This window comes from Aythya ferina, assembly GCF_964211825.1.
Source record: "Aythya ferina genome assembly, chromosome: 1".
In the NCBI taxonomy this organism is placed as follows: Eukaryota; Metazoa; Chordata; class Aves; order Anseriformes; family Anatidae; genus Aythya; species Aythya ferina.
The window spans coordinates 30640877-30785055 of record NC_140296.1 but is presented as its reverse complement, the minus strand read 5'-3'; the positions used below and the strand labels follow the sequence as shown (position 1 = coordinate 30785055).

The following is a 144179-nucleotide window of genomic DNA, read 5'->3' as shown; positions in this document are numbered from 1 at the left end:
AATATGTCAACAAACTGTTTCTGTGTGTGGTATTGAAACACCTACAGAGCCTCAGCCACACAGTGGGAACAGACCCTGCAGGCTCTGCCAAGATTACCTCTGAATCTATGTCCCATACAGCTAGGGTTTTGGGGCCATCCCATAATTCTTGCCTGCAGTAATGAGCTTTCTGTCTGCAGCCATTCAGTAACTGGTAAGCTGGAGAAATACACTGGCTTGAGGTTTCTCCACTGCACGAGCCCTTGACATATCTCCAGAAGGTTTGCCTTTCCACTCAAATTCCAGCTCAAAGGAAAATAACTGAAGTCTCGCCAAGGATGTTGTTCCCTTTCTCACTGCTGGTGTCTTAGCTCAGGTGTGTCCCCTGACCAGAACCACTGCGGGGATATCTATAAAGAGGAATGATGTCCAGGATACTCAGAGCAGACTAAGTTATTTAAGCTAGGCATTGTTTTAGAGTTTGAATGAATAAATCACTTAGATAAAATGCAGAAAAGAGTCCAACTCACCAAGGCTAAGGTAAAGCCCTGAGTGGTATTTTTGAGTTTCTCTAAGTAAGAAAAATTCCTTCTATTAATTGAGGACCTTTTATTTCTCTCTCTGACTCTAATAATGCTCTCTTTGCTAAGAAAAAGCAGAGTCCTCTCCCTCTCCTCCCTACTCATCTTCTAGAAGTTTGTTCCAATAAATACCATGCCAGCGTGCATTGTACACCAGTTATATAGAGTGAAACTTCTGAGCTTGTACCTCACTCATTGAGACTCCCTAAAACCTGCACATACAGAGGAAAAGGAAAAAAAATCTTGTGAATGGTTGTGTTGGGTCTCTACACTCATGCTTAAATTCAAGGATGATCATTTGGTTTTAGAGCTGTGTGTTGTACTTTGCAAAGCTCTTCAAGTGTGTCCCACTGGTTAATTATACAATTTTAAACTTGAAACATTATGGGCTGTTCTGTATTTGGGTCCAGAAGGGACAGGGAAGTAAACATGCTTCTGGGATGACCTATTACTATTTAAAGCAGAAAAGAGAGAGCAAATGAGTGGAGTTTTTATACCCTTGGGATGCAGGCAAATCTCTGGGGGCTAACAATGGCATCTGCTGATGGTTTGAGATCATGGGCTGCAAATTTATTGTCTGTACAGAGAAGATTCCTAGAGACCAGGCTTCACGTAGATTTGGGGTAGTTTCTTAGCAGAGAACACATGAACAGGTTGGTCATAGCCACATCTGGGCTGCTTCTTATTAATACACATGAATGTCCATAAAATTAAATCTGTTGCAGTGTAAAAATAAAATTAAATTAAAACTAAATTAAAATTAAAAAATCAACCCTTTGCACCTGTAACACTGTGCCTGGCACTACAACGGAGTCTGCATTGATCACCCTTTCCTGGATGGCATACACACAGGCGCATGTACTAAAAAGGCAATCATTTCGGCTCTTCACATCATTTTTTTAATTTTTTTTTCCCTCAAATGGAAAGTATATATGCTTCCAACAACTCCATCATTCTTTCACTGGCACCAACTCCACCCTCCCTGATATTGCCTGATGTCCATCCCGGAGCCATCGCCTGACGGGGATCCCAACTGAGCTCATTTCTGGCAGGGGGAACTCAAATGAGGCCATAAGGATTTGGCTGACTGTTCCCAGTGTGGTGCCCAATGTTATGCAGCTCAGGCTGTGCCTTCTCACAAGACAGAGTCAGTGGCAGCAGGGTGAGAGGAGGATTTTTCTTACTCTCTTACACTTTAACCCTTCATCTCCAGGTATTTTTGTTTCCTGTCAGATTTAAGTAATCCAGCCTAAAAATAACTAAATAAATAAAGAGAAGGGAAATTTAACAGACAGTTTGTTAAGCCAGTTCTCACTCTCTTGCTCAATGCTAGCCCTAGCCCTAACATTACTCTCTGGTTCAGGCTGGGGCTAAGATGCACACCTCTGTCCCACACCACAAACCTCCTCTCAGCACAGATCTCTTGGCTTCCCTAACTTTCCACTGCACACCCGACTCCAGCCCCACTCCAGCCACACCTCTAGCAGATCTCTCTTGCTCAACCCTCACCTTGAGCCTTTTTCTGCTAATCCCTATCACTGCTTTTCATATGTTATCTGAAACCAACGGCTAAAGCCTCAATAAGTTTTCAAGAACATCTGTTTGTTAATTCTCTGGGTTTTGACCTTACATGGAAAACGCTAAGCTGCCTTTCAGCCATTGTTGTTTCTGCCCAACGGTACTGTCCCTCTTTAAAACTTGCTAATTACATTAGCTGCCTCTCAGCTGTTACATGGGCAGCAGCCAGGAAAGGGATAGTGACAGAAGTGATTACCAAGAAGCAAGACTCTCTAAACGTACTGTCATGCATAATCCTGCCACGCCAGTGGGAACAGACCGAGCAGCCTTGGGGGTCCTTTTCTTCCCTTTTGTAACCCTGGGCATACCCTGTCAGCCAGCTAACAGAGATTACAGCAGGTTTACTGCTACAAATTCAGGACATAAGCTCAAACAAATGCCTCCTCACTGAGCTGTCTGTATGCCAGAGGCAGGACCTGCATGTGTTGGGCAGGAGGGGAAGTGCACAGCTCAGCATATGTATCTCATGAGGTACCCAGAGATGTACTTCTTCAGAAACATCTCCCACCAGCCCAGGTTGCCCAAAGCCCCATCCAGCCTGGCCTTAAGCACCTCCAGGGATGGGGCAGCCACAGCTTCTCTGGGCAGCCTGTGCCAGGGCCTCACCACCCTCTGAGTGAAGAATTTCCTCCTAACAGCTGAACTAAATCTCCCCTCTTGTAGTTTAAAACCATTCCCCCCTGTCGTATCATTATCTGCCTGAGTAAAAAGCTGCTCTCCATTTTTTTTCACAAGCCCTTTTTTTCCACGCAGCACTCCAGGTGGGGCCTCAGGAGGGCAGAGCAGAGGGCAGAGCCCCTCCCTGCCCTGCTGCCCACCCCTCTGGGGGTGCAGCCCAGGACGCAGTTGGCCTGCTGGGCTGCAGGCACACACTGCTGGCTGCTGCCTGGCTTTTTGGCCACCACAACCCCAAATCCCTCTCCTCAGGGCTGCTCTCAGTGAGCTCTTCTCCCAGTCTGTGCTCATGGCTGGGATTGCCCAGGTGCAGCACCTTGCACTTGGCTTTGTTGAACCTCATTAAGTTCACATGGGTCCACTATTTCTAGCTTTTTAGCTCTCTTTCCACCTTACCTGCATGAATTTTCTGGTGACTTTATTACCAGGAATTGCAAAGAGATGCCGGTGCTGTTATTTCAAAGCCTGCCTGCTGACACAGGATGCAGTGTGCACCCTTGGGGTCCAGCTGAGCAGTGCTTCTTCTGGACCGACAGGTAGCCCAGCCCTTCACAACACCCATGTGAGCCAGCTCAGTTTCCCTGGCATGCTTTGAACTCACACTTGCTGCTACCCACCCTGTGCAGCCCCGAGGAGCCCTGGCTGAAGCCAGAAGGCTTTGGCTGCCCTGCCAGCACAACTTTACGGTAAGGTTACATAGTAGAAATGCTACCAATCAGATCCACAGCACGAGATCTGGCCAGTTCTTGTTGCAATGTCCTTATCTTGTTGCAGGTGTCCTTATCTTTTCAGGTCAACAACTCTTGAACCATGCATGTCCCACCCACAGTTCATCCTGGGCTCTTTCAGCAGCCCAGGCTCTGCACAGGGAGCTCACCGACAGACACAAGCTCCTTCTGCCACTGCCCTGAGCACAAAGCCACATCCAGTCCAGCAGTCTTATCACCTCGTTAGCATACTGGCACCGTGCCCGGGCGAGTAACATCTGCTGGAGCTAACGAGCTCTGCACACCTCTCCACCCAGCCACACCTGAGCTGGGTTCGGGGTGCCCTTAGGTGACACGGCAGGGTGGTGAGGAATGAGAATCTGGGTCAAAAAGCCTGGCTCCTGAAGTGTGCTGAGCTATCCAGTGGATTTTGTCTTCCATATCCCAGACCTGTAAAAGGAGAGAATTTGCAGGCATAAACGAAGATGTCCTTGGTTAAATTCAGCTGTAGGCCCAGGTGCCCCTTGGCCCTGGTCACATCGACCAGCCCTCTTGGAAACTCAGAAACATCTCAGGTGGCACTAAATGCTCGTATTTGTGCAACTGAGTGAAGCCACAGATCCCCGTTAGCTACAACAGGAGCTCAGATACCTGGCTGGCATGTGGACACATTTTTCCATTTAAAATGAAAAGATAAAGGCAGAGAAATCAGGACAATACCTCCCTCACCCAGTGGTTATTATTGCTTTCCAGAGAAGCCGCACCTTATCAATCCAGCATGTAAACCATCCTGTCAGGAACACAATAACTGGGTTGTGCTCTGAGTCATCACCAGGGCATGGTTATCCCAGGAAAGGCACAGATCTGGGGATCCTTGGCCACGGGGCTGTTTGGGTGAAGGCCAGGATGCTATTATTTCATGAGCAAAGGTTCTCCAAATTTCCTGCAGATTCTTAGAGAGTTGAAAAATGACAGAAGCAATAATAATGACCTCTGAACAACAAAACTATTTATAGAAAGGAAGAAATGGAATACATATAATTAGAACTGTTAAAAATGTTCAAGCGAAGTGAACCCCATGTCCACAAAATGAGGAGGTTACCAAATGTTTGCTGATGCATTGGAAAAGTTCCTGTTTCGAGTGAGAAATTTTGCACTCTAAATAGTTTTCCAGATATTTGTTCTTCAGAGCCAAGTGACAAAAGCAGGAAAAGAAAGGATGAAGAAGAAATAAGAGAGCTAAGACATGGTTTGCGTTTTCAAACACACAGATTAAACTACAGTCAAAACCAACCAATTAGTTTTTAAACCCAGAAGACTTTCATAGCAAAAGATACATGTAAGAAATGTTCCGCCTTACTGTAGCCAGAAGAACTACGCAGAATAAAAGAGGTTCTGTCGGGTGTCAGAGTTTATAGGCCCACAGGAAGAAGATAATATGGAAAACTTTATCAGAATATCAGCTGTGCAGTTATGCAGGTCTGTTTCACTGGTGGTCATAAACTGATAATATAGATCAGTTCTGATATAAACAAGGGAAGTTAGCCTCAATATATTCCTTGTACTTAAAATGTGCATTGATCTGCTGAAGGAATAATGGTCAAATCAACTTTCTACAATTTGCATCACGACGGGAATAAAACAGTGGGCAGCTGAAGTGGAAGAGTAGGATTCTGTATAGGTTTGTTTGCACCAACAGAGCAACTGTGTCCTAAATGTATGGGGAAAGTAATGTAGAACTATCTACAGGCAAAAAATGGGAGGGAAATGCAAAAGCATACAAATCAGAGGAAGGCTAGTCTGGAAAAAAAGAAAGGAAAGTTTGCTTGTTAGCTCCTCTCAGGTATTTACACAAATGGATAAAGTCCCCGCTGAGCTTCCTCTTCCCCAGGCTGAGCAGCCCCAGCTCTCAGTCTCTCCTCAAAAATCCTCAGATGCTCCAGACCCTCATCTCTGTGGCTGGGTTCATGCCAATATCCCCCCCCCCAGAAGCTCTGATCTGGGTTCCTGTCCCACCAGACCAAGTGCTGGGAAGGCTGGGGCCCAGGCTTCTCCTTCTACCACCCTGAGCAGGTCTTGGGCTTCTCTGGAGCCCTGGGATAAGCCTTGGAAGGAAACAGGAGAACATGAGGAGAAGTTTGTTAGGGGTGAGTATTTTTCTATACACCTATCTGCTCGGAAGAGCCTGCAAAATTCCCCCAGAAAGCGCAGACTCCAGAGTCTCGGCTCAGCGCTGTGGCATGGAGAAATGTAATGGTGCAAATTGCTGCACTAATTGAAAATGTCTCTTGGGGAATATAGGTCAACAGAACATAATCTGTCTCGCAGTTTGGCCAGCATACAGAAGTTCATACCTCCAGCAAACACTGCCATATGAGGTGCAGGGATTGCGCATGGTTAAAACCGAGGATTATATTGCATCCAAAAAGGGCAGGAGCAGTGCAAACAGTCCGAGTTAATCGTTGGAGCCAGCCTCTCGCCCACCTCCTGTGCTTTCTCCCCAGAAAACAGGATGCCTTTCTTGTCTGCCAGTCGCTGTTCCCGGCACGAGCTGATGAGGCGTCTCTTTCTCCCCTAGTCAGTAAAAAATGGGCGGCTGTCTTCCAGGAAAGGCACAAATCTTCTTTGACAAGCAGTGATATTAACAGGGATTAGGGAATGCAAGAGCCACTGCAATAACTGTCCGAAGGATGCAGCCTGGGCTGCCCAGCCCTGGAAGCATTTTAGTCAGAGTGAGAGGCTAGACTGAGGAAGGGGCTGCATTTTCAACCCACCTCACTTTTAAAAGAGCATCAGGAAGATTTGCCAGCAATTTGTTTGCAGGATGAGAAGTGATAGATTGTTAACTCTTTGGTAGCAGCTGCTGCTTGAGCATCACGATCGCATCACTTAATGTGAAAGTTTCCGTCTCTTGAAGTCATGTCTGTGTTGGCATAGTTACAAGATCTTACTGAAAGAGCTGGAAAAATAAAAGTGTTTAGCTTTTGTGAGCAGCACAGTCATTTCTCTGGCTGCCACGTAATGTAGATCAGCTCTTGAAAACTGGCAGCTTAGATGCCATTTTGGCCCTGGCATCACGGGTCTCAGCACAGGGTGAAAAAAACTTGCACGTGTGATGGTGATCCTCTGGGTCTTTCAACGTGCCACCCATCGATGTGACATGCTGAGCTACGGAAACAGCAACACACGGAGCTACACGCTGGCTCTTGGCGGTGTTTGAAGCTGGTTACACCCAGCCATTGATTTCAGGCAGCTTCAAGTGAAGGATTTCTTCCTTGTCCATCGTCAAATAAAAAGGAGGACAGGGAGAGGACACTTGGACAGGAAAAGGGATGATTCAAAGCGCCCATCAACCTCAGTTGGCTCTGATTACTAGGTGTCTGCTATCCTGTATCAACAGTGTGTGGACAGCCATTAAGTGCATGTGTAAATAATCACAGCCACTGAGCCCCTCATGGATTCTAGCGAGAAAAACTGCCTGTGTGAAACTGCCACAGGATGTGCCTTATTCTCTGGTCTGTATTCATTATTCCCTTGTTTAAAATTTTCATTTACGTAGTCAGAAACAATGCCGGGAGATCTCGGCCAGCAGCCGCACACCCTAACTAACCAGGAAGAAAAGCCAAAGCAAATATTCCTGGGTTCTGCAGCACACAGTACACACTGGGTAATTACCCACCCAAAATATTCAGAGAATAACAAGTACAGTATTAAAAAAAAAAAAAAAAAAAAAAAAAAGAGAGAGAGAGAGAATCAGGATTGGTCCATGAGCAATCCAGCGGCCAAATCTGGAAATAACAAATTATGTTTTTGAATGAACAGTGCACATGGAGGGGTGATGGGTGCCAGAACACCCTTTCCGCTGCTGCTTGGTGAGTGCCATGCCCCATTCAGCACAGCCTGCAATTCAGGGAACTTCAAAAACCCATTGCTGGGGATGGCAGCTGCCCTTAAAACCCCAAGCCGTCACCCTGAGAACAGCTTCTGGGCCTGTGCCAGCCAAGCTGTGCTGGACCCGCTCCCGTATGTGTGCGGACTCACTTCCTTCGCCGCAGTACATCTGGTCCCTCCTTGGCGTGCTAATATAAATAAGGTCACTTGCACAAGCACGCCCTGTTTATCTTCCTCGCTGCAACCAGCTCTCACCCTCCCCAAATATGATCGCTATGTCCTCGCTCGCATGCCCTGCTCTGATGTCCCCGCTCCGGTTGTCACCCTCCCCCTGGCCGGAGCAACGTTGAGACTGCCTCGCAATCAACACGAGTCCCCAGAAGTGGTCCTGCAGTCGGTGACAAATAAGATGTCATGATGGCTTGAAGGCTTAAGAGAGAGCAAGGGTCAAATGGATTATTCTCCTCATATAGCTCGCAGGTTTTCTGTTAAGAAAATCCCCTTCCAGTTATCAGCAAAGCAGGTCACAGAGATCACAGAGGCGGATTCTTCTCCAGCCAGCACTTCCCGGCTCCTCCCTCTGCCTTTGCCCCCCACCAGACCCCACCAGGAAAAAATCCTGTGAGTTTGTGTAGCTTACTCCAAAGCAGGTTACCCTTTATAATACTGATATAATTTAAATAAAGGATGTTAAATGTGTTCCTCCATGGTCTCAGGGCACAAGTTCTAAATAATGTGGCCTGAACAACTCTATTGTGAGAGCAGATGTACCTGTCTCTGATTTACCTCTGAGGTGCAGAGATCACCTGCTTTCCAGGGTCCTGTGCTTTAACTAACATATTAGCCTACTAATGGAAAAACTGATCTTAAAAATAGATAGATAGACAGGCAGACAGGTAGATAGGATCACCTATATCCTATTATTTCAATTTATCTCAACAGTGAGATCTCAACATTCACATACAGAATGTTCCTTGCTTGTTCTTCCATTTTCAAATGGTCTTCTCTGCACTGTAATTTCTTTACATTACTGTTACTCCAGAAGAAAATGTTTTACCTACAGTAAAAAGGTGGAAAAGACTTAAAACTGAAAAGACTTTTTAGCATTTCTTTATTAAATTTAATTAAATTTATTAAATCCCAGATATCTGTGCCAAAGCCAGTGCTGTTGACACAAGTGGAAGTTCCCAGCAGACAGACTTGCTTAGTCCATGTAGCACTTGGTCTGCCCAGTGGAGAGAGGCATATCTAACAGAGAACACTGTGTTAATTTGCATTTAACACTCAAGACTATCCGATCAGGCATCCTGTAGCAAAGAGGAAGGAGAATAAAAACTAACACGACAGGAGATCATTTTTCCTGAGGCAGGCATGAATCTAATATAGCACATCAATCAGGGGCTACTAACTGGCCAGATCTGCACTCATAATATTTACATTGATATAATTGAAGAAATCTTTCAGCTTGGCTTAAGTCTTTTAACAGTCCTGTGAGGTGCAGACTTTGTTTTACCTACAAAGCATCTGGTGAGGAAAATGTCAGAAAGAGATTTTGCTCTTCTGTTTTGCTTTTACAATGCTCCATTGGTCCCTGCTTCACTCTAATATACCAAGAAAAACACGTTGCTCTCTGGCATGACTATTTCTCACTTTTTCTCTTCCATTAGCAGCTTTGAAGTCAAGACATCCATGGTTATTCCTGATTTTATCATCTTGCACAGGGCCATGACTTGACCCTAGTCACTGAGGGAAACACATGCTTTGAAACAAGAGCATGGAAATAGAGATACTGGTTCCAGACGTGTTTAACATCTTCATTAGCAATCTGGACATAGACAATATGAAACTGGGGGGAGTGGCTGACTCACCAAGGGGGCTGTGCTGACATCCAGAGGGACTTTGGTAGGTGGGAGAGGTGGGCTGCCAAGAACATCCCGAAGGCCAACACGGAGAAGTGCAGAGCCCTGAGCCTGGGGAGGAAAAACCCCAGGCACCAGGACAGGCTGGGGGCACCCAGCTGGGAAGCAGCTCTACAGCAAAGGACCTGGGGGTCCTGGTGGACACCAAGCTCAACGTGAGCAAGCAACAAGCCCTTGCTGCTAAGAAGGCTGATGGTATTCTGGCCCAGATGACTTCTAGAGGTCCTTGTCAACTTGGACCCTTCTTTGATTCTGTGAAACTTCTGAAATGGGTGGAATTGAACATGTTCAAAATTTGAACAGCAAACAACAGATCACAGTTCTGCAACTTAGAGTAAAAGAAGAAAACAATAGATCAAAGGTGTCCTCCTTAATCTCTTTTGATATGTGCTCCCCCGTCTCAGTCCAGAAGGCGTGCTTCATATGCATGTGTATGGCTGGAGGGGAATGCCCAGCATTTGTGTTTTTATTGTCTAGGAGACTTAGTCTCTAGATTGAGTTTAGTCCAAGACACATTTAACCATCCACCCTATGTGCCTATGAGATCATTTTTCTACACATAAACTTTGTAAGGGAAGATTTTCTTATGCTTACACAGCTTATTTCTATGATTATTTGCTAAACATTGAGAACTTCATTGGCACAAAACAAGACCCAGAATGAAGACATATCAAGCCCTGAAGCCATTCTTCATGTGAAATATACCCCAAATGGCTATTCTGGCTGAAAACACAGAGTTAGGAGTTTCAAAACCACTTCCCTTCCTTGGAGTTCTAAGCATATTCATGGCATTTCTGGCAAAAGAGCTTAAACAACCATTCACAGAAATTTGTGCTGCATTCATCTCAAAAGCTTTCCTTTTAGCCCATGCAAAACCAGTTTTTCAGTGCAAAATATACATTTCAGCAAGATTAAGATTGTTTATATAAGATTTTTGAATGCAAATTCAGGAGAAATAGTAACAAAAAAAAAACATCACTTTTTTAAGTTGATAGTTACAATGTTGATTCTTCATGAAGCAACCCACTTCTTCCCACACAACATCCTTGTCTCTAAACTGGAGAGACATGGATTTGATGGATGGACCACCTGGTGGGTAAGGACTTGTCTGGAAGGTTGCACCCAAAGAGTTGCAGTCAATGGCTCAATAACCAGGTGGAGATCAGTGATGAATGGTGTTCCTCAGGGGCCAGTATTGGGATCAGTGTTGTTTAATATCCTCGCTGGCGACATGGACAGTGGGATTGAGTACACCCTCAGTGAGTTTGCTGATGGCACCAAGCTGAGTGGTGCAGTTGACACACTGGAGGGAAGGCATGCCATCCAGAGGGACCTGGGCAGGCTGGAGAAGTGGGCCCACGTGAACCCAATGAGGTTCAACAAGGCCAAGTGCAAGGTGCTGCACCTGGGCTTGGAACAATCCCAGGTTCCAAGGCTGGGCAGAGAATGGATTGAGAGCAACCCTGAGAAGGACCTGAGGGTATTGGTTGATGAGAAGCTCACCATGAGCCAGCAATGTGTGCTTGCAGCCCAGAAACCAGACATATCCTGAGTTGTATCAAAGGAAGTGTGGCCAGCAGGACAAGGGAGGTGATTGTCCCCCTCTGCTCTGCTCTCGTGAGACCCCACCTGGAGCACTGCATTCAGCTCTGGGGCCTCCAGCACAAGAAGGACATGGACATATTAGAGCAAGTCCAGAGGAGGACCGTGAGGATTATCAGAGAGCTGGAGCCTCTCTCAACCTCTCCTATGAAGACTGGCTGAGGGAGCTGGGAGTTGTTCAGCCTGGAGGAGTGGTGGTTTTACTCAGATGGACAGCCGAGTTCCACCATGGCTGCTCTCACATTCCCCCTTCCTCTTTGAGGAGGGAGAGAAAATATGACACAAAGGGCCCAAGGGTTGAGATAAGAATGGGGAGGTCACTCATTTATCATAATGGGCAAAACAGACTCAGAGTAGGATTTTTTTTGTCTATTACTAATAAGATAGAGAAGTGAGAAGCAAAGGAAAGAAACCAAAAATGCTTTCCCCCAATCTGCCCTCTTCCATTTCCTCCCACCAAGAAGCACAGGCGAATGGGGGCTGTGGTCAGTCCCTGATGCTTCGTCTCCGCCTCTTCTTCACAGTCCCTCCCTGCCCCTGCTCCCCGTGGGGTCCCTCCCATGGGATTCTGGCACCCCCAGCCCCCTGCTCCTGCGTGGGCTCCTCTCCACGGGCTGCAGCATGGAGATCTGCTCCATGTGGGACCCATGGGCTGCAGGGGGACAGCCTGCTCCACCAGGGGCCTCTCCACAGCCCGCAGGGGAACTGCTGCTGCCTGCCTGGAGCACCTCCTGCCCTCCTGCTGCACTGCCCTGGGGGCTGCAAGGCTGGGTCTCACTCCTCTCTCTCTCCAAGCTGTTGTGTAGCAGCAGGGTTTTTTTCCCCCTTTCTTAAATCTGGTCTCACAGAGGTGCAAACAACATCGCTTATTGTCTTGGCTCTGGTCAGCAGCAGGGTGGTCTTTAAGGTCCCTTCCAACCCAAACCATTGTATGATTCTATAATAACTAATGAAACTTTACAACTAATTTTGGTATTAAATGGTATTTAGTATATACCACAGTATATACTAATACCACAGTGGCAATGGAGCCACTCCCTGTCATTCTGCTTCCTTGTCTATCCCAAACCAAGGGTGGATGGAGACTGGATGCTGTCTCAGGTTCAGAGGATGCTATGCTTTCCTTCTCTCACACTCCACATACAAAGGAGGATTTGTATCGCTGTCCTTCATGCATCTAAAAGATGTCTGTATCTGTGTTGTATGTCAGCTCCCCTCAGAATCAGAAGGAGGAAACTGGCACGTGTGAAAAGTAATTCATCTCATCCTAGGTAGGTTTGTGCCCAAAATAGGTCAGATGAATCATGCCTTCAAAGTGCCATGTGCTTCTGACCACAGAGAGAGCCTGGATGACTAAATGTTTCATGTTAGCTGAGATGGATCCTGTCCTCAGCATCTTTCTGTTATACCATTGCCTTGCCTAGTCCCCTGTTGCTCACAGCACATTATCCTCCTAAATGATCTTTCATCTCACTTCCCTTCTCATACAAGTGGCAAGGTCCAGAGAAATGGTATCTTTCTCCCAGCAACTCAGAAGCAATTTCCCAGCCTGCACCTTCTTCTGAGATATCTCACTGATCTGGTATTTCATGAAGCATCTTCCAGAAATCATTTGTGAAAGCTCTGGCTTATATTTCACATCTCTCCTCCAAACTCACCTCTAGCAGGATGCATGCACTGTAGCTTTCCTACTGCTAATAGCTAAGTGGGTGGTCTGTTGGGAATCATTAAAATTCTTGCTCTTCTGCATTAACTACCCCCCCTTAAAAAATAAAAATAAAAATTCTAGGAGTGAAACCTGCTATTATCCTAGCACCAATATACCAGTGCTGACAGAACCATGGACTGGAGCCCCTCAAGACTGCAGCGTGGGTTAACAGAACGGTTTACAATAGCTTTCTGACACTTCGTGAATGGCAGCATAAATTACAGTGCAGAAATAGATCAACAAGCTAAAGTGGCTTTACTTCTTTGAACAGCTCTTACAGGCACCAATGCTCCCCTACGGATTTAAAAGAGTCTTTTCTTCTTACTCCTCCACCTTCCTCATTTTAAGCAGGCAGCAGTGAATGGAAAAGCACATTGTGAAACACCATTGCCTCTTTATCAGGTTACAGCACTAGAGAAAAGAAAAGATGAAAATCCAAGTGAAAATCACTCCTGTTTCCAGTCTCACCCTGCCCTGGAGTCCCCCTAATAGCTGAAAGGGATTAGGATCTTAAATGACTTGCTGACAAAACCACTGTACAATAGGACCAGTTGGCAACATTGGAAGGAGATGTTCAGCTTTGTTTTCCTTCAGCTTCATAGAGGGTCTGACTAAAATACAACTATTCTGTTAGCCCATAAATAAATGCAAAGCCTGATCAAGTTGCAGAAGTCCCCAGCACAAAGTTGAGGCTTTTAAGGGGATGGTTTTTGGAAGCAGCTCTTCCCATGTGGGCACAGTGTGGGGATGCAAATACCTGCTTTGGCAGGAGGACGTGAGACAATTAGGGCTTGTTAATCTGAGGTGCTGAGTGCCAACAGATCTCTTGGAAATCCATGGGAGCTGGGAAAAATCTTTTCCTCTTGGAGGAAAAAACATGCTCCTGCAAGAGTCTGAGAACTTACAGAGAAGTGACTACATAAAAGAATTAAAAAATAATAATAATAATAATAAATAAAAAAATAAAGCTCCAGTATTATGAATGTCATCATATTGCGGCAGCACCTAGGCATGCTGGCTGGCTTCGGGGCATGGCTGCAGCAGCTGGTAGGACTCCCACATAAAAATGAGCTTCCAGGGACAAGTGTGAAGCTGAAATACTGACGAAAGCAGTAGGAAGAAAGGCAAGACAACCAGAGCATGAAGAGCTGCACCACTATCCTTATATTCTGGCACTGACTTTGCTCAGGATGAGGAGAGAACATGTTCAAAGAGAAGGAAGCCAACTCCATTTAGTATGTCAGAGGAGTAATGAAGAAAGTACAGGAGAGGGCTGAAACTGTCTGTCTATCAGTTTTCAAGAGTAAAAAATGTCTGAGGAAGTTCCCCAGAATATCCATGAACGTCAGCAGTTTTTGCTCAGCACAGCCTGGATCAAAGCACTAAAAAGAAGGCTTTGCTCTTGCTGCCAGTTGCACTGCTGCTGTAAATTGGAAAGCTAAGGCCAGCTCCATGGGAGGAATAATCTGTACAAGCCAAGGAACAACATCCATTTGTATATCTCCTTGCCACATGGATGGTAAAAACCATCTGGACTCACATTTGCTACATCCGTAGGACAGGCATCCAGGTCAAAGCAAGTTGTTTCCAGGATATTTTTCTAATTGAGAAAGGGAGGGAGATGCCTCCGGGGGAAAGCCATCACATCCTAAGATATATTTGTAAGCTCAGCCAAATGAACCTTGCTCTTCATGGATGACAAGGGGAATCTGACTTTGTCACCTGAAGAGTGGTGTGATGAATCCCAGTTACTGTGCTGAAGCCTTCAACACCTTCTTGCCACCACTGCTGAACCTATTAATTGTAGTTGTTGTTATTCCTGTGTTTTGGAAATCACAACCCAGACAGATGAGATTCCCAATATCAGCAGCTTCCCTGCAGAACCAGACACCTGCAGCTATGCTCAGATCCATCCCAGGACCAAAACCTTAGATTTCTGCCTTACTTCTGGCAGCCTGGCACTTCTTTTTGTGGTTAACCTGGTGCATGTGCTAGATGAGAAGGCCCAACCCCAGCATTAAAGAAAAAAGGTGTCCACATGCGATGCTGCCCCTTCCTCTCCTGGAGAGAGTGGCAATAAAGATTGTTTTCAAGGTTCCACTGGCAGAGTAAATGCGTGCCTTCAACTCTTATCCACAGCTCAGAAGGGGGCCTTAAATATGTATTGCAAACACACACACATCACCCGAGACTTCAAGCTGCTCTGGTTTGTGTCTCATTAAGCTACGAGGTGATAACAACTGTGAAATCCACAGCAACCTGACACAGCTGGAGTCGGTGGGTACTTGAGAGATGCTGTTGCCTGTGGCCTTATGTTACCTGCACAGAAACATTAGGTTAAAATAAACAGAAGAGGAAGAAAGCATCGTTACCAGGCAGGCGCTGAGCAGAGAGTGCCTTTTCCCTGTGATAATTTGCTCTGCAGTTTTCAGGTTTGTTACTCGGTTTGGGGTCATGTTATTTCAGTGTCTTTTCCCTCAGAATAAATATGGTATGAAAATTCTCCTAATGGACCCCTGTAGACAGAAATTCACTCCAGGATGTGGAAGCAGCTGGTAAACACTCACAAGCTATAATATCCACATGACAAGCCTCGATACCCGCTCATGCCCCATTAGCAACACCGCCAGGCTCGCTCTAAGCTTCTGACAGCAGGGGAGAAGGATCCTGGGGAGCCAACGTCATGAGAAGAAGACCCTGCCATGTGCCTGGGTACACCCAGTGGTGTGGATCAGGGCTGGGGGAGACCTGCTGGGTCTTCCCAGCACCATTCAGAAGTTAATCCAGCACTGGGCATTCAGAAAGAGCAAAGGAGAAGAGAGAAGCAGTGCCTGAGACTGATGCTGGTGTGGCAAACTGCAAGAATAGGTCAAGCTGTCAGCTGTTATTAACTCTGGCAAAAAAACATATCTTCCAGTTCAACCTCAATTAATTCATATAGCATTTGTTCGAGGGCCCTCATGTTACACTGTGGAATTACTGGGCCTGGCTTCAGCCTCACTAACCTGCCTGCTTCTCCTCCTGCACGGTTTAAATGTCAGTTATATTTTTGTGGTTGACTGCTTGCTGAAAGGATAAAAGAATAAGTGTTTGTGCTAACTGATATACATGAAGATGCCTCATTAAGCAGAAATGGACATGGGATGATACAATTTTGATGCTGTCTTGACTTACTTTAGGAAACATATTTTCTGTTAGAGAAGTGGTGAGAAACATGAAACACTAAGTTTGCTCCATTTGTCCCCATTTTGCCACCTTTGCTTTAGATCTCCCTTCGCCTGGGATCCTACAGCACCGATGTGTTACTCAGCTCTGGTGAGGCCGCACCTCGAGTACTGTGTTCAGTTTTGGGCCCCTCGCTACAAGAAGGACATGGAGGTGTTTGAGCGGGTACAGAGAAGGGCAACGAAGCTGGTGAGGGGCCTGGAGAACAAGTCCTACGAGGAGCGGCTGAGGGAGCTGGGCTTGTTCAGCCTGGAGAAGAGGAGGCTCAGGGGCGACCTTATCGCTCTCTATTGGTACCTCAAGGGAGGCTGTAGCGAGGTGGGGGTTGGTCTGTTCTCCCACGTGCCTGGTGACAGGACGAGGGGGAATGGGCTTAAGTTGAGCCAGGGGAGTTTTAGGTTAGATGTTAGGAAGAACTTCTTCACTGAAAGGGTTGTGAGGCACTGGAACAGGCTGCCCAGGGAAGTGGTGGAGTCACCATCCCTGGAAGTCTTCAAAAGACGTTTAGATGTAGAGCTTAGGGAAATGGTTTAGTGGGGACTGTTAGCGTTAGGTCAGAGGTTGGACTCGATGATCTTGAGGTCTCTTCCAACCTAGAAAATTCTGTGATTCTGTGATATGTGAGGATGCCCAAGCTCAGTTGTTGGTGCTGTCAGGGAAGAGGCTTGAGGTGGCTTTGAGGTACCCAGCAGTTATTACACAGCTTTGTGCTGTCGTTGGGGAGAATTGCTTCAGACCTCTCTTGTTGGAGCCATTTGACTTCATATATACAATTAAACATTAATTGGAAGACTGATTGGCTAATCTTATATTTAGGAAAACTGGGATGAGACACAGAGGGCTGGTCTGGGATGAGAAACTGGGGGAACATGGATCCAGCTGTACACTTGGCCATAAATCACTTCCATATAGGGCAAATTTCTAGCAATAACCCTCACTTTTTCCTGCCAACCAGGGAAGGAAAACCCAGGTCTGCAGGTCCTCATCGCAGACTTCGGCCAAAATCCTGCTGATAACAAATGGATAACGAGACTTTGGATGGACAGTTGGCTAGATCCACAGGTCAGCACTATGCTGTGGTCTGTAATTCCTGTTTGAAACCACACAGGAAGGAGACCTCAACCTGGGTCAGCCAATACCAACAGAATTGCTGAGGTATCCATCTGGTCTGGACATACAGATGGATATAATAACGCATTGATATGTGTGGATGATGAAGACCTGCACCCATTGAGCCTAATATACAATCAGCAACACAAGAGAGGCTCAAGAGTGAACGTCTCAGAAAGAATGGTTTCAGCAGGACCTCTGTGCCAGTAAGCACTGACAGGATCCCTTCCTATTCTCATTTTCATGGGGTATGTGCCTCCAGTCTCCTTTGAAAATGGGCATACGCACACGTCTTTCACAGCCTGCACAAATGACCACATTTCAGTTCTTCCAGGCCAAGAAATTGAGGAAGTTCAAGGGGTCTAGAGCCTTCCCTCAGAAGGAAAGTAAGATATCTTCAGCACTTCTGAAATATATATATATATTTCATATTATATATATATAATATGAAATATAATATATATATATTTTTTATATATATACCTTCCCTCATCCAGGAAAAGCACACATTGACTTGCAAGAGAAGGAAAGGGAAAAGCCTCCAGGAAATAGCGAACGGTTTCCAAGTCTTTCCCTTGTTCATTTTTACAGACTCTGGCTTCCTTCTGGGGAAAAGAATGTCCTTTTTAAATGTGCCTGACCTTGGGCTCCCTTCCTACAAACATTTATTCAGGGAGGTACTTTGTTGTTATTTATTCTCAGCTAACAACTGAAGAAGGAGTATCCCAGAAGCCTGGTGGCCACAGGCATTGCTGCTCCCTGCCGTATTTCTCCTGTCCCTGGCTAACAGCAAATTGCCACAAAACCTCTATTTTGGGTTAGCTGGAATAAAAGCAGAAAAAAAAAATGTGCAACTCACACATCTTTTATTTTGGTCCACTCTGAAGGCATTACCTAGTTGTATGTCTCTGGCTGCATCTCCTCCTCATAGACTGAACAAGACCATTTATGTTGCCTGACACCAAAGCCATCCTGCACAGAAGAGCCCATGGCATCCTCTAAAATTTTCATGCTGCCCTGTCTAGGCATTGTCCAAAAAGCCTGCATAATTCATGCCCCATTCCCTGGACCAGTCCAACAGCATAGACTGTCACGCTCCAATGTCCGGAGCAGTCCATGGCTTTGTTTAATTTCCCATCCTGTCCCAGCTTGCAAGATCCAAGGCACAACCTGCTCCTAACTAAAGGGAATCCAAAGCTCCATACAGCTGAAGGAGCCAGGAAGATTTTCCTCAAGGGACTGTGGCCATGCTCTTCAGCTGGAAATGGGGGTCCTCAGCACTTCGGATGCTCGGGTTCAGAACAGAGCCTTACAGCTGATGCACTTTTCACACTTGGAGCTCAACATGTGGCTGCACATGTTTGTGGCTAAGAATGTGCTTTTTCTGAAATGAAACTGGAATCAATAACCAATCAAGCCAGTGTGTGCTTCTGTGGAACAGCTTAAAATAGCATTTTTCTTTTTCTTTCTTAGCAACTGCTCGCAATAAGCTCAACATTTCATTTCTTCCACAGCCCTGAAAAGAGCTCTGAGATCACATCACCGCAGTCACAAATATTCCACATCATATAAAGCCAGAGAAGTACGGGGAACTGAAAGGCAGCAGACCACGCTATGCAATAGGAAAAAAAAAAAAAAAAAAAAAAAAAAGGAAAAAAACCCACTTGTACCCATAGTGCAGCAGTACCTGAGCACTTCAAAACCAAGGAATGTGTAAATTAAGGTTGTTTGTAGAATATCACTTCACCTTCCTCTGCACATATGCATCCTGAAAGAGCTTTTAATTATAAGAATTGCACGCTAATTTTTACCACCATGCCTCTCTCCCCGCTCCCAATCCTTGAGTAATGAACAGCTATTCAATATCTTTTTTTTTTTTTTTTCTCCAGCACATGGTCTCATGCTTCATTTTTATTGCTTGCTGCTCAAACCCTGACCTGGAGTCAGAAGTCTCCATGGATCATGTAGGGATGGATTTTTTTATAGATGTTAGTCGCCTGGCCAAATTTGGGTAGGTTTTCCAAAGGAGGCGAAGAGGTCGGGTGCGTGACACTAGCTCGCTGACCCTAGTTCCCTGCTCCAGAGTGCAAAGGAGTCCTCAAGGAAAGGCAGCAGCCGCTTTCCCCGAGGACAACAAAACTCATTTTTCTTCTGAGACAAGTGCAAGATAAGCCCAACAGAGGGTCCTGGGAAGGTCCAGCCCCGATGGGTCAGGTAGATCCGGATCTGAGCGTGCACCCTGTGGCTTCTTACCCGCCATGGCCAACTGTGCATTCAGCTGGTAAGACCATGTAAAATTCTGTTTTGATGAAGTGGTGCTGGTGTGCTCATGGCTGTTCTTGGAAAATTGCCTCTCAGTGCTGCCTGCACATGCAGGCTCTAACACTCGCATTGGGGTAGGCAGCAAGGTTTGAAAGAGCAGGAAAAATGTGCACTGAAACACAAATTTATTTAACAGCACTGGCTGTTTTTGAAACTGTATGAAAATAAATTGCTTTCATTTTGCTCAGGAGCAAGAGCCTGGTTTTAAGTAGTTGCCCTCATTAACCCTTTGCTTTATAACATGTGACTGCATCAACATTCAATAACCTTCCTTTGGGAAAGGAAAAAAAAAAAAAAAAGAAGAAGAAGAAAAGAAACCCAGTCACACTGGTTGGATGGACCATCAAATAGATATTTGATGGATGAAGCTGAGAAATGGAAATGCCATCTGCATTTCCAGCATTCCCCAAATGATCAGCCCACTGGGAAATTGCAAGGGAGGAGAATTTGATATTCTCTGTGTGTCTGCTATTCACCGTTACGCACCAAATTTTGCAGGAGATCAATACTCTTTTAACAATTCTGCCACAGATGCCAGAGCTCATTAGCAGGAGGTGAATAACCATGGAGGTCGGAAATCCTATTTTACTTGTCTGTCTGAAGGATTTTGGTCTCTTATCGCCTTAGCTGAGGATTTCATGACCAGATTTTGCAGTCCACATTGAGCTCTTACTCAGGTAAAATTTCCTTATCTAAATGAGAGTCTTCCCTGATTTGACTCAGCAGAAGCCTCAGAGTCCTTTCATCATGAGTTATTACAATTTTGTGTTGAATAAAATGTACAGGACCGCAAACCAACCAGACCATAGCTACAGATGTCACTATTTTGATGTGAGACCTGCTTATTCCGATCATCCAGAATTCCTCTTATCCTTAAATGTCCTCTCCCCCTTGAAACAACATCAAGAACAATGAAGCATACGGTCACATTAAAAAATAAAAATAAAAATTGAGTGAAACCGAATTCTACGCATGCATTCTTCCCTTGGAATTCAAACTATTTTCCTGTGGTTATACAGATTTCTCCCCTCTGCCCCTTGCAAATGCAGATTTCACAAAACTCATGTCATTTTGGCTTGCATCTTTGGTCCAGCTCTCAAGAGAAAATATGTCTCAGAAGCCAGTGTGGTCCCAGAAGGGCTATGAATAGGATTTTTCTCAAAAGCTGGTAGTAAAATATGATACTCCCCCCTTCACTTCAGTGCTCACGTGCCCTTTAGCTCTTGGGTTTTAGGCGAGCTTTGAGAGAAGTTCATGGGACATTAAAGCCAATAACCGTTACACTAATTAGTCAACGCCAATCTGTTTGCTTGAGACAGCCAGGCTGCTTGGGTGCAATCCTGCCAGATGCTGAGTTCACTGCGATGTAACCAAAGCCATTGAGGTGACTGGGCTCCAAAAGGTCCAAAATTCTTCATTTCAAGCAGAAATACTCAACGCTGCACGAAGCAAAGCTCATGAGACCTCTCCTGCAGCAGGTGCCACCGCTTTTCCCGTGCAGAGGTGGGTAAAGCAAAACACTGCTTTCACCAATTCAGCCAAGGCACCCGCACAGGGCTGTGTCTATTCCTTAGTTAATCTGTTTGAAACTGTTGTTTAATCCCACCATAGGGTTCCCAAATGCGACAGCTTGCAACAGAGGTGACAGGAGGATATTACTGCAACATGTCGACGTTTTGCAATGGCTGGGAGCATTCCCTCCTCCTGGTCCTGGAGGAATGGCTTTTTCCCATGGATGTTTTTTTTGGATTTATTTTTAAATTTATTAAACACAATAAAATTATAATTTGTATTTATGGAGTTTTGTACAATGGAGTGGGCTTCATTTTCCAAATTTACAATGCTTTTCTGTCCCTGTAAACAATCAGGCTTCCCAGACTTCCCTAAAAAACAGAAAATGGAAGCTTTTGAGGAATCTGGCTGCAAAATTACCCATCATTAGTTTCTCCAGAAGTTCACACTGGCCATACGCACATGTTTTGGGTCTGTAAACACAACATGTGAATGCTGGGATTGCGTGACAAAAATCTCTTCAAGAGACAATCAGACTGATCTAGTTTCATAATTATTAGTAAGATGCTTAAATAAAATAAAATAGTGTTGTGATTTCATGGGGAATCCTCTGAGAAAGCCATCTGTACATGTAAACAGAATGATCCAAAACATTCATTTTAGACAGTAAGCCATGCAAAACCTTCCCTCTAACACACACATTTGCTTTATGTGAGTGGCATGTTTTACTCACAGAGGCCAGCAGACAATCAGAAAATACAACTGCTTGGTATTTTTGCTGCTTTTAATTAAAGGGAATGAGAAAGGGTAGAAAGTAAAGGACAGATTTTCAAGGGCGCGTGTGGCAAAATGGCTCTGTGACATTATTTATGATTTTGGGTATTTCCATCCAGATGCATTTTAAAATACTTTTGAATCCTGGGTACAGTTTGCAAGTCCTATGACTTAAAGTTCTCTCCAGAAACCAAATTTCGCTTTCTGAGTTTCATAAATTTAATACTTCTTTTTAATTTAGATAGGGAGTTTTCAAATGCTTCTGGAGGATTTAAGAGGACAGGTTCCAGGGAAAACTGGGAGGCTGTGTTAACCTAAAAATCTTACATTTTGAAAAGCTCCCTCCCAGCTAAACAATTCTACATACTAAGGGCTTTTTTTTCCGGACCACTACAAATCTTCTCTTCTTGGGCTTCAAAACCCTCCAGAGGGTTTTATTTGATAACAGCCTTTTCAAATATGTTTAAGAGATTCTCTGAAGTCTTGAAGACGTGTGTTTTCACAAGACCTGCATATGACAGAGTGTTTTGGTAGAGTGTTTTTGCTGAGGCTGGGATTCATTTAATTTAATTTTAGCCATCTAGAAGCCGGGTCACCTAGTGTGCTGATCACCAGGGCTCCCTTGTCTGGCTTCACTGGAGAAAGAAATAAGCAGCTATGGTGTTGCCCCACCTCCTGCGGATGTGTAGCTCGGGATGGGATCTATTCCTTTCAGCTATCCTTACCTACCTCTTTTTCTCACTTCACCGTAGGGAGAACCCAACTGATCTGGTGGGATGCTTGGCTCTCAGATGCCTGCTGTTGGCACTGATGGAGCTCATCCTGAGAATACCTGAGCTGTGTGATTTGGAAGGCGTTAAACACGACACTGTGAGTTTGTGTCACTGAGCTCCCCAAATGAGTGGGCAGTTCCCAGAAGTGTACCCCATAAACAAAACATTAAATCTGTGCCCACAGCCTGATTTTGTTGTCTTCTGTGCAGAAGTGGTTTCACAACCTTCTCTTCAAGAGCACTGTGCTCATAGCTATCAACTCATGAGGACCATTTGTCCACTATATAACCTGCCGTAGGAAGAAACCTGCTTGAGTCAAAATCTGAAGCTCCACGTAGCATCCACAGCGAGGCAAAGCTCCGATAATGAGCTTCTGGAACAAATTGCTCCATCCACAACTGTGCTCGCTCAAATACAAGGCACACGTACGAAAGCCTGAGAAACAGGCAGGTTCTGCATTGGCAGGTGGGTACTTAAGTGTCTGACACATTTAGTCTGATTCATCCAGGAGTAAATTTGTCATTGTTGGGGCAGGACCAAATCGACTGTAGGAGTTTTATCATATGCTCACAACATCTTTTATTTTCATCAGTTGCAGCTTGGCATGCCACAAATTAATGTGCTCATGCGTTAGGTCAGGGTTTTTTCTCTGCAGGCTATTTTAGCATCACCCAAAAATGGTGCATTTTAGGAAACAGAAATCAGTATAAAAACTCCATTTATATTTGCGTCAGTGCAGCACATTCACATCTTTCGGAAAAGTCTTTGGTTGCCAAAACTTTGAGGAAAGAACTGTGACCTTCTGCTGTTTCCCATGCTTGTTGTCTAAATTAAACTTGTTGTGAATCATGTTTACAACACCCAACTTGCTTGCCTCGGACCTCTAACAGACAAAGGCTTTCAGCCCCTAATGTACGTTTCCAGATTCACCAGAGCTCACTGCCACTGTTTTCGTCACTTCCTGTACATGGAAAATGCAAAGGCCAAATTTAGAAATGGATCACAAGTCTCCGGTCAGTTTGTTTCCAAGAAGGCTGATGAAATCTGCTTTGTTATTTAGCTTAAACCTGTCTTCCCAAGCATTATCTTCCTGGAGACTCTCAGACCCGTTTCCATCCCCCAAGCTGTTAACTCCTGCAGCGTTAGGACAAAAAGAAAAAGCAAACTTTTCCTGGGGGCCGAGAGGCAGATGCAAGGTTGTAAATGTCATTTGATAGCACAAACCCTATGTATGTGAAACCAAACAGGGCTCTTCTGTGTATTTAAATCTAGAAGAAAAAAAAAATGCAAAGCAAGATATACTTATTAGCATGATAAGATAAAGAGTCTGAAAGAGTCACTGCCCTGCACATTGTACATTAATTTATGCATCCTCCTTGCTTACTATTGCAACCTTAAAATTACTGACACCATTATTGGATCAAATAGGTTTCATTTCTTTAATATTTGGTCAAAAGCCCACTCAGCTGCTTTTGAGTTGGCAAATATGAAATCAACACATGCTTCAGATTATAAGGGCAACCACTCGTTTAAAACAGGTTTAACACCAGTGTGCGTGTAGAAAACAAATGGGGCAAAAGGGAAAAGGAACAGTCTGATAATGTCAGGTTTTCTGGAGAAGTAGGAGCTGTGGACTTAGGTATTGCTGTGGTTAGCAAAACCCTGGAGATTCTCTTTCAAGCAGGAAATACAAGGTACAAACAGCCGCTGTCCTGGAGGGCATCAGTCTGTGCATCAAGTAAAGAAGAAATAAAAAGTCTGGGGAGGCACAAGGAAGGTTTCATAATTCCTATTATTTAAATCATGTTTTTAAGCCTTATTTTAAAAATTTATTCTAATGGAGATTTAATTAATATTATTTTTTATTTTTTTTTATTGTTTCTAAATCTTATTTTCAACTCCATGCTCTGCCTTGCTCTGGAGGAAGGTCTGGCATCCCGTATGGCCAGGCACACACACTGACCCATTCCCAACCAAGCCCGGGTGCTTGGCAGTGCTTAAATGAGGGCAAGGAGAAGGACAGGCAGGGAGCACACTGCAGAGGATCCTGCTCAGCACCAGGAAGAGCTGTGTCCTGAAGGAAAGGCGTCCCCTGGGCACCTCCAGCATAGCATCCTCCTGGTCGCTGTCAGATAACCTCGCTTCCCCAGCCCTTTATGTCACGCTGTGCCTCCTATTTTTGAACTGACGTTACCCGGGCTTAATCCACTTAGCCTGTGAGCACCTTCATCTGCTTCCCGCAAGCAGCGTGCGAGGCTGTGAGATCCTCCCGGCTGCACTCCCCCTCTGCCCCGCTCGGAGCCTGTATTTATAAAGAGGTGGATTAGGAACATTACAAGGCAGGTCACTGGGTGTCAAGCTGCTCTTTCAGGGCTTAAAATCCGAGGCTCGCTGAAGCTGGAGAGCTCTCCATCCTTGTGATAACAGTCCGGATGACTCTCGCATTGTACTTGCAATTTGTAAATGGGGCAGCATTAGAGGGAGCATTAGAGACACTGCTGCTGTAAACAAAGCAATGGGAGGCTGTAGAAGTGCTTTACCTTAATTTCACACAGGGGAAAAAATAAAAAAGGAGTATTTTTAAGTGCAACTCATAGCTGTTGCAAATCCACTTTGCTCCACTGCTGTCATTGAACATCAGATGATCTACACCCACCACAGTCCCCAGCCTGTAATCCCCTCTGAGCCGGCCAGCCCCAAGAGCAATTATTTTGGCTGTCTTCTGATTGGTGGAGAGAAATGATATGCTCACAGTGTGGTCACCTCACAGGAAGCATGGCCAAATGCCCACTGCCCCTATAGTGCCTCTGGGTCCCACTTGGTGATGTCTCAGTGCTTGAGACCATGCATGATACATGGGGCAAGGTCAAAAGAAATTCGGACCAAGCGCTGGCTGCAGATTGTGAGGTGTGTTTGGGTTGGGCCCGTGTCTTTTAGGAGGTGCTCCACCTCAAAGCAGGGCTTTGTAAAGGCTTGTAAATCAGGAGCATGCATTCCCCACTGGTGTGCTGCAGGGATCAGCGAGAGGGCAAATCCCGAGTGCTTCGTCATCGTGCTGAGCTCTAATCCCATCAGCATCTCCGGCCACTCCATCAATCCGATTAAAACATGGCTGAAAGTCATAACACAGCTGGCTTGCCCACGGGGAGAGAGCCCTGGTCATTCAGGCCCAGCACCAGGCTGTTTGCAAGCAGCCCCCAGGCTTTTTTTGGGGGGTGGGGGAAGTGGTCAGAGGTGCAGACAGGGCAGCCCACATTCAGCATCACCGTGGAGATGGAGATGTAGGGGCTGTGCTTTTATCCCTCTCCCATCCTTTCACAGCCCCTGTGCTTTTAATGGATGAGGTAATTGTAGCAATGCTGTCAGGGCACTTCGTGTTCACACCAAAACAGTTCCAGGGCCACACACAGGCTTCACCAGCATATCTCGAATGAGGTGGACTGGATTTGGCCCTCAGAACAACTCCAAGTGGCCTACTGCCATTTGGTGGCTAAGTAGGTGTTGACCTCCACAGTGTTCACAGGGGATGGCCCCTGCTTTTGTACAAAAGCACATAGAGACAAAGCCAGGTGAGCCAAAAAACACCTCTGCATGACTCCATGAGGTTACCCTCACACTCTCTATATAAAAGCACAGTGTTTTGGCAATAGGAAGGGTGTAGCTGGCTTATTTTTTTGTATTTTCTAGGTCTGTCCAAAGCCTCACTGTCCTTTCCACTGCACTTGTCTCCAGAAATCAGTCTACACTTCCCAGTCATTTATATTTTTTCTTATATTTACTTTCCCAACAAGTAACTGCTCCTAAAAAACATAGGAAATAAAGCTGGGAGCCTTCTCAAGATGTCATCTAAACCACAGCTTACTCCAAAAATGGCCAGACTCTACTGTTATCCATGTGCACTCATCACCCCCTCATGAAGATAGCAGCAGTCTAGTGCCTTGAGGACAGGGCTGCCTCTGCAGTATGTATGGTGACACCCACACCAGTTTGGGAAAATTATTCACGTCCCTCTTTTCCTATTTTATTTACGGAGAAATAAATATAGAACTAAAGAGCATAACTGAAAGGAGAGTTTTCCATAGGCCTGTGAACAAGCCTGGAGAAGTCACTTGCAGGGATAAAATCTCTCTGTGAATATATTCCATGGGTGGATTCAAAAGTTATATTAAAGAGATGCTCAACATGTGATAGAGAAGATGAATCATTCCATCCAGATTCCAGATGTAATATTCACTATTACTCCTCATTTATCTGAACTTTCCCTGTGCCTTCCTTTTTCTCACCTTCTCCTTTAGTTTAAGAGACTTTTCACTGTGTAAAATTCTCTTTTACAGCTCTGCTCCATGCGTGGAGCAGGTGACCCAAGCGCACAGCGGCGGGCGTGCAGCTGAGGTTAGCCCCCGTGCAGACCCACACCCGTGTCTTGTGTATCGGGAAAAACAGCACAAATGTGTTTGATTTGTAACTTTACAAGGACTTTCTTGTTGAGGTTTAAGTTCCTTTTATTAGCAGACTTAAGAGGAAGGCACCATTAACACATAACAAAGGAGGCAGCATTAAACTATTGCCATAACAGCAATGTTTTAAAAAACCCACTACTTAGAGGTTTACAAGGTTCCTTTGACAGATTATTGCAGAAGCCACAAAATGGAAACAGAGGAGGGAACTTCTCAGCCACATTGTGCCTTTCCATTGTGCTTTCAGCCCTATTCGGAGGGACATTCCTGGTCTAAACACAACTGTAACCTCGCTTAAACAATTTCCTTGGCTTGAGGCCGCACAGGGGTTTCCCTGCAGCAGGAGAATCCCCTGGCCAGATTTAAGACCCCACTGTGCTATCGGAGCAACACAGGAGAGCCTTCGCAGTAAAATTGAAGGAATAATTCAACAGCTGAAGCAACCACTTTTCCTCTCCCAGGTAGCCTTGTGTCAGGCAAGACTCTCTGTTCAGCCTGCTTTCTGCAGTTTTCTTTTAGTTTTTCCATGTTGTATTTTTTTTCTAGGTATTTTGAATGAAGGGTACCCTGGCCTTGAACATCCTCCAAGGAAAACATCACAGTATTTCAACACAAGATGTCTAAATAAAATGCTATATCTTTCCGAACACTTTCATATTTGCTCTTTTTTTTTGTCAAAACTATAAAAGAAATTGAATTTCAAATTCTTCCCCCAGAGCTACCTTTAAACGAACTCTCCGTCAGAAAGTTTTCCTAGATCTGCTTATCTGATTCAATCTATGCACGCTCCTAGACCGCCATATGATAAGGACATTAGTAAAAGCTTTAAGTATGTATTATTTCAAGACATTTGCTTATAAAGTGGCAACAGTCTATATTAGCAGCCTTACTTCTCTGTGAACTCTGTCTGAGCTGCAGAGGAAGGAAAGGGATGGCTGGTCCCAGAGAAGGGACACAGCTGAGCATCCTTTGGTGGTCCCCCTCCTCTGGTTCCTGCCATGCACCAACACGGGTCCCCAACCCTGCACCTGGAGAGGGACCTGTCCTCGCTGGGCTTTCCTTGCCCTTGTCCACCAGCTGAAAAATCCAGCATCCTCCTTGAGCAATGACCAAGGGTCCCCTCCCTGCTTGTCCAGTGCTGGAGATGGGGGGAAGCCATGGAGTGGAGGAGATGGGCAAGTATTCATCAGGCAAAAATCATTGCTCTGAGCCAGAGTCTCTGTGGGCAAGCCAGCTTTCAGGTCTATTAAACTGATTTCTTCCTTCACCACCTGTGTTTTCCCATTTTTTAGGAGCCGCCTTAGCCTTCATGCAGCATGACTTAATACGGTGCTTTTGATACTCTCATAGATTCCACTCCTCAGACCTCGCTCCATGATCTCACCTCTCCACTGTCTCCTCTTTGCCTGATCTCTGTCTGACACAGAAAGCATCTCTTTCCCAGCCCTCAGCCGTGCTTGCCTTTCCATACATATCCTCACCAGCCTCTTCATACTTTCCAAACCCACCCTCAGTTCCCCAGCGAGACCCCCGTGTGGGCAGGTCACCACCCTCAAGGGCACCGGGTGCAACAAGACAATTTGGGTGGCCATGTGTCATCTCATGCTACTTTTGGAGGTGTTCCGTGATGGTGCTGCATGGTCCCACCACCCCATGTCCCCAGAGAAAACCCAAGTAGGACTCCCAATCTACCCAACTGGTAGAAATCCCAAGGCACACATGATCCTTCTAGAAGCAGGGTATTACTGGCCCCTGCCCCGTGCACAGGAAAGGACTGCAACGCACCACTTCTCACCGGAGGGAAGGCTGCCTGGAACATGAGCTCATGTTTTCCTAAAATAACCAGGACCCATGTGCTTAAACTTAACACCTGAGGCAAAGCAAGAGTCACCGTTAACACTCTGCAGCCTTCAAAACAGCCCTCGCGCGCGGCATGGCGTGAGCCAGAAGCGCCGAGCGGCCAGCAGCTGCCCGGGGGTGACTAATGCCCCGCTGCTAAAAACAACTTCAAGGGGTTTTCCATGAGCAAACCTCGTTACAGGTAGAGCATTGACTTTTCACCTGCTAAACACAAGAACTCCACTGTAATGCCCACACTGCCGGAATTTTTTTCTACCGACGCATGCCACAGCTGGTAAAGGAAACCTAGCTCTTTCATAAACAATGGCAGCATCTGATCCTTGTTAACACCATTCCCAAATGCCAAAAAAATCACCCCTCCAGTAGATTATGCGGGAGTGTGGAAATGAGGGTTAAGGATGTGTTGTAGACATGGCAGAGAAGACTGGAACGTGAAGTAAGATGCGTGCGTGGACATGAATGTCTAAATTCCAAATAAAAGGTGTAGAAAATAGGGTGCTGATATGGCTGCTCCGAGAAGCATGGCGTTACATCAGAATATGTGGTCCTGTCAAAAACACATAGCGCTCTCCAGCTTCACAGAAACCCAGCAAAATTCCCCAGAGCATCATTTCAGCAAGAAACCAGTAAGAACAGCCGCTGGTTCTCTTGGATTTAGCAGAGCCTCTGTCCCTTTGGATTCACAGGACCTTGCTGCTCCTCTTCTCGGGCTACCAGGCGTCCATTTCATTGCTTCTTCTTCAGCGACTAAAAGCCACATCTCCAGGAAATGGAAAGAACACGCAGCTCAGGTCATAGAGGGGAGAAACGTACACAGTGTAAATTTCTGAACTTGTTCAATTAATGTCTTGTATAATCAGGCTCCAGATCTCCGTTTTCTTACATATTTGTGGTCTGCAGTTAAGCTAAGCAGTTGAACTCTGTAATCCACCATCTGAGACATGACATATTGGTTGTCAGCCCTGACTGTCCCTGACAGGTTGATTCATCATATAAATCATTTGGGCTTCCAGATGACATATACACTGATTTCATTTTACTTACTTTATTTTAAGACCAAGCAACCCACCGATGGGTGTGTCATAGTGCCTTCCCAATCGTGCTCCTAGGAACAAAACTTTCCTTGCACAAGTGTTAATGAAAAGTAAAGAGAGAGATTTGCGATTGAAATGAGACTACCTTGAGGAGTTGCCAAAATATCTATGAATAAATTCCCCCATTAGCAATGTTATACTGGCAGCTGAATTTTGTGGGAAACATATACATGCCTCTTTCTGTTTTAGGAGATCCACCTTTCCACATCAGTATTTCCTATCATAACTTCTGTTACAATATCCAAATGCTGTCCTGTGCAGCCACTATCACAAGGACTCTACCATGGATCTCCTCCAAGGAGGCTTTGCTCAAGTCAAGCTGCTGTGCAGGCTATGAGCAAGTGGTAGAAGATGTGGGACGGGCAGTGCAAGAGGAATGGATTGGTACAGGGCAGCTCACGGTGACCCTTGTCCTTGAGAAGACAGCCAAGCTTTGAAGACACTCCATATCTCTGTCCTGAAGACTCTGCAGCTGTTGAATGGGAAATGGATTGTCTGTAAAAAAAAAAAAAAAAAAAAAAAAAAAAAAAAAGGAACATAAGGCTTCTAAAATGTTTTTTATTTCAGAGAAGGGTCAAAAAGTCCAGCATGGCAAAAAGGCAGGATTTCAACACCTTGAAACAATTAATTCTAGTGTTCCCAAGAGATGAGAGACTGCCTTCCACTTATTTCTAATTAATTTACAAATTAGCCCACTGGCCCATAAAGCGCATCATGCACTAATTGAGCCCAGCTGCTTTATGGGAAAAGTCACAGTGAAATCTGTAGATCACAGGTACCAAAAGGAAACGTCCTACCAGGACATTATTCAACTCCTGACTCAGTGCTCATTGGCCCTGGATGTTGTTAAAGCTAAGAACACGCTCAGTCACAAAGAATTAAGCATTTACATCAGATCCTGAGGATATCCAAAGTTATAATCAATAGGAAAAAGAGGCAGTGCCATTAGTGCCAGTGGTTACCTGGGATTTGCATCTCATGTTGATGGAGAGCCACAGTTGAGGCTTTTCCCACAGCTGGAGCACTCGTAAGATCCTCTCCCATGTGGTTTCTAAGGAGGTGTAAGCTCACCCTGAGCTGGCACGATTACCCGTCTCTCCTCACTGAGGAACAGCTTATATTCATGAAACCTGTAGGCTATTTGTGAGACCTCCTCTCCTCTGCTTCAGGTGGCAGAGATCAGCGGTGTTCAGGAGGTGCTGGAGGCAGGAGAGTGGACAGAGAGGGAGGGAGGCAGAGATTTGCACAGCCGGGCAGTGCACTGGTTGCATAAGCTTTGTATCCATGGGAAATCGCACTGAAACCTTGTTGGAAGAAATATAAACACATAGCCTTTTAGGACTAAAGTCGTTTATGCAGAAATTTCCCCCATGGTCAGGCTATTTCATAATTATCCACGCTGGGATGTCTTGCATTTTCCTTTGAAGCATCTGGTTCTGGGCATGTCACCATTAGTCTGATCTAGCAGTTCCTATCCTTATATAATAACAAGCCGTTTCATGACTATTTCACACAAAATGTCTCTCTTTTTTTTTTTTTTTTTTTTTTTTTGCCCACTAAATGACCTGGAACTAGAACACAAACATTCTGTTTGCACAGTTTTACATAACATTTGCCATAGTTTTCACACAACGCTATTAAAGACTAATTTGTTTCTGTTCCCAGGCTGATGGAAAGCAGTTCTTTTGGTAGCTCTATTGCGTCAGTGTTCTTTGAAAATGTAAATAAAGATACTGAGATAAGACCCGTCCAACTACACAGCCCTTTTTCTCTTTATGTTTACCAGATACTTCAAGCTAAATAAAGTTATTCTTTGCACTTGATCTGCCCCAGAACATGCTCGACTAATTGATAATCAAATTTCCTTTGATATCATGATCCCTCGCCAACATATTATTGCCACAAGCAGCATCTAAGAGGATCCACAGCAACATTTTTCAAGAAGACATTCTGAAAAATGACTTATTCTCCCAAGTACCACTTTGAAAAGCAACTTAGCTCCTTAGGGATGGAGGGAGATTTCAGGGAGATTTAGATTCTTGATCATTTAAAGGCCAGCTTGGAAAAAAATGAGTTTCTACTTAGCAGACCTTTTAATAGCATTGCATTGGCAGCTCCTATTGATCTTGATGGAAGTGAATCACCTGTTGAAATCTGACAATCTCACCAAGCACTCATCTTCACCTTTAGGGGTATAAAACAGTTTTGCAATCTGATTTAAGGATGATTTTCTCAACAGGCTTCACATCTTTCTCACTGGGTAAAATATAGGAGTGTTTTCTCCACTTGGTTCCCTTTGGGTTGGTGAGTTGGAGGTCATTTTGCACGACAAGGATTCCTCAATTTCCTGAATTTTCAATAGACAGTTGTACTAAAAACAACTATTTTGCAAAACTGCCCTTTGTCTCTTTGGAAAAGATGGAGATATACCCCACTTAACATGCATACTAACCTCTGCATGTGCCCAATTTTGAAAGAGTAGGGAAATTAGTCAACCAAGCACCTCTGATGCTGCAGGTACAGGATGGATCCAACCCCATGTTGGGCTGGACACCTTGGCTACACTGACACATATCCCCAAAGTATTTAAATAAGCCTAGCAGTATGGATTCCTGAACTCAACTCATCAAATGACAGAGCCATGAAGCAGGCGTGGTGGCAGAAGTTGCCTACAGATAAATGGAAAAAGGCATTGGCAATTTCTGTCTTTGCCTTGGTCTCTGCCTGCTTTGCTAGCTTCTTCCCTCCTGGGCTTTATTTCACCAGATGTTACATAAGGATCTTCCAGTCTCTGAAGATGGGAAATCCCTCCCTATTAGACATAAATGATGATGTTTTGGGGTTGCTGTTTAAACAACTGCTACAGTCCTTGAAGATTTGTACGTAAAATCCCAAGTAAACAGTGCCAAGAAGCGCTAAGTGTAAAAATATGTGAGGATAAATGCAAGAAATGCAGGGGAAATGGTTAAGAATCGCGTCAGATTTTTATGAAGGCAGATCACAAGGCATACAACACAAAGTTACGTGAGTAAAGTAGCCTTCAGAAGGCCACATGAGCTATCTGCTGTTTACAGCACAATATGAAACGGCAAAGCCACATTTCAAAGGGAACACTGTATAAAGCAAATTGACTATTTGCTCAGTCAATCTTTCTTCTGACATTTCTTGTTTCCCTCTGCCCTCTTCCCCTCACCCCATGAATTTTGATAAGCCTAAAGAAATGTCAGTTTGGCATAGCTACCTCATGCTGGACCCCAGAATTCCTACCAAAAACACAAAGACCAGTCAGATGAGAAAAAGAGAATATCAGTCACCGGTACAAGAACAAGGCCTCCTTCAAGGTGAGAGGGTATTTCAGGAGCCACAGAAATGCCCCATAAACAGCTTTGCATCGCACCCACCATGGCGACAGGTTTCTGGAGGCAGAGAAGCCCAGAGGGGCTTTTTGATGCAAACCTCCCCTTGAAATTGTGGAGTATTTGGACCTCATGAGGAGCTCAGCAGTGCCAACGTTATCTGAGAGCTGCTCTGTCCAGCTCCAGCACAGGTATGCCGAGTGGGAAAGGGAAAGCCCCTCTGTAGAGCCAAGGACTTGCCAAGGGGATTGACTGTTCTTTTCCCACCATGTCCCCCCCTGGAGTGGGAAAAAACCCTGCCAAGGGTCTGGCAGCAGAATTCGCTCCTTGCCTTGGGAAGCTGAGGCAGGGAACCCCCCACTGCTCCCCTTTCTCTGTTATTTGGAGGCTCAGGAGGATGAGGGCCAGGGGTCTCAGCCACCCCTTCCCAAACATCACCAGGCTCCCTAGGGAGGAAAGCATCTCCCACCAGCGTGGTAACCCAGCCAGCAATCATCCTCACCCAGCTTTATCAGGACATTTAATAAACAGCCCAACAGCTGCTTGATGGTATCAGCTGGGACGAAAGTACTGGACATTTTGAGCAGGATTTAACAACGTCTGTGGCCTCCAACAATTCGTTATTTCTTTAGCACATGCGGAGCCTGACCCCGCGCGCATTCTTCAAATCCCTTTGCTCTCTTCCCCTTCTTTTCCTGCTCCCAGAAAGGCCACAGGATGGAAAAAAAAAATTATATCCAAGGGGAACTAGTATTAAATTATAAGTAGCAACAACCAGGCACTTCATCAGCATGAACACAGTATTCATAAATCTTTATCACCAGCAATTTTTTTACATATCTGGAATCCACTATGCTGCAAATTAGTCCCATTTGTCCACTCAGTGCTAATGCCATTAAATTCAACCTCATTTGCCAAGCACGTGAGGCCAGAAATCCCCGGACTTGTTAATTTTTTCAGATGAAAAAAAATAAAGAAAGAAAAATCATCTTGGTTCCTAAGCTAAATTTTTATGGAAAGAGATTGTATTGTAGCTAGAAACTACACCCTTGTAACTCGAAGGAAAATTAAGACCAGACCACCCTTTGTTTGGGTTGGCGCTGGTGGGCACTTTAACACCTGTGTTATTTTCTTATGCTCCGAGAACAGCCGCTCATTCCTTTCCACTCCAACCCAATATTTTTCACCTCTGCCTCTGCCTGTGTTTGCCACAGAAATTTCAGCGTGGCCGGGGTGACTGAACATACAATTTCTCTCAGTTTCCCAGAGACTGCTCTGAAAAGAGGGGGTCCTTTTCTTTTCCCCAGAAAGGTAACTTTGAGCACAGGCAAAACATTCTGAAAGCTTAGCAATGCTGGCAAGAAAAAAAAAAAAAGAAAAAAAAAAAGTTTTCCTGAAGCTCATTATTTTCTTTCCCTATTTCTACCAGTCCTGCCACCACTTAAGGGTTCCCCAATGAAATGTGACTTCTAATTTTAATTTTCCATTTTTGAAATGACTTCAGTAAAAAATGTATCTTAGTTAACTGTGGCTGTTAAAAAGTTCAGGTCTTCACCAAAGGGTCACTGCAGGAAAAGATGAATATGAAATGGTTACAGAGCTGGTTAGAGCATAAGCAGTGGTGTGCATCTCTGAGATGGGAAATACAAGATGAAACTACATGCTGAAACTGCACAGAAGACAAGAAAAAGATAAAAGAAAAAGGAGTGCACCCTCTCCCTTCTATTCTGCATCCTGTTTGGTGAGGAAACCTCTGTAGGGTCAAGCAGGATGCCTTAAAATGGATATTGGTCACAGATGCTGTGTAGCCAGGAGGCTGAGCCTTGGTAACGAAGCATTTCCCAGCCTCCTGTTGTGTTTAAAAGGGAAGACAGCCGTCACAGGTGACTGAGGATGCTATCAGGTCGGTGAGATGTGTACGGCTGCTGAGAACAACCACGGGTAACACAGGCAAGAAAACTCCTCTTGAAAAGCAAACGCTCTTCCCTAGGGGTTTGGCCAGCTCCAGCAACCAGAGTTAAGACATCCTGCTGCCCACTGCCAGCCCTGGCTTGTTCCCAGTTCTTGGGCACCTCTAAAACGCAATGCAGGTTCATGCCATACCCAGCAAAGCCCCTCCCTGTGCAACAAGCGAGGCCAAGCATTGCCCATCCTTCTCCAGGATCATTTTTTATCAGGTAATTCATGCAAAGTACAACCCATGGGGAGGACCTTCCTGAGATTTGGGGCATTTAGTGGAAAACCTCTGCGTGTGCACCACGTAGCCCGTAACTTCTTCCCACAACAACCCAAACCCATCCATTCACCAGCTCCCTGTGCCCCGGGGATGCTGGATCCCATCACCTGCACCATCAGGGCTGGGTGACCCTGGTGGAGCACAGACAGCCCAACCTGGCTGCTGCTCACACCACCCCGGGGCCCTCTGCTTTGTGGCACATTTCCCTGCTGACACCAGGGCTGCGCTCCAAGGGCCGTGTCTTTGGTAAGTATTTTTGCAGCAATAAAGCAGCATTTTCACTGGGCAAAGCTGCACTTTAATAGTAAGTGGAGAGGACTGTTAAAAGCTGCAGCAGGCCCCGTTTGGCGCCAGACATTTCTTTTTTTCTTTCTTTCTTTTTTTTTTTTTTCTTTCCTCCTCCATGTGTACCACATATGCAAGTACAGCTGAGAAGCTGACATAGAAATTTAAAGAAAAAAGAAATGGAGAGAGAGAGAAACCTCTGAAGCTGCCCTGAGAAGGATGTTCTGGGCTTTTTAACTCTGCTTTTGCAAGAGCTGCAGAGACCCCAGAGATCCCTTATGTCTGCACTTTTGTATTCCCTCCTTGCAGGTCATTAATAACACAGGCAACTGCGATGGGGGTGTAGGGGTGAGAGCTTCCTCTCCTTGTGGCCTCCCTCTCCGCAGCCCAGATGCTGTTTGGTGTTTTGGTCCTCTGCCTCCATGGCAGACAGCACATGGGCAGGTGGATCCCAAAAATACCAGCCACTCTTTGCATGGGTTTGCATCACCACGGTGGGTCTGGGACAGCAGAGTTGGTCTCCAATGGGTCTCTCATCCCAGCACCTCCTACAGCCCCTCCACTTCCATAAGCCCAGGGTCACCACCTGCTCTTACCCTCAAGAGTTCCTCCTAGCAGAGAGCAGGGCAGGAGGTGGCCCGGGGCCCAAACCCACCTCCAGGCTGGATTTTATGACCCAGGTACAGCCACAGACATGACGGGGTCACTCTCATGAGCTCCTTCTTGAATCTTGGCTGAAGAATTCATCGCCCTTGGGTTCACAGGTGGCATTTGGATGGGCTTTCCTGTGTCCTTTGCTCCCTGCTGTTTATGAGCAATACTAAATCGCTTTTCTTCATACGGCCATGTGAAATCTGCCATGAAATAGTCTCTACACAAGTGCAAACGTTCCTCAAACTCCTTCGTTTTAGGACCTGAAGCCCCCTATATCCTCACCACTTTATTTTGTAACCAAAAATAAGTTATTTAACCAGAAAATATGAGGAATACATAGTCTGGGAGGAATGAACGTGTATTTATACATGTATTTCTTTATTTTAGTTCTCTTGTCACCCTGGAGAACTCTTTGGGATTGGGTGAGATCCTTGCAGGTATCCAAAATCCTCCTTTTGAAACCTCTGGCTTGCTCATCAAGTCTCCATGTGTCTGCCCTAACTCACTTTGCACTAATGATCATGCAGCTAATGATTTTCACCCTTGTTTGCTGTGCCCTCCAGCTTTACAACTCCTCTAGCATGGCCTTGCAAGTATTTGGTTCCAGTGTTCAGCACTATCACACTGCCAGACACTAACTTGGAAAATCAGACAAAGCAAGGGCAGCTTTAATATTTCCACCCCCATTTCACAGCTAAGCCCAGAGAAATCATGGGGAGACCTTAGCATGCCACTTGAAAGGACACAAACTGTAGCATGAAAAGCTTTTTGTAAAAAAAAAAAAAAAAAAAAAAAAAAAAAAAAAGCCACCAAGGATGCCTCCTTCCCCCATGGAAACCCTGATCTCCCATTTCCAAACGAGGAGCAGGTAAGAAAAGGAGATTCACAGCAAGGAGCAGAGCTGAAGAGTGATGGATTTAGGCAGTGAGCTGTGACAGGGAAAGGTATTTTTCACAGGTTAACCTATTACCTACTGAAAAACATCATTTTTCATCCTTTTTGACCTTTGCTTACATTTCAGCAGAACAATGATGCAGGAGATGATTCTCCTACAGAGAATGAGTTTTCTTCATACAAATGCCATGCCATAATAAACTCCCCGCTTTATGGCATTTAAGTTATTTTTTTCTATGGGGAAAGTTAGGCAAAATATTCAAAAACCTACAACAGTGAATCTCATTTTCATAGCTTTTAGGAGTTTTCCTTGAGCAGAATTCACTATAGCATCTTATAGGGTAGATGAAGGTAAAAAAGATTGTTTTGCTATTGAATCCTTTAGGACACCTTCTGCCAAACCTCTTGAACACGATTAGACTTTGGGAGACCCAAATGTGGCCGAGTTTAGGTGTGCTGCCCAAAATGATGCTCTAGGATCACTCCAGGGCTGTTACCGTGTGTCTGCCAGACAATGGAGCTGATGTGAATTCGCCGTTAATTGGAGAGCGGGGCTTGGCGTGCGCCAGACTAAGTGATTTACTCCCAAAGTGCTGTTATTATGGCTGCAGCCTGCGTCTGGTTGCCAGGAGACCGTCCTTATCGATGATTCGAGTTTTCTCCTGATAGCAGGGTAAGTGGAGAGCACCTTTATTTTTCTCTCAGCAGTTGTTAGGAAAGACTAGTTTATAAGAACCGCTGCAAAGGGAAGAAGCGTCGCTCCACAGCCAGGCAATGGTTGAGCTGGCACGTTGGGTTAGGCAGGAGGGGTATGTTATCCCAAAGGACCAAAAATTATTTTAGAAAATGGTATTTCAGCCCCATTGTTCTGCCAGGGGAAGAGGAGGAAAAAAACTTTCCCATCGAGTGGGAAGGCATATCTGACAACGAGCATATCTAACAAGCAACAAATGCTAAGGAGAAGGTCTCTGTAATGTTTCATTAAAACCACAGACACATTACCGATGTGGACTTCGGGCTGCAACTCATTAGTAAATGAATTCTATCTGTGACAGCCTTGTCAAACCCGAGCTTTACTGATTACATTTGGCTTTTAGGCAGTAATCCCCGGGGAAAGTGATTTATTTCAGCACTTGATGAGTTACTCCATAGATGGTAGCGATAATGACATTATCTTGACATAGGTTAGCATTTATAGGCCTCTTGGAAGGAGCGAGTGTTCAAGGGGGATTTAAACGAGGACAGGAGGCAAGCCAGGCACATTGGTGCGAGGATATTTAGAAATGCTTGGGGAGCATGGCCCACCTGTAGTAGCAAAGCGTTTTACAAAACTGGGCTTTGCTCTACAGCTTTATGAGCCAAAGCAGAGGTGGACAGATCGGAGATGCCATCACCAGAACAACCCAGAAGTCCCAGCAGAAGAAGCCAGAATAACTCCTTGAAGTCCAGATATGAATCCTGTTGAAGGAATTCATGCTTCAGCCTCACACACCTGCTGGGATAATTCACGCCATTCAGACCTGGTGGCCCAGACACTGAATGCCCTTCTCACCCAGCACGACATGGGATGGGAAGACCCCAGGTTCTTCCAGTTTGAGCTATGAAGGTGCTCTTTGTGGTGCAGGAGACAAAGTCTGAGCTGAGGCTGTTTGGAAACCCTTCCATTTGAGAAGTCTTTAACCAGAAAAATTGAACTGGGATCCACAGATGCTTGACAACCCCTTAGCAGATCCCAAGTGTGCCTATGAAGGTTTCTGTCATCATCTACCTGGCCTAGCGAGTCTTCTTCTGCTCAAGGAAGTGCAGAGTGAGCCACCTTGGGTCTGTCATGGCCATAAAACTGAAGCATTAGTGCATGTGAGGACTGATGCACTCACAATCCCTAAGACAACATCACGCTCTCGATTCATCTTCGCAGAAAACAGAGCAAAAACTCACTCTGCGGCAGCAGCATCTGCAGGCCCTTGTGCAAATTCAGGTGATGGTTTTATGTCTGCTGAAATTGTTCTGTCAATTTTCACCTGAGAATATGTCTTTCAAAGGGCAGCGAACATGCACCGTGTCATACTGATCCAGCGTTGCCCTAGCTGGAGCAGTGAAAGCGAGAACAGCTTATCTTTTTCAGTAATTAACTCTAATCTGAGAAGACATAGGTGAGTAATTGCAAAAATCAAGGCTATTACACTCCCAAGTAGTAAAATGTAATTTGCTTTTTTTTCAGCTCCAGTGTTCGGTTGGACCACTAAGTTGCTTCTGTTGCAAATCAGAAGTATAACATGATTAAATATCAAATATGCTGTTACTGTTTTTAAGGTAATTGCGCCTTTTAATATCCCAAGCAACATCACACCAAGCGGGTTTGAGACGGAACACGAGAAATTCAATTACAATTTTTAGGGAGGCACCTAAACCCCAGGCAGCAAACAACTGGATTTCAGAAAATCACATTTTGTTGTTTAGGGAAAGAGGAGTAGGATAATACGTGTCCCGAGGGACAGCACATGAGCAAGGCCCTGCTGGGCACCAGCTCCTGCGCTCCCAGGAAGGCGGTCTAGAGAGCAGCTCAGCTTGCAAAGTAGTCGAAAGTGCCCTGTGTGAATTAAAATGAAAACTATAAGGCTAAATGAAGTGAATTGTTTAGCTATAAGGCCAAATTAATGAATAGTGCAGAGAATAATACTTTTCACCATGTAACCATATTAATATTAATTTCCGCACACACTGGCGAGACTCGAAAACAACGCGGGCCGGAGCCACTGGCAATACGTGGCTGCTGTGCCATTCCCAGCCCGCCTGTGCTGAGGACAATGCAAAATACGATTTTATTAAGCTTTCCTTCTAATTTCATGGCACTCAGCGGTGTTTGTGACTGCACACAATGGGAGGCACCAGGCCAGAGCCTGCGCTGGCACAAGCGGGGCCTGTTCCATTGACCCCAGCAGAGCCGTGCTGATTTACACCAGCTGAAATCCAACCCCTAACTTCTGCCTCGGAAGGATTAAGCCTTAATTACTTCTTTATGGTTGACCCACGGCGTGGGGATATCCCAGCATCGCCAACCCCAGGGTACCCATCTCTCGGCTGCAGTAAATGTCCCCCTTCATGCCAGCCCCACCGCAGCGGCTTGGCAAAAAGCACAAGTTGTGCATCAGACTGATGGGCAGTCTGGTTTAGCCAAAAAAAGGTTATATGGCAGGGATTTGGGAGCTACAGGGTGCTCCTGGAGCTTCCCAATGCCCACCCTGGTGGGGACAGTTTTTGTGCCCAGCCCCACCAGACAGTGGCCCCCAAAACCCAGCTGGGAACGTGCCCCGTAGGGAAGAGGTGTTTGACCCCTCCGAGGGGTTGTGATCCTCCTGCTCGAGGGGTCGTTCCTTGTGCTGGCTGTGCTGGAGGAGAATCCTTGCCTGCCTAGCAGCTCCATGAGCATGTTTTGTTCATCATTCCCTAAATTTTTCCAAAGCTATGAGCAAGAGGGAGGCAGGGAGCACTTTCCAGGGGCCGCTTTAACCCCCAGGTCCTGCTGTGCAGAGATTGCTGTCCTATGGTCAGAGAGATGTGATGCAGGCCCTCTGAGGACATCAGAAAGCAAATCATTTGGGGCTTTAGAGGTTAAAGCACAGACACCTCGGATTGCTTCCGTCTGCCAGTATCGAGCAGCGGCCTGCCCAGTTCCCAGCATGATCCATTGCCCATGGGAAGCGCTGCTGAATGAGGACACGTCGCCACGCTGTCCTGCACTCACTGCAGCTTGACAAATGCTTATAAGCAGCATCTTACATAGAGCCCATTGTAGGGATCGTGCCTCAAGGCTGTGTCCTTTCTTTCCGAGCAGAAGAGGCTGAAAGCATGCATGGAAACTATTTCTCGCTGGGCACATTGGTGCAGAGAAATCCTACAGCCAGAGAAATCCTACAGCCCTGTGCTTTTCAGCCTGGACACCTTCACTTACACTTCTCTCACCCTTCTGGCTTTTGAGACTATTAAAACAGTTTAGAGCACCTATTGGTGAGCAATTTGCAGTAGAGGGTTTTTTTTTTCTGGCCCCCGGTTAAACAGACCCCTGGTGATGTTGCTGCAAAGCAGGACAGAAGGACACACAACACAAAATGCACAGCATTTCCCCCTGCACAACCCACGACAAGGCAGTGTGCTTGGGAAATCCCACTTCTGGCAAAGTGAATGGCCAACTTGCTTCAACAGCGTTAAGATTTTGTCTTGATATTTATTTTTCTGTAAATAAATAGCACTATGTGACGTGAAGAAGAGTGGTGGCCAGGCTTGTTCTGCAGAGCATAGCTGGCTATGCCACGATGCCTGCCTTCCACATAGGCACAAAGCAATGGCTTGGGTGTCATTATTTTAAAGTCTCCTTTTGCTAAGCTGTACCTACATGAAGCTGCTTTCACCGTGGCCCTTCACTTGAAGACTTGCTGAAACGCAGCTGTTACCCCCAAGGTATATATCCTTACATCTCTGAAGAGAATACGCCGGTTCATTAATTTTGTCATTTCATCTGGGAAGGATCAAATCTGAAAACTTTTTTTTTTTTTTTTTTTTTTTCCGTGTTCTCCTTAACTCAGTAATTACACTGCCTGTGAGAAAACAGAACAGAAAGGAAATTGCTTCTAAAGGACACGGTAATAAACGTGTCCTGTATATATCACTTTTGGTGGGTTGTGTTTATTATTAACCTGGAGAAGCCTCAAGCCCAGACGTGGGAGCACGGCAGGCGGGTTTCCCTAGGAGCACAGCCCCAGACAGCACTTTATTGCCCCGTGTCTATGCCACACGAACCAGCCCCTGTGGCAGACCTCATTAGCCCAGCCAGGGAGCTGGGAAGCCTACTGCTGGCCACATTTCTCTGCAAGGAGCTCCCTGACGTTTTCCCTTTTGCTAATTTCCACTAATGGATGATCCGACTAATTTTAATTAAACCGCTATATACTGGGAATAACTCCTCTGGCTTCACGTTAATGCCAGCTAATAGAGAAAATCTGCCTTGCAGAGCCTCATCCTTGGAAGTTGTCAGCTTCGGTTGTTCAGCTGAACTCCAGCACCTGGGGAGATCAACCTTAGGACGTTGGCTTGACGTTGAATCTCGTGCCAGGACCGGTGCCAGTGGGTCTGATGCCAGTGGGTGCGAAATTCTTAGGAAAAGTCTCATCAATTTCTGTGTAATCAAGATTTCACCTTTATCTCTAATGCTTGTCTGCATTCAGGCCAGATTTGCTATCCTGTTTTTGATCACTCCCAAGGTGTGAATAAAATTAAATCTGTTAAACAAGTAGCTGCTTAACCTGGGTTTACTGCTGCTTTGCATAAGTGGAGTGCTTAAAAGCAGCTAGCAGGTAGGATATGTAGTTAAATATGGAAAAAGCTTGCCCAGACTTTTCTAAAGAAGTGGCTTGGGCACTCAGCCGTGTGTTGGGGTTCCTTTGTTTTTAACAAAACCTGCAGTAGCACTGCTTAGAGGTGTGAAAGTGGGGCGGCTGCACCTGAGACCCTCTGGATTTGGAAGTGAGAGGGAAACAACCTCTCCGTGATGTGTGCTGGGACCCTATGTCATTCCCTGGAGCCATCCCAGGACATGGGAACATCACTGATGTAGGTAGGATGCTGAGATCACCTGGTTTGAAGTCCACTGGGTGAAGAAAATGATGTTCTGATGGTGGCCAGTTTAGTTTTGCATGGCCAGTCCTGGGATGAACCGAAGCAAGCACACACGTAATTCCCAGCTCCTTCCCTGTGCCATGAGGCACACTTCTCAGGGCACATCTTTTGAAAGAAGCACTTTGACCCTTGTATTTTCAGGAAATTAAAAAGGTGGAATCTGCCCCCCCAAAAAAACTGTTTTCTGCTTAATTTAAGATAACAAGCCCCATCAAGATAGCAGTTGTTCTCCTGTTTGGGTACTGCCTCTGCTCATTATGTGTGTGTATATTATCGTTATCAGTAATCTCCTCGGAGCTTTACAGTGGCTCAAAATTATGACATTCCCTGCTCCCAGAGCTTGCTATATCAAACACAAACAAGTTATCAGGAAGAGCTGTAACTACTGAGCCGCTGATCCGAGCCAACCTTTGATCTATGGCTGGAGATGGGATGAAACAAAAGGTGGCTTGTCAGGTTGTCAGGACCCTGAGTTTAATACGATTCATCAGACAAACCGGGTATTTCGGCTGGGGCACAATCAATGCATATTCTTTCGAGGATGCTAGGAGTTTTCCTTGGTTTGGGATTTTTTTTTTTCCCCACACATGGCATTGGTTTGAAAGCATTTAAGTGGTGATTATCCCTTATTTTCCTACTTTATTGGCAACAGTGAAATGTGGGGATAAACAGAATATATGCAACGGTGCAAAAAGAATAAAAACACATTTCTGAGTTAAGAAAATGAGCTGTGGAGCAAAGACCACAGTGTGATTACACAAGCTTATTCACTGATGGAAATAAGTGCTGTGGCAGGCAATTATTTCCAGATCTTACCATGCAAGAAAGGCAAACTGTTTGCTGGATAGCATTCATGAGGGTCAGATGATGGAGGGAAAGGCCAGGAAGACAAGAAGGAAAGCTTTCACATCCCTTTTTGCAAGCTGTCACATGAAAGAAATGCCTGCAGTAACACTCACTGAATGTGAACAGGGGGATGTTTGCAAACTGCCAGAACGTCCCTCACAGGGGCAGAGGGAGAAGAAAATGATCATTAAGCGAAACAATAAGAGAATTGTTGCCATTTCATGTTATTTTCGTCGTCCGGAGCTGAGCGAAGAGAAACAAGCCGTGCTTGTCCGGTCCATGCTATGCCTAGAGAAGCCTGATGCCGTTAGAGGGGCTGCACGGACTTCTCGTGCTGAGACCATAAAGGTCTGGGCCCCATCCCCACCACAACATCACCTGGGCTTCTTCAGAAGCCACGCTGGTCCCAGCAGCACCTGTGTGCGTACGTATGCCTGTAGACTCCTGCCAAGCCACGATTTCAGCCATTTGCTATTTAGCCCTGTCAGCAGCTCGGTGGCCTTAGGATCCCTCGGTAGATGAAGGGTGAAGATCAGCCCAGAGGTGCCCCTCTCTCCCTTTGACTCCAGAGGGGACCTACAGCTCGTGTTCTCCCACCAAAGACCCGTGAGGGAGGTGTTCAAAGCCAGGGGGGTGGCTCTGGGCCTGCAGACCTGTCTACAGCTGTCTCAAGGCTTGGCCCATGGGCCCAGCAGCTCCTGAGCTGCTCAGGACGAGGTGACCTCGTCCAGAGATCTCCTCAGGATCACGGCCATCCAGGCATAAATAAGAAAGTGTGCAGTGCCCTCGGCTGCTCGGCAGCTTCATAAATGGCCTGGGGAAAGGGTGAGGGGTGAGGAGGCAGAACCTGCTGCCGATAAGTTATCTGAGGGCAAGGACACGCTGTGGGAACTGCAGGAGGCCCAGTAGTCAGTGAAAGGGCTGACATGCAACAGATAACTGCAAAATCGGGGTTTGTGTGGGTGGGGAGTCCTAGTTCATGTGGGCTCTGCGCAGGCCGATGCTGGTCAAGAAGCAGGTCCTGTGCTTGGTGTCCACCAAAGCATGAATGAGCTCAGGGCTCAGCAGCAGCCACAAAAGTGGAGTCAGATGCTAGGAGCCTGCAGGAAACGAGCCTGGAGGCTGGCAGATTGGTTTTTAAAGCCCTCAGCAATAGGCTTATTGCCTGCTCGTGAGGCCCTGGAATAAGCAGTGCCCATCAGAGGGTGGTAACATGTGCCACGAGATGGGCGAGATGAAATAAAATAACATATAACATAGCATAACATAGCACAGCATAACATAACATAACATAACATAACATATAACATAACATAACATAACATATAACATAACATAACATAACATAACATAACATAACATAACATAACATAACATAACATAACATAAATATCCAGGGATATTATAATAAAAATAAATACCCCAGCCCCTGGGGGACACCTCCAGGCGTGCTCCCCTGTGGCAGGAGCAGGCAGGATGTCTCAGCTGGATACCTTCTCCCTGGCACCTGCTTTGAAAGGGAGGGAAAAAGCTGTTTGTTCTCTGCAAAGTGTGCATCTGCCCCAGCGAAACCTGCAGAGGAAGTGTCAGACCCCACCCTTGGGAAAAAAAAAAAAAAAAAAAAAAAAAAAAAAGCATAAGAATGTGTCTGTCTTTCTGTATATTTACATTTACACACACCCCTACATCTGTTTTTCTCCTGCTGCTCATTGAGGCCGTGGGCAAGGCGGAGGAGCTCACAAGGACAAGCATCTGGGTGCTGTCCCCTGGGGGCTACTCAAGCAAAGCCCCCCAGCAGCAGGGTTTCTCCCCAGAAACCTTTGGCCACCATCTAGCTTCCCTGTTGCATCGCCCTCATGGCTCCAGGGATAACCTGAAATGCTCCTCTAAAAGGAAATACGCTGTGGCTCTTGATGTTTTCCAGCCCGCGGCGTTTGTTTTCCTTCCACAAAATGCAAGTTAAAAATCCAAATGCTGTAAGCCCATTTAAAATGCAGTGTTTCTGCATCCCACCGCCTTCCTGATAACACAAACGGAGAGTCCTTTTGTTCTTTTGTTTTTCCTTTTCTTTTTACGTTGACTTTAAATGGAGTGAATCTGTTTTTCTCCTTTGCTCCTGCCTCTTGCCGATGTGCAAAGCAGTGTTTCTGCTCCGAGCGTCTGGGACTAATAGCGGGAGTCATCCCCAGCGCCACAAAGGTTTCCTTTTGTCACCTTTGTGTCTCCTCTGCCTGCTGTCCCATCGGGTCAAAGGGGGCTGCTGAATGTCACCCCCATGCCGTGGCCCAGGGGTGCAGCGGGGACCTGCCCCAGGACCCCCATCCCTGGGGGGAAAAGGAGGGGAGACGAAGCAGGGGCTGTCAGAAGGGGCTAGCATCACCCTAAGGAAAAATGGAAAGAAAGGGGAAAAAAGGAAAGCCAGACTAGGGATTATGCCAGTCTTTAGACACAGGGGGAAAGGAGGCAGCGTCTTACATGACCTTTAAGTCCAACGGGTATCAGTTTATGAAAGCTGCTAGCTCGGTCCTGGCAACATCTGCATTTAGAGAACGTTTGTGATTTGTTTTTATTTCTGTGGAGTTTTAACTGTTATACTAATTAGATTAATTCATCGTTTATATTAATCCTTAATTAATATTAATTCATAATTAATATTGATTCTTAATATTTAATAAAGCATTGCAAACTTGAAATATATACTTAACAATACCAGAAAGAATTACTAGTTAATTCTTCCTTATTGTTTTCGTTCTTCAACCTGCTCTGTGAGTACCGTGCTGGTGGTACACGTGAAAATGAAACTCAGCAGTCCGAAATGGCCGTAAATTTCTGAAACTTCTCCTTTTTGCCTTCCTCCCCAGCTTCAGCACCCTGCCTTGCCCTGCTTCGTGGTGCGGACTTGAAATAAACTGAATAGAGGTTGCAACATCTTAGCGAATTCCACATGAATATATTCCTGGCGCAGGCTGAAGAAAGAATAAAATTAATGGGATGTGAGGGAGGGAGGGAGGAGGGTTTAACAATTTCGCTGTTTGCTGGAAGTAGGAGTCGGCAGGAGGTGCCTGTATCAATAGTGAGTGAGGCAGCTCAGCAAGAGGAAAAAAAAATAAAAATAAAAAAAAAATAGAAACCTCCTGGGAGAGAAACTCTATTGAACCATTGAAGCTTTCAGATCTCGGAGCATCCCCTATTGTATTTACAGCTCCTCTGTGACTAAACGCTATTTTCCAATTACTATATTGTTGGTTTTTTGCTTTTTTTTTTTCAGTTGGGCTCCTTATCCTTTCTTTGAAGCAACGTGACCGCATAGTAAACTGTTTTTGAGGAGTGTTTGCTGCTTGAGGTTAGAAGTTGAAACCACAGAGTTCCTTATCTTGTCTTTCTGCCTCTGTTTTTAAATGAGCTAGCAGGGCAGAAGAGCGCTAACAACCGAAATGTTCTTTTTGCCCTCTCCCCACCCATATTTTCAAGGCCACAGGAGGAGAAGTCCCCGGCAGGACCCAGCTGCTGGTTTTGCTGCCCGCAGACCAGGTACGTGCTTCTGAGGGGTGGGCAGGGAGGGGAGAGCAACCACCAGCCTAACATAGCTCCCCCGAAACCTGTGCTGGTTGCTTAGCAAAAAGCTCCAGAAAACAAACAAAACAAAACAAAACAAAACAAAACAAAACAAAACTAATTTTGGTACCTTTCCATCCCAAGCTTCAACCATGTGGAAGCTTTAACTGCAGTGGGCCTCTGCTCCTGGGCTGCTGCAGGAGGGTCTCTGTCACTGCCTCCATCTGAGACAGCTCTTGGAGCCCCCATGGAGATCCAGGGCCTTTGGATGGATGCGGGTGACAAAAATTTCCTCCTGTGGTTTGATTTTAGTTTGCACGCTTCCTGGCACGTCTGGGAGAAGATGCTTCTAACTGGGGTGAGCTTGGCCAGCTTTCCAGGCTGCACCATGTTGGTACCTACAGACCTTCCCAACTAGCTCAGGCTTTCAAAATCACATTTTGCAGCACATTTTGAAGACATTTGTCTCCCATGCAGACCTGTAGTGGTGCTGGATACATCCCAACGTCATGGTTTTATAGCAGGACAAGTGTGCTGGCATAAATCCTTTTGCAAGGATGTCCCCTTTCTACCTCCCAGAGGTGCATGGACTCAACAAAGCTGGGTTCTGTGCTTAGTCCTCATTCTTAACTACATCTGTACTTGGCCTTCTGTGTTTTTTTTGTCTTTTTTGACTCTTTTTAGAAAGAAATCACTGGCACACAGACACATAGGTAGCCTCATTTCCTAAAACTCATAGCTACGTTTTTGGGAGGGAACTGACACAGTTTTTCCAGCTGTGAGCGATGCCTCCAGTGGATTGATTTCTGCACAAAAACACTTGTGGTATTGAACCCCGAGTGGTGTTTGCCATTTGCACTCAGCTGTCGGCGAGTTACATGGGAATTTCACATGGGAAACAGAATTACTTTCATTATCTCGAGGCCCATCTCGAAAACACAGCACTGATAATTACCTCTGTTTAGTTCTGGCTCTCAGAAAATCAGACTTCACTCTTGAGCAAAACAGCCGGGGGGGCTGTGTTTAGACAAATGCTTCCTGCCTGTGGAAAACCTTTCCGAAGCAGTCCCAGCCAGCTTCACCTGGGGCCCTTGCCCTCACAAATGGCCATGCTGTGGGGTCTGCAGCCACCCCGGGACCCCAGCCACCTTCACCAGCACGTCCTGGGGCTGCGTGCGGGGACGAGGGGCATGAAGCTCATGGTCCGGGTGGTGAAGCCTCCTGAGATGACACTGGCTGACCCCAGTGTTTTGCAGGACAAGTCACCACCTAGTTCTCGTAAACTTCTTGACTTCTGTGGGTGACTTCTCACAACCACCTGGCCTGCCAAAAGCCTTAAGCCCGAGTCTAACCTGATTGATTTTTCCCCTGCAGTTTCAGGGCATTGCTGCTCATCTGGAGCTATTCCCTCCCTTCGCTTCTGTCAGCACCTGTCACTACCTCTCCCATCCTCCCCCCCAACTCACTTATTCCCATGGAGAGCCCTTTGTGACCCCAGAAGTTACACGTGTCAGCCTTCTGTGTGTTTGAGCTAGTTTCTGTATGCCTTTCCTGAATACCAAAGGTCAAAAACACAAGCTGTGTTGCTCTACAACCTCATTAACCCCACAGATTTCGCTAGCAAACTGTCTCTGCATGTTTGCAAGCAATCATCTTGTTTCCCTCAGGTTTTCTCTGCGGGGCATCCTGGCGTGCAGCATCCCTGCTTAAGCTCCCGGGCACTTTTTTTGGGTCCATGCAATCCAGATCTGGGCAGAGATGTCTCCTCTCTGCTGGACAGCAAGGAGATTTCAGGGGGTGACTGGCTCAGCTGTAGCTAATTGTTAAATATCCGCAGCTAAAGCCCATACAACCCCCTCAGGGTTAAAATAAGGCTTGCATAGGGCCTGGGAGGGAAAGCCAGCCTGTGGAAGCACAACGCCACCACCCTAAAGGTGTCCTCATCTGCCTGGGCTGTGGTGGGCCACCGAAGCCTCAATGAGCCTCAATGAGCCGGGGCAGGTTGGGGAATCCAGTGGCTTCCCTCCTTCCTTTTTTTAATTCATTTATTATTAATTTGCTAATCCAGCTATCACACGAAGGGAGGGATTGACAGCTCTTACAGCATGTCCTGAGCCACGGGCTGGGGAACATCTTTCCCCCAGATGCTCACAGAGGGCACGGCACACACGGGGACTGCCGGAGCCAGACCCGCTCCTCTCTCAGCTTGCCTCGGGTTTGTCTGACGCCTGGCTGGAGGCTGGGAGCACCCCTGGATGTGTCCTTCTCCTGTGGCCCTTCTCACCTCCTTCACAGACCCTTTTTTTGTTTCCTGTGATGAATTCTCCTTGCTCTGCCTGCGGAAAGTAGCTGGAACGGTTTCGTTCCTGTGGTGCTTTTCTCCCTCTTCGTCCCTCTCAGCAGGCTCGGAGCTATTCAAATCCCCTCTATTTTCTTCCTTTCCAGCGCAGCTTCCTCCAGTCTCAGCTTTTTGGCTGATGCTGGGCTTGAAATCTGCCTTTCCTCCTCCCAGTGCTTCCTCCTGGGGTAACCCTCTGTGAGCCACGGGCTCACTTTCTGCAAAACCCTCCTTGCTCCCTGGCAAAGCCACGTATGAGGAGTCCCACGACGAAGGGATTTCAGGGCACCCTGCAGGCTGTGAGGGCTCCATCCAGCAGATCGACGAGGTGGACAGGCTCCCAGCATCCTGGCATGCAGCAGGATGGCAGGATCAGGCCCCGAGGGACAGCATCAACCCCCTGTGGCATCGACCTCTCCTGATGGAGCGACAGTAGGCTTTGGTACCCTCGGTTTTGAGGGCATAAATGCCATCTCCTCCTCTTGGGGACCATCCCAGCCTGACCTGGGATTGGCAGCAACTCAACTGCTGTATCAGCAGAGAGGGTTACACATTCATAATTAAAGTAAGGAGGGGAAATTTATCAAAGAGGGATGGGATGGGGCTCTTACCAGCCTGCCCAGCTGCAACAGGAAAGTTCATTTTCCCTCTTGCATGGACTTTAACCACAGCAGTTGGCTGGCCTGGCAGCCCTTTTGGTTTTCCTTTTTGCCCAAGAAATGTATTCACCAAAAATACATTCTTGCTCATGTAGATGACTTTTTTTTTTTTTTTAATGTTAAACGAGCCAGCTGCAAGAGTCACCCTTGTTGGACTTTCTCTCTCTTCCTAAAAAAAAACCCTAAACCAAGTGGCTCCCACCCCTGCTCCAGGAGCAGCCCATGGAGATCCCATCCACGGCACACCTTCAGAAAAACACCCCGACCCATTTCAAAGGTGAGGAGCAGCATTTCCCAACGCCTACCATTAAGTTCTCCTGAATCCCCTTCCAGATGCCCTGTGTGAGGACCTGCTCACTGGGCATCAACCCAGAGAAAAGCGCCCTCCAGAAATGCTCTTTCCTGCCTTCACCTCACTTTTTACCTGCCTTATATGCCTTCTGTGGCGTTTCATTAGTACTGTACATTACATAAGAATATTGTGCCGGTTTGTTTTTTTATCCTGTTTCATTTTAAAACTATTAAAACCATCTGCCACTTGGTAAACACTAACATGTTTTCTGTTCCAGATCAAAGTGTCTCCTGTCTGTGTTGTAGTGGAAGTTTGACATTATTTTTTTATTTTTTTTTACAAGACGGGCAGGAGACTCTTTGATCGGGTGCCAAACTGTTTCCCTACAACAAACAGGCAACACTCTGAGCTAGAAACGATAAGATGTTATTATGCACTGTGATGATTTCATGACATGTCAGCAGTGATGTTTTTTTTAAAAAAAAAAAAAATCCCTAAATAATATATAACATTTAAAATATCATCGTGAAAATCCAGATTTTTTTAAATGAACAATTTATGAATTGAAAGCGTGCCTTTTATATTTTCCCTCTACGTGACTGTGACTTCTTGTTAGCATTTTGACCATTTTGTCGTAATCCTTTTCAACAAATCGGTTTCTTCTGTCAAGAACGCTGCATTGAAAAAATTCTGACGGAGCTGACTTAAAAAGCTTTTTCCTGAAAGCCTTTTTACACATGCAAGATTATTGTCCCTGCCAGAGAACAAAAGGATCACCTGCTGGCTTTTTTGTCACGGCTAAATAAATTAATTGCTCCAGGATTATTTCCTCAGAGTTCCCCAAACACGGCGCTTCACACCAGCCCTCGTACACATGTTCTCCTTTGATGCCACGACGCGTTCCCTCCGCAGAGAGCCCACAGCTTCACAGTAACACAAGCACTGAAGCTGCATGCTGAGAAAAGAGACATGCACGTTGTCATTTCTGTCTTCATTTGCATGCTGACAAGGAAAAGGGCTCTTCCGTAGCCTCGTGCGTCTCTTCTGGCCCTCTGCGCAGCACCCGTCTTCAAACCTGCAAGCTGTCTCACCCTAAAAGAGGTGGCAAGGAACAGACACTTCACATCCAGGTCTCCTTTCCTCCCCTGATGGGAAGTCGCTGTCCCCAGAATGACTCTCAGCACCCACACGGCACAGGCTGCTCAAGAAACACTGAGCCCGAGCTCGTTTTCTCCCTCTTTAAGCAGGCCGTGTGGAAACAAAAGCCACAGTATTGTACGCTTCGCCGTTTCAACTCAATGGCAGTATTTTAATACACAATAAATCATTATTGAGGGGAAAAAGTCAGAACTCCAGACCGGGAGGCTAGACGTGTGGGTTGGGTGTTGCAAACCAACCCAAATGAATTCACATCGGATGTCTCATTCCCTGGAGCCCCCCCAGAATTCACCACTTCCATGCTTTTCTTCCCCAAAGACTGCGTTCATAAGTGCACTAGGCAAAGTTCACTTATTTTGGAGAGCTGAGAATTCAGCATTTTGTCCCCTCTGAAAAGAGGACCTGCTTTCCACAGGTTGGTTGTTGTTACTGCTTGTCTTCAGCACCTCTTCCCCTTCCTCTCCCTCTCCAGGCAAAACTCAGAGCACTTCCTACTGCCCGTGATGCCTCGGTACCCCACGGGGTTATTAATTAGCTCCTGCCCTTTCCCCAAACCCCTGCGTGCAGGATGAACCAGGAGACCACATGGCCTTCCAATATATAAACATGGGCTTACGAGGAATATGGAGAAAGACCTGTTAGGAGGACCTGTAATGACAGGGCGAGGGGCAATGGTTTTAAACTGAAAGAGGGTAGATTTAGATTGTATATAAGGGAGAAATCCTTCACTCAGAGGGCGGTGAGGCCCTGGCACAGGTTGCCCAGAGAAGCTGTGGCTGCCCCATCCCTGGAGGTGCTCAAGGCCAGGCTGGATGGGGCTTTGGGCAACCTGGGCTGGTGGGAGGTGTCCCTGCCCATGGCAGGGGGCTGGGACTGGGTGGGCTTTGAGGTCCCTTTCAGCTCAGGCCACTCTATGAGCAGAGTTCATGTGCCATTTGGAGAAGTACAATTTAGCCTTCAGTAGCACCAAGGCCACCCCATGTTCCTCAGCTCCTATCTAGGAGCTCCTCACCCTGCCTGGCTTCCAAAACCAGGGAGGATCAGGCATGGTCAAGGCGTTATAGCCATGGCAGAAATAATACAGTCAAAATACAGCACCAGGAGGCCAGCAGGTCTCTGCCCTGCACTCTCCCAAGGTGGCCAACTGTGTCTGCTCTGAAACACGGCAGAGATCACCTGAATCCAGCCCCATCCAGGCATCTTACAGGCTTCATAAACCCCCCAGCTGGCTAGGTAGCCGTGATCCTTAATAGCAGCATTTAACAGCGTTCCTGTGTTACCATGCTGAAGTACACCATGCAGTAATAGCCTGGGTCCCGAATGTGCCATTTGCCACATCTATTCTTACAACAGCTTTCCAGATGATGTTCGAGCCTTTCCAGGAACCAAAGGCATCTCCACAAGGACCAGGCTATTATCCCACTGCTCCTCTTTGAAGTGCCTTGCCCCCATTAAGCAAACAGTGGAGGAAAAGCTTCCTATTTACCTGCTCCAGCACAGCCCTTTGTTTTAGCCCAGCCAGGCTGCATCTGTCGGAGCAGCAACGTGCAGCATATTCTGCCTCTCTATTTGCATGGTTTGAAGAAACAGGCTGCCTACACAGGCATTTTCCAGATGGAGCAGTCCCATGTGGGTACAGACCTTTACTAGCAGTTGCCAGACTTACCACGGTACATGAGAAATGCCTACGTGTAATTACAGGGTTGGGTTGTTTTGCTTAATCATCCTGCTGATGGTAGAATACAGCTGCCCGAGGGATTGTCCTCTTGGAAACCTCCCTCAGCACACATTTTGGGACACTCAGGAGGAACCAAATCTCCCGGCAGGCTCACGACAGGTAGCAGCTTTATGGGGGAGGAAAAGGTCTATTTCTTCAACTAATAGCTCTTGTTTTATTCAACACGCTCCCGTGTAGTTCTGCAAAGGCCACAGCACACGGAGGGGACTAGGGATGGGATTGTTCCTGCAGCCAGTTATTGCTGTTGGAAATGGCTGCTGCTGTTTTTCCATCTCCTTGATTTAGCCGGTGGGTTTCCAAAGAACAAAAAAAAAAAAAAAAAAAATTGGTGCTTTCTCTTGACCCATTGCTGCAAAACTCAACCTGAGATATAGCAAAACCCATGGTCAGCAGGCTCTCACTCTGATCTACCCTTGCCGTTGGTGGCACAGTAGGAAGTCACCAAGGATTGTATGGTCACCATCCTGCTGGGCACAGAGGGACACCAGCCTGAGCATGGCCCCTCTCTAATGAAGCCATCTGATATAGAGCAGTTGATGCTGTTCAATGCCCACACTGCAGACACTAAAATAAAAGCACTCCAGAGAGCCTTTGGGGGTGAATGAACTGATGCCATTGCTTCAGAAACAAAAGCAGAGTCTAACCTTGTGAGGTTGGGTATGATTGTGACACACCAGGTTGAAGCTGTTCCTCCCTACCTGTTTGCACAGCTAAAAGCAAGCAGATAATTTTATTTTCCAATTTTCTGGGGAAAAAGTTACAACCTTAATTCCTTCCTTAAGGAAGACATTGAATTTCTTTTTATGATCCTGAGCAATGCGATCATTTACTCATTTACTGAGTCTACAAAAGCAATTCGTGTTTCAGCTCGATTATTTGCATATAATGAGTCACGGGACAAAACACCGTGGGTACAAAAATGTTCCTTAATAGAGAAATTGATAAAACATGGTGAAGATTAAGGACCTGACATAACCTTAAACATTGCAAAACTGTTGCACATCAAGAAAAAAAATCATTCAGCCCCATTTTGTGAAGAGGGAAGGCCAGTCCTGTATTTCTGTTTAATCTTAATTAACTCTCCGCAGGATCAGGGGACACAACAGCACTGGCAGCTTGTGCTACTGTCAGAGCACAGGGGCAGAAACTTTGTTCCAACACAGTTTCAGTGCTCTCAAAGCTTCCAGAAACTACGTAAATCAGGCCCCGATGTGTCGTTTAATCTTAAGAAATAATTTGGGATTTTTTTCTTTTATTTCTTTTTGGGTTTCTGGCTCCATGCGTTGCAGCTCATTGATATTTTCGGCTCTTTTCCTCGGAAACCAAAGGCTGGAAGCTGACTCATTGTTAATAGAGGGTAAAAGCCTCTTGGAGGCAACACGATTTCAGGAGCTCAGACCTTAATGGGAACACCAAATGCATCTGGCATTATGATAAGGTCATCAAAAATTAGCAACACCGAAGGTGCATCCTGGCTGTCCTAACAGAGATCAAAGCTGATATATATAAAACTGCATTTTCTGAAGATTCAGGCCAAAAGTAAGGGTGATTTTTTTATTCACTCCTTTTAGGCAGAAAACAGAAATTGGTGTCTGTGAGGGTCCCACGCAACGTCTCTGAAGGGTGGGCAGCTTTCATTTGAGCCTTGCCTTGGCTGGCTCTGCCTCCCAGCCCTGCCAGGATTGCACTCTCATCAGAGAGAGAGAAGGTAAAACTGTGCACAGAAATGAAAGTGACCCATTTAATGATCTCTCCTCTAATGACTTGCCCACAAAAGCAAATAAAATCAATGCTAATAAGGGATGCCAATGCCCAAAGCCCTCTCCAGATCAGGAAGAAGGGAGATCACTTCTTTTATGTAATGGAATGAGATGGAGACAGCGGTGAAGCAGGGGAGAGGAGATCTGTGGAGGACACCACATTTGCCACAAGAGTCTACCCAGAATGTCAAGGGTGGGGAGCAAGGGACAGACAATGCACACCAGAGAGGAAAAGCAACATCTGAGGCAACACACGCGGGCTGTCAGCACTAATCACCACCACTGCAGGGCTCCAGGGGTACCACTACGCAGGGGAGTGAGTGTGAACGCTCTCTTCCCCCCAAACTGGACTGGGGTAAAATTTTCATGACCAAAGCCACCAAAAATCACCATCTACAGAAGTGCCCTCTCCTTCTGCAGGGTGTTCTTTGATTATTTTGGTTTGGTGGTTTGGGCTTGTTGTGTGTGTTTGTTTGTTTTGCATTGCTCTTTCTCCCCTGTTAATTCAGATGATTGCCTTAAATTTATTTTGAGAAAAAGAGAAGAATGCACCCATCCTGCAGACAACTTCATTTAGCACCCTGCTAATTTCCACCTCCATGTGGAAGCAGTGCCGTTGCCACCACCTCCAAGGCCAGGCATAGCACCTCAAGCAAGAGGATGGATGAGCGCAGCACCAAGGCCAGCCAAAAACGTGGACAAAGCCACTTTCCCTGGGCTACCCAAAAACTCCCTCAGACCACCAAGGCCACCAACAGCCTGTAGAAGTCCAGAGCTGGAGTAAACACACCGCTCACCCATGGCTTTTCCAACGAGGGTATTGGCATCCAACAGGTCACATCAGAACATGGTCACTCCCACAGTCTTCCTGCATCCTTGATCTACCTGAGCAGCCCCAGCCCTGGCTTCTCTGTAACCCATCCTAGGGTGGAGCTGCCTCTGTTCCCTACGTGCCCTGGCAATACAGCAGTACAGCCACTGCTTTTCCTCGGAAATCCGGAAATCTGGAGTGCCTTTGTTTATGACACTTAAGGAATAAACAGGAGTCATTGCCTCCTGAGAAAAGAGGCTGTCCTGGCTCGATCCTTCACACAAACCCATAAAAAAGGGGAGCTGATGTTCATTAAGAACATGACCGAACCTGATTCACCTCCATTCCTAACAGGATTTGAAGCCTGTAGAGATTGGGAGAAGGGCTAGGGGACGTTTTCCTACACCACCTATGAGTATCTACATTTCTCTCCTCATCTCAGTACTTTTGTATTGCCCTGATCCCCGTTTCTTTTTTCTCCCAGGCAAGCATTCAACCTCCTTCCCCACCGACCAAAGCAAGCCGCCCCCCAGGGCAGCAAAGCCTGCAGCGAGCCGCGAGCCACGCACGCACCCGCTGCCCACCTCTGCTTTTCGCTTCTCTTCTGGTTCGAGGTTTTTGTCAGCAGCACCTTTTCTAAAAAGGAGCCCACACAAACCTCCCTCCTGACTGCTTTCACTTGCGAGCCTTAGAAACAGCCCTTAGAAACACTTTGAAGGAGGCCATGAAAGCTCTCCTCAGCCTCCTTTAGGGCCTTTTTCAACAAGGCCGTGATGTGGGCCTGGGGACCGGCCTGACACAGCTCGGGGGACACATTTATCTCCAGGGCATGACTCCAAACAGCCCCCCATGAGACACAGGAGCTTGCTGCAAGCCTCTGTAGGCCACCACCACCATGGGGTCGGTGCCCCAGGAGCAGGGACAAGGCCACAGATGAGGAGGACGAGGGGGCGAGGCCATGGACAAGGCCTGTGGACAAGGCAGGGAGCAGAGCCCCTGCAGGCTGTGGCCAGTTTCACGGAGCTCACTCACAAGTTTAAGCTCATATCTAATTGAATTGCAGATGGCTTTTCTGATGGCTATCTGGGAGCAAAGCTTTGATTAAAGCAGCAGCGGAGAGGCAGAACAGGCTTGTTGTTCCCAGTAATAAAACTAATGGAAGGAGGAACGACCACTTACTGCAGGCTCCACGGGGAGCATAAAGCAGGCAGATACTTTAAACAAGATTTTATTTTTATTATGACTTTTTTTTTTTTTGATTTTTGAGATTTGTCAGCTCAGCACAAACCCCCAGCTTCTAGCTCCTAGAGATACAGAACACACGGAGGGCTGGAAAGCAGCTGACTGTCACTGAAAGGCTCCGCAAAGAAACTCACCCCCGTCCCTTCCCATACTCCTTGATGAACAACAGATCTGCTTTCTGCTCCGAAGGCCAGATATGTTTGTTGTCCTTTATTCTGTTTTTAGAGGCTGGCAATTTCTCTGCTCCATCCTTTTGTCGCTTCCAAGAATCAGGTGGCTTGGCCCTGAGGTCGCACACGCTAGATCTCAGCCTCTTGAGATCTTCTGGTGCCTTCAGAGCTCCGAAGAGGGAGAAGTTCAGAAGAGCTCCCAGCCCACCCAAACTAGAAAACTAAACCGAAGCGTTATGGGTTGTTGTTTTTGTTGTTTTTTCTTTTCCCCCTCATGACGGCTTGAACCACATCCAATGCACATTACCGCATACGCATCGCTGAAAAACCACCCCCACCCAACGCAGCTGAAGAATCAAAGCTGAACTTCGAGCTGACCTAAAAACCTGGCTCAGCTCAGGAACACGGTGTCAGAGGACTGCACTCCCCTTCCACAGCTGGCTGTGCACAAACCGAAGCCACACGAGGTCCTGGGGGCCTCTCGGCCACGTCCTGCTTCAACTTTCTCTCTCGCCTCTTGGCCTTGCACAACTCTCCCGGGGGCACCTCGATGAACAACAACAACAACAACCTGGGGCTGAGTTTCAAGGAAAGTCCTTGGAGATTTGCTGGTTTTCCCTTTTGAACTGCTGCCCTTTTCCGATGTATTTACAATGTAAGGAAGTCAGTTTATTCACGGTTTGGCTTTTAACTTCATTGTTGAGCTTGGCCTTGCTCCTGTTGGAAATTGGACCCTGATTCAGGAGGGCAGCTGCCAGTGTCTGCTGGAAACTCCTTGCCACGGGATTTTCAAACATGTTGCTTGTTGGCCCAGCTCAGCACAAAGTAAATGCAGGAGGAAGAGCCCTGCTTACTCATCACAGGAAAAGAGGCAAGCGTTTCGCAGAGTAGCCTCAAACACACATCGCAAACTCCTGAGCTTGTTCCAGGCTTCCCAGGAGCTCCCTCCAGCAGCCGGCCCGGGCTCAGTTTCGCACATCTGAAGTTACACTGACCAGTGGGGACAGAGTTGGGCCAACTGCCAGCCTCCAGCCTCGGCTTTGCAATTTGTTTCAGGTCCACCCCAGCAGAAATCTCTCCAGAAAGTTAAAACGCGTCATCCCAAAGAGAAAAGCAAGAAATATTTCAACATCTCAGATGCCAACTGCTACTACTCATGAGGCTCCGTTAAGCCAAGCGAGCTCGAGTACTACTATTCTACCCCACAAAGAATAAATAGATATATATACAGTTATTAAACTCAATATACGCACTGTGGAGCTACAGAATTCAAGGGTGGCGATTCCCAAACAGCCTCGCTGGGCTCCTTCTCCAGCTGAAAGAGGGGAAGCCACCTTCCAGGCACTGATTTATTCCATAAGGATTGGGGAGAGGCATCTCTGAGACCCAGCACTTACTGCGCTGCTGCTGGGAGGTTTCGTCTGGATGCTCTCAGGATGGTTTTCAGACGCATAATGGAAGCCTATTTCTCTTCCCCAGCTACTTACAAAGCCCTCATTTTGGACAATCTGCATTTGCCTTAGAATTATTTGCCAATCTCTTTTTTTTTTTTTTTTTTTAAAGCAATTAGGGAAAAATAGCAAGTTGTGCTCAGCGATAATTCACTTACCTCAGTTCATCATGTTGCTGTTAAAAATAAAGCAAGCGTGCGGCTAAATGTCAAGAAGGTAAATGACAAACAGTTTGAATATAGCCTGAAGAGCTACTGAGCGGCAGATAGGCAGAGATTAGGAAGCCTGACAGATTACATTTAATTTGATTCTCGCTGTGGATGAAAGCCCGAGCATTTCAGAATTCTTACCAAAAAAAAAATAAAATAAAATATATATATATATAAAAAAAAAAAAAACAATCTAGTGGGAAAAGAAAAAGGGTACTCTTAGCTATTGGAGCCATTTGATTTAAAGTGCTCTGAAAAATGATTTGTTATAGAACAAAAGCAAAAATCAAAACAATTCATTCCACAAGCATTACAGCACAACAGGCTGAGAAGCCCTCCCTTTGTTTTGGGCTCAAGTGAAATTTTGGTCAATTCTGGGCTGTTTCACAGAGGGAGCCTTCAGTTTTGACAGAGGGGTTGCTAAAATAACCTCGGCAACCAAGTTTCTCTGCCTAACTTTAGCAGTTTCATAAACAGCTCCAAAAGCTGGCTCCATGGTTTTAAAACGATTAAAACAGCGCTTCACCAAGGAATAGATGACGAGATTTGCCAACGCTGAAGCACAGCATGCTAAAATTATCGACGTATTACCTAACCCAAAGCCTTCAAACTCCCAGACGCTGCCTTAAAGAACAGTTTGGAAAACAATCCTGGATTTAGGACATGCTCGGGCTGTTCTCCTAAACAAAGAAGAATAAATCAATCCAGAGGTCAATCTCGTTTTTAAACATAAAACAATGCTCGGCAAATTCGGGTGAGCGAAGTGGGTGAAAAAGCTTATCTGCATGTTAACATTGGCTTTTTAGACACTCAACATTACGGCCTGGAAGTGCTAAAGAGACATTCAGAATATAAAGGCAACTGGAGACAATTAAGCCACTTACAAAGCACCAAAATTAGCATTCCTTTTGTCAGGCCCAGATAATTCAAGTGCTGTTCTGCCACAAAGGCTATCATCAATTTCTAATTTTAGCTTAATCCATTAAAAAAAAAAAAAAAAAAAAAAAAAAAAAAGCATCTAGCTTTTCTCTCAGTTGTTTCCTCATTAAGGATACTTTTAAATTATATACTGAAACCTCGAGAATGCAAACTACAAATTACAGTTCACATTCCCACAGGGACATAGGCACTTGCTTTGATATACTAATCCCAGCAAGGGTATCTGACGCAGCTCCTTGTGCCCTAACACAGCCCAGCAGCGCCTGAACCGCTGCATGAGCTGAACCCAAAAGCAAGATTTAGTTCTCAATCACAGAAAGAAAGTCTCTCCCTGCCACTGAGCCCACAGCCTTCTTGTTTCCTCTGCTGCACATTTATCCACAGTAACGTTGTTCCCCAGGAACTGTAGCTCCTGATATTCACTCACCAGTATTCACTGCATGCTACCCTGCAAAAGACTCCGGAACAACTTTGTAATTACCCTTCACATTTCAAGCCAAATTCCTGCACTCAGTTTTTAGGATGGTGCTTTTCCATGACAAAATACTGTCCTACCAGTCTGTAAAGGACTAATCATTTCGTACTTCATCAGTTGCCCAGGATCCACTGTAAAGCTGCAAAGCCCTTTGCTACCCCAGTTGCAGGCTGCAGTCTTGCTGTTACCTACGAGCCTTCGCCAGTAGCTTTGTAGGTTTGGGTTCACTTCTATTTTAATCATAATTACTGAAGAGGAAATAAGCGCTTTTTCCAAGCTGAAAGTGCTTTTTATCTCCATGAAGAACTTGGAAATTCTCCTCCACGATCCCACAAGGCACAATTAACACCAAGTTTGCACAATTTCAACTTGCAGAAAAACAATCGAGGTAAGAGCTGCGGGTGTGAAAGCGAGGTATTTGTGGCCATCCAACGTTTCAGCCAGGTCTAAGCACCAAAAGCTTCAGAGAGCATCTCGCTGCGGCTCGCTGCTGGGTCCGTGCTCCTGCTCTTCAAGGTACAAAAAGCACCCGGTGGTGCTCCTGGCACTTCCACACCACTTCCTCATCTCTCCGCTCAGGCAGAGCCCAGTTGCAACATGCTGAAGTGACCGCAGCTGACATGATTACAATATGCAAACAGTGATTTATCAACATTGTATGCTTTATTGAAAGTTGACAAGTGCAACAGTTAAATACATTGACGTGTTACAACTGTTTAGAGAACATGCACAAAAACATATGCATACTACTATACAGATCATATGCAAAAATCCATACTGGGAAACCCAATTTTTTTTTTTTCTTTTTTTTTAAATTCTTTGCTAGCAGGGTTTGATAATAATTTTTGGAGTGGTTTTTCCTGTCTTAAACCAAACTACAATGAACAAAGATTTACTTCAAGATAATCAGCAGCCAGGGAACTTCAGAAGTTACACAAACAGCATAAACCTGCCAAATTCTGAACAGTTGCGTAGGTGCATTCTTATTTATGTAGCATTAAAAAAAAAAAAAAAAAAAAAAGACTTTCCAAACTTTTTCAGATCAGCCAATGAAACAACTAAACTTCAATCTGTACAACCTAAATAGTTACAGTTTTTCTATTTTACAAAGTAATTACACTAAATACACAAATGTACAGTAGGCAAATAACCTTCATTGTAATTATCCTATGACCCAACTGTGTGTCACCTACCTGCCTTCTATATATAATACAGCTTTATGCACCTGTCCACTGCTGCAGAAAACGGTGCAAGTATTTGCACTTAAGGTTTCAGGTGACAATTAAGTGTTAAACACTGAGTTTACCTTTCTCCCTCTTCCTCTCAGATCCTACGCACCAGTCCTCACTTTGGAACCCCGGTGCTCTCTGGGGATCGAGCCATCGCCTTTCGTTTTTTAAACTCCAGTCTATTTCTTCACGTGTTCCAAGCTTGAAAAGCACTTGTATCGGTAGCATCACTGGATGAGTGGAAGATTTAAAAACAAACCAAAAAAAAACCAACAAAAACAAAAATATTCAGGCGTGCAGCTTCGTTCTTCAGCCATCTGCAGAAGCTGCTCCAGTCCCCAGTGTACTTGTGCTAATTCTCTGGAAGAAGTTTATTTTATTAAACAAACCTAAGAACAAAGACTCCTTCAAGCCAAAGGGGGAAGGGAGGGAAGAGAGGGAGAGATGAGCGCGTAACATGGCGGTGGGCGGGCGGGAAGCCTCTTGTAGTGATGCGTGCAGGGCACCGAGTCCTCAGTCCAGGCTGCGACGCGCGCCGAAATGGATGTCGGGCGGATTCCCGCTACAGTCCTCCTCGCTCCGGGCAGTCCAGGGGCCGGCGGTCACGACGGCGATGCCACAGGCGGCTACGCTGAAGGCCCCGATCCCTGTGAGGCCGGCTGGGCGGGCTGCTGCTGCTGCTGCTGCGTCGTCGTCCCTTGGGACTGCGAGGAGGACGGCGGGGACCCCGTCTGCAGCTGCGCCTGGAACTGGGCGAGCTGCTCGGGGCTGGCCAGCGTCTTCAGCAGCGTGTTCTCCTGCTCCAGCTGCGAGTTCTTCTCGATCAGCTCCTTGATCTGCTCCTTCAGCACCTCCACCTCCTCGCGCACGGCGTACATCAGGTGGCTCTTCACCAGGTCCTGGGGGGCGACACGCGGGGGAGAGGGGGACATCAGGGCACGGCCGAACACGTGCGCCGGGTGGCGCGCCGCAAGCCACGCCCCCTCCCCTCAAGCCACGCCCCCCTCCCTTCAGGCCACGCCCCCCGCCGCGCCGGCTGCAGCCAGTTCTGGGCGCAGGTTGCCGCATTTCCCTCCCCTGCCGCCGGCCGGCCGCGGCCGCGGGTGACGTCAGGGCGCGGCGCGGCCAATGAGCGGCCGAGTTATTTATAGCCGGTTGTTAAAGGCTCGCACTTTGCCTAGCAACAGCCGGCCGGCGGAGCCCTCCCGGGAGAGCGGCGGCTCCGGCTCCGGCACCGCTCCGCCAACAAAGGGAGCGGGCGGCGGGCACCGGGCACCGGGACGGGACCGGACCCCCACGCCGGGAACTGCCGGGCCCCAGCCCCCCCGGGCTGCCCCGGCCGCCTCCGGGGGGCTGCGCCTGTTTGTAGGGCGCGGGATGCGCCGGGGAAAGCAACAAAATCGATTAAAAAATGAATTAGAAAGCAGGGGGAAAAAATGAGGGAATAGGGCAAAATGCTGCGTGCTGCCCCAACGCACCGGCACCCAGCCGTCATGGGCTGTGGTGAGAACAGCCCCGTGGTGAAGCCTGATGGGCAAAGCCCCCAGCCCCAGACCCCGGACACGAAACCCTAAAAACACGAAACCCCAAAACCATGAAACCCTAAAACACAAAACCCCAAAAGCTAAGGGGTCCCCTGCCCGGCCCCACAAGCCTCCCGGCGCCGTACGTACCATCGCTTGCTCGATCTTGTTGTCGATCGCTACCACGCTTGCACCAGAGGAGCTGCGAGAAGAAGGAAGAAAAAAAAAAAAAGAGAGAAAAAAAAAAAAAAAAACACCATAAAAATCAAAATAAGGACCGGAGGGCTTAGGGGCGGCCGGATCCCTCCCGAGCCCCGGCGGGATGCTGGGGCTGCAGCGCTGCGAGCGGGGCGGCCGCCCCCGGGCTGCCCCCCCCGGGCACGGCGGGGGGACGGCGCTGGGCTGGGGGCGGCGGCCCCGCTCCCCGCTCCCCGTCCCGGTCCTAATCCCAATCCCGGTCCTGATCCCAATCCTAATCCCGATCCCAGTCCCGATAGGGGCAGGCGGGCAGCGGTGCGGCTGTGCGCGGACAAAGGATGCGGCTCCGGGAGTCGTGCCGCCCCCCTTTTACCCCTCACCCCCAAAATAAATCCCCCCTGCGTGTCTCTTTACCTACTGTCGAGCCTCAGGGAGGAGCTGTCGGTGCCCAGCAGGGACGAGAGGAAGGAGATGGAGAAATGCCGCAGCTGATAGACCCCGAGATCCATCGCCACCGCTCTACAACATCGGGCGCTCATGCGAGCGCGGCCGGGAGCGCTCCCCGCGACAGAGCCCACGGGGACGAAGAGGATGAGGAAGGGGACGATGAAAGGGGGACGGGACGGGGCGGGGAGCTGGGGGGCTACCGGGATGGGGCCAGGGCTGGCCGGCGCCGGGCGAGCCGCGGGGCGAGCTGCGGGGCCGCGCCGCACAAAACCCGGCCATCCCGGCCCCCCCCAGCTTTTATGCGCCGCCGCCGCCGCCCATTGGCTGAGCCGCCGCCAGGCCACGCCCCCTCCTGCATCTCATTAAGGGAGCCCCCCCTCCCTCCCTCCCTCTCCCCCAGCCCCCCCCCTCCCTGCTCTGAACACCCCCCCCACACACACCCCAAATTGGTGGGCACAGGGAGGGGGGGGCACGGCCCCTGCATCCCCCACATCGCTTTAAAGTGAGACCCGAGGGGGTGTGGGGGGGTCTTGGGACCCCCCCCTCAATCCAAGCTGCCCCCTCCCTATTCAAAAAATTCGGTAGGAAATGGTCCAATTCAGCAAAAGCAACTTAAAAACGCGGGGAAGCGGCTGGCGGGCAGGAGCCCGGCCCCGTTGCCTCGCCGACACCGCCACCTGCCGGCCCCCTGGCTGTGTGTGTGTGTATGGAGGGGGACCCCAAATCCATCCCAAATCCGCCCCAAAACGCAGCGCGGAGCACGGAGCCCGCCCGGCCCCACACGTGTCCGGGGCAGGGGGGAAGCCCCTTAGGGCTAAGGAGAGCGGCCCCATCCTTCTCAGCTCCCTGCTTCACCCGAAAAGGCACCAGCAGGGAAACCACCCCACGCACACCACGCTCCGGGTCCCCACCTCGCCCCCCGTACCCCACACACCCGGCATTAATAAATATCCCCGAATAACAGACAGGATCCCGAGTCCGATCCCGGCTCGGGTCCTTAACCCTATTCCACCACCAACTTTTCAGCGTGGGCTTTTGGTGAATTCCTCCGCCTGTTTTTAGCTGCCCACGAGCCCGGGTTGTGATTCCCCAGAAAGCTGTAGGGCTGTGCGTTGACGTGCACGCTCTGCTCTGCCCACCCTATAAAATAAAGCTCCCGGAGGGGCTCAGGAGGATGGCTGCGGTGTCACCGAGCGGGGTGCTATAGGGCCAAGCAAGCAGCGTGCAGAAATAATGCTTGTATCAAAACACAGACCAGAGCCGGCAACTTTTGAGCGAGCTTCGGTGGTGGTGGAGATCTGAAACGCCGCTTCTCCCATTAAATAATTTCCTCTTGTCTCAATGTAATCCCGCTAAGCACTCCTCTTTGAAGTGCTTCTCATCTTAAGCACATAATGAGGTAAGCTGCAGCACAGAAGCCTTTTGTCTCCACGCGAGCCTGCTTCTGTGTGCTTGTTAAAAATAATAATAATAAAAATACCTCTTTATCCATCAAGCACCTCGCCAAGGTGGTCTTCCTTCGGGTGCCAGCACGGGACGCCCTGTACAAGCATCTCCCCGAGCTGAAATCAATCTCAGCTTTGGGCTGGGCCCCCAACTCAAAGCTAGAGGTATCCTACAGGTATCCTATAGGTACCGACAGCTATTTTCCCAGCATCAAACTTCTGTGAAACTGCTCAGACCTAACAACCTGAAGAAACAACTCCGGCTGCATGAAACCAAGGGCTGGAGGGTTATTGATTTCAACAGGCTGGGATTCTTTTCCTCATTTCAATGAGAGCGGAGAAACCGTACAATAATTTCTTCCCCCTCAGTAAGTCAGATTTTTTTATATACAATAAGATCCAAGAAAAAAAAAAGACAGAAGTTAAAAACACAGAATCTCCAGCCTCAAACCTGTAGCTCTGGTCTTTAAGGACACCAAGATTTAATGCTGACAAAAGATGAGGTCTGTATCGAGTACCTGGATATTAGGACGCACAGAGAGGATCGCCTCTTACCAGTCAGTGATCACTCCACAGGGAAATCCAAGCCATCTTTAACCAGTTGTGACGTTTGGGACATTTCTCTCCTCAGATCATCCCTAGCTGACTACCCAGCAATGTGGTCAGGATGAAGGCCCCTGCTCCACGCACATCCATGGGGTTGGGTTTCCAAGTCCCCTCTGGGAGTCGAGCAAGGTTGATCATAGCTCGAAACCCGAAATGGCATCCAGATGCTGCACCACCTAAATTTAAGGACTTGCACGTTTGCAAGTCCGGGAATCAGAGGCTTCCCAGATTGCACAATCCAAGCTTAAAATGACAAAGTGTAAAATATTTGCCTTAATTAAAAAAATCCTCCTCGGTGTCCCGTAAACTGCTCATAACCAAAGGCTGCGAGCAGGAAGAGATCCACCAAATGTGTCAGTGCCCTCAAAAGTTTTAAATGAGACCCAGGAATTGGTTTGTATTTCACACACACACACCCCCAAAAAAACACACAACCTCGCTCTGTGTGCTGTTGCTATCCCTGGGATGGCATTTAGTGCCATAAAACAGTATACGTGGAAAAGCGACAAAATGTCACCATTTTAGGTCTCACCACCCCAAGCACGGCGCCGAAATTCATTTTTCCTTTCTGTGAAATCGCTTACATCGTCCTAGATTTAACTCATAAAAAGAGCATTCGACTCCCTGCTCTTACGTGCACCTTTCATGTGCTGTGCTCTTCTCAAAGCTGAGGAGAACACCTCGGAGTAAAAGCCACTTACGTTAAAATTTAATCCCACTCGTTCTCCTGACAGCGCGAGAGGGGATTTTTCAACCATCTACTCCAAAATTAACTGAAGAAGGGAAGAATGAGAGTCACTGGAGCATCTCGAGTCACACCTAGCATCACAAAAGAAACACAGCGAGGACGGGACGTGGTTTGGCACGCTGACATGGCAAGCATTTGGGAAGCCCGAGCACCCCTGCCCTATAGGGCTGACACCGGGACGGTGGCGCGCACACACACACCCCACCCCACACAGCACTGCACTGGGATTTCATCATCAAATTAAAAAAAAAAAAAATGGATCAGTTAATAATTTAACCACACGAGAAATTATTCAGCATAGCAGCAGGCATGTACTTCTCACCAACTAGTGCTTCTCCTCTCTTTTTCCTTTTCAATTCAACCCCTGAAAGCAAGCCTGTATTTCAGACAGACGCCTATCACACCAGGAGGAACAACTCACAGGTGTGTGCCTTACACCTTCTCGGGGCCAGAGCTGGTTTTAGGGGCACTTCCAGCTTCTCCTGCAACCTTTTTGCAGGCTTCTCTTCTTGAGTTCAATGTCACTTCCCTCCCTCAGCAGGTAACTGGATGCAAGTCTGTTCCTCACCCGTATCTTCGCTCTGCAGTCACAGGCAAAGGGCTTCAAAGGCATCAGAAAAATCACTGGGCAACTGAGGGAACGTGTTTCAAATCAAGCCCCCTGGATCTCCTGGCTCTAGCGCACATGCATTAACCAAATCCCTTCGTTTCTGAGCACTCAGGGCACTACCGCAGCTGGGCCTGGACTTCCAGCTCATCGGCTTCAGGCAACTTCCTAAAAAACGTGGAGAAAATTCAAGAGCTGCTGTTCCAAGCAGCCCTTCAGGAAGCAAGGGGGGAATTTCCAGAACCATGACCTGATTTAGCAGGGTTACTGCACACTGCAGGGCACCCCAAAGCCTCCCTCCTTTACTAACCACCACACAAGGCACCCCGCAGAGCACTTCCATGGGAAATGCATTGAAACTTGCCTTGCTCGGGGAAGAAATCATAATAAAGCCACGCAGATGTGATGCTTGGTGTAAAGACTACAAACGGAGGTGTTCTTGAAAACTACTTAAAATTACCTAAAGACAGCTGAAGAGGTATTTTGATCCGATCTGACTTTGCCTCAAGGCTCTGGAAGATGCGCTACCTACTTGAACACGGCTTTTCTCTCCCGTAGCCCTGCCACACTGCAAACCAGAGAGCAGCCAGCGCAGACGTGCAAGCTCAGCACATTTTGAGCACGTCCCCAGAGCACCTTCCAGGCCAGAGCCTGCAAGTGGCTGGCAGAGCTCCACGTCATTTAAAGAAAGGAAAAAAAAATAAAAGCCAAAGACCTTGCTCTCCTTGGAGCAGGGTCCAGCCTTCCCCAGCACCCTGCTACCACTCCAAAGGAGCTTTAGGGCTTCCTGTAGGGCTTTCTGTGAAGCCCTACATTTAGCCACCCTTGAGCCAGCTGCTGCCAGCAGAAGATGTCCCCTTACCTTAATCTTCTCACGCACGGCCCGCGGGGATTACAGCACGGTATTTCAGAGCTGCTCCACACAAGGGTAATCACCTCGATGGGGAGCTCGCCGAGTTTATGAATGGTGCCGGGGTTACGAAGCGGGCCAGCCCATTCCCTCAGACTGACGGTGGTTTCCTGGTGGATATCTGCCTAAAATACATTTCACGAGCTGTTCCAAGAGCCTTCCGTACAGAGCAAGGCCTGAAGTCACTTACGGGCTGCACCAGGAACACGACACTTCTTGAAAACTCTTACCTAATCCTCCAGAAACCGCTGTCACCAAGATGACACCTGCAGCCTCTACAGCTGAAGACAAAAACCAAAACCCAACAAACCCCAACCCCGAGCGATTCCAGCAGCAGCAGTGTGAGATGAGTAACCTGTTCGGGAACGCACGGGAGTCCCAAACAGCTCCCAGGGACATTTCCTCATTCCCAGGCGAGGTGTTAGCTCAGGTGCCCAGCAGCAGCCACGCTGAGCTGCCACCCCACAACCCATTTGGGAAGGAAAAAGGGTCTGCAGCCATCCCGGGCTTGAAGTCCCTCCTCGGGGAAGCCAGGGAAGCAGGGTGGCAGTGCCCCAGCAGGCGAGGGACAGGTGACCTCTTGCAGAAACACCCGCGGGCAGCCTGCCATCACGCAGTCATCGCCTGCCCTGACCCGGTACAGAGCAGGGGAATTCCTCCGGCTCTTCCCAGCTGCTGGAGGCCCTGGGCAGGAGGAGGTGCCATCAGTCAGTTTAATCATTGTAACCAAAAACAGCGGTAAGTGAAGGTTTGAGTCACAGGTGGTGCTGCTGAGCTGTGCCCCTGCTTTCGGTCAGGTTGCCCAAACGTGCTCCCCAGCCCCGTTTCTGTAGCGCTGAGCATTATCACGCTGGCTGCTGATAAACCCAAGCGGGCAGAAAACCACCACTGAATTGGTTCAGATATCAGAGGAATTTACTTGTGCTGATGGACTGAGGTGTTATTGTACCCGAAACAATCCTTGAAAGGACTGGGACCTGTTTAAGTGGAGCAGTTACCTTTAAAGGAGAAAACGCTGGGTGCTGTCAATTCTTTCTTTATTTCACTTATCAGAGCACATCTGTTTAGTATGTTAATGATGAATTAAAGCCTACCTTTTAAAAATAGCAGGGAAGACTAGCCCACAAATACAGGATGGGCTTTCTAGCCCTTGGTATCATCAGATGGCCCAGCACCAGAGTGACCGAATGCCCTTAGTTAAGCTCCACTTTAACCAAGCTGAAAGTATCTGAATCCAGATCTGGCTTTTTTTTTTTTTCCTTCCCCTTTCCCATACCCAGGTCATCTCTATTTCCAACCACGTTTCAAGAAGAAGTAGAGGACACCCCAGCACTGTTCTTTCAGTACCAGGATGGAGAGGTATTGACATGCTCCAGATCTCAAGTGAACACAACTGCCTGCCTGCAGTCTTGACTACAAAGGAAGCAGGAGCTCACACACACCCATATTGTCCCTATTTCCAGCTGCCCAGGAGCATGTAGGAATTTGGGGTCACTTTTCCAAAGCACTGTGGAAGAGCTGAAGTGCCTGGAATCTAAATCTCAGGCTTCATTCGTTTAATCACGAATGGTTTGGGTTGGAAGGGGCCTTAAAGACCACCCAGTTCCCTCCCCCCTGCCATGGGCAGGGACACCTCCCACTACATCAGGTTGCTCCAAGTCCCATCCAGCCTTGACGGGGATTCTGGCAGCTAAGCTTACAATGAAAAAGTGTAAAATATTTAACTCTATTGGAAGTAAAAACCCTTCTCAGCCCCCTGTAAACTGCCATTGACCAAGGACTGCACGTGGGGCAGTGAGAGGGGATGAACACCAACTGTGTGGTAGCATCCTGCGAATCTGAAATGAGACATCTGACCTGGGATTCATCCTTCTTTCCTACAGAAAGCTGCACACAGCTTCACTCGCCCTCCAAAGACACCGTGTCTTCTTTGGACTTGGCCTATGTGTTCAGTAGGGTCAGTTTGGGAAGGGAAATGTAACCATATGCAATATAGGCTGCAAAAGCAGTTCAGTTTCTCCTTCACTTGTAACCCCCGGTGACGCGACAGTCATTCAATCTTAATTTAGAGAACAGCAGCCAGAGCAAAACCAGCATCTCTGCAAGAGACACCGAAGGAAACACAAACAAACGAGAAGCAAACAGGAAGCAGCCTGCCGAAAACGCGCAGCAGAGAGCACCCGAACTCTCAGAATAAAGCTACCGTGCAAATCGTCTCTGAGCAGAGCTGCCGCATCACGCCGCCGTGTGTAGCAATAAAATGAGTGACAGCAAAACACCGTGACAACGCCAGAAGCTGACAGAGGAACATCACACACCTCGGCTCCATCGCATGTTTTCACTACTATGCTGTGTAGTTTTTGTTTTAAGGGTGTGGTGTAACAAAAGCACCAGTTCAGAGACTCGAAGCTATGAGGAACATGCCCCGTGCTTCCTCCCACAGCAGCCTATTTGTCTCCTGTGCACAGACCGATAACCAAGCAGCATCCGAAGTAGGGCATTTCCCCCCCTCTATCACGTATTTTAAATCAGCTCGGTAAAATAACTCTTCCCATTCACCAAATTACAGGGTATTTCTTCTACACACTAGGGGAAACAGATCAAAGTGAAGCGTGCATTGCACATTTCCCTGTTTGTGTGGGAAATTAGGTTAATAAATGCAGCTTGCAGAAGACCTAGTTGTATTTCATCGCCTTTCCAAGCATTCAGCAAGGCTGAACAACCGCGCCTTGAGTGTGTTGAGGTAGGAGATGCTACATCCTATTTCTGAAACACGCCTGAACACACACAATATTGTTTGATAACATGATTCAAACCACATTCAAATTCTCGTTTTAGGTTTAGCAGTACCTCACCTAAGTTTCCGAATGACTGCAGTGATGTGTTTTTGAGAAGAGAAAAGAAAACATGAATGGAAAATGTTTTATAATAGGGATTATTTTGAATATTGCAGTGAAGACTTTTCAAGACACGTAGACTTCTGGTGAATGAGTAAACCACTCTGCGTGACACAGTGCTCTCAACTGGAATTATACTCGTAGCTTGAAACAGCCTGAAATGGTTTTAACAAGTGCCAAGTACTTGGGTTTAGGAGAAGCATTTAAGTACTTGCTCAAACAAAATGGTTTAAGAAATCCTTATAACAACAACACAGAGAGACAAGTGAAGCAAGCATCGAAAGATTTCAGCTTTCTAAATACCTCTTCTTTAGGTGCTGCTCCAGTTCCAAGAAGAACACTTTCATGGTCACCCCGTCAGCGCCCCGCTTCTGGAGAAACGTCACTCTCATTGATGTATCTGTGTAGTACCTGCTGACCAGTTCCCCCAGACAGAGCCTGAAGAAATACCCTGCAATCCCTGGCAGCCCCGAGCTCCGCAGCACTTTCAGGAACCACAGAGCCCTGCCCGTTAACGATTATCCCCTCGCTCCTATTCAAAGTTTGCGGAGTTCAGTGGTGGTTGGTGGCGATCAACAAAAACAAGAAGGGCAAACGGTGACGACACGGCGGATCTCGGGATCACGTGGCTTTGTGTTACATAAAGCTTCAAGAGAGATTACCATCTTCACGATTAGGTTTTCACATCTCAAGCAAACGCATCTGCTTTCGGCAGCGCCGGCTCCTCTAATTCGGACTGCTCCTGCTTGTTGTGAAGCAGGGGATCGCTGCTAACAGGTAGGTAATTGTGCTCACGGCCAGCCGAGCTGTACTACTCCCATCAGCCCCAGCACTTAATGACAGCTGTAATTAGACATGGAACCAATGGGTTAGCCCCCCAAAATTTACACAGGCAAATCCTGCCCCTGCCCGCTATCACCACAAGGACTGGCGGCGAGTTACAGATGTGATTGATTCATTTGAGCCTTCCCCTTTAGGCCAGGTTAAGATAACTCATCTCTCCTCCTGAGCCCTGTATCAATTCAAAGTTCACCTGAATGCTGTCTATTCCTCTATTCCTCCTCACAAACACAAAAACTATATAGGAAAGAAAAGCAGGGAAGGCACAGGGCAGCAGAAAACCAACCCCAACTGTCTGAGCTGACAAGTCGAGCATCACATGAGGGGAATATTTTGGCTAGGAGTCAGAAAGGAAGCAGGCGGACAAAAATAACACAATTTCGGGCAGGGGGGGAATAGCTGCCCACTCCCAGAGCCAAAAGGGAGTTCAGATAATTTAGGCTGGTATCCTGCTGGTATCACCACCACCTTATCACTTGTCCTACAGCCCCCTCGGCATCCTGTACACTCCACAGCTGACCGGAGGATTGCCATCAGTGGTGGTCAGGCTTGGCTGAGCCAACACCCAATGGCTTCAGATTTTAAGCTGCCCTTCCCACAAACCTCTTTAACACCCTTTTTGCCATCTGTGCTGCCTGTGCTCCCCTCTCTAAAGCTGCACCACTGACATCAGCACGGAGACAGCCTTCCTCCTTAGCTGCTGTGCATGCAGCGGTCACAGATGTCCTGCAGGGTGCTCGAACCAACAAATACACGAGCCTGTTGGCATGGGAAAGGACAAAAGCTGATGTTAACCTTTTACTTGGACAGTCTCTGCTTCCTCCCTTCCTATTCCACGATGATCCCTGTACAGGAGCTCCATCGAGGCAGCTGACAACGAGGTCCAGTAACGTGCACATCTCACCTACAGCAGCACAGCTCCAGCACTGCTCTGACTCAAATCCGGGATTCCTTTGTAGTCAGAAGGATGATTAAATAAATGTTAGATTACGTGGGGGAAAAAAATAAATCAATTTTTCAGAGACCAATCTTCAAGCACTAAATATAATTTATGGAAGATAGATAACCGTATGTACTATCAACTCATGCCCACACACAAATTAAAAGATACTGTAAAAAAAAAAAAAAAAAGTTTTCCATCCTCCTCCTCACAAGCTTATGCCAAAATCCTTGTAATTTGCTCTGATTATTGAAGAAGCCATGACAGAGCCAGTCTGACAAAGAAAGGTGAATATATTTATATATATGCACGTATGATGCAGGGCTACTGGATACATTCAGCTGCTCTGTCTGGCAGAGAAGCAAGTCTGCTGCTGGATGCACAAGGAGAAGCTCCCATCTCCGGAAACACTGCGCCTTTCCTCATGCATCATCCCCAGTTCTGGCAGCAAATTCGCAGTAAAAGCAAGCTTTAACACTCACAGGCTTTATTTAAAGCTAATTCTCCAGCTATTATACGTAGAGCTGTTTCCATACCACTGACCCAAAAGCGCATTTTCATAGCTCCGACGCATCACCTTGTTATTTGGGGTGTTCGCGCCCCAGAGGAGTTTTATCGGCTCAATTTGCCACCTTCAAGAAAAACAGCGAAGGATTTGCTGTGTCAGTTGCTAGGCTGAGACCAAATTAAATTTTAAAACACAACCACTTCAGGGCCAGGTATGCCGATAACCGCGTGATTTTGCTCGCAACCGTGCCCACAAAAGCTCCTGTTCTGGTTACAAGGCGTCCAAGTAATTAAAAATATTGCTCAGTTATGTGTAGGTCAACAACTTGCAGGTAATAGAAACCACAGCGAAATTGTAAGTCAGCTGGATGAACCAAGTGATGGAACATTTTTACTGCTTTGAAAAATAGCCTCTAGCTGCAACTGAAAAAAAAAAAGAAAAAAAAGCCTGAAGTACAAGGATCTGCTTTCTGCTGCTGTCACATTCGAGAACTCAGCACCGAGCTCTGCTTTCCTTCCTTTGTCCTGAACCATCCTGGCTGTTATGTAAAGTGACAGATTGCGCACAGATGAATTATCACCGTGGGTACACTAGGATGTCAGATATGGATAAGTTTTAGCATTTAATGAAACAAAACAAAAAAAAAAAAAAAACAACAAGATTTCATGCATCATCGCATCAGGGTACCTCGCTTCCCCCACACACACCCCGATAGCTGGGATGCCCCCAAAGGGGAAGGGGGGAGAGCACTGCGAGACGTTCGGCTTGCTGTACTCCCCAACAGCTTTGTTTTTAATAAGAAAATAAAAAAAAGAAACAACGCAGAAATGCACCAGCTTAGATTCAAGCTAAGTGAATTAAGCTGGCGCCCAGCCAAGAACATTTACCGCGTGTGTCAGTCTGAATGAAGTTCAGCTCCCGAGCACGTCACGGCCCGCCGGGGGAGCTGCCCTACCTCCGCCGAGTAAACGCTTGGCAGGTTCGCTTTCCACGGGCTGGGGAGGACTTCGGAGACAGCTTGAATAATCTCAGCTTTTAACACCGGGGAAAAAAAAGCAAAAAATAAGAGGCAAGCCAATCTTTAGATGACAGACATAAAAAAAACCCTCGGTAGAAATACCTATTTTGCTATGAAGCAGCAAACTAAGGAGGGGTTTAAAATTCTGGTGCGAATACTGGTGCCTGATGGAGCAGAGCACAGGCCAAACAAAGCATTCGAGCCCTTTGCGAAGTTTCAAACTCACACGTCTGCAATCCTTCACATATTTCAGCGCTGAAATTACTAGAACAGATCTAAGACTGATTTAAGACACTGATGCAACAACAGCCTCCAAAGACTACAACTTTGTAAGTTAAAAACCACTCAATTTATACAAATTCACAGTGCTTACTGTTAGGGGAGATGCTCCAGGCACCCTTTGCATCATAACTTACGTATTTTTTTATGCTTTGCTCCCAGCAGCACGCACACACCTTGATCAATCTTTATGGTGCACTTGGCAAGGAGCGTTTCGCAAGGCTGCTCAGCAGAGACAGCAGCACGCGAAAACAAACCCCATCTCAGAAAATATTCATTAGAGCTCAGCAGTGAAGCAATGCGTGCTGAAATATCAAAGGAAGTGAAACCGACATGAAGAGGCAGAAAAAAAAAAACTACCAGAAGCTGAACACAGACACCGTAATGAAAGCCAAAGCACTGGAGTGAAAGACAAGTGTGCAGATGCCAGGCCTGGGAAGTGCCTCATCCTAAACACTGTAGCAGCAGAAGACACGGCTGGATCTTTGCACTCTTCGTATTTTAGGCTGATGTTGTAAGTTTTTCTTCTCTAGTTGCAGTTTATTTCAGCTCACCATGAAGCAAATTAAAAAAAAAAAAAAAAGCATCTTTAGCTATCAACATCACAGCTGTGCATCTTTGGAATATTGTTTGAAATCCTTCCCAATTACCACCAAGCAATACAGAAGGCGAGCTTTAAGCTTTTCAGTGAAAAATGAGCATTACAATTGCACACAATTAACCTGCTGTTCTATTTTGCTTTATAATTTCATCAGAAATACCCATCTAGCCCAGGAAGTGGGCTACAGGACAACCTAAAAAAAGGCAGGCAGGCAAGCAGGCAAGTTTAACGCTCCTGTGGCATCCTCCTACCTGTCAGCCTGCAGCTTAGGGAGCTCCTGCACAAGAAGAGATCCCTTAGTGATTAACTCTTGAGAGAATTTTCTTCTAACAGCTGGTTCAGTTGGTTTCTTTTAAAGAAATAACTCACATCACATAGCTGAGACTTTGTAGAAACTCTGGCTAGTTAATTCTGGTGAGGCAGTTTTGAAGCATCAACCACCCTGGCTGCTAAAGAGAGATGAATTTGAGTCTCTGGAGCAGATCCAGGAGGGATTTCTTATTTACAGAGATTTGGAAGACGCCACAAGCATGACAGGGCAGCTGCAGGGAGCCAGTCTGCTCCAAGGACCACAGTGAGCAATGCGAGTAAACGCTTTACCTGCTGCTAAAGGGAAATCACTGAGCTCCCAGCATTGCATCACAGACCAGAACAAAAGGCCTTCAAGTGTATTCAGAGTGGAAATGTGTCCATGTGACTGATTTATGGCTTTTTGTACTATGGAGAGGAGTAAAACCAGAGGTGTTCAGGAAGACGAGCCTCCTATCTCTTCAGCTTCTCCAGGTGAGATGTCTTTCCCCTGGCCACGCTATGCTAACCTCTTCTAAAAAGCACCGTTCCCTTCCTTTGCTCTAGCACCTGTGAAATCCAAACGAGCAGAATGTGATTAAGAAGGAGCCTGATTAACGCGGACTGACACAGCACAGCAACAGCGGCTCAGCACTTTTTGCTGCAAGGGGTTGTCAATTTATTTCCCGTGTTACATCAGCTGAACACGAAACAAACAAGGAAGGGTTCCAGGGTAGCAGCTAGACTGGAGGGGAAGGCATCCTCCCCCAGCACTCCCGTACATTTGGATCTTAAAAAGACTTCAGAGCACGATGAAGTTGCCAGTCGTACAACCCATGAAACAGAGCCTCAAGGTCAAGGGTAAATTAATTTCCACAGACAAATAGGGCACTAAGCAGGACACAAACCTTTCTGCTCAGGAGGGCAGCTCCCCGAGGGAGCTGCAGTTGTATCTCAATACCCAAAACCTTCAAAGGACAGCTAAACAAGTCAGCATGCTGCCCACACCGAGGTACATCATGAGGTGTGGGCTAGCAGTAACCTGTAACAAGTTTTCCTCAATACCAGGAACTCTTTGTAAAGCTTTTAAACTCTGTAAGAAAAAGGATTGATAATTAAAAGCTTTTTTTTTTTTTTCCCCAACATTTTCACAGGAGGAGAACCATCGGCAGCTCACTGCTGGAAGGGGAGCTGCAGCACCTGACCCATGTTTTGCACAGCAACCCTTCCCACAAATAACTCCCATAGTGGCTACAAACCTCCCTAAAACCTTCACGGAAACCAGCGTGTATCTCCAAGATCCCCTATAAAGAGATTTCACAGGACAACAGCAGCAACAACACAACACCCCAGGCAGCAAAGCCAATACCTTGCCATTTGGAGCCACAGACATACAGCAAGTTTTTTGCCCCCTGACTAAGCCCCAGTAGTTTGTGTGTCACCAATACCCTACCCCTAAGCGTTTGTTATTTCAGCAGGCATCAGGAGACAGCAGTAATCCCGTAGTTTCTTATTTTTACCATCAACATTTCTCTTACCCTGTATTTATTTGGGTATTTTTGGAAATCCAGCGCATTCAGCACTGTTTGTTTCACAAGGACTGAAAGCCACAACCTTCAATGTTCTGATCTGGCTACGTAACAACAGCAAGCTGTTCTGAAATGAGCTGCTTCTGACAAAGCATTTTCTTCCAACGCCTTCTGCCTGTGTATTTATTTCTTCCCTTATCAGTAAGGAGCACAAAACTGAAGAAAGTCCAGATGTACCAAAACGCCCCTCTTTTAAACCTGAGATTGTGACTTTGGCTCTGTAGCCAGCAATTATCAATCCTTTTCTTGAAAGGAATTGCTCAAATCGGGTAAGTAAGAGCTCTGGAGGTTATTCTGGGAAGCTAAATGCGGAAAGGTTTGAAAGGGTATTACTGTATCTCAGAGGATGAGAGATTATTTTTACATACACTGTTATTAACGAGACAGAGCTGAAAGGACGTGTTTATAATGAAATCAAATATTAAGTAACAGAATCACAAGAAAACCACCTAACTACAGACATGGGGACTAGAAAAAACGTTGTTAGTGAACTAAAGACAGACATAACAATGAGAGAGAAAAAAGAAAATAGAAATAAAACGGCAAGTGGAAGCAGGGAAAGAACAGGGAGAAAAAGTAGCCAGAGAAAACAGCAAGGAGAACAAGGCATTAAAGACAGCAGGGTCAGGAACTGCATGTGGGAGTGAAGAGGATAAAGGAATTACGAGCTAAAAATATCCAAAAGAAAGGTAATGGCAGATGTTATTTGTTGGTACGTTTAATACAACATGTGAAAAATAGAAAACATTTCTGGAAACTCCGGATTTTTCGGGGAAGAGCAAAACATCGGAAGGGAAGGATTAAGAAACTAAATCTACGGTAAGTGGTTGCTAAAGCCCTGCAATTTCTCTTGGCAGGCCAGCGCTTTGATTCATCACCCTGTGCCATGACACCGCTGTCTCACGACGACAGCTTTTGGAAAAGGCGAAAATAATGAAAATGGAAGCGTCCAACTCTTTTCTCTGTATAAAGAAGCAAAAACATCCAGCCTGTTGTGGCTCTTTCCTTAGTTCATGCTCTAAATGCAGTGGATTAGAGAAACACTTCAAGCTAAGGCACCAGAAGTGTAAGAGCTGTGTTAGCCAGGGTCTTTGAATCGCTCAGCTCATCCCACAGGGCAGGGTGAAGGTGGCAGTGCTAGGGGAGCTCACCCCAAAACAGCTCACACCCTCTCCCCACACTATTCCTGCTGCCAGGAGCACTGCAGCAGCAGCCCTGGGCTCCACTGCTCCAGCTGCTGCCCTTCGGTGGAGGCGAGTTAAACAGCGAGGCAATGAGGTAAAGTAAATGGAAGTAAATGAAGTAAGATGAAGTACAAAGCCTGCCCACACCTGCCTTTGCACCATCACAACTCATTCAGTCACAGCAAGCTCGGGGATTTTCAAGAGAACGGCTCTGTGTGAGCTCCAAATAACACAGCATCGTTTTCCTTCCACAGGGAGGGAGGGAATGAGCAGGCGTTGGAGTGGGGTTGGAGCTCGCTTACTGACATATCCACATTTCTTTCTGAGTTAATAATGGCCAACGCTCCGTAACACTCAACAAAAACACCCGAAGAGGCAAGGATTATGGGTTCTAACTGCGCTCTGCAAGCCTGTGCTTTTGGCTTCTGAATATCAATTTATCAAGTTATAAGAGCCGAGAGCTCCTGTTTCCAAGACGCCTGAAACAAAATCGAAGTGTATTACTTTCTCCTTCAGCGAGCAGTTCAATATCCCATTAAACAGCTGTGGTGAGCCCTGTTGGTGCGTACATACGGACGGACCCGAGTCCAAGGATGCGATCTGCTCAGGCATTCATGTCAACAGGCTGACAGAAGCTGGACTCCGTGTTTCACTGAGACACAAACACAGCTAACGAGACAAGTTAAATTACATTCTCCTCCGCTCGCCCCAGTAATGTATTCCACTATTGTATTTCGCAACGGGCTCCGATGAATTGCTGCGAGTTCTCCTACTTCATCCTGCCCACACGGCCCTGCCTTCTCCTTTGCGTCGGACCTGATGGAAAAAGTAATCTGCCGAAGATTACCTGCTGTATAGCACGTGGACAATACAAAAGTGACGGCAGAAATGAGGGGCTGATGGAGGAGAAAGAGGGAATATATTAACATTATTCGTTCTTGGCTAGCTTCCCCTTCCTCACACGTACACACACCAACCACGCTATCAGGGTAAAGTCCTCTGGAGCACACTAGACACGAAGCACTAGCACCAGAAAGAAAGCATGGATGATTTTCTGTCTATGTGTAAGGAGGATTCGGGGACGGGTCAGGAAGAATAAGAAAAGCAGATAAGGAAGGAAATATTCAGGACATTCTCCCAGCTAATCTTCTTCTAACGACACCCGCCACTGCAGGGGGATTGCCCTGTCCCAGCCTGCAGCTGTGTGCAACGTCTGATTAAAGATTCACTGCATGCTGCCAGGCAGAGGGTACGCTCAGTAAATATTGGTATCAACAGGCTGGTATTTACCTGTGTCAGAAGATTATCAGAACAGTTGAAGAACCACATTCCAAAGAAGATAAGCAGGCAAACAGGCAGAAAAACACAGCCAAAATGGGAGAAAAAAAAAGTTATAGTCAAAGCTCTAATATTAAAGAGAAACATAACAGCAAGCACAATTAACATGAAGCCTGTTGAATACTTCAAGGTTATTTGACAAGTGACTGAATCATCTGCACCTAGGAACAAAGAGGTATTGGCACTGACATTACCCAACGATTTTACTCAAAAAAAAGTACAGTTGTCAGACCTGTCAGCTGTGTTACTGTTCAGTCCATTGAGAGGAACCCTTCCACAGAAGCCCGTTGTTAAAAGGGGACAAAAAAAGTCTGCTTGCAATGTTACTGATATAAGTCTGTGTACTGTGTGTGGAGGTATTTCCCAAAGCTTCCTTTAGCATAGGCAAGGTTCGGTGCCTAGAGGGCAGAACCCAGCCTAAGGCACTTTGTCCCTACCTCTCTCTCCACTGGAGAGAAGCAGCCCAACGAAATTAATCTCCCTGCACCAAAGTTAGCTTTTAGGAATCTTTCCTTCCTATAAAGCAGTTTTTTCAGTGTCCAGCGTAATCCAAACTCTGAAAGGGAAGATCTTAACAGACAAAAACACCACCAAAAAAATAATCAGTTCAATGGACTGAGTGAGAACTCTGGTAGGCAAAAACCATTAGGCACAGCATCTAATGGCACTCCAGAAGGTACCTACAGATGGTGCCCTTTCTGGGAAGGAGTCGCAGCTTTTCTGCTCCTGTGCTTTGTTCTCCTGGTTTCCAGCCCATCCAGTTCTTTCCCACAGCCTTTTCCACCCTTTCCCCTTCATTTAGAGGACTGCAACATACTGAACTTTCTAGGTCTTTTTCCCACCCCAGAAGACACATTCAGCAATCACCTTACAAGCATAAGGGACACAAAAGACAAAGAGCTGAGGGTGAAAGCAAGGGATACCAAGTTCATCTGAGCTACTGACATCAACAAAGAACATAGGAAAAAATATTTTTTTGATCTGTCTGGTACCTTTAAAAAAGCCACAGGTAACAGGTAAAAAGAAAACTCATTACTTGTTATCCTAAATTGCAGACTAACCCTAAAACCAATTTAGGTTCTGATCTTTTATGCTCAGCTCAGCAGCTGTCTCAGCAGTTCCAAAAAGTGCTCACATTTTTTTTTATTTTATTTTATTTTTTAAAGGCAACAGGAATTAGTGGAATGGAAAGATTCTGATTTTTAAAGATCTGGACCTTTGCTACATTGCAGAGCAAAAGCTACTTGAAGAATCTGGAACCTTGCAGACTTCATTCTGTTCTATCACTTGTCTCAATTATTTCCCTGACAACCTGAATTAAGAGGAAATCAGAGAGCTTTCAGTCTCAAGTTGCTGCTCATGTGTTCAGGAGAGCTTTTCCTAGAATTAAATGCTATTCCACCAAACACATCCTCATTTATTTATTTATTTATTTTAAGTGTGACTGCTCGTGCTGACTTGAGCCTCCCTGCATTTACCGCTCAGGTTGCTGCTTTCTTCCTTCAAGGCCCATATTATATAATAGCTCAGCTGCCTACAAAATTATGTATCGCCATACAAAAAGCGTGAAAAAAATATCTAATTTTTGCTATGCACTCCTCTAAATATATAAAAACCAACTTTATTTTTGTTCTTTACCTCTGCATCAGCTTGATCGCGTAGCAAGACAAAATTGTCACTGATACCAGCAGACACAAAATAACTCGAGCTTTGAAAATAAGCTACCCTTTGACCACATGCGTAGTGTTTGAGGCAAACCGAGGAGGTAACACGCATATTTTTATGCTTCCCCACAGCATGCAGTGCACAAAACTGGGAATCAGCAGTGCACAGGGCTTATGCAACCAGAAAGTCCCCAGCCTTGCTGAAGCACAGCTCAGTGCTGGCCACACCAAGCCTGCCCCTGAAGGTCTCCTTCCAGGGTGCAATTAATGTCTACAGTCATGCTAGGGCAGCAAAGGCTTCTTGTTTCCAGCTGGGAACTCGAACAAGACAAAAAGGTGTAAGTAGAGATAACACAATTCACCTATTTTTTCCCCCAGGCATCACATAACCTGGGAGCGTTATTCAACTGCAACAATAATTACGACTGCGTAATTAAGAGCAGCATACCTAAGAGAATTCTGCTGAAATATGCTACATTACTGATAGCACAGCCTTGGCTAAAAATAAGCCAGTCCTGATGTTGTTGAAGCTTTTTCTGCCTTTCCTACCTCTTCTGCTTCCCTCCTGGGCTAGGAGAGGGACATCCCCTCCTCCCAGCGGTGACTTCTCACTGGGGGCCTAGCTCTGAGTGACTTCAAGGTTAAAAGCTATTAGAATGCTTCCCTGTTTCTATTAAAACACATCATTTAAGCGTAAAGCCGGAATCGCTGGCTCAGGAGGTGGATAAAGCCGCTTTGGGTTTGGGTTTATTTTCCGCCTCAGCTCCGCGGCCCAACCCCGCCATCTGGCGGCCGCGGCCGGGGGAGCCGGGGCCGCCAGGGAGCGCTCGGGGACCGGCCTCGCCTGGTGCCTGGCGCCCCTCCGCGGCCAGCCCCCGCCAGCTGGGAGGCACACAAATACATATTGAGATATATATATATATATATATATATATATATATATATATATTATATTTATAAATACGCCTTAGCGGAAAATAAGGGGATGGGCGAGGCGAGGGGCGAGCCCCTGAGGTGTTTCTGCTCACCTCAGAGCTCGCCACGCCCGGCCCCTGGCACTGCTGCCAGCCCCTCAGTGCCGCCTCATACAGCCCGCTGAAGCTGGCTTGGTAGCTGAGGGAAAATACACACACACAGAATATCCCAGTGGAAAAGTGGCAGGAGAAAACCTGAGGAGTGTTTAGGTGCCCATAGTGGTGCCCCCCTCACACTCAGCTCCTCTCAGGAAGGCACTGAGAAATGGGGTGTGGGTGGCTGCAGGGCTCAGGTACACTTTCAGGGCTGTGAAAGAGCTCAGGGAGCAGAAATGTGGTGGCTTTTGGAGTAAATGTTTAAGGAGGAGCCCCCACAAACGTCCCTCTAGCTTTAAGGGCAGGAAGGCACAGCAGCTTCGAGCCCTAGGGGCTGATTTGCACAGAGGCACAAGGAGAGTGGTAAGAAACAGGCTAGGAGCTCACAAAGTTTTTCTTGGGTGAGTTGAGCAAACGTAACGAAATGCTTTCTTCCCTCAGTCCTCTGATCCATGACATGCAAGAAAGCAAGATACTGGTGCTGATGAAAGGAAAAAAGAGTATTTCGTTTTATGGAGCCATAACCGAGTACGAGACACCTCGTTCTCCCCTTTCCAAACACTGAAGTGACAACATTTAAAACTAACATCCTTTCTAGACTAAAGTAACCCTTACATTACCTAACCTCCTCCAAATGTATTACTTTCCACTGCTAGGAGGTCATCAGCTTACCCACAACGAAGCACATGCCCACAGTGTTGCAGCTTTAGTGAGAAATGACCCTTACCTTTGAGCCAGATTCACAAGATACCACAAAAATAACAACTTGTTTTAACAGAGGATGCCAAAGGGTCACCGTGCTCCCACCCCCCCCCCAGCAAATCTGAATTTGTTCGCTGGCAGTTACCTCTGAGCAAACATTAAGGCTGCAAGATGTCATGCATCGGGACCCTGAATTCCTGCCACTATTCCCAGGGACAGAGCAACTCTGAGCTGAACCCAGCTTGAGAAAATACAAGCACAGGTACATCCACACACAGGGCTGGTGTGTCAGAACAGCCAGATTTTAGGGAGTCTTAATTTCCGAGAGCGTTTACTGCTAAAATACCAGAATGCACTTTTACAGATTTTCTTTCTTAAAAAAGATTTCCTTACAAAAAACAACAGTATTTCTTTTAAAGAAGCACTGCAACACGCAATCATTTTCACCATGCTGGTATCTATTCAGTGTTCTCCCTTTACAAACACCAAAATGCTTGCGGGTATTGGTCTACCCCCCTCTTTTTTTTTTTTTTCTCCCCCGTTTGTTTGTTTTAATAGAGCATCAGCCAACATGGCAAAGACTTGCTCTTCAACTGCCAAAAGCATCACTTGTGCAAAAGTGATGTCAGCACTGCTTTGTTGGGAAGCTGGCCTTCCCTCCAAAGAGGCAGAACACACACATTGCCAGGTCAAGCAGTAACGGCAGCTATTGTTGGTTTGCTCAGCCCAGCAGCGTGACAGCTCGTAAGACAAGGCAGCATCATTAAAGATGATCTGGGATCACCTCGAGCTCAATCATTGCGCTCCCTTCTGGAGATCCATACGCTCAGGAATCCAATTCACAAAATCCAAGTGACTGAGGACATCACAGAGGTAACAATACACAAAAAGATCAAACCATGACCTCTTGGGGCTCCTGCACCCCCTTCTAAGCTGTCTCGCCTCTACATGCACAGAACATGGTGTTCTGCAGAAAGCACTGCCCACAAGATTATGAACTCAATGGAAAACGGGCATTTTATAAAATCTACACTTCCAAATTTAGTAATTAACTGTCAGAATGTGATACAAGAGTGTCAAATCTTTTGTTATTGTACCAAGCTACAGTTTTGTCTACTATTGTAGCTCCAATACTGCACGTAGACTCCACAAGTTTTCTGGTCAAGACTATTTCTAACTTTAATTATTAAAACACTTCTTTATTCAATTATTTCAATGAATTGCCTTAGCTTCCCTAATTACTCAAGTAGCTGAGTTCTCTGCTACCATCTACTTTGGATGAAATTATAAGAACACTCTGAAAAAAGACCTCAACTGGGATACACAGGAACACATGGGCCACAGGAAACAGGAATACTGAAGTACAAATATTCTTAATTGACCAAATAAATGCCTTTTGCTGGAGGCTTGACACGTCAGAGAACTGAAGTTTATACCTTCAAGGCATAGGAGCAAGTAATTACGTGGCAGACCAATTTAAAAAACAATCAAGGAAATTAGCTGAAATGCAGGCCTCAGAAACCACTAAGCCAAGTACAATGTAGCACACAGTAGTCTGGTACTACCAACCAAAGCATAACAAAAAATAAGCTTGGGAAGGTTCTCTATCTAGACCAACCTCCTGCTCAAATGAGGGTTAACTTCAAAATGACATCAGATTGCTCATGGCCTTCTGAATCAATTTAGCAAGAAGAGACAAAACTCAAAATTCAGGAGCACTACTGCCCCAGCAAGACCACCACAAGGCTCAAGAGCACTCAACAGAAGAATGGTGCAGACTTCACAAAGACCTTGCAATTGAGATCAGCAAAAGCCGCACTCCTGTGATCACCTTCCAGGAGCTAAAGCAGAGTAAGTGATTTTCTGAAATAGCAGAAAGGAAAATAAAACTTTAGATGAATTTGCAACTGGTTCCCGAAATACTCTAACTCCAAGATATGAGAAGCAGGAGGCTGTATGGCCCATGAAAAACAGTTCCAGGAGTACAGCAGACAACTCCTCACAACATACCTTATATTAAGTTATATTTTAAAAATTACATCACCTATTTGGCTTCTACACCCCTGGTTGGAAGCCAAGCCACAACTGCAGCTCTCCAACAGCAGTAGCCTTCAGTATGTGGCACACAGTTCCTTATACAAGCTGAAGCTCAGGCTAGCCCGAAAAACGAAAGCGCAAACAACTCTTCTCCCTTCCTGGTTGTTTTTTTAAGGAGGAAAGCCACATTCCCTCGTTCTTCCACGGGTGAGGGCACATAAGGCAACAGCTGAAGAGAACAAGCAGCTCAGCCCATGAAACCTTTTCAGACGGGTACAAATTGAACCTGTACTGCAGACAAAAATCGAAGTGAAAGATGACAGTGAAAGGAGCACCAAACACATCCATCACACAGAAGGTACTTGGCTGTGCTGTACGGTCCCAGGTGACACCCTGCTCAGGTGCCTTGCATATGTAAATCCAACCACATTCCAGCTCCAAACCACCCAGAAACCCCAAGAACTGAAGACAATATAATACAATGGTGATATAGTGATAATAAGGTCCAATTAGATTCGTAGGAACAACCGGCACAAACAGTTTCTGGGGTACAGGCAGCATTAAAAGAAGGCTATGTTCAAACTGGCAAGAGATCTTATCAAAAAAAAAAAGCAACCCCAAGAAACCGAACCAAAACGTTAATGCTCTGAAGACTGCTGTAGACTTAAGACTAAATACAATCCATTAAAAAAAAAAAAAAAAAAAGAAGTCTGATTAGCAGGTAACCGTAGGTAAGATTAAGAAAAACAAGGCAGGCACAGATAAGATTGCTTTGGTCTTAACTTTACGTTCAAAGCCTGCCCATAAGTCCGCATGAATTTCATCCAGTCGTAAAAGCAGCCATTTTACCATCACAAGACTTGCACAGTCCAACAACTACATAATTTGGGACCACTTTGTTCATATTCTGCAACTAGATGAACCACTGCTTCAGTCCAAATGTTCAGATTAAGGCTGCCTGAATTCAGCCACCATTAACAGTTTGTTCGAGTGAAAAGACAGGTATTTAATGGAGGTACTCAGAACATTTCCTACGTATTTAACCCAGAAGGTACTGCTTTTACAGTCACTTCTGGAACCTGAAAGGAAAATAAAGCAGAAAAGGAGAACAAACACTGAAAATTAAGAGCTATATGGATCAATGATTACTAACACCTATAAAGACAAAGCACAGAAGGAGGCAGGGTAGATGCTACATTAAGAGTACAAGACAAATCCCCAGCTGATTTATAGCCTTGTATCACCCCATTTATCATTATTCTCCAATTGCCTATGTTAAGCAACAGCAACTGAGTATTTTTGAAGTACATTAAGATCCAGTTACTGTTTGAATGCCAAATACTCTTGCCTGCACTTACAGACAACTGTAACCACGTGCTTAACTGAAATCTTTTTCCATAGTTTCTGTGAGTTAGAGAAGATTGATGTTTGCACAGCTTCTTGATGTTTCCACGGTTTCGGTAACCTGATGGTCAGAAAAGTTATGATGGAAGGATTTTTTTTTTTAATGCCAGAAATTGTACTCCAGACTGAACTCTAACAGCAAGGTTAAAGACATGCTAGAAATGTTTGCAATACATGTTTGCAGAGGTTAAGAATAGCCCAAAGATAAGCAGTTGCCTAAACTTGGCAGTTATGAACTGGGACTCGACACAGGCACAAAACATTCTTGTGATGCTCAGACTCATTTGTTCTCAAACACGAACTGTCCCGGCTCCAAAGCCACACAAAAGTTTAATGAGGTGACAATCCCCTGTTGTAACAAAGTTTTGAGAGATTCAGGTCACAGAGGAAAAAAAAGTAGTCACTTGACACAACAGGAACTCACTGAAGAGACTGAGATAACAGGTGCTGGGAGATGGGTTTTTCCCCCATCATGACCAAAATCCCCCCCAGACATTAAAACAGAAGGCACATACACAATTTTTCTGATACCAGGTATATTCGACACTTGAGGCTTGGGAAGGATTTGAAAACCTCTGATTAACCCCTTCTTTTTCAGGGCAGGGACCCCTCTCTTTTTTTTTTTTTTTTTTTTTTTTTTTTTAAATCAAAGCTCTTTGGGGGCCAGAATCACCACAAAGCAGCCTTACCTTTGTGTGTAAACTGAATTAAAACCACGTTTGGAGGGGATGGCTTGGTAGGGTACAAAGAGTAGCAGTGCACACACATAACATCGGCCACAGTGGTGCCTGCTTTTCATCAACGTGACTGGCACACTGAATCCATCTTCATTAAAAGCACACAATTTCCCAGAGCATTTGTGGGAAATACCAACTTTTACAACTTTAGCTTTTATTTTAAACCTCTAATGCTATCTATACCATTTCTCCTGAAGCTATTGTAATCCTACAGCTACTGGAAAAAAAAAAACATTAAGTCATAGAACCAATTAAAGAATTATCTCTGCCCATAAAAATCCAATTTATTTACAGTAAAACATGCAGTTTTATTTGACATTTACCTTTCAAATGTAAAGTACACTTAAATCTGGGCTGTACTAGTACAAGCAAGCCTTACTTCAACTTAAAATTTGATCTGAAACCATCCATAAACACCCTGAACACAGACACACTAGCAATAATTTGAGTAATTGTACCTGCCTGCTCTTTATTCATTTTTATCACCACATAGTTTAACATCGAAAGGTCCATTTAGTTCAAATGTTCCCATATTAGAAAGCTGTACTGAATCATTTTTCAGTCAACTCTAATTAAACGGGGACTCCTCCCTAGCATCGGTGACCACTTTCTAAGAGCACACCACGCGCAATTAACTGGACAGTCTGCACCTAGGTTAGTCAGATGCAATAAAATCCTTTCATTTTTCCTTTTTTTTTTTTTCTTTATATATTCCTTGGAGGAAGTATCCAGGTTTCCATTAGTTTTAAAAGGAAACCCAGGAACAAAAACTTTTTTTTCTTTTTTGAAAAATCAGAAGTGATCTCTGAAAACAAAGAGGATTCTATACTCGGCAGGACAGTGCAGTCCTGCTTTGCATCAATATACGAGTCCATTACATCATCATTACATTGCACAATCGCCAAGACAATTGAGCTTCCAGATATCTGGCATACGCAGCCAACAATCTGGGTATTTCATCACCGTGTGCAGGAGACAACAGTTAAATGATCAAAATTTCAGAGGTTTTACCCCCAAAACTGTCTCATGTACTGCAGCCAGAAGAAACTGAAGACGTCATTCTCCTCTGAAAGAGCTTCATCTCAGAGCTAAGTTACCTGTGGATACCACCGCTACAGACAGCAGTTTAGTTACTGGAAATAAAGTGTATTTTGTGTAAACTAGACGGTCTGACTCTCAAATACACTAGCTATAGTCCTTATAGATTAGCTAATAAAAACACCTACAGAAAACACCAGAATTAAGAAAATAGCAAAGTTGGAGAGGCAGAGCTGTAAAAACATTCAAAATACATCAAAGCAAGGAAACCATCAACACAAGATATTTAAAATTATGTTTCCAGGAAAAAAAAAACTCAGAGTTTCATTCTTTTCTTATGCTAAAGAACAGAAGAGAGCATCTTATTCAGCTTCCCCCCCACCCTCTATCGTGGGATAGAAGTTTCATGTTTTCGTCTAGATAATTACTACTTTAATCTTTCTGAATATTCTCACCCGTTTCCAGCCAAATTGATTCATTTATTAACTTAAGATGGAAGGATTTGGGCTTCAAGTCATTAAGTATTTCAGAAATATAGGCTAGCCTATCTATAATTAGCGTTCCTGATGATTTAAGCACGGTCTGATGATTACTAAATTCATCATCTTTAAATAAACACTTCTGACTCAGCAACAGTAGAATAGAGACATTTTCATCAACTAATTTAGCTTAAGACTTTTTGGCAGGGAAGAATAGGAAAAGAACTGATAGCTTTTTATATAAGATCAGCGAAGGCAGGAATAGGCACGCAAGTATGTTAGTTAGCAAGGAACAGGGAAAATATTATCAGGGAAAGGAATCCAGAATCATCGCAGACAATTGTTCCCATACGCCGATGTTTTGCATTATAAAGTGAGTAATCAGCAAGCAGACACTACACAGACAAAAAAAAAAGTCCTTATCTAAATATTCAGGTAAGGGATCTACCCCTTTTTTTGTTATGATTAAATGCCAACATGCCTTAGAAGTCAAGTTGGATCTTGTAGAAGCTAACACAATGTACAATGGAAAATACTTATTTTGGTACTTAGTGGTCAAAGAGGATGAGGCTAATGACTCCTGAATTAAAGATTTAATCCTATAATGGAACCACAGTGCTCAGTTGCTGCGGATGAGCAGGATTCATCTCAGCAAGTCACCTGCTAAGTCAGGAAACAATATAAAATTTAAGTGCCACGTATCCATGTGGGAAGAACGGGTAGAACAAAGGCTCAAAGGACACGTACCCAGGAAGGTCCTCAGCAAATAGCCAAAAAAATCAGTTCAGTAGTTCCGAACTGGGACGTTCCCACACCTCTCAGAGATCCATCCCATATAAAGGCCAGATGGAGAACTTCACAAGACAGCTGAAGCCCAAGATCATCTTATTTACAACACACTGTGCCTCACAAGGCCAAACACCACGCTTTCTAAACACTCACAGAGAGGTTTTCCCAAGATGTGTGTGTGTGAACCTTCCCCTCGGTGTATCGATACCACACACGCACCCCGATAACTGCAGCAGAAGACGAGCCACTTCGCATATCAAGCCCCAAAGTCTGTTTTGTCTACAGCCTCCTTGGAAACTCGGTTTGCACAACACATTCTTTCCAAGAGACTCCTCTGCTGAAATAAATGTATTTTTTTCTTTTATTAAAGATAAGGCAGCTCACTTTCAGTTTCTAACTTTCAATTCTTTTTTTCCATCTAAAACACAGCAGATGGCCCTTCCATTTCTACACGGCACGTGAACACACGCTGCCACCCTACAGATTTTACCTGGAGGCAGTTTTTCCCCAATTCAGGATCTCTCTCAGCCTTTGTGTGTCCTATTGATTTCTTTATTCCACACTAAGATATCGGAGACCTTTAACTCTCTTTTCTAGTGTTACATCAGTCTTCAGCTCCTAGGCTGCATACCATTCCTCAAATAGCACGAGCCATTCACTTTTTACTTGCTTGTTTTTTTTTTTACCAGTGCATACACACGAAGCAAACACCATTCCCCACATTTCTACAACAGTTTGCCCAAAATAGTCAAGACTAAAATGTTGCTTTAGTGTCTATCTTAAGCTTCTCCAGAGGACTCTGCTTTAAAAATAAAAAAGGACTTTTTGGAGGTGACAAGTGCACCTGCACCAGGTAGGAGGATATGGCTGCCTACAACAGCAACCTATTTACACTGTCCCTGTGACATTTTTGAACAGCCTTGCAGCAAAACATGCGAGGCTCCACGCAGCACAACAGCATCCAACATTTTTTCACGGTACCTTTCCACTTTTCCTGGTTTTTGTCTGACGTTGCTATTTCCTCCGGCCAAATAGGTGGCTGAGTGAATTCACCAGAGCAAAACGTTTGAGGAGCTGTCAACTTGTGTGAGATGATACAATATTGCTACGAATAGTTTAAGGACTTAGGCCTTATGAATAGAGGCTTTTGTTCAGATCAAGCTTTTGATGCCATTAGGGTGATACTTATTACAGGTAGGATATGATTTGCAACCTGCACTACATCAGCATAGAAGACTAGCCCAGAAACTGCAGGCACTGCATGCTGCTCCTGGCTGATTTCTGTATTTTTCCACGGGGTAAGTGTGCAGAAAGAAGTCTTCAAGGCCAAATTTGGGACCCCGAATTTTGCCTAAACAGTCTAAAAAACGAGTTTAATAATAACAAGCTTTAATAACAACCACCAAGTGACAACATGGTACCAAACAGACCCCATTAACAGTTTGAAAAGCCGCAGAGAGGTCTAGCAGGGGAACAATGCTGCCGAACACAGCATGCCCATCTCAACTGTTATTCTAAACCAGTTTTTAACATATATAATTTATAACTTTGTTTTCCAAATGGTGTCACCTCTGACTTTCTAAAAGCCACACTATCTGCAAATCCTTGCAGATTGTTCTACTTGTGCAATATTTAAAATGCTACCACGTTCTTTATTCTCTACGCTTTTTACCAGCACAGTCTGGTTGAAAATCAGTCAGTACCTTCTGAAGGAGTCTGGGACATTCAGTCTGAGGTTTAAAAGGTGAGAGACACTGAGCATCTCCTCCTAGGAGCTGCAGACTCCAGCAGCTTGACCCCAGCTGCTGGCACTCAGAGCCCCCCCCATGCACACGCAGGAGGCAGCTCCGTGCCCAAGGAAGCAATTAACAACAGTTTAATGAGAAGACAGACCCAACAGCACTGATCAGGGCACTGCATGGCCGAACATACAGTCCAGCCACCCACTTTCTCCCTTTAAATCCCCCAGCTCTTCCTTCCCCCCCAAAAAAATCACCCCGATCCATCCTTTCCCCACCTTCGGTCCACTTCCAGCCTGCACACCCAAAGCCATTCCCCGAGCATTTATCAGAGCCCCGAAAATACCATTTCGAAGCTGAAGGCGTTTGGAAAATCATCGTGCTCGCCGCTTGCCTCGAGCTGGTGGCGGCGGTAGATTCGAAAACACAGGCACATCATTTATCAGATCGAGTTGTTGCTCTGAAGTGTCAGGTGCTTGCTCATGTGTAATCCCAATAAGCGTTTTCCAACGGTTATCAGGACACTTAAGTAACACCAAAAGCACCACACAGCTTGTTGACCATATCCCATTATATTTGCTTTATAAACACTCAGGGCTGTTAATGTTATTGCTAAGCAACTGGGCCGTCTGCCGGGCACTATTTGCCGAGCGCCGTCTATCAGCAAACAAATGATTTTGAGCTGCTTTAATTCCCAACGGAATTACACGTGTAGCTAACGCCAGGCAGATGTTTGGGTTTTGAAGCTTTTGAGAAATTAGCTAAATCTGACGACAAAAACATTCACCACTAGTGTTTAAAACGATTGGGACCATCAAAAGATGGAAAAACATGGGAGGTTTGGGTTGTATGGGAGACGACAGCTGAAGTTTTAATTCAGCAGCTCTGCAAGGTGGGTGAAACCAAACTGAAGACGTTACCTGGAATTTGCCAAGTACCATTTCATGCTTAGGATGCGAGGCATCTCTCCCTTTCCTCACTGCTACAGCAGCTGCAAAGATGCAAATCTGGTCATGCACAAAGGAAAAAAGTTACTTAGAAAATGGAAGAGGAACAGACGAAGAGGAAGCAGGGCAACGCTTCTCGTGTTGCAGCTGAGAGGCTGTTCCCTTCCATCACCTCCCACTTACTACTTTCTCCAGTAACCCTACTTCTGTCCTGCCCTACCAATGCCTGGAGTGATGGCTCTTCCTGATCCCTCTTCATTTCCATGTTTTGTTCTGAAAAGCAGAGATTTTTACTTTTTTTACATAGATTATAACTTCATTGTTTCCAAATGATTCAGTCACCACGATGTACTTAACACCTGGCGATTCAGCTGCTATTACTGAATTACTCTAACGCTCCTTCCCCAAGTTTCACTGATCTGCAAGAAATTCTACCAAAATTCACATTCTGGGAGCCAGGAGCTTGGCCAGACAAGCCGAACGAGGCAGCACCCTCAACATCTGCAGGGGCAAGCAAGCCGAGCTCTCGCAGTGCTTACACAGGGAGCAAAGTCTTCACGGTCGAATTTTAGCCCTGAAGATCAGCCGTGGCAAACAAGCTGCGCTCTTGTCACCGCGATGATAGATTGAAACCCTGTCGGTCACAGCGAGGGGAAGGTCAAAGAGACACTAAGAGTCAGTGTAGCATTTGCAATGCCCCATTTTTCTGGGCAGAAGCATGAATGGCGCGGGCAGCCACACGCCGGCTGAGCAGCACCGGGAGGAGCTCACATGCTCCCGTTGTTGTCAGGTCGGAGCAGTGGGTAATTTTAGCCCTACTCCCTGAAAAGAGGCCTTTAAAATAGACGGATGAATGATAGGGATCTGGAGCAGTGGGTGAGACTGCAGAAATTCTGATTACCCAGCGTCTGGAATTGAATGCTCCGCCAGCGGGAGATTAACCCAAATATTAGTTAGGCAGGTTTTCGAAGCGCGGAGCTTCACAAAGTCTAGGGCCGCCCACACAGCCATATGCCGCGCTCCTACCGGGCATTCCCGATGCAAGCTGCCTGCTTTTTCGGTTGGATCTTCCCCCCATCACGAAGGATTCATCACCTGCCGGGGTTTTGGGGAAGCTGCGGCCCCGCTGTTGGCAGCCTGGAGCTCAACAGGCGCAAAGACTCCCGCACAAGAGGATATAAAACAGAGGCTGTGCAAGAGGATACGCAGCAGATTTAAGCCGCTTTTGTGTGAGCACTGACCTGTTAGCATCGTTTCTGGGGCGGTTTTAGGGCCGAGAACATCTCTTTTGGGTTGAACATGGGAGAGGAAGCTCTAGTTCACTGGTAAAGTCAGCACTGTAACAGCTGAGGTAGGGGGAGGAAGGTGGCGAGCAAGATGCCATACCCAGCAAGTGGAAGTGGGCAGCCAAACAGTATTACTACTTCTTAAAAAAGGGGGAAAAAAAGTTTTAAAATCCTAAAATATATGGTTAACAGCAAGAATCACAGCTAGGCAGAGTAAGGCTGAGAAGAAAGGACAACTCCCTAACTCCTCCAGCCTTCAAGTGTCCACTAAAATGTTTCATGTTGAGTTTTAAAAAGCTCCCAGGAGAATTAATCCCCTACTTGCAAGAGTTTTATGAAATACACACATTTTGTATTATTATGACAGCACCTGGAGCCATACAGGGCTGGAGCCTGCTAACAACGCACTACAAATCAAGTCTGTATTTCCACAGGTGAAGACGTCAAATATTACAAAAACTGCTTTTACTTACTCTGAACTTTTCCAGGGAGAGTGGGGGAATACGGGAGGAAATGATACAAAGCAGACAAGACCCTTTTGAACACACTAAGCATGCTCACGGAGATCGGCAGCCACAGGTTTGGGAATCATCATTAAAAAAAAAAAAGCAAATTTTTCAATAACAACAGTAGGAAGGGAAGCAACGCAGATGCCATCAGTGTCAGTTGAGAATTACTCACACACTGATGAGGCTCAGGGCTAATTTCGGTATTAGAAAGCAATCATGTCAAATTTGTCCTGGTTTAATTCCATTACCGAAGCAGTATTCAATTTGGTCCGACTCATCGAGAGCTGGCACATCCACTTACGGCAGAACTGGGATATGACAATAACAGCAGGAATGTATGAAAAGAAACCGTTCAAGAAGGTACCTGGATATTTACAGAGCAGTTATGCACAGCCTGAAGTTCTCTGAATTAAACAGTACAGCAAGAGTTAGGAGAACTTCATCGGTTTCAGTGCTGTCGGTCAGAGAAACATGAACTTAAAACCCCCTAGCAAACCCTCATGGTTTCACCGCTCGGAGATGACTAACGCAACGTGGCCAAGCATCCCATACACCCATGTCAACTTTTTAATTATTTCTGTGTGCAGCTTCTCCTTCCACATAAAATCAGAAGTACGGTGCTTAGTCCAAAGTGCACGTATAACACAAAAACAGAAGCCTTTAAGGCTCAAAGACCATTTCCTAGTCTCACTTACACTTTCAGTCTTGTTTTAAAAGGCGACGAAAAAGATGACCTCAGTAAATTGCGGTTCCTTTATTGCAACGACTGATTTGCTAAGAAGTTTTCTTCGGTCTGCCTCATGTCAAATAAACTCTAGAAAAAGGACTGGGGGAGAGCAAAAAGCTCCAGCCTCGGCTGCGTTCGTGCAATTAAAAAGTTACAGCCAAGCCGTGTAAGATGTTTCCCCAGTAATGTCTCCGCAGAGGCAGAAAGCATGTATTTCTGCATGCTAAGCACCATCTGCAAGCAATAAGCTTCCCTATCTTCCCCTGGCCTCCAGGAACGTGAATAATAACCTTTCACACAGAAGATACACAGCGAGGGAGGGGAAGATAAGCCCGGCGTACTTGTGTTTACCCTACCGAGTCCTGCACAATCCTTACAGAGTTCTTGGGAAAAGCCTCTCTGGGAAACCTGTCTCGCTTCTCCTTGTACACGTCCTGGCTTCATCTCTCTTTTCTGACACGCTGAAACAAAGAAGGGTTTTGGTGTGAAACAAAAGCTGAACGAGGAAGAGAGGAGAGCCCCGAATCTTCAGCTGGGATGGCAGCACCTCCTTCTTCTGAGCCAGCGATGCCGGAGCAGCACGTGCTCAGAGGCAGCAGGTACCCTGTAATTTAGGCAGCCAACACAAGCCAGCTCTGCCTACCAGAAATACCAACGCGCCCTCCACGAGCCCATCAGCTGGGAGAGGACAAAGTGAGACGGGTTCCTAAAAAAGGCAAGGCACCACGAGTTGGTGGCGGCAGACGGAGCCCGTTAATCCCCAGGGAAGGAGCACGATGCCCGTGAGAAGGCTCAGCAGATGCGATGCGAGAGGTGTAGCTGCTCCCATGCCCTCCCCACCAACAGGAAATTAAAGCGGTGTTAACGAATCCTCTTGAGCTCTGAGACGAAGGAGAGGTCCTTTTATGAAAATCTTTTTATAGATGGCTTCAGGACTCAAAAGCATCTCCTCAAAATAGACGTCTGGAATCGAGGCTCTTGTAAATACAATAAAAAATAGGAGAGGCACTTCAGCATTCAAATCCACTTCTAAAGAAAAAGTACCTCAATATTTTCACTTTTTTTCCCCTCCAGTGGGATCTTCAGTCTTGTATACTGCTATGGCTGTCACTGAGAAATGCTGGGGCCAAGATATTTGAACTGCTAAAACAATTAAGGTGCAGGTTAGATAATTCATTTCATTACCAATGCAAGCAGGCACAATTCAACATCCCTCAAGTCCTAGCCCACTTTATTCCGAGTTTTCCCGAGCTACCCCTCAGGTACTAGGCCACTAAGGGAAGTTTTGTGTTGCTTTGCAACCACAGAAAACCTCATGTATAAAAAGAAATATACAAAGACGTGTTCTAAACCAAGCTCACCCACTTCTCGATATTCATTAACAGCAGCATTTAATCTCTGAAGTTGGTGAGGGATCTGCTTTTCATCACTGCAGCAGTTACCATGAGCACACAGATTCAGCACTTCTACGTGTATTTAAGCATCACCGTTTGAGATGGATGCTCAACTGCAAGACAGCAGCCCCCACAAAGGGGTTAAAAATCCACACTGCTGACATGAGCCACCTCTTTCACTTAAACACAAACCAGTGGCCACCAAAACCACGTTAAGGCTTGATTTAAAAATGAAAGAATTAAGTGACTTAATGCCTTGTTAAGCAGTCTGCGCTTGGTATTTAAACCTCGACAGGGCAAGAGCATTCGGGTCAAGTCAAAAAAGCAACACGCAGGAGTGACAGATGGCCAAAAAAAAAAGCTTCCTACAGCCGTGCCTAATGACAAAGGGGTACCACTGCTGCAGGAACAGACCATCAGGGTCAACGTCAGTGCAAAGTCTTTAAGGGCTAGGGACGTGGAGCACAGTTACAGTGTGAAATGTTGGAAAAAAAATATTCTAAAGGCCTCATCTATTTAATGATTAGGTGCTGGTTTTGATGGAGTTTCAAGTCCAAAGGAAGAAATTTAAGTTGAATCCTCAATGCTGCTTACAAAAGGGATATCCTGCACCAGCACTACAAGTGCAGCTTGGACACAAAACATACCTGATGCTCCAATATGCTCTAGCTTTCATTTTAAAGGCCAGTAGGAGCATCTAGTGCTCTGAAGCAGCCCTTTAAGACATCAACTCTTTGAGACATCCTAAGTTGAAGACTTCACCGCTTTTCTTCCACCCTTCAATGTGTCTCACACACCACACACTATCATCTCCAAAACTCTTCTTCAGTGTGAAAACAAAACACACAGTAGTGCTACTCGACAACAGATCCCTTTGTAACCTGTTATATACACTTCAGCATACATTTCCACACACAGCCCTGCGTAATATTCACGGATCAAAGACAGACTGTTTTGTCTTATTCTATAGATAAGAGCATAAAATTTTACATAAAACACTAGAAATGTGAGTTTAGTTCCTTTACCTGTTTGGAAATTTTAATTTGGTAAAAGTAAACTCATCGCTATAGGCGTCACAAACAGCACAGTAGAGAAAAATGTCTTAACGTGGAAACGTTTAGCTAAAAATTCCTCTTTAAGGAGTACAAAAGTACTACTAACAGGCAAAAAAATAAAATCAGCGTAATAAACAGTCAAACTAGGTAATAAGGGGACAGGGCTTACAAGCAGAAGGTCTTCACTAACAGAGCTCTACAACATTCACTAACCCTAACTCGTCCTTTTTCAAAAGCTAAGCTATGGGGAAAAATGTAAAACCCCCAATCTTTGAAGATCATTACTCTCAGTCACGTTAAAAGAAATGTTATGTCTTATTTTACTTTGTTATACCTCTCTAACACCACCTTAATGGGATTTTTGTCTTAATGAAACCTCTGTATATAAACCTGCCATCCCGTCTGACCCAAGCCAGAACTGTGAGGGAACAATTTTCAATTTTAGGCACAAGGAAAGGAAGGTTTAGCTGGGGGGCAGATAAAAACCCTTGCCTTATAAACCACGTGCTTAACTATTTGTAATGAAATACCACCCATAGGATTCATTTAATAAGCAAGGAACCCTCCTTTTTGGCATCAAGTAAAAAAGGGAAAAATGACATCCTAAACTACTTCATACAGACTTAGTATAACCGTAGATTTGAGGGGGAGAGGTAGGAACAGCATCCACAATACAGTCACTAATTCAAAGTAAATTCCTGAATTTTGAGACACACTGAGGGATTTTGGTGTGTTTTTTTTTTTGTTTGTTTGGTTTTTTTGTTTTGGTTTGTTTTTTTTTGGCATCATAACTACCGTATAAGTCATTGATTATACCAAAAATGACGAATTTTCTGGAGTTACCCAATAGCTGAAGATTCACCGAGAAGCATGGGGAGTTCAGTAGGTAAAGAAAAACCTCCTCATTAGGAAGGAGGAATTGCAAAAGTAATAAGGGGTGCAGGCAGTTTTATTTTAATTCCTTTTAGCTAGGGCTGAAGGAAGTTCCTTTGGGCCAGAAGACGACACGTCAGTCAAGCTGGGGGACTACTCACTGAACCAAGGCCTGGCACACGTGTGGCTCTCAACATCTTCAGTTTGAAATTTTGGGCTCTGTGCAAGGAAACGTGCAAATTGAACAAACACAAACAGCTTGTCAAGTCACAGCATCTTGCATCTACTTCAGCATGTATAAAGAAATCCTCCTCTCTGCCTTAAAGTACGCCACGTTGGCTGGTTTTGAAACAGCAGGCACTCCACGAGGGGAAAAACAGATGGCAGCTCAGGGGAACGAGATGTGGCAACACAAACCATTCACTGCTCGAGTGTACAAGCAAGTGGAGATCCTAGATTTATCTCACTGATCTACATATGGTGTTCAAGCTCTAAAAAAAAAGTTTAACTTAAAGCAAAGTCATCAGGAATGGGCAGGAGCACAGCCCTTCTATCATTATTATTTTGCCACAGGGTTTATAATGAAAAAAAGTCTCTTAAGGAGAGAAAGTTAATCTGAAAGAGTAGCTTGAGTCCAACTAGAGGCAGGAATCTGGGTGTTGAGGTTACCTGGACAGGCAAACAAAAGGCCCTGCAGCTGCACAAGCGCCACACTGGAAGCACAAGGGGATATGAGCCCTCCAAGCAGTCTTCTCCAAAAACACAACAGGGGGAGGCAGCTTGTTTTCTTGATTTTTTTTTTTTTTTTTGAGCATTTATTCTCTGGACAAGTGTAGTGTTACTGTTCAGCATTCCTATTTGCAGAATTCATTTAATAAAAAAAAAAAAGAAAACAATTCTCAACTAGTTAAAGGAAGTAACTCAACACTTGTTTAGAGTACGCTTAATAAGGGGGATAGATGGAAAAGGTCTGCCAAGTGCAAGTATAGAAGAAGATAGCTAAAAATACTTACATTAAATTTAGCATTAACACAGAACATACTTAAAAGGTATCATTAATATAAACACAAAATGAATAGAAATGTCAGGACAGAACACAGCTTGTGGAACACTCCTCGGTACGCTCCAAAAAAGCAGTTCCCCAAAATACTCAAGAACTAGTACAAGTTTGATCTACGGCAGTCTTCATTTTGATATCCCTTTTTTTTTTTTTTTTTTAAACCTATTTCTAACCTCAACCCGATCCAACAGAGGGCTACAGCTTCCAAAGGTACACAAGTTCTAAAAAGTTGCCTAAAAATAAATAGATAAGTCCAGAAGCCCTTCTACCTTATGCCTACTTTCTCCTTAAAAAATGCAGCACTGGGTCTATAGTTTTAGACACCACTGGGTCACAAGCAATCAGTGACAAAGGGCTAATGAAGCTGCAAATCAGAGCTCACACTTCAGACACCACAAAACCAAACCACACAAGCAACAGCCTTACAGGAACCTAGACTTTGATAGTGTCAATTTTTTTATTTTTTTTTTCTCTCCCTGCCCTGCTGTAAGCAACAAGTGCTGCAAGTGATTTTCTGCCTGACAAGGGAGAGCTCCTACATTAGTTGACTGCTTATTTCAATTCCTGTGCTGTTCCGCTACCCAGCTTAGCCAAAATTTCTCTAAAACGACCCAAAAGCATCCTGTCCTTACACAGCAGCTTGCGCTGAAGTTCTCTCTCCATTTGTTCTCATGCCCTTCAGCCTGGTTTCATCTCTTCTACACGTTCAAAAAAGATCTTGCAAATTAATTTTCCTGCTTTCTCATCTAACACAAAGTACTACCACAGATCAAGAAGATATTTTAAAAGGTGTTTCAAGTTTCACTGTTCTGTGCAGTTCTACCCACAAGAGCAGCAGCAGGTGTGTAAAAACCCCCATGAATCACGTCAGTGGAAGTATTCAACTCACGGCTTATGCATTTGGGGTAACTTCCAGTTTCTTAGAGATTTGTATTTCACACCCAAATGCCACTTCACTTTACTTCACACTCAGCTGAACTTCCTAACCTTTCACAATGCCCTCCCTCCCTGGTCATTGCCAGGGTAGACAGCTGTGACAGCACAAGGACTGAGGACAGAATTCAACTCCTACCTCAAGGAGCTGAGATTTCCTGACTGTGTGCCTTAAGCCTTCCCCTGTCCATAGGGGATTAAGCTTCAGAAAAATAGGTGATCCCTTATTTGTCAGTAATTTCTGTAAAATTACGCATCCAAAGAGCCTTCCCATTCTTTCTGCAGCCCCGTGCAACAAGTCCAGTACAGATTATTTTACCTTGCATTTTAAATATTTTCCTAGTAATAAGAAGCTAAATGTTTGCAAACTGCTAGACTGCAAACTGATAGAAATGAAACAATAGAGGTCAGTTTGACAGTGCATTAATTTCATATTTCACTCAAAAGCGTTGGAAGTGATCAAGTACCACTGCCAGTGGTGAAAGAAACCAACTTCATATGGTCTTCAAAACCTTTTTTTTTTTTTTTTTTTAAATAGTTGTTTTGTAATGCCTTCCATGCCATTCAGACGATCCAGCTTCTTCAGCAGCCAAACCCAGTAATCCCTGAAACAACCCGTCAACTCACCTCACTTTGCTGGTAACAACCTGAATCATTTATGGGCCTGGCTGAGGAGCTGTGCAGCTGCCAATTCTTCATGAAGTCCATGCAAGAAACAAAACTGGAATGGTTCAACTGTTTGTTAGCACTGCTGTTCAGAGAACACCTTTCTCCAATTAAAAAAAAAAACACTTTTTTTTTTTTATTAATCCCCAGACCACATGCTTTCTTTCAGCAATCAGTAACATGTTTGACAATCCACGGTATCTACCTGCTTTCCTCAAAGAGTAAAGAGGCTGAAAAAATAATTTTGTCATTTCTACTCAATCAAATCCCAGCATCCTGCAGACAGGGATGCAGAAATGAAGTGGGAAGCTTCTCCCAACTTACGGTACACTACTGCTGATGGAACCAGTCTTTGACTTTCAGAAGTTCATTGCAAACTGCTGATAGTCTTGTAATCCACCCTCCTTCACCATAAAAGCAAGGGAAAAACACCCCAGAATCTGCGCTGTTTATAGAAGGATCACACTTTTGGTGCTTCTTTAAAAAAAAAAAAAAAAAATACTCTGAACTGACAAAGCATCTAAAAAAAAAAAAAGTTTAGTTCTGGCAGAAGTATTCAGCAAGGTTTTCCCTGGAATTTCTCAAACTCTTTAAGAGACTCCATCACCTTCAAAATATCCCATAGCAGAGAAGGTTGCAACACAAGCCACAAAGGGTGGAGAGAAGGCGTGAAGAAAGCACATCTTTCAGGTTAAACAAGCTAGCTTTTCTTGGACAGGAGAAAAGACGTCAGCAGCCAGGATTTTATTGACTGGATATGAAACAGTTAGGAGGGGCTGGCATCTGGTAAAGGAGATGTAAAGAATTACAGACAGCGAGTTACGTAGCTCTAATGCTCAAGGAATCTTAAAGGGAGCAGAAAGGAAAAACAGGAACAAGCTTGTCCTGCACAATTATTAGTATTTGGGATTCAAAACCTAAAATCCCTAAAATCAACCTGTGCTTTTCCATGTTTCCTAACATTCTGCAGACAATCAGAAGAGAGTCACTCAATACTCATACAGTTACGTTAAGTACAATATAAACAAGAAGAAAATGGTTTTAGACATCTTTATTATTTAATAACACAAAGGCAGGAGCTATTGCTCTGAAGACGTATCAAGAATCCAGGATTCCAGCTGCAAAACCCAGAGAGCACCGTAATAGCAGGCTAACAATGCTGATACACAAGTATCAAAACACTGACTTTATAAAAGCAAGTCTTTTTGTGTCTTTTTTTTTTTTTTTTTTTTAAATTGTTACTATGGAGAGGAGGGGGACAAGTGAAATCATTTTGGGTTTCCCTTCACTTTGGGCAGCAAGTGAGACAATAACATTAGAAAGCTCTCAGTGCCCCTGATATTTCACCGTAAGCATTTAGTGTTCAGAAGCATTTCATGGTCTTAAATTTACCTTCTTCTACAGAACACAATGACCAAGAACTGTGGCTGAGATAAGTGTACCTCTTAGGGAAGGCACACAACGTTATCAGACCTTAAACAGACCAGAAATTAGAAAAACACAGGTATTTTTCAACTAACAGCACCGCTGGCACAGCTCTCAAGCCACAGATGTTAGTATTTATTTCTAAGACTCACAGATCTTCAGCTTCTAGCTTCCAGATTACTCCTGTTAAGCACACAATTCACATCCAGAGGTCTGTACCTGTAACAGCTACTCGGAGTCACCATAAACATATGCACACATTTCCACTTTTTTTTTTTTAATGAAAGCCATCGAATTTGATACATTAAACTGATTTCTTTAAATTTCAAAGTGTTACTGTGGTCGCATAGTTTAACACACGCATCAGTTTTCTCAAAATACCACGTTATAAATTTAGCATTTTACTTGATAACCCCAGAAGAAGCAAGGCAAAGGAGCCTGATATTCGTGGCAAAAAGAGTCGTAAAGCCATCCACCAGAGCCAAATTTCAAGAAGGCCAATGCAAATGGCTCACTGCATAAGTATGCACTTAAACAGCACCATCTGAACAATTATTTTTAGAAAGCACCAAGACTGCAATGCATTCCAGCATAATAAGAAGTCACAACTGCCATGAAGCGGTAGCCCCGGGGCTCCGTTAAGACAGTTCGACCATTTAAATATGCTGGTGAATTTAATGAAATTCTAGGCATTAGTTAAAAACAATGCTTTCACGGTGACTGATTCCAGAAATTAGCTGGATTCAAGCACGAGCATCTACTTTCCTCCGAGGGCCAGAAGCAGAAACCAGGAAAATCAAAGTGCTCTTCACCTACTGCCAGAGGGGCCGCTTCACCCTCCTGCCACCCCTCCTCGCTCTCAGCTTCAGAGCAAAGCTTCCCCCTCCCCTAATCTGAGCGTTCAAAGTCAGGCTTATTGTTCAAAAGCCATTTCCTATAGTGAAAAGGAACAGAAGTACACGGGCATGCGTGTGTTTGTCGCTCCTGCCAAACATAAGGTTTTTATTTGGGATCTTGCAAGACATTTAATTTAAGTTCGGCTGCAGAATCCCCTTAGGGGAAGACAATTAGAGCTTTCTGCTTTCTAACAAATAACTTTTCAATCTTCAATAATTTTTAAAGAAAAAAAAAATTATGTTTTTCTACTTCCACAGCTCTCAGCACTCCCAATGTACCTTTTATCTACAGAAAACCACAGGAAACCTCAAAAGATGCAGTACTTTTCACAATGCCGTTGACATTTTTGGCTTTTTTTTTTTTTTAAAGTAAAATTGAAGAGGTGGAAAGCCTAATTAAACGTCATTTCCATGAGAATCTTCATTATATGCTTTATAATCATTTGAATAGGCTAGAAGTCGAAAAGGCTTTACAAATATGTCAGTCCAAACCACAGCAGAACCCTGTTTCCCAGACTCACGTGGCGTCTCCTATGTCCAATAATGACATTATCGGACCTGTAAACTCTTACACTTGGATTTATTGATTTCATCTTCATCAGATAGCAAGGTGCCAGGTTTAGGTTTTTATAAAAAAACAGCTTTATGACATCGTAACAACAGGACCATGGGAGGCCAACCAAGTTTCCTAAGGAATCCCGCGTTAGAAGTAATTCTCTGCCTACGCTTCCATATCTAGGGTGGCTCTGTGTGATGGAAAAAGGAGTCATTTCTTTCCCAATCCCATTTTTGCCAGGAGATCCTGCTTAAGGAAGGCCAAGATCCAAACCCAGTCATCTTCCAGCAACATAAATGGTTCTCAAGATCTTCTGCTGAAGGCTTGTGACGCGGTATAAAGGTTAGAAGGTGTCCTGAAGCGATTTGGAGGGAATGAAGAGGGAGAGAAGAGTCACAAGATGCACCAAAGTAATAATGCACGTAACATAGTTCCAAACGACTTCACTCAGCATCAAAGAGGAACTGGTAAAATCTCCTTAGAATTACATTGCCACTTCTCAGGTGACACCTTTTGCTAAATAAAAAATCTAAAGGAAATTGGGAATCAATTTCCTGTGTTAGCAATGCCTGAGAGAAAAATACTGGAGAAAAAGAAAAGGTCTGACTTGGGGCTGCTGACATTTGCAAGGAAGAGGCTGTTGCTCTGCACAGCGTGAAGCGAGGAAGGCAGAATTTACCTGAACTGATTGCCCCTATCTGGGCCTGAGGAATTGCTGATTCAGCAGCGCATCCCCTTCCTTTCTCAGAGCATTGCAGTCAATTTCCTTCGCATGGGCAAAGAAACGGGACAAACCCAGCAGCCGGACTCCTCTGAAGGCAGAACACATTTGCACATTGAGGTTCAGACCTGGGGAAGGCTGTCACTGCTGGGAACCCACCTGCTGGCCTCTGCCTTTACTGCACAGCCAAAGCTAACTAACACTGGTGAAAGAGACAGGGAGGAGATGAAAACGATGTGGCTATGGGCCTTGTACAATCAATCACTGGCTTTACCTAGGCCCTAGCCACCAATTTCTACTCGACTTAGCTTCTTGTATAGAAAAGGGTCTGATGCAGAGTGCCATGAGAGCCTCGAAGAGCTCCAGTGCAAATACGACCCCGTGAACAGGAAGCTTATGCAGAGGTACAAAAACATTCTTCCCGAGTACCCAGGATATTTTTTCTCCTCTCTCTCTCCCCCACGTTTTTCGTTAAGCCGCTCACACTTCCTCTCTCTCAGCCTAGAGAAGTGGAAGACAACATCAACAAAAAAAAAAGCATAGAGAAACAGCATAAAGTCCATCCTTCACACCTGAGTGGATGGCGGTTTAAAGGGGCCCTACCTACCTGCAACCCTGTTGTTTGCTTCAAGAACTCTGTCTGCCCAAGGAAAAAGAGACGAGCAAATCCTGGAAGCAGATCCTTCCCCAAAGGAAGTTTCTTTCTGAGTCTGCAACCTGGAGCTTTTGCTTGAGACTCAGTCCTCTGAGCGGGTTCTTTCTTCAAACTTTCACACTGGTTCTGTACTTTTGTGGGCAGCTGGAAAAAGAATGAAGCCGTAGGCTGAGGCAGGGACTCCAGACTTCCAGGGTAGGGAGGCAGAAAAGACTGGAGGGGAAGGAAAAGTGCTAGTTGGTAACTTCTTGGCAAATGATCTGCATTCCCTCATTTTCGGCCACACAGAGACATACACATAGAGTCACTGCAATAGGGGAGGATGACAAGAGATGAGTACTAGACATGCAGTTTTTTCATGCTCTGATGCCAAAAAAAAAATCCCCAGGGTGTTGAACTGTGAACTTTCAAGACTGTAAAGACATCTACCAATAGATGAGATCAATAAGATGTTTTGTCCAGAAAGTTCTCTCAGTTTGTTACAAGGAGATGTAGGTGGGGAAAAAAATGCGATTTTAATTTCTGGGGGGAAAAAAAAAAATCCAAATTTCTCCTCTGCTCACTCTGAAGAGAATTAAAAATGGCATCTAGTGCAATGCAGTGAACATCTCCCCATGGTCATAGACAGGAAGTCTCTTTAAGAAGAAATTATACTTACCTGAACGTTTCCCTCACCAAGGGCTCCCTAACCCCACTTCCAGCTCCTCTGTAAGAGGCCTTAGTCCAATCTCAAGTTCTCTGTCCTTTTCTCTACCCTTTTGCAAAATCAGATTGATCAAAGGCTGACAGCAGTTTAACTAGATGCCCTAGGAGTTATTTTTGTTATTGTTTTAATACAAACTATCAATGCACAAGAGCAGAAATTTTCCTCTTCATAAATTCTTGAGACTGACAGGCTCCAGTCACGTTTTATCAGGAGCAAGGAGCCAGCATCCAAGAGAGCAGCACAGAATGGGACTTAAAGCAAAATTATATGTAGAGTCATGTAGACATTTACTGGCTGTTACCCACTGCAGTAACTTCTGCACAACAGCAGCAGGCTGGTATTTGCACATGGGCAGCCGTTGATCCATGTACCTCAGATGAGATGTCACCATTTTATCAGCAGTGCTTTCAGGACAGCAAGTAAAGCACAGCCCAACAGTTAACCAAGAAGATGCATTTCATGCAATTTCTCCTATAATTAATTTGGGGGCAGTTTTGGTGGCTTTTTCCCTCCATTCTCTTCTTTGGACCCTACACCTAACAAAAACACTTTGAATAGTTTGGTATCTTGAGTGCCCTTCAATTATAAGCTTTCCCATCCTTCCTTCGTGCTGCTCCAGGTCACAAAGAGAAGCTGGAATGAAAGCTAAGTTTCATCATCCACATCTCCGCAATAATCTATTGTTAGAAAGGCACCTTTAACTTTTGCTGTTAGGGTAAAACAGGAATGCTTCATATGTTTCTTTAAACAGATGAGGAAAGCCATCAGCAACAGGACCTGATATCCTGCACTCACTGAAACAGAAAAATCAGGAAGTCAGTTCCAAAGAAACTCCTTGGGCATGCAAAAAGATGCTCTGCCTCTTGATTCCTGAGGACAAACAAACATGGTGATACTACTTCAATTTAAGGTATAAGGTTTTGCTCTAAATAGACTATTTTATAGGAAAAAAAAAAAAATTAGCTATCCTTTAGTGGAACCTCATGACATCTGCTTAGATATGTTCATGTAAACATCACAAGACCAAGGTGTGTTCCTATACTTTTCAATACCAACTTTTTCATTATTTAGTATCAACTCAAAAGGTTAGAGAGCCAGGTTGAGTCTTTCATCCTGCACGCCTGTTTCTGTGAAAGAGGGTCTCTCTGTATGCCAAGAACTGAGCAAAACATACATAAATGTAACTGGCCATTAGATGTCTCCAGGATGATCTTTATGTTCTCCACTTCCAGTAAGGTAGATGACACAAGATAAAAACAAAAGACAAATATAATCAACAGGATGTGTTCAATGAAAGAATTTCTACTGTTAGCTAATTGCTGGCTAAAAAATGATCACAAAAGGACAGTACAATTAGAAGCATGCATCTTCTTGTAATTAAAGTTCTTTCTTATTAAATAATTAGCAAATGCTCTTGACTCTGCAACTTTTTGAGTTGCCAGCACCTGCTACATACTTGACAATACCTATCACACAGCTACAATGCCATACACAGCATTCCAGGCTTAATTTCAGGTGGTAGGTGTCGAAGCCTAGAACATCATCAACACTTCCTGAATTGATATTCCTTCCCAGCTCAAAGCAATAGACCATATCACAGCAAATCAACCCAGATGAAGCAGCGTGACCCAGCTTAGTATAGGTTGCTTTCAAACAGCAATTTGTCTAGTGTCTCTGTGATATTAAGAAAAGGCTGCCTTCGAGGCGTCCTCTATAAGGGAAAGATCCTATTCACTGGAAAAAAAGAAGACTCCAGATCATACTGCCCGTTATGAAATCACCTATTCAGGCTTCAGAGGGTGTGGAGAAGAAGATTACTTGGTCATATTCTACTCATGTAGCAGTTCTGTAGAGGAGACAAAGATCCAACACAAAACCTGAGGAAAAAAAGCATCTATGAGAACTTGGAGCAGTGGTGTTTTCCTCATGAAAACAGAAACAGATACGCAGCAAAACAGTTTGGGAGATCATTCTGAAACACGCTGTTAGGAATAACTTGTTTTTAAGTTCCTTTCTTTGCATCAAGGTCATAGTATTTCTCCTCTTTAAAAAAATGGGAGAACCCTTCATTTCTACTTTTTACCCTTTCATACACCTTTCTTCCCTTGTAGACTTGTTTTGAACACTGAAGAACAAGAGAATTGGTCATGTTTGTGTTCTAGCTATGAAAAATACCAGCCTGATTTCTATATGCAGATCCATATTTCAGGCTGAAACAACTGTAAACTCCTTTGTTTTTCTAAGATTTAGAAGAGCAGAAAGACCTGAAACAGGTCGTCCAAAAGTACCTGACTTCCTCTTACAGGAATTTTCAGAGAGGATTATCTTTTTTTTTTTTTTTTTTTTGCCTCTTCAGAAGTGATTCCTGCTACAGAGACTGGGTGTTTGGCCAGTTTAGGGAATTGAACAGATAACAGCTCTTCTCTCAGTCACTGTACTGCAGTTTGCCGTTTTACCTCAAGTGCAGGCTGTGATGGGATCAGTCCAGTTGGAGCAGGAAAAAATTCTGGCTGTGATGACAAGAACTGCACATGTAGATGATCTTCAGATAAGGATGAGGTCAGGAAGGCCCTGGTATCTCTGCTTCTGCATACAGCAGACATTAAGGAATCTTACAATAGATGTTTCATCTCCTTTGTGGGAAGGAAGGGATCAATGCAGTGTCTTTGTCTTTCCATAGCGACCTGACAGTCGATAGAGATGCTGGGAGCAAAGCTCCCTTTAGTGCTTTTTTTCTACATTCTCTGCTCAGCAGGTTTCACTGCCACTAAGTGGATCAAGAGACAGTGAAGACTGATCCCCATTTTTCTGCAGTGTGGTTCTGCTCCACTGCCAGTAAAGAAAAATCTAAATAACTGAGTAAGTTCTGTGGAAGACCATCTGCAAAATAAGCAAAAAACTGAATCTGTGCATTTGGTAAGTGGTACAGAGTACAGAAAAGGAAAAAAAAAAAAGTGTTGCTGCTTGTAATACTGCAGCTCCAACCACTACAGGATCCAAGTAGAAACAAAAAGCAAACTGCTGCATCTGATTCACAATCCCTGCAGCTAGTTGAACTATTTCTCACCCTCAAACTGAAGCCTTATAGGATCATGCAATTATTTTAAAGTGCTGCTGGCCATACGGAGTATCTGCAGCTACAAAACCAAAACTTCCTAGGTTGAGAAGCATCTGTTACCCTGCTGCCATTCGCTGGTTTAGTCCTACCTCTAGAAACGTGCATGCTGAAAACCCACTGCAGGATCTATGCAGCAGCATCTGGTTGAACTGCTATTCAAAATAATCGTTACAAGAACAACAAATTTTAGCAAAGCACCTTTCTCCTGGAAGTTAGCACCAATATGCCATGGATATTGAAGAATCAGCAACAGTGATGTAAAGCTAACTGCTTACATTCCAAGCCACTGACCCAAAACATTTCCCAAAACTTGACGTATTTTGGTTTCAGGAAGTGAGAGAGGAACAGGGAACTGAGGGGACAGAAAGGAAGGAGGTATTGAACATTGCAATAGCCACATCAGGAAACATTATCAAATCTCAGGAAAGAGAAAAGGCAGCAAAGCTATAGATCGAAGTATTAATGTAAAGAATTAAGTGTCATGCAAGCCATCATTAAAAGCTAAACTTGCAGGCAACTGGGGTGGCAGGAATCTTGACTTGCTGAATTTCACAGTGTCTTTTAAAGCATTTGGCCTCTTTCCAGAAATATTTTGTGCTCAGTTTCTTTAACAGCCTACTACACACCTTTGCAGGCCACAGTGCTATCTAGATTATCGTGCAAGGACTTAGGACCTACCACGTGGGTCCTGCTCACTGAAAGACCTTTCCTATTTCCCGGTTAGGAGTGGTAGGAAACTACGGCTTCTCCAAATTCAGCAGGACGGAATCCCAAAGTTGTATAAAGCTGCCACAGAACGATACGTTTGAGAAATACAGACAGTACTTCTTCAAGCTTATATAACAGCAGGAAAACACTAAGGGTATAAAACTCAAGAATTGGTTGATTATAGAAAAATATTGCCTTGTAAGAGTAAATTCCATTAATAGATGCATCCATTTTATTAAATTAAATAAATGGGCACTTGTTAAGTAATGTTATTTTCATTTTAAGAACACTTAATATTCTTTCAGTGTAAACAGTTTATCAGCATGCTTTGTTTCTTGTCAACTTTGTACGCCAAGCACTGTTGATAGCAAACCTTTTATGGCCTAATTAAAACACATTTTAAATCAGATTAACAGACTTTACTGGCACTAACTAATTTCTGCCTGAAAGACAAACCTTCATTCAGCCTTTGGGAAATCTTACGCTCCGAACAACGAGGCAGAGTCCATGAGCTGATACGCAGTGCTTTTAAGAAATAACATCTTTTATGATGCCAGGTTGTTCAGCTTTTTCTCCCTTAAAAAAAGCCACCCATAGTGACAAAGGTTGCAGTACTCCCAGTACTTACACCTTGAATTTAGTTGAAGTTACACAAAACCAGCTGTTTCTTAATATTAAGAGGCTTTGTGCTTTCCTTTCCATCTCTAACTAGATGTTTACTTGATTGAATTTGATTCTGTGTACCTGCAATTAGCTTCTATACATTTCTTACAGAATTTTAAGCATTTTTCTAAAAGAGATTTTTCTCATTGAGTTCTCAATCTTCACGCAATTCCTGCAGTTCTCTGCTGAGGGTCTATCTGTAGAAACTAGAAGGTGAAATACTACACACGAGCAATGTTAGGAATGACCCCAATACAGCTCAAGACTGGATGCCAGTGGTGGGTTTTGGTGGGTTTCTTATGTTGTCTTTCCTCCCCAAACTCAATTTTCAGGTGAAAACAGCTCAAAGCTTTTCTACGTAGGTTCTAACCCTTGCTCATCTCTACAAACTCTCCGCTGATGCCTATGGTATCCGGAGAACTCAAATACAGCAAAAATATCCCTTGCACACAAGTATTTGCTCAAACATATAGAGATTTAACGAGCTTATGTTAGTAAGTCACAGCACAGATGAACTAGAAAAAAAATGAAACCTAGACAAATTTGTGGGTTTTTTTGTGTTGGTTTTTTTTTTTTTGAAGTCCTCCGTTTTAACAAGTTCTACTTGGGAAAGTACTCAAAACGCACATTTCAGAATTCAAGCCCTACCATGTTTCTTTCCATATCAAATATTAATTTCAACACCTTTCATATTCAAATACGTCACTAATTCTTGTCCTTCCAAATTTAGCGTGTAATTTGACCAACAGGCTTGACCATCGTCTCAGCCATAGGAGCTCTATGGCCAGAACCTGGACTGTCTCCTACAAACTTACTCTTCCTGCTGAGGCAAAGTGATGTTATGAAGCTATTGTAGCTTAGAACTACAGTACATTTTTGACTATTTTTGCCTGCTGAGTAGTAACAGTACACGAAAAATGCATTCTAGGTCATCTCATACTGCTACCACCACACAAAAAACACTTTCTGACTTTTTAAGTTTGCTGACTTACTAGTTTTCCTTACTGGACCACTGCCCCAAGTTCACCCATATTTTAGTATCGCATTAAAATTGCGCAACTCTTCCCAAATATGACTTGAAGTAAGACCGCCACAAGTTTTATAGCCAAACACTCAGAAGTCAGCTGAGGTTAAGGACACCTGAAATGTTATTTGGCTCTGCTTAAGTAGAGCTGAAATCGTGCTGAGCTCCCCTGTATCTTTTCTCCATGCGAGCACCTTCACACCTACCTGCTTTGATCAGCCAGAGCTCCCAGCTTTTGCACTAGACACAATTAAACTTTGGCAGTGCCTCTTCACGGGCATACCAGTGTGCAAAGTTTGACTGTCAGTCTGTATCTGTTGAAATATCAGCACTTGGTTTAGGTTGCATGAAAGGAAAAACACAGCATCAAGTCATACATAACAATAAAAGAGAGATGAATACACATGCACCAAGATCTGTTTCTAGCCCAGACTTATGGCTTGCACAAAATTATTCAGAACAGGGAAAGAGACACCATGCATCCGTACCAGATAGAAACTTACCCCACTAACTGATCTGGGGTGTTTAACCGTACCCTGAATCTCACAGGACCCTCTTTCTTTTATTTAAATACTTCATTGGCAAAAATATAAACGCAATCCAGGACAGATAAAAAGAGCCTCCCACACAGTCAGGCAAATATGCAATAGAGTAAGAACCCTTTTGATAGAAAACACTATTTGAATCATTACTGAACACCTCTATATATGATCAATACATACAACATGCAGAGCTGATTTTGAAAGCAAGCTTGACAAGTATATACAGCAGAAGCTCTCGACATGACGGGTTTTTTAGCATGAAATCAGTTGCCTGATCTGCGCAAAAATGTAAAAAATCACCGTTTCCTCAAAATAGCTGTTATATTTAATAAAATGCTTCTGCCTCTAAGTTCCTAAGATCAGCTCTCCTATAAAAGAGCAGCGAGGCTCCTTTCCTTCCCTTCCATCACATTTTCTTTTTAAGGCAAGATTCTAAAATTAGTTTGCAGCAGGACCAGGGAGAGATCTGCGTTACAGTTATCAGATCTTAGCCGCACGGTATCTGTGAACAAACTGGCAGATTTTCATCTGAGGGGCTTCCTAGCCACCAAAGAAAAATAAAAGCCAAAAATCTCACAAGCATTATTTCTACACGCAGGAAAGGTTCCAACAGAACTATCTTACACACTCCCAAATCATTGTTTAACTAGAACTCCATCTTCTAGTCAACCAAAAATACAAGGAGGAAAGCAGAGAACACATGACAGAGCCTGACACAGCCAGCTTAAGGAAAACTGCAGCACTGATGCCTAATAAAGTAAAAGGCATTGTTTGCATGTGCTCAAAATCCCTTCTCTAGATGCTGTAAAATTCAGTATTACACAGAATTCAACTGAGCCTGCATTAAGTGCAGTTACTCTTCCAAATAGCTGTTTCCCCAAGTTTTAAGCAATTCTTTGTCATAGTTTAATAGCTACACAAGTGAAATCCCTTTAAGCATTTCACGAACTGGACTGGAGCCTTATACAGCCTAACTTTTTTTTCCTCTCCTCCCTTTTTGGCTGGGCAAGCATTACGCTGAGCATCTTTCACGCAAGCAATTCTATAGATCAGCATCAAGTAACTCTCTGTTCCTTTATTTCTTCAGTATTTTTATTGTAGACTTCAGTCCAAAGGAAAAATTCTTCGGACAGAACTGCCAAGTTCGTATTTCATGATGCAGCTTACTGCAACACTCTGCTTTTCCTACCTCTGGCAACCTTTCACATGTCCTGTGTTGTGTTTGTTTTTTTTTTCCAAGTCATCAGGGAATTTTCTTTTACCAGTCAAGTTCTTGCAGCCTAGCTTATAAAACACAGCCTGCGTATGTATTTAAGCAGCCTGCATGACAGAAGAATCATTGATGGTACCCAGTAAAACACGTTCTAGTCATACTTGCAGAGGCAACTGCACCACTTTGTTGGAGAGAAGCTGTAGGAAGTATTTTGGTGAGCACTGAGCGGCATGTTGCAATGTACCATTAAAACATTCTTCATGAACTGAACACCACTTGAAGAAATACGGAATATTCAAGCCTGTGCTAAGCAGGAGTTTGTTTTTTCAATCAATGAATCTTGATATTATGACTCGACATTTTGCTTCATCGGTTCTTCTCATATATTTTAAGTATGTAGACAGAATAAAGGGCGTGTTAGGAAAAAAAAAGCACTAACAAAGTATTGATAGCCTGTCACTACCACAAGCAAATAAGAATGTCTTCATACTTACTGAAATTTGTTACAAAAAAAAAAAAAAAATGCAGTGAAACACATTCTGCATTCAACAAAATAGCAAGGGGGACTATTCACATCTCCCGCTGGGGAAGAGAGAACAGAGATGGAGAGAAGAGAGGTGGGGAGGGCAGTAGTCCACAACTGCAACAAAACCACTTAAACACACTTTAGCGGCATGTACATTGGCAGGTAATTGTCAAAGAGCAAGTAATTTAAGCATGACAACCCCAGCCTGCAAGGAAAGTAATCATTAAAATGGATCTCTCAGATTTTTGAGCTCTACAAAACCTAAAGGTGCTTCACTTCAAAGTCACATTGATTATACACTAAAAGAGTACAGAAACATATGACGACTCTTACCCCTGCTTATGGAGTTGCGGTTAAAGAAACTGTAATCTGTAAGTATTCTAAAAGGAAAGTCAAGAGAGAAAGAATAAATGTCTTAAAATCCTTTTCACTGCAGAAAAGAGCTGTCTTCTTTTCCCATACACTCCCCAGCATGCATTAACACAACACTGAAGACCTACCATAACAAATGGCTATCTGAGCAGTGCCCTAAAGACTAATGTAAACCAAAATTAAGCCTATTTAGCAGCCAGTAATCAGGAACGTTAATATCATCTGACTCCCCTGCTTTCAACCTACCATAACTAAAAATTGTTACTACTTCCTGTTAATTTGGAGCATAAATGTACAGTGTAAATAATCTGAGGTAACAAGCATGACACTACAGACAATAATATCAGTTTTGAGTAATCCCCATTAAAAAGGAGGAACCTAAGTCACTGGGAGAAAGACAAACTCAAGCAAGCTTGTTGATCCACTTGGGAACTGCAGCTAACTTCAAATACAAAAAGCATTTTCTCCTTTAAGAAAAGCAAGCTCATGGCTGTTTGAGCTTTAAACCCTTGCACATATTTGATTAGAATTACTCGTTTTATTTAGCACATGGCTAAACATGACTAGAAGGTGATTTAGTTCACACAGGCAGTTTCAAACCCCATGAACTTGCAAATTACTAGTTACCACCCTCAAATGGTCTGAAGGGATAAACCATTCCGGATTCCGCAGGATTACTGCCCGTGTCGTCCTACCACAATTTTGACAGGGTCATTAAAAAAAAAAGGACGGAGTGTTTCTGCTGCATCTTCCCTACGAGACAGCTTTTAAATCCAGCCTGACACCTCCCCTGTTGGAGCAGCGAGGCAGAGCATCCTGAGCTCGGAGAGCAGCAGCGCCACTAAAAGGGAAATTGCAGTGGGAGAGGAAGAGGAAAAGCAAGAACTTAAATTATCAGGGGTGAAGGGAAGGGAAGAGCAGCATGGCAATAGGAAAGGGATAACTGCAGTGCCAGAGTAAAAGGGATTTCCGATGGGAAGTCCTAGAAGGGCTACCTATGCATGTTTTAACTCTAATACTCGTGGGATATATTGCTTGTTTATCAAATAACAAACAAAATCACCTGGGGAGGGGGGAAAACAGATAGATGGAAGTCAAATCTTTTAGCTTTGCTTCCTACATCCCACACTCCCCCTGTAGCAGAGCCACTGGCTCAACCTCCCTGACTTGAATGCTGCAAGAGCCGACCTAACTTTCTGCATTTATTAAGCCCTTTGCAGGACCAGCGGCCACGTTATGGCTGTAACACTTAGGCTTGAACATTAACCTGAATATTGCATCAGCTATGCTATTTTGAAGCACAATTCAGCTTTTCTTTCATGACCTGATGCAAGCCTCGATGTTTTGGTTTCCAAAAAAAACCTTCAAGTGTAGTTTGTTCAACATCGTCCTACTTGCCAAATATTTCAGAGCCATTCTAATTTCACGCAGCAACATCAACTAGCAGAAAGGTTTATTAAAAGCAGTGACTGCTGTGCTTGACAGGAGAGCAGCTAATATTAAATTTATCCTTCTAAATACACTAAGAAGTTCTGTCAGCTTTGTTTAACTTCCATTTTACTACATTAGACTGCATGAATGATGGTATCAATGAAAAGAAGAATTCATCGTGAAAAGGAATTGGGAGTCTCAGGACTGAAGTTTAAGAGATTCCTCATCCATAACACTGGTATCTCCAAAAGACATTATGGAAAACCAGGCTTATCATTTGTGAAACTCCTGCTGTCACAGTGCTATCATGAGACCCCAAAACACAGGGCCCGGTTCAGTTACCTGCTCTCTCCTGTTTTAATATTTAGCATTCAGGCATTTTCTAAAAGCTTCCCAGGAGCTCATGAAGAGGTAGTCAGGCTCTAGACAGGGTGTATGAAGAGGCATGCAATTGCCAACTCCTCCACCTTTGTTTTGCCTTGAGTTACCTGCCAAATGCATTTAGCAATTTAACAAACAGGCAAAGAAATAGTTTGAACAAGGACTCAACAGCATATGCCATTTTCTTGGCTCCAGTACACCCACTCTGGTCTGCTCACTGGCCAAAGCGAAACCACAGAAGAACTAACAAGTTCTGAATTACTGGTGTAACTGAAGTCTGAGCATGTCATTTGCACCCAGTTATGCCACATTCTCTGCAACTGCAGGAGATACAAAAGGAGGAAAGCGATGAACAGAGGCTTCTGGTGCTAGAATATCTGAAATCAGTAGGTCTGAAATACTCTATGTTAGGTCTAGTGGTCACCCTAGGGCTTACCTAGATGAATTCAGCAAGTCCAAAGGATCTGCCTCTCTGCTCCTGACTCTCACGTACCTAGGAGGAATCTCAGTGTCTGCACGGGCTGACAGCTGTCCAGAAACTTGCAGGCTGCTGCCTGAAGCAGCAGGGTAACAGCATACCACAAAGGGGGAAAAAAAAAAAAAAAAAAAAAAAAACACAGAACTGGCACACAGAGCCAGGCCAACAGGTTCCCCTTCAACACTGTCATACTTTACAGCGCTCGACTTCAGGCTTCTGTTCTCTCCTCTGTAAGCATCAGGGAAAAGGAATTTGGAATGCAAAAAAAAAATAAAACCAAGGCTCTTCTTCCCCACCCCGCCCCCAGCTGCCTCCCCCAAAAAGTCAGCATAAAAACCCGTTAGAAATCCCACGGCGCTGAGGTTAGGACAGCTTTGCTGACTGCGCTGTGGATTCCAGGGCTGAAGGAGCCAGAAGGGGGGCATGACATGGCTCGAAGGATACAAAGGGTCAAACAGGCAAGCATCAGAGAGATAGCAGAATAAACTCTAGGTTTCCTCATAGTCCTTCAAGAGAGCTTGGTTTACAGAAAGCTAGATGCTTTCTCTCTCTCTCAAACTAAGAATAGTCAACTCAATTACCATTAATAACCAACGCCAGCACCATGCACTTCTCAGAGAAAATACTACATTTTCCACACCTACTGAATTTATCACAGGATCACCACATCGCTGAGATTGGAAGGGATGGCACAGCAGGGTCAGCTAGCAGGAAGAAATAATAAGCTGCAAAGGGAAAAATGAGCTGCAAGACATTGCAGGGTACTACTCCTGAGATGGAAATAAGCAGGGCTGGGAGCTAGCCACTTCTCCCCACCTTCCCCTCCTCCTGCCCACTGAAGACGTGCATTCATCTTGTCTTTACAGGAACAACCCCACTCACAGCAGAGCACCACCTGCCACAAGGCCATTTGTATAAGGGAACTCTCTTTAACGTATCATTCAGACACCTCATTATCAAATGGGTAAACTTTCTTGTTTATAGATGTGTCACAACGTTGTATTTCCCAATTGAGGGGAAGCCTTTTTTCTATTTGTTGAGAACCCCTTCCAGGCAATATGCTGTACCTTAACTGATGGGAAAAGGCTGTTGTTGATTCTTAATTAAAAATCCACGTACGGCAAAACCAGGGCATCACACAAAAAGCCTGCACCTCGCAGCTTTAATTTCAAGGGTGTAAAATGTATAGTGAAAACTAACTCCTTCTCCAGCTAATACAAACCTGAAGCTTATCAGTAACTTTAATTGATAACTACTTGTTTTGAAGCTAGAGAGCCAAGAGACAGCTCCAGACAGCGTCTGAACCTTTTTATCTATCAGTGTGACTTAACCCAGGAAACACCAGAAGACATGAGACGCGTGAGCTGAAGCTTCAAAGAGCCAGCTCCATACAGAGCAAAGATAGTGAAAAATATTCATGGACACTATTTTTTATTGATTTCAGGTGAATTTCATCAGGATGGCTCAGGATACCTTATTTTTAATGAGTACATGCCACAACTACTAAATAAACTAAAAGAGAACAGGAAGCAAGTAAGGTAACCCCTCTTGAAGCCCAACTATTAATAATAATGCATCATGCTCAAGTGTTGTGTTTTTAATTACTATCAACTCAAACCCATAAGCAGAATTAAATGAGTTACACAAATATTACTAAATCGCTCCTCCCTAGATGTTAAGTAAACATTTAGAGTCACTCGGGACCCTTTAAAGACAGTGATTTATTTAAACCGGGCCAACGACTGAAATTAGCATGAGCATTTTATGTTATGTTTTCGTATCATGTATCATCACGCTTTAAGCATACATCAAAGATTTGGAGACAATGTTGTGAAGTCTGTTTTAGCTTCTATAAACTAATAGCCACATCAATGACAGAGAAAACATGATACTGTAAACACAGAAGAACTGTAATATGACTCGTGAATAATCCCACTGACTTCAATGAAAGCTCTTTACATGTATGATTTAAGCTAGAGCTACATTCCTAAAATCTTCATTTTTAACACAAGCTTTTTATACCCATAACTGTTAACTAGATGTAGAGTGAATAGTAATGAGAAACTACTCATAAAAGAATTGTGAAAAAAAAATTGTGAAAAAAAAAAAAAAAAATGGAGCCTCGAGGGAAAGATATCCAAATTCCTGTTTCTGTGGTTCACTGGTGCAAAAGGTAAGCAAGGGGTTTAAAGAACAAATATAATCAACTCAGTGTTAAATTATAGCAATTCACATTCTCTCCCTTTCTGTTAATGTTCCCTTAGTCAAAAGCAAAACCATAAATAAGCAGTTGCAGTACCAAATCTCAATGAATTAGCTACGAGCGAATTCCAGTAGAAAATTCTTCCCTGGCTACATCACTCTTCCTTTTCCTCCATAGAAAAATGGGTTCCACATAACTGGAAATAATAAGCATTTGTCAGAGTCCTTGAAATTCCTCCTGCCTAGACACAGCACAGAAATAACCGTCCTATCATAAACCCCAAATATGCCAACAATCCTCTTCCCGAATTTATGCAGGATTGCAAGAACGATCAAGGATCGATTAAAAAGTTCAGCCACAGATTTGTTTGTTGATCTCCTTTTCCAACCCAGGCTTTCGTGCATTAAACCTCAGGTGCTGGGATTTTAATTAAGTAGGGTTTTTTACATAGCTAATTATTTGAATCAATTATATTATACTTGAAAGGCCAAAAACTGTTAGCGCAAACAAAGAATTTAACAGCTTGTTTTGATGCTGGACCATGATGTAAGGCTCTTTTGTGCAGCAACTGAAAAGCTTAAATAATATGGGAGATCAGATGGTCCAAACCAAAACAGAAAACGCTGTACACAATAACCTGAATCAGGTTCAACAGTCCTTAGAACAGCTCATGTTTTCCACGTAAGTTTCAAACAATCCCAAAAAAATTTGCATTTCAGCCTCACTCCCCTGAGATGTACATGTAGTAATTCAATCACTGAAATTCTGCTTCTACACTTCTCCATCCGATTACTCCTAAAGCTTCTGAACCTCACCAGTCTATTCTTTAAATTAAGTCACATACTTGCAGGAGTAGCAAGTTTTCCAGCACAGCCACGTGATATAAAATTGCTTCTATTTCCCTTTACATTCTTGGAGGGCACCAACATCAGAAATCACTGTTTTCAAAGGTCTTTACACAGGAAGAATTATGCTCTGAGCTGATCTGGCTTCCTTATTTTTTCCTCTTAGCTCTGTCTCCATCCTCATTCTACTGACATACCCATCTTTTTTCTTTAAAAGAGCTTCTGCATCATTCTGATATATAGTTTTTAAAAAATACCTAAGCCATACCATTTAACCAAACCAAACCATTTAAAGACCCAGATTCCAGAAACTGTGATCCTTCATCACTTTCTTCCCTTAGTCTCAAGCCTACAACAGCACAATCATTTCCCAAATGTAAACAGTTGTGACAATTCTTAAAGGCAGAACAGAGCCAACACTTCAACAACTTACATCTGAGAAGTGTATCCGGAGCAACTTGCCTTAAATCCTCACCCAGCAGGAATAGTACCCCATCCATCTCCAGTACTGCCTGCTTCCAGCAGTGCTATCTGATGAAACTGTAACCAACTGTGCAAAAGGACTTGCTGCAAAAGCCACCTATTAAAGTTATTGGCGCTGGGTTATTAGCCTAATGAGGTGTATAAACTTATCCAGCCCAGCAGACAGCGTCCTACAGAATCACTTGGCTACAGGTGGCAGCAACTGATCCTGTGCTGTAAGAAGTACTTGAAATAGTTTGGCCCATTATTACTCTTGGATGTCTTCAGACTTCTCCTAGGATGTTTTACAGAGATAAGCAAACTTGTACTAGACAAAAAGGGGTCACGTACAGTTTCTCGAGAGTAAAGCCACATGCAAGTTTATGAATTTCTTGCATCCTTCTCCCCAGTCCTTCACACCTGGTTTATCTTGCAGGAAAGTCTCGTGTTCACATCTGTCACTCTTCCTGGAGATGCAAGCAAGTCATAAGCACTAGCCTAAGAATTACAGTTACTTATTTCTATTTAAATTCATAGAACAGAATTATAGAATCATTTAGGCTGGAAAAGACCTCCATGATCATCACATCCAACCATTAACCTAGCACTGCCACGTCTACCACTAAGCCATGTCCCTAAGCACCACATCTCCGCATCTTTTCAGTGCCTCGAGGGACAGTGCCTCAGCCACTTCCCTGTGCCAACCCCTCACATCCCCTTCAATGAAGTTTTTCCTAATATCCAACCTAAACCTCCCCTGGAGCAAATTGAAGCCACTTCCTCTTGTCCTGTTTGTTGCTTGGGAGAAGACACCAAGCCCTACCTCGCTGCATCCTCCTTTGAGGCAGTTGTAGAGAGCAATGAGGTCTCCCCTGGCCTCCTTTTTTCCAGGCTAAAGAAGCCCAGCTCCTTCAGCTGCTCCTCACAGGACTTGTTCTTGAGACCCTTCACCACCTTCACTTCCATTTTCCTGAGAAGATATTCAAAACTCTAAAATTACCTGCCTCACTTTACCATTCCCGTAACAGTATTTTACATCACCTACAGAACATGATGTAAATTTTGAGACTATTTTCTTCCTCCAGCAGGAGAAAGAAATAAATTTCCTCAACAGTGAGCTGCAAATAGAACATTTGGTTAGCATTCATAAATTCCTGGTTATTGAAAAGTTAGCATATAACACTTTTAAGGTAAGAATGCTTTTTAATTTTAAGCCATACATATTATTTCCCTTCACCACTACCCAATGGTGCAGCTAACAGGGAGCATTTCAAATGTTTTGGTTTTGATACTCAGAAAATGTTACAATAACTTATTGGCTTTAGTAACTGGGATTAATTTTTTGAAAAGATTTAAAAAAAAAGTTTTCAACTTCTTATATTTAAAACAAGATCATTAGGCTTCCAGTATTTCTGAATTTATTACTCATTTTACTGCTAACTTGCAGAGTAACTGCACTGTTTTTGTATAACCCACACCCCACTGCATTAAAATTGAATCAAGCACCTTCTCCAAACACCAAATACATCTCCTGAGAAGTCTGCAAACTCCTCCAGTTTATGAAGAAGGATTCCTGGGAGAGGTATAATCCAATACACTACTAATATGCAGCAGAGAGCAACAATAGAAAGAGGGAATGGCAGACTTAAGGGCTCATCTTAACCCAGGTTCTGACTCGAGACCTCACCACAAAAGTACTCCCTTAGGGAGCACATTCAGGCCTCGTTCAGGCACAAATGCATTAAGCAGAACATTATTTGCCCAGAACGACTGCTGAATGGATTAAAATAAATACAACACAATGGAAAGAAAGCTATTTTCAATGTAGCTAGGTGTTCTAAATAAAGTCATAAAAAGCTTAAGTAGATTACTTGTCTCCTCTAGGGTTTAGTGACCTCTGACATCTTGCTGATCTGCAGAGCATCTGATAACACCAGCAGCTCTAGAAATTTGCAACTCCTGAAAAACGTGTTTCAGAAGTTATTACTGAAGTCCAGTTCCTCCTCGGTGATACTGGCTAGATTAAAGCATAACAAGGACATCTGTATCTTCCTGCATGGAAGAGCAGAGCTGCATTTGAAAGAAGCAGCACCGTGATGAGGAAGAGCTTCGATGAAGCTGTATCAGAGCTCACAGATTCTCAAAATGACTATTAGTGCTCCAGTTCCAACAGCAACCATGCAGTTGTGAATCAAGTGGAGCTGTCCTGTCCTTTTTTGTTTTTTACTGCAAAGACAGTTCTCAGCAGCTTTGGTACCAGCACTCACCTGCCAGAACTGGGAGGGGAAGCATTTCACATCTTTTATTCAGAGACCTTCTCAGGCAGCAGTAAAATTAAGAACCTGGTAATTTTTAATGCTTGCTACTCATTTATTCATTAGCAACAGCTAATGGAGTTGTTCACAGAAGCTTTAAGAGTGGATATCATAAGAAAAGGCTTCTCTCCTCCCGTGGGGGAACGTATAACTACCAAGGATGTCTTGGGTAGGAGCAAGAAAGGAGGCTGCTGAAGGATTCCCCTCCTCCTGCTGCGTGGCAAGGGACAAATGGCATTGCTCAGCTCTATCACATAACCACCACACACATTCATGTAAAGATGAATTTGCCTGGAAAGGCCTACAGTGTATGCTGATAAGGCAACCAAGCATTTGCAAAACATGCACATAGGGAAAACAGAAACATGCAACTGCTGAAGCTTGTTTCTTTTGACCCTACAGGTGCAGCTACCCCTTCACTTCAGCGCAGTTAGGCACCCCACATGCCCTCCTGTAACAGAGTTATTTTTGTGTGGCCTGTAAGAACTGTTTCTACAAAGAGACTCTTCACAGGGTTTTAAACTTCGTAGTAGCTTTGTGAAGTAGGCAAACAATTTCAAAATTTTAGCAAAACTCAACATCGGAAGCTGCCTTATGAAACCAAGTTTAACACGTAAAGCATTTTTCTTCTTCTTTTACATTGCTCTTGGACGTTTGCCAATGGGGCTCTAATGTCAGTGCTGTAGCATCCAAAGGGCTATTTTAAGCCATTGCTGTGCTGACCATTACATTTTTCAAGCACGAGAACAGCTTCCTGAAAAATAACGATTGTGAATGAATGTTTTTGTTGTTAATGGCACTGTAAATATCTTGCTTTGTGCTTACGTGACATCTTAATTTGAGCTACGTTTTGAAAGAACATGGTAGGAATTACAGCTTTCCCTACCTCTCAACTTCTGTTATTCCATGAAGCGACACATCTTGGCTTTCCAGCTTTTAGCAGCCCATGTGATCGATTGTGATCACTCACACTTCCATAAACAGTTTGGGGTATGGCCTATTTCTGTACCTCTTTTTCCATTTGACTCCATCAGTTCCCTCTCCTGCCCTCATACTTCAAAACTGTTCTCAACAAAAGTTTAAAAACAAGCGTGAAGAAGTATCCTGTCTTCAACAAATGCCAGTGCCGGGTACTTCAGAAGCTGCTGCAGAAGGAAGCTATGAGTAACCTGTCTCAGAAAATAATACATTTACTGGTACCAGATCTTGATTGAAACTAGTGTTCACTTATAACCTAAAATACAAAATAAGTATGTGTGTTATAGCTTTAGGCTCCTTCTGAGTCATTGCCTCAACCAGCAGCCAGATGGAGGTTTACCATTCAGCTTTAGAGATTTGTGTTTCTTGTTTTAGGTATTACTTTGCCATTTCTTTTTGAACTCGTTCTAATCCCAGTAGATCATACTTAGTCATTAAAAAAAATGCAACACTAACTGAATTCTACAATGTCCTACTAAAGGCTACAGCAACACCACAGGTCTTAACTTTAACTCAGTTTTTGTTTTCAAAGGTTCAGAGCAAGCAAGCCTACTCTAAGAGGAGAGGACAAAAGACTTCTGGTTAAATAAGAGTGACTCTAGTCACCAAGAGTGACTAGTTTCAGTTTTCAGAAAAGCCAAGATGCAAGAGGCTGCCTTAATTTCCATGTTTCATGGTCCACGTCTGTGCAATCTTAATTCAACCCACTAACATACTTATAGACAAAACCTGCCTAGCTTTTGAGGAACTGCATTTCAATCCATTACTTCCCCATCTGAGATTTAAAACAACCTTTGTTACTATCCAAGGACAGTCTCACAGGAATTGGTCACATTCCCTGACAGACACTGTAATTAAATAGTATTTAGCCAGGGCTAGATTTGCTTTCATGAAGAAAAAAGGCTACTTACTTTTACCAGCAATTATGTTTGGGGCATTTCTTTTGTGGTCACTTTAGGCAGACCAGACTACCTATGGTAATTACTTTTTCTAACTCTTATTTCTGAAACGAAACCTTCCCAGAATTTATTTTTTTTAATCGCCCCTCTTCATTAGAGGCAGATGACATACGCCAGTGGCTGTAAACAAACAACTGATAAGCAGAAGTCGAAATATCCAGTGTTTGCCAGTCACACTGAAAGTATCCTGCACAGGGACAAATAATTTCATTATATCTTAGGATAAAGCGTATTAAGAAGTTAAAATTATATTTGGCATAAAAAGCACTACAGAAAAAATCCTATTAAGCTATAAAATAACTTCAGTGCAAGTATATCCTGTTGTACAGACTCCTAATTTTCTAACTGAAAATGCAGATATTTTGGAAAAAAATTAATCAGAAGTTATTTTTACTATTTCTTTGCCCATCTTGACATTTCCATGAAGATAAAAGTTCATGAAATATGACTTTCCATTACACTTACATCCTAAGACGGGTGTTCAGGAAAGCAAAAGTTCTTAGCAGAACTGGCACAATTGAAGAAGTTCCAGCAAGAAAAGATCCACATACACATCCTACGATTCACTACAGAAGATTAAAACTTGTATTTGAACATTTCTGAACACAGACCTCAGTGTCAAGCTGTCCGTGCCAAATTGTGCAAAGCTACACGGCCGTATTATCAGACAAACGCAACCTGCATGACTGTTCCTTTTTAGGAAGGCAATTTTAAAAGAGTACCTATAATTTCAGTGAATTATAGGTATTTTTAAAAACCAAAGTGAAGTAAGAAAGAAAAGATGTCTGGGATTTTGAGTAACTGTGTCTTATATTGATCTTCAGTCTATATTTGAATATAATATACACAGGCCATTTAACAGAGATATCCCAATATCCAATGTATTTATTGCTGTACATTTTAAGAATTAAGGTATATAAATGTAGATAATACACTATATATAGATATATATAGTTGTACTACTACTACTATATATTATACACACACACTACAATAGATACTCATATTTTTATGTTCCTGAAATATCAAGGGTAGTTTAGACTACCTTGTTTAGAGGCTGGAATAAGAAGGATCTCCTAAAAATAATTTTAAAAACATAATAAATAGCTTCATTTTACATTTCTTCAATTAAAAGTTACCAAGATGGAAGGTTGCATGGCTTTCTTAAACATTGTTTAGTTTAGTAAGCCTCAACGCAGTCTATGTGAAAATACGTATGAACACTTACAGCAGAATTTCAATGTCCCTTTAAAAATTCTTTGGAGAGCTGTTTGTGACACCTTCGGAGAAAACACTTTCATCCAATAGCTTCACAGGCACTAAAATTCCATGTTTAAAGTATTTTAAGCGTTTTGACAGCAAATATGCACATTAAAGATTCTCAGCGAGCAGATTCTCACAGCCAGACAAACGCAAAGAAGATAACTGCTGCTAGCCACAACTGTCTGCTGGAACAATGTTAATATTTATTTTCCCCACTTCCACAGATCTCAGTATTCTTCAGAAGCCAAAAATATCCTCATGCAAGTCATCAGCTGCCATTTACATGTTAATTTCCAGTGAAATAAAAAGACTGCTCAATTACGTCGCTGTGCCCCAGCACAAGCAAGCACAGCACTAAGAATACACACATCCCCAGAGAAACCTCCGAGAAACCCCAGAGAAGAGGCCAACCCATGCTTTCATGACAAAATGGCGACTCAGGTTTCGGTGCAGCAGCCTTGTAGAGCCTCCTTCGTTCCCACCAGGATGCACATCCACAGGAATATACAGATTACTGTCTTGCCTCGCTGCTGTTTTTCCATAAAACACTGAAAAGTTGTTAAATTTTGCATCTTTTGAAGGAGTGCTATCTTAAAATCATTTCAGAAATAACACAGGAATCAGACAGCAAGTCTTTTAGGATCATCATATCCCTGCTCTTGGTTATAAGGCAGGGAAAGCAGAACCCCAACTCCTGCCTAGGCCCTTTGGCTACCATCCCTCCCTCCTCTAAGAGGCTGCATTGCCAGCAACTGCGAACGCTTGGCTCGAACACACACAGGCCTGACACCATTTCACGCCGACTGAAATCCCTTTCCCCTCTAAGAAGAGAGGGAAGAAAACCAAAAAACCACCATCATAAACATTTCACACCTCTTTTACTCCCTCCTCTCTCTCCAATGAAATCCACGCTCGGGAACTCCTCCTTTACAAGCCGGCACGGAGCTGGAAAAAGCCCTAAAAACTTGGAAAGAAAGAAAAGAGCATGGAAGCACATGCACATCCTGCCCCATCCCCTGGGCACTTATGAGTAACTTGCCATTTCACCTAATTTAGGATATTAGGCCTACTAAAGAAACCCTTGGCAGCACAATGCGCTGATCCATTCTTAACATAATAACCTCATTCAATAGATTAAAGAGGTGCGTTTATACCTTAAATTCATTTGAGTGGTACGGTAAATTATTTAACAAGTGCTTAAAATACTAACTCATGGTTTGTTTTATTTTTATTTTCACTTGGTCTTATTTTTGTATGGATGCAAGAAGCAAAACACCAACAGCAGCAACTGCTCACCAGAAGTTTGTGGGTTTCTTCCTTTAAAAGAGGTTTATATATTCTCATACACATAGAAATAGACAGACATATGTGTTCAGATAAGCAGCATTCAGAATTTTCAGTCCAAAAAAATGAATCAAAAAAAAAAAAAAAAAAAGTTCTAACATTTCAAGTTAAGGTCAGGTCAAGATTTTCACTAGACAGCTTGCAGCATAAGCCATAATGCCGAATATAAACTAATTACTACTGCAGAATCCTTCCTTGCTGGATTTCAGAGATGCTCAGAGTTCGTGAGGATCCAAGTGACATCAAGGGACAGCGACAATTAATACCTCCTTAAATTAATGGTACTACCAACTGACTTCCTCAGGGAAATAAGAGCCTTTTCACATGATACACCAACATGTTATGAGACTGTTGTGTACACACACATCCAATAAAGCTACCCAGCTGAAAATAATCTCTCAGGAAAATCGACAGAAGCTAATTTTTTGCCTAAACTGATCCCAATTCAGTTGCGATACATACCAAACAAGTCATGTATAATTTAAACCCTGCCTGAGAAGTTTTTGTTTCATCTTCTTTGAAGAGAGAGATTTCTAAACCGCAGTCACAAGAGCAGTCCAAACAACCATACATGAGTTATTGGGCTTTGTCACACTCTTTATTAGCTGTAAGAGCTCTAAATATTTAGAAACACGAGCTTAGCATGGTTAAGTTTTGAACTGATCTCTTGCATGTAAGTTATGACCGCCAGCAATCATCTCTCTTCCATCCAAACACAACTGTGACAGAGCTGGGTGAAGGGAAGGTCAGGGGAAGCTTAAAAGCGTCAAAGTTCTCCCTCATCTTGACAGGGATTTCATCCCTCTCCAGTGCATGGGGAGTTCAAAGTCACTGGAAGCACATTAAAAGGTATTTCTATAGCATGCATTTGTTTACAGAGATGTAATGGAAAAAGCCATTCCTAAACCAAGCACAAAACTCATCACAGGTACCAAGCACCAAGCTCCACAGCGTGACACCGAACGACCAGGCTGCTGACTAGGTACATCAGCACTGAAAATTAATGTTTGGTACCAATAACGAGCACTGCCAGTGACCCAAGACAACTGATTATAGATTAAAAAAATCAATGCTTGCAAAAAAAAAAATATATATATATATAAGCTACACAGAGTTTGCACCTTCAGATCTTATAGGAATGAAGCAAGTGTAAGGCTCAGGATACAGAAATGAGCACATACTAACAGCACCTTACCTACATAACTCACCTTTCAGAGCTACATTACAGTATATATTTTTTATTAAGGAGCTATTATTTAAGGCATGAAAACACTAAAACTATTGCTGAATGCCCATCTGCATTTTCAGCTGCTTTAAGTCCTGTCCCTAACACTTAGCACAGCACTTTCACGCTGTTGCTTAAGCAACTGCTGCAGAAGTCCAAATCTGCATTACACGTGAAGAAACCAGAGTCCTGAGAAGTTGCTGCTGGACATCCACGCTAATTTAAACCCCAACAACAGAAAGAAGGCTGGACAACTCGCACACAAGCTCAAACAATCTGCCTGGCCAAGCAGTTTAGCACATTTAACAGCACGCTCGAAAACTCCCTCCAAACAACTTCCAGTCGGTATCAGATTTCCAGTTCCTTACTAGAAATAGCAGCTCCATCTTTTTAACAGATCCATTCCTATCTTTCAGTTAAGCCTAAACCGCCAGGAGATCTTCCTGTGTCTGTTTTTGCAAAATCTAAGTGTAATTTTGCACTATAGATGAGAATATGATGAATATAGAACAGATAGCCAAGACATCCCTCATTTTATTAAGATAAATATGAAGCAGTTTTCTGAGAATTTCCCTGAGAAAAACAAACATCAACGGTACCCACATTTGTTGTGCTTCGTGGATTACAGTCAGCTTCTCAGAAAGTGTTAAATTCCTAATCCCTGGTGATAATGAAAACCTCAAACTGCTCTACTTCCTACTTGATTCTTCTAATGCACTTTCCGAATCCTGCACCACTGCAGCCTGTACAATACCTGTAACCCCCAGCAAGGAAGGTTAAAACAGAGAGCAGTTTGTTTAGGTAACAGCTCTACGCTGGACAAAGAAAAATCACTCCGACTCTTCTGGACTATTGCTGGCCCTGAACTGCAAGAAAAAAAATACAAACAGGGATGAGAACTTCAAGCTTGAATGCCTGCAATATTTAGCCATACATCCTGCCTGTCAGAGGTACTCGATACCTGAAGTCTCATCAACAGCATGCACCTCGTAGCAGTACAATAAACACTTAAAGAAAAAACATGTTAAAATCCCATAAAGGCACACACCAGGCTAAGTGAGTTACTAACTGCCCAATAAAAGGTTAAATTACCGATAGCATTAAAACAGCTTAGATGAAGTCAAAACCACGACGTTAAAGGCTGTGGAGTAGGAAAAAAAAATCGTGAGTCACATCTGAAATACAAAAATTGAAAGTGTTTGCTCAGAGAAAAGTGGTAAGTAAGCCTAAAGAGTCCCACTACCTAATCAAGTGTTTGTGAGTTAGGATGCAAGTATAAATATTTCCATAAAACTGAAGGGGTTCAGCTCTTAAAGCACAATGCTGTGTTTCAGCTGTGATGAGTCATTCTTAATCTCTGCACAGCACCAAAGTGAGAAACCCTCATTTAGTAGGTACCAACAAGTCGTTTAGTTTAGTCCACAAGGTAGCTAACAATGATAAAACAGCCTGAATATCACGGCAAGAATCTCACATTTGCATGTATAGGATCGTTAGGGTTGACAGGCAGTCTCTGCCTGTCGAACACCAGGAACTGCTCGATCTCTCTCAGTGAAGTCTGGCTTCAATAGAAGATGGAGACTTCTGCACAGGGCTGCACCACAAAGCAAATCCTGCTTCAAACACTGCTAATTCACACCAGGTGTTTGGAAGCTTGCACCAAAACGGGCTGATAAGGGCTTCTACCCCACAACTGACTACAGCATAAGTAGTATCTTTGTTAGCTAATTCCCCAGTGCAGACCAAGAGTTAAATTTCTCTAAGACAGCAAAACCGTAAGGACAAGATGCCCTGGTTTGATGCCATATTATAGTAATTACACTGTGTTTCCATCATTCAATTCCTAACTCTGTAAGTGTTTTAGAACAGGCTAAAATAAACCGAGGGGTATCTCCAGTCACTCAAGAGGTCTTTCCATCTTACCTTTCGGTTATGGTTTCTTGTACAATCACGCTGACAATGAACTAGTTCCTTATTTACAGTGATTGTTACCATGAAATAATTTACTTAATAATCTTGCCCATGATTTGTGCTCTGTAAAACATGCTTTTGCTTAATATCATTGCTTTTGGTGGTTCAAGTGCAGTAAATGACAGGTAGAGGCCCATTTTTAAGCAGTTACCAGTATTTGTTCACCTAAATACATATTACACACACAGCACATTTCATTCTCATAAATTAATCAAGAAGAGAAGAGAACGAGGGCATAAAAATCAATGAGAACAAAGACAGAGCATTCTTTTTCAATTCTTATGCTTTACCTACACTGAACTGCAGACCCAGATCACAAACTATTCCAAAGAAGTCATGCCAAGAACATTATTATAGCTCTCTCCATAGCATAGGCGTGCTATCCACGTGTCTTTTTACTTGTGTTTAAGCAAGCTACATTTTAATGTCTCTCTCCCACCCTCATTCGTGTGATTTTGCTTACCAGGGAGCATCACAGGCATTGCTCTGCTGTGGCATTACCTAGGCCATGGTGACCGGTGAGGCCAAACCACTTCACTCCCAGTACAGACTGACTGGCAGATCCCAATTTCCAGTTCAGCCTGTCACTTAAGGAATGCAAATCCTGAGAAAGCAACGAGTGCTTTTCAGCACTGAACACTTCACCTTTTGTTCATTGGTTTTCACACCCACAGATATTTAGCCTGCTTATACACTGCCGATCCCAAAGAGCAGCCAAAACCATAGTGCTAATGAACATTTGCTGGAAATCCCATTAAAACCCGTCTGCTCTTCCTGTCTTTAAAGGACACAACACCAAGCATGCAGAAAACACATCCCCAAAAGGGAGACAGCAGGAAGAGGTCCATCCAAACAGATACCAAAACTTTTTGCCTGCATTGAGTTCACCCTTACTGCATCTCCACGGTGCTGGCAAAGCAGCTGCTGTCATTACCCAGGGAGAACTGTGCTAACTATCCCAAAATGTGGTTTGGGATAACCACAGCCCCAGTGGCACAGAACACAGCTGACGAGTTACAGTGAACCAAGGCTGCTGCAGACACAGGGGAGCAGCACCCTTGTGCCTACAGCTGGCCAGCAGACACAAGAGGTGCAGACCCTCAATTCCTCCTCCTTCGTTTGAGCAGAGAACCAACTGAGTCAATTCCGCCAGTGCTAGGGCATTTTATTCCCTCAGATGAAAAAAGAAGCTGAACTTGCCAGCACCACACAGCAGTAACTGCATTTTCTTCGCCAAAGTACTCTTCACTCGCGCAATCTGTCATTAACAAGGAGGGTAACTTTTTTTTTCCCAAGTTCCATAAATAGCCAAATTGAAAATATGAACAGACTTTTTAAAAAGTCAATATCCAGGAATTCGAGTGGTGTCATTTTTAAATGACATGACTCTAAAGCAAGCTTAGCCTCTGGATAATGGAAGACGGTGACACTGCCACCAGGCTGCACCTAAAAAAAAATAGTGACCATAAATCCATGCTGAGCCACCATAAACGCTTTGTTGTGAAGCATCTTCTAAAGGTTACCTTCCTCCTTTTGCTCAAATATGCAGAAGCAATCTTCACAGCAAATGAAGAAGTCCATGTTAACTCTAAACAGCATGCAAAAAAGCAGTTATTGCATTAAAAATAACATTTAATCGAAGCTTCCACTTGTGCTTCAATATGTTCATCCATGCTGCCTACCAACAGCTTCAGCAAGAACCCAGCTGCATCTGTAAAAACCTGACCAACCTTCCTACTTGTGGATATGAAACCTCATCCAGTTTCTAGAGTGTACCCTCCCTTTACAAACCACTACTAGTTACTACTACTAGAGATTCTTAAAATTCAGTTCACAGGTCTTTCAATTCTCATGTTCAGCTTTAAAATCCCAGTTGCTCCAAAGATTTAGCAGGCCAGAACAGATACGGTATAGAGAACATCTCCTCCAAGAATGCCTTTTGCTGTCTGTTCTGCTGTAAAGATGTCTTCTACTAAAAAATTCTCTTACAAAGAGAATTACAGGAGAGATTGTCAGCTAATAAAGAATACTTCAAATATCTATGCCAATTTTATGCGTTTAGCATCTCTTCCTCCTTCCTCTTTTGCTCCACTGCTAGATGAAACGCACAAGCAGGTGAAAACAACTTGCATCAGATGAAAGAATGAAAGCAACTCCACAGGAAACGTCAAGGACAGGGAGACAGTTATTAGTTCTCTCATCTTTCATTCATAAAATCTGCTTTTGAGTAACGGGTACTCAAATTCAGTTTCTGAAATTAATTTACAATAGCCCTTAGAAATGGCATAAATGCATTCATTTCTAGTTTTTGTTTAAATTACTGCTGAATTGGAAGATTTATATCCATCTGTGCGAATTCTTACTGCAAATGCCTACAACATAATAAAGCATTGTCTATAAAGATGTAAAATTGATATATTTTGCAACACTAAGTATAAATACTCAAAAGAACTTGCTGCAATATAAATATGTTTTCAATACTTAAAGGTTTCAGAAGCATCAAAATAAAAAATCCTCTTCTACAGTTCCAGAGATGAAATACTGAGCTGAAAAGACCAATGTCTAAAATGGAGAGAATTCAGTACCAGAACTGAATACATTGAGGTAACCACTGCAAATTTAAGGGAGTAACTCTGTGAGAATCATATTTTAAAATGGGCTCATACCATGGTTCAAACTAATCAAAACATAATATAACATCCAAAAACCTGGCTGGCATTTTTGTAGATTGAAATATCAGAAGAGAAGTCTACCAACAGGTAAACATCTTATGGCATACCTGACAGGCTGAAGAAATATTAGTCGGAAGAATTTATTATTATAAATACAGAACCTGACTGCATTATTTGTATCCTCTTTATTAAAGTTTGTAAATTAATTTTCCATACGACATTCTGCCAAGGAGATCATTTTTAATATCTCTTCGAGTCACACCGGTGATTAAAAAACCTGATCCATACCGGGGAAATAAAGGTTGCTGTTTTCAAAGCAGATACGCCCCACGCTGCCTTTATTTAAAAGGCCATGCCCTGATAGCAGGCATCAAAAGAACTGCAAACAGCATCCTAAAAACGAGAGCTGAAGGCTTAAAGATACCGGGATGTCTTTAAGCACAACTATACGCAGGTTTAACGAAAGCTGGGAGTTAATCTAAACGAGGTATTACATAGGTCAGATGTTTCTTCAAAGGCACACTACATGGAATTTTACAGCTTCTTCACTGGCCCAATTATGTCAGCGCCTGCCTGCTTGCCTCCCCTACCTTCTCCCTTGCCAGGTTTAGAACCACTAGGGATGTATTGATATAATTTTAAATGAGATGTATGGGTGCACGAGGGAGAGGGAGCAACCCGGATTTTATATGCACGCACTTACAGGTATTTATTTATTGTGTATCTCTTCCTTTAATGTTTACGTACACTTACAACACACTACCCCTTTACCTCCTGTAAAACAGGGAATAATCTGACAAACAGGCAAAAAACCTCTCAAGAGTACTCTAGTTAAAGACATTCAATAACCAGAGAAGTAAATGAGGAGCCAGAGGGTAACAGCACGTCCTGTGCTACCTGTAGGGAGTGACAAGCTCTGAGCTCCAGACCAGAAGAAATTCCACGGTCAAGACAATTCGGTGCTTGCCCTGAGCCTCCCTGGAGCAGGAGCAGAAGCCATCTCACCAAGTTTCCAGTTTTACAGGCAGAAGCTCCACCAGAAGTCACCCGAGCAAACTGATCTCCGCTGCCATGCAGAACACACAATTATTTTTGGTCTCCATTTAACAGAGTCACATCCTGCTCTGTGTAAAGCAGCTGAATGATTTTCCAACTGCAGCTGAACAAAAGTATAGGCTACCTGGAGATGACAGATAGAACAAAGACACAACGTGCATGGGAGAAGAAAGGATATGATCTTTAGCTGGCCAAATAACAGAGGAAGGAGGCATTTCTGGCTATTGTTACCCTGAGGGATTTAAACATGCTGGGAAAAGCTACCAATCATGACAAACAGCTAACATATGCTCTTAAAATCAGGGTACAATCACATGCTAGACGTGATTTTCCAAAACACCGGGTATCAATGAGCTTAAAATTCTCTAACTTAGCTAGGATCTCCTGAAAACTTAGGGTGTTTTTTTTTCTTCCCCAATCGGTTGGTTAAAAAAAAAAAAAAAAAAAAAACAGGATCAGTGTCCGAGTTTAGAAAGATTGAAGGAAGGAAAAGCAAATAGAAAGTTTGAGAAAATCGCCTGCTAGTAGCTACAGTGGTGACACTGTGAGCTTGAACACCTCCATCTGTCTTCTACCATCTTCACGTATTTATCGACTAAAAAACACAATCAAAATGAACCAGTGTTGGAACTTGTCTTCCAGCACTCCTCGAAGACAAGCTGCTACTCATTATAGCTCCCTGGCATCTTAGAAAGATGTGATGAAAGCCATGAAGACAGTCAACACCTCATGATCAACATAATCAGGGACTGCTGATAGAGTTAGTATTTTCGATATTAAGCAGCCAGCCTCTCCCAGCAACCTTTTTTTTTTTTTTTTTTAAATAGAGTTTGGCCACTGATATTTCTCTTATTTCCTGCCTCCCATCCCCACCTTGTAAATATTTGGTGTTGTATCTCTCACCTCAAGTCTCAGCTTTTCTTTACCAGTGCTCTTTTCTGCCCTCTCCCCATTTTCAAGGTAGGTTATTTATTTTGAAGTTATCTACTTCTCCCACTAGCATCGTTTCTTCTTAGCCAAGAAGTTCCTTGGGAAACCACCACAGTCTTCCGGTCCATTTCTAAATGCGTATCACCAGAGGTCCTCGATAATTAGGAATTTCCAGACATAATGAACATTAAACAATTGCACTGTAAAACTGCTGAGAAGATCACTTTACCCTGAGCACGCAAGGGCCTTCTGCAACTGACCCAGCTTCTTTGCACGCACCAAGAAACGAGAATATTCACAAGCACACACCATTAAGACCAAGCAGCCTTCATTTCTTTGAAAAAAGTGGAGGTGGGAGACCGTGTAGCTTATTACTCTGCACAACATAGGTGCACCAGACTCAAAGGCTCGCTGCCCCTCCACAGGCCTGAGCGGCTCCCACAAAGGATTGCTGCTTTGAAGCAAAACCACCAAGACCAAAAGTGCCCCGAGTTCAATTTGAGGAGCCACAACAGCGTTGCTGAATCTCCCTTTTCCCACCAGACTCATTTGCCTGAAGCATCTCTTGGCTGTCAAAGAGAAGGCTTCTATATATACACACCGCAGCCTCGCAACTGGTTCAACCTGAGTGAAGGCAACACTTGAAAAGAGAAGCTGAGGCAGGATGAAGTCTAGGCTTGTGGAGGAAAAGTCATCCGCCGAAGAATAAATATTAATTATTTCAGCATAATAAATAATCTAAACTACAATCACCACCAGCGTACCCACATTCCGCCGTATTCTTTTGTCTTCCTCTATACAATGGGAACATACACACTGTCACAGACTGTTAAACACAATTTACCCACGCAGTAGTTTCGGAGCATAATCAATACAAGCCACCCCCTCACGAGAAAAACAAGCATTTTCATCTCGCACCTCCACACGCTGGGACCCGAGAAACGCGATTTTCAGACAAAAACCCCGCGCCGCTTCACCTCACAGCACAGCCGGGCACAGAGCTGTGCTCGAACCCCGGGCTGCACCTTTGGAAGAAAGTTCCAGGCCTTACCTCTCGTCCTCACCATCTACGAGGGGCGTCGTCAGCGGCAGCACCTTCAGCGGGAAGAGGGAAGCGGAGGGCGGCGCGCTGCTGCTGGTGCCGTCGGCGGGGGCTCCGACGCCGCTCTCGCCGCCGGCAGCTTGAGGTAAACCAACGAGGGAAGGTTCTGTGGGGCGCCTGCCGTCCTCCATCTGGCTCACGACCGACTGGGCCAGCGATTGTGCGGGGAACTGGGCAGAGCTCAGCGGTATCTGCTGCGGCACACTCTGTGCCACCGGCATCCCTATACTCGTCGGTAGCAAGGGAGGCTGGCTAACGCTCCCGTTCGGCACGGCCGAAGCCTGAGCCATGTTCTGGGGCTGTCCCAAACCTATAGAGGCAGAAGGAATGCCAGGAGGCACGGCCGAAGCAGCTTGACTCGGCGCAGGAACAGTACTAGCGGAAGGTATAGGGCTAACTGCAGGCAGCTGCTGGCCGCTCATTCCTTGCACCACCGACTCCACCGCTTGCGCCTGCGGCTGCACGGGCAGCAAAGTGTTTTGCTGAGCCATCACCATTTGCTGGGGAAGGCCCGAAGCGCCGGCCTGTAACCCCGGCTGCATTATCCCCGCCTGCACAGGCTGCACCACTTGCGAAGACGGAGGAGCAGCCGCCGACGGCATGCCGGGAGGCGGCATTTGGTTGGCAGCAGGCGCCGGCTGCACCACGGCGGCCACGCTTCCTTGCTGCCCGACGCTCAGCATCTGAGCCGCCGGAGCGTGCGCCACCGGCGGGGCCGGGGCGGCAGCGGGGTGAGCTTGGACCGCAGGCTGCATGCTCTGGGCCTGGGCCACGGGAACCGGCGGCCCCGCTCCTACCGCGGAGGAACTGGGCTGCATGGCAGGTGCCGGGGGCTGGAGGATCTGCTGGTGCTGGATGTACTCCGGCATGGCCCCCGGAACAGAGTTTTGGTTCACCGGCTTGACGTGAGCTGCGGCCATCGGCGGAGGAACCGTTTGTTGCTGCTGCTGCTGCTGCTGTCCTCCTGCGTACTGCAGCTGCTGCTGCTGCACAACCGGCAGCGTCTGCACGGGCTGCGCCGGCTGCGGGTACGGCAGCTGCTGCTGGGCCATGCCCTGCATGGCAGGCTGCTGGTGGCCCAGCGCCGGGGTCACACCCAGGATGTTAACCGGGGCCGGCTGAACCCCGGGAACAGCGGCGAGAGCGGGCTGCGCGGGAGGCTGGACCCCTGGCTTCTGCTGCGGGTAGTTTACCTCTTGAGAATGCAGCTGGACTTGTGCAAGCTGGGATTGAGAAACACTCTGTGGTATACTCGCTGCTGGAATTGCCGGAGGAGCAGCGCTGCTAAAATCCATCTGCTGCGGACCCACACCTTGAAACGCTTGCTGCTGTACCACAGTAGGTGCTCCCATTTCTCCACTTCCCACACTTTCTGTATAGTGACTCAGTGTGCTTACATTGCTGCTAACAGAACTCCCACTGGTGCTCTCCCTTTCAGAAGTCACTTCGAGCGGGTTTTGTTTTATCGTCTCTACTGCTTTGTTTACTGCTACTCCTTCTGCAACTGCAGCAGTGTTTTCTTTATCATAGAACTCAGTGCATGTCCATCGACCTTTTTTGAAAGGTTCGGAACTAGAATCTAATTTTACAACTCTAAACCTTGACGTGCCAGATGCAGGCTGCTGCTGGCTTGATCCCACTGCCATCCCTGCAGTTGGATTAGTAACATTGTTAATGACACTAGAGGAAGCACTCGTACCATTGCCAACACCACTCAAGATATTCACATTAACATTGCTGCTAGTTCCAGACAAAGCATTTACATTACCAGTACTTGTGATGTTGCTTAAATTTATAGTACCAAGCACGCTGCTTGCCACGCTAGAGCTACCACCGCCCATATTATTTAAGGTACTAGTTCCAGAAGCAGGACTTACACCTAGATTGCCAGGAGTACTCGTAGTGCGGATATTAGACGCGACAGATGCGGGGGAACCAGTGGATGATGCAGCAGAACCCGGTGCGGTTGCTATAACATTGTCAGAGCTTCCAGTTGTGGATAGTTTTCTAAACGACGGACTGGGTGGCGGTCCTCCAGAAATCGGGGCACTGCCCACCCCAGGATGCGATGGATGATGGTGTCCGTGGTGGTGGTGGTGAAGATGATGGTGGTGATGAACATGATGGGGGTGAACGCTTCCGTTGATCACGACGCCCTGCTGCGGGTGATGAGGCAGAGAAGGGTGCTGCTGAGGAAGATGAGGCTGGTTTGGAGAAACAGCCCCAGGAGTCTCTGCCTCCTGGAAGTTATTTAAAGTCTCTTCAGAGGAGCTCCTCTCGGGTTCTCCCAAGTCAGTGGCCCTGGATAAAGAAACATCCAAGATTTCTGAAGAGGACAGGTCTTCAGTGTGGGACTCATCCAGGTCATCGTAGCTTTCGGTGTCTTCGGCTATGCTGTTATTAGAGCTCATGCTAGCCGATATTTGAGCAGGGGTCACGCTGGTAATCTGGAAGCCACTTTTCTTCTTCATCTGAGCTCCAGCCTGCGCGAGAGGCTGTGGCTGGAGCTGAGACTGCGAGAGGAGGTTCAGGCTTTGTGGAGGAGGGGGTGTCGGCTGTGGACCCGCCGCCGCCGCCGATGCTGCAGGAGATGGAGGCGGCGGCTGGACCAGCAAGGGCGGCTGATAATCCTCGGCGGAGAGGGCAGCGCTCCCGCCGCCGGTACCTGGTGCAGTGGGAGCCGTAACGCAGCTGCTGCCGCTGCTACTGCTGCTGCCCCTTCTAGGAAACATCGCCGGGTGCGCCATCTTCCTAGCACTAATGTCTGCGGCTGAGTCAGGCTGGTGCATTGTATCGGGCGGATTTTAAGAGCGCGGTCCCCCGGCACGGAGAGAGACAGACAGACAGACAGACACACGCACAGTTAGCTGGGCGGCAGGGCGCAGACCCCACACAGACCCCCCTATAACCCCCCCTATAACCCCCATTCCCCCACCACCACCCGCAGCGCAGGGGCTGAGCCGCCTCAGCACCGCCGCTCTCCTCCCCCTCTCCTCCTGCACAGGGAGGGGGCGAGCACCAGCCCTGGATGTGACACTCCCCAACCCCCCCACACCCCTTTTACCCCCTCAGGACCCCCTCACACCCCCCCAAATCCCATCCCACCACCACCACCACCACCACCGACCTCCCCCGGCCCCTCCGGCGAGGGGAGGCGATGCCTGCCTCAGCCCGGCCGAGCCCCTTCCCTTTCCCCTTCCCCTCATGGAAGCCGGCAACCGGCAGAACCGCCCCTCCGGCCCTGCCTGCGGCCAGGGGAGGAAGAGGAGGAGGAGGAGGAAGGCGCGGATACGTACGGGACCGGCGGCAGCGGCAGGCAGAGCCGGGCAGGGCCATCCCCGTCAGTGGCAGCCATGGAGCTGAATCATTTTGGGGAGCCGAGAGACGGCAGCAGCAGCAGCAGGAGGAGGAGGAGGAGGAGGAGGAGGAGGAGGGAAGAAAAGCGGCAGCCCGGCGAGGAGAGCAGGGAGGGAGGGAGGGAGGGAGGGAGGCAGGCGGGCGGGCAGCCGCTCTGCCCTCCCTCCGTGTCTGGCTGCCTCCGGGGGAGGCTCCGCTCGGCTCCGCTCCCTCTTCCTTCCCCCTCCGCCTCCTCCCCCTTTATAACACCCGCTCGCCCTCCGCACAGCCCCTCTCCCCTGCCTGCTCTCCCCCGGCCCCTCGCCGAGCCCGGCGGGGAGGAGGAGGAGGAGGAGGAGGAGGAGGAGGAGGAGGAGGAGGAGGGCGCTGCGCGGGGCCGCAGGGGGTTGGGCAGCGCTGGCCCTGAGGGGAGGGCAGCCCGCAGACGGCGTAAGATGGCGGCCGCCGCGCAGGCGCGCCCGGCCCGGCAGACATAAAGCCCGGCGGGACCGGGGACGGCGGAACTCGGCTGGGCTCGGCTGGGCTCGGCTCCCCCCGGCGGAAATTGCCGAGCGCCGCCGAGCCCCCCCGAGCGCCGAGGAGGGGCGTAGCGGGGCTGGGGGGGGATGCGAAATGGCGGCCAGGTGCCGCGGTCCCGCAGCGTGACTGTGCCTCACATGACCCGCCTCCCTGCCCCCTCTCCACCATCCGCGGGTTTATTCACGTTATTCATCACCTTCGTCTTCATTCTTCATCCCCTCCCTCGGTCCAGAATGTTCCTGTCGCCCTCCCTCCTCCTCCTCTTCCTCCTCCTGCCGTGCGCGGCGCCTCGCCCGTCCCTTTGTGCCGCCCGGGATCCCCTCACGCCCCGACATGGCCGCCGCCCCCCTCAGGTACCCCCATGCCCCACCGGGTGGCAGGAGGGCCCGGGGCTGCCACCGCTCCCTGAGGCGGTGTGGGCGCATCGAGCAAACGTACCAAAGCACTCCTTCAAAAAATGGTCACCCTTCACAAGTACCTTTTTATCATTAAGTGAAATTGAGGTCAAGTCCACCGCAATCTCTCTCTTGCTGTTTCAGCACTGAAGACCTCGTGGCCTTCCTCAGATATAGCAAAACTCAGCCATCTCCATCCCCTTGTGGCTTCAGCTCTGCCGTGTCCAAATCTTGTCTTCTCCTCAACCTGGCGTGGCTGCTGTCTGATCCCTGAAGGCACCAGGTGCTTGTGTGATGGCCAGGAGATCTTCCATAGCATCTACAAACCTGCTAGCATGCCCTGGTGAGCATCCCGCAGGTGGGGAGGTATCTCACAGCAACACAAGCCCAACAGATTCACACCAATTCAATTCACCAAATTCACAGTAATTTCATTGTCCCACCACTCCTGTCATAAGGACCCTCTCCAGGAGCACTCTCAGAGCTTGCTAAATTGGCTGTCCTGCTTTCCTACAGAGGGGGAAAGGTTCACACCTTCTCGTCCATTTCTCCAGGTGGATGAAGTGTGCACCTATGCCAGGAGGGGTGCTTGTGTGTCCCATTTTCTGGCAGCACATCCTCATCTCCAGATATAGTCTTTCACGAGCTGGTGGAGATAGCTCAGTCACCTCTTTGAAATTACTATGTTGTGTGTGGAACAATAAAACATTTGACTGACTCGGACTAATTCTATAGCTTATTTGTGAAAGCCACCACTTAGGACAATCAACAGGACACGTGGGGGAAGAAAAAAAAAAAAAAAAAAAAAAAAAAAAAAAGAATTTGGTGTTTACTGCAGTGAATATGTAAATATGTTGTGAAGAGTAGTAGAGCTTTAACAAGAGAATATGGGAGAGTCCAAGCTACTATATCACATAGCTGAGTCATTAGAGTTCTTGTGGGAGATGTAAATGTGAGTTCCTTGAGGCAGAGAGGAGATTTGAGTCTCCCATGTTCAGTGTGTGGTGTTTAATCACTGAGGTACTAAAAATGCTGTTTTTCTAGCTCCGTTTTGTGAAAAGGGTGAGGTTTCAAGGTCACGCACAGTGGGAGTTTCTGCTGCCTGTGCCTGAATCTCAGCCTTCCATCTTGTCTCACCCTGTTAACTAGATTATCCATCTCTCAGTCAGTGTGAGGGACAGGGGTAGCTTTGAGAAAATCCTGATTTTTGCATCCTAATTGCTTTTATATCTGGAATGCAGACGTTCAGCTCAGGTCTCTAGGTACCTGAAATGTAGACTTGCAACCCTTGCTCCTTCCATGGCTCTAGCCTGTATACAGACAATGCTGAGTATTGTGAAGCCATTGGCATGTAATTAAATAATGTTCTGCTTGTTACGAGAACTAGGCAATATTATGTTTTAGAGCTGATAATCAGAACATATTGAATACCATGCTACCTGAACGTGTTGTGAGCCCCATACCAGAAGGCATCTTCATGTGACCCTCACAGATTTCAGGAAAGCGTCACAAAGATGCCCGTGATCAGTCTACATGGAAATTGATGCAATGCTGAGGCCTTATTGATGAGATACTCATATGCCGAATGCTAAATGTGTGTAAACATTTTTGGGATGAGAGCCTGAGGTTGCAAGCCAACTTCCATTATAAATTCCTGTTCTGTCTGCTTATAACTTTCCCAGAACAATTTCCTTGAGGAATTAAGCCTTCTATGATTAGTCCCAGCACAAAGATATTTTTTTGAATGTTTGAACAAAGGCCAACTACTTTTAAAGCACATGGTCTAGGAAGAGGGATGAATCTGTTTTTAACCTTAAAAATCTCTGTATAAGTATCTCAAACAGAATCTTGTATGCACCTAATAGGCATCAATCAGCTTGAAAAAGAATTTAAAAAGTAGTATGGTAATTGGTTAAATGTCTGGTTTAGCACACTCCGACTAAATAAATTACATCCATTTCAAGTAGTTGGTGAGATACCTGTCATCCTCTCGGGCTATACACTTCTTAGTACAGTATGTGAAACATCTTTAGATTAGCTCCACACAGTTCTTCCCCAAGGGAAACTGGAGAAAAAAAGGAAAAAATATGTAATTTAGATAAGTCATAACTTACTTGCATAATGTGGTCACTAGTCAGTTAACAATCCAAAGGATGGTCTAGGCTATGCAAAGGACGTCTGGAGTAGCCTGATTGAAATATATTTTAAATACTGTTAATAAATATTAATGTAATCTTAGATATTTTTTTCCTTTGCTTACACCTTTTCACCAGCCATATGCTTACAAATTTTTTTTTCTTTCTTTCTTTTTTTTTCAAGCCTCAGTCTCAGAATGGAATTCTCAAATTAAAGATTTTAATTCCTTTTCATATTTGTCAAGGTTGATGAAATTAAAATTAAACTGCTGAAATTGATGATTTGTTTGCTATAAATGTTGTTACTTAGTTGTTGTTCAAAGTGGGAAAAGAACCTTCAACATATATCCAGTTTAAAACACACCAAATATTTCAAAATTGGGCAATGACAAAATTAACCATCTTCAAGTAGGGTGTGTTGGACTGTAAGGGAAATTGCTCCATAGTTATTCCAAACAAGTTCACCCCCCCCTTTTTTTTTTAATGAACTGTATCAGTCTACTGGCTGGATACAGAGGTGCTCTGTCATTACTGTCTGGATCCAGCACCTTATCCACTGTGGTCACCGCTCACGACTACAGGGCAGTCCTACAATGGCTTCATGAACTCTTGGGGTCTCAGTCAGAGACAGAAGGGTTGTCAGTATAGAGGAATCCCCTTAGATTGCATCTCATACACGCATGCTTTCTGGACAGGCACGTACAGATGGGATTGATGGAGCCCTTGCTGCCAGGTAGGGTGAGCATGTGTCTGGAAGAACTCTCTTTCCATCTTAAAATCTTGTACTTCAGGTTTGTGCAAGAGAACAAGATCTTCACAGTGTAGATATTTAGAGATCTGCCTTCCAAATTTGTAGTACTTCTTCAGACAGGAAACAAACCCTATTGCCATCACAGATTCTCCAGGGATTCCAGAAGAAGCAGTATTTTAATATTTTCTTTCTCTGGCTCCTTGACTATGAGACACAGTTGTATACGTTCCTCCTACTATATGCAGTAGTTTGTATTTTTGTACACAGTAATTATAAAGCCAACAAGCAGGAGTACTGTTGGTTTCTCACTCAAGACAAAGTCAGAATCAAGGGGGATCAATCTGACAGGTGTTTTAAATCCCGTGTGACTGCTCATAAATATTTTTTTGAAACTTTAATGAAAAGAAATGTTTATGATATGAAGCTGCCATTGTTACTTTAGACAGAAGGCTTTTCTGTGTTCATTAATATTGCTGACTGTAGTCTCTCCGTTGATTTGCAAAGGTGTATGCAATTATTTTCTGCCTTCTTAGAGGAGTATTCATAAGAAAACTCACCTTTCAGCTCTGAAAAAGCTGTAATTCTGCTTCTGTGTTTTCTTAGAAAGTTCAAGTCAAGTCTTGATCTTCCTTTCTTGTTTTGTTTTTAGTTGGCTGGTTAGTTGGTTGATTGGGTTTACTGACTGATTCCAAAACGCCTACTGAGACATTTTTCAGTCCTTATTTTAATTCTTATGAAATACTGTCAAACCTTCTGGAAAGGGAAATTTTCTCACAAGTTTCTATTAAATGCTCGCAGAAAATGATAATTTTAGCAATCTTTAAAAAAAAAAAAAAGATAGGTTTTTCTTTACATTAGTCAGTTCTACTTCAATGCCAGTTTTCTCAAAATCATGTATTTCTAGATCATCTGGAGAAGTTGTTTTAAAATATTCCTATACCTGCACTTGGGGAATGTGGCCAAGTAGGTAGTCTTTCTCTTTTTTTTCTTGGTAAGGATTGCATTCAAATTCAGAGTTTATGGAAGACTTGTAGAAACTTTTACCATCACTTTAAACTGTACAGACTATATTTGTATAGACTATGTGCAAGGCAATGTAGTATAGAAGCCATGGTTAAAAGTAAACCCTCCACCATTCCTTGACAGATGCGTTATCAACCAAACCAACACTGTGGGTTTTATCAATATCATCTTCTTGTCCTTATCCATTTTCATCTGGGTTTGTAGTCAATCGATGAAATTGCATCTTATAGCAGAGCCAAGTTCTGGAAAGACTTCCTCAGGTACCTCAACCTCTGATGGTTATAGATGCAGTTCCATTGTAGTCTGAGATCATTTATTTAATTAAATGTTTCTAGAGTACAGGTCTTAGATTGTTAACTATTTGATCTTGGCTGAAGATCAAATAAAATGATGATCAAATCATTGAAAAATGGTCCAGTTGTTAAACAGACCCTCCTTTTTTTTACC

The 144179-nt window shown here is 44.9% G+C and overlaps 1 protein-coding gene and 2 long non-coding RNA genes across 10 annotated transcripts; 1 reads left to right on the top strand and 2 right to left on the bottom strand.

Moving 5' to 3' along the window:
• Window positions 1–26833: 26833 nt before the first annotated feature.
• On the bottom strand, window positions 26834–31226 carry LOC311423670. The gene is made up of 2 exons (XR_014685774.1): window positions 30730–31226; window positions 26834–30262 (listed from the first exon to the last, which is right to left on the bottom strand). It is a non-coding gene; the product is annotated as an uncharacterized lncRNA (long non-coding RNA).
• Window positions 31227–47123: 15897 nt separating this feature from the next.
• LOC311441681 lies at window positions 47124–61440 on the top strand. Its single transcript, XR_014696151.1, has 2 exons — window positions 47124–47242; window positions 55023–61440. It is a non-coding gene; the product is annotated as an uncharacterized lncRNA (long non-coding RNA).
• On the bottom strand, window positions 61153–139273 carry TSC22D1 (TSC22 domain family member 1; the record flags this gene model as incomplete). 8 transcript variants are annotated; one of them, XM_084530027.1, is made up of 4 exons in its annotated part: window positions 61153–62636; window positions 63411–63462; window positions 135502–138332; window positions 138849–139273. In XM_084530027.1, the coding sequence occupies 3 exons, from the start codon at window positions 138297–138299 to the stop codon at window positions 62364–62366; spliced, it is 3123 nt and encodes a 1040-aa protein (XP_084386153.1). In that variant the 3' UTR covers window positions 61153–62363. The 8 variants fall into 8 exon arrangements, 6 of the variants coding, with proteins under 6 accessions (XP_084386153.1, XP_084386152.1, XP_084386157.1 ...); XM_084530026.1 differs by lacking the exon at window positions 138849–139273 and having other exon boundaries at window positions 135502–138341; XM_084530031.1 differs by lacking the exons at window positions 135502–138332; window positions 138849–139273 and adding an exon at window positions 123942–123962.
• Between the last annotated feature and the right edge of the window lie 4906 nt (window positions 139274–144179).